The following is a 144,179-nucleotide window of genomic DNA, read 5'->3' on the forward strand; positions in this document are numbered from 1 at the left end:
GTATGTTTTGTGGGGGGTAACTGGTATTGTCTTTGCTTTCTCCCCTTAGGGGCCGGGGTACGGCGATGAAGCAGAGTTGACTGCGCCGACCCGAGATAAGGTGAGTACCTCCCGTGGTAAATCAGGTAAGTCCTTGGGGGTAGCTTGTATAGCCTTAGAGAGTCCCCTTGCTCACCTTGCTGTCTTTGTCTCCTTAGGTGTCGGAGGGCGGCCGCGAGATGGAGAGAGCGTGATGGAATGCTGAAGTACCGCCAAGCAGGTGAGTTCAGCGCGGCACCGTAGGAATGCGAAGCGATGCTTCAAAGACTTCTGTCTTTCAGTTCCGTGGCGAAATGGATCAGGATTCAGGTAAGGATTAAAGTTAAAACTCCTGTTCTAACCTTTATCCTTCTTTTCTTCTTGTTTCAGGAGTCCCAGGACTGAAGCGGGCCTGGCTGAAGACTGGAGCTGCTGAAAACACGGTGAGCGTTACGCTGCAGCAAGCAGAATAACACAAAGCACGTGTGGCTGTCCGGGCGTGGTTTAAATAGCCTTGGAAGAAGATCCAGGTAAGTATTCTTCCACAGCCCCACCCAAGTAACAAAATAGTCCCTTCAGTAAAATAGTCCCTCCTAAGCCTCATTTGGCTTGAGTCTTCATGCAGCATAGTCTGCCTCAGGTGAGCATGCAGCATGGTCTGCTTCAGGTAAGCTATCAATAATGAGCCTGGCGCCCATGGCGCCAGGACTGACTTTATCTTTATGAGCCTGGCGCCGTAGGCGCCAGGATTGCACCCAAACAGTCCCTAACTGGGGCTTTTGGGCATGCTCCAAGTGGCATGATGCCTGCTTCCGGGGCTGCTGGGCTGGTCTGGTCTTCCGGGGGCAGGCATCATGACAGCACTCCCCCTCAAGGCCCCTCCTAAAGTCGTTCTCCCCCTTGGCCGTGGTTTGTCTGGAAATTCCCGATGGAACCTCTTCACTAAACGAGGTGCATGCACGTGGTCACTAGGTTCCCAAGACCTTTCCTGCGGACCATAACCTTTCCAGTCAATTAGGTAAAAGAGTTTTGATCTCACTCTTTTTGAGTCCAAAATATTCTTGACTTCGAACTCGGGCTCCCCGTCTATGAGGATAGGTTCAGGTGGAGTGGTTAGCCTAGTTCCTGGTTGCACTGGCTTCAAAAGAGACACGTGGAAGACAGGAGGGATTCGCATATGAGCAGGTATGTCCAACTTGACGGCCACTGGGTTAATAATTGCCTTGACAGAAAAAGGTCCCAAATACCTGGCGTTAAAGGTCCGAGTCCCCTTGAGTGGTACGTGCTTAGTGGCTAACCATACTTGGTCCCCTATTTGGCATGGAGGAGCTTCACTTCTGTGCTCATCTGCATCCTTTTTGTATTTTTCCTTAGCCTTTTTCAAATGGATGGTTGCTTCTTTAAAGGCTTGTGTAATAACAGCGTGGAGATGGTCCACTGCGGGCATCTCTAAATGCTGGTGTGAGTCCAAATCCGAGGTTCGAGGATGGTGCCCATAAATGGTAAAAAAAAGGACTTTGTCCAGTTCCTAAGTGTACGGAATTCTTGTACGCATACTCTGCGATCCACAGAATGTCTTTCCAATTCCCCTCAGACTGATGTAGCATACAACGGAGGTACTGTTCAAGAGTCTGGTTGGTCCTCTCTGTTTGACCGTCGTTCTGAGGGTGGCGACTGGTCGAAAGCCTAACATCAATTTGTGCCAGTTGGCAGCATTTCCTCCAAAAATGTGAAATGAATTGACTGCCCCGATCTGAAATTAACACTGAAGGAAAGCCATGCAGGCGGACAACATTTTCAAGGAATTCCTTGGCCAGGATTGAAGCTGAAGGTATCCCTTTTAAAGGAATGAAGTGGGCCATTTTAGAAAAAAGATCTACAATAACTAGAATGGTATTGTAACCTTGGTACGGGGGTAAATCCGTGATGAAGTCTAATGACAAGGTATGCCAAGGGGTAGGTGGTATGTCTAATGGTTGCAATAATCCAGCAGGTTTTTCTTTTGCCCTTTATTTTGTGCGCAAATGCCACAAGACATGACAAATGACTTGACATCCTTTCGCCAGGTGGGCCACCAAAATTGCTTCCTAATTTTAGCTTCGGTTTTTGCAATACCCGTATGCCCTTCTATTAAGGTGTCATGGTAATGGGAAATGACAAGTTCCTGTAGTTCCTTTTGCGGTAAAAATAGCCGGCCTTGGTAATAAGGTAAATCATCGATGACAGAGTACTCTGGACCTTTCTTTTCCCAGTCCTGTAGGGCAACGGAATCAAAGAGTTGGTGGATCTTGTTTTGAATGTCTTCCAGTGTCTTTATGGATGTCAGGCCAAGGATTCTCTGTTCCGGAATTATGGGTACGGGTTCTAAAGTTATTTCTGCTTCTCCCATTCCAATCCGGGACAAAGCGTCTGCTTTACCATTCTTACAACCTGGTCGATAGGTTATTACAAAATCAAACTCGGCGAAGAACAATGCCCAATGGAGATGGCGCGAAGATTGGGCTTTGGCTGTCTTTAGGTATTGTAAGTTGCGGTGATCGGTGATGACCGCGATGGTATGTCTGGCACCCAGTAGATAGTGCCGCCAAGCCTTGAAGGCGGACTTGATGGCCAGCAGCTCCTTGTCGGTTATGGCATAGTTTAATTCGGGGGCTGAACATTTTCTTGACCAAAACGCCACTGGGTGAAGCTGGTTAGTTTCGGGATCCTTTTGGGAAAGGACTGCTCCCATGGCTGAACTGGATGCATCTGTTTCCACTATGTAGGGAAGTTCGGGGCGCGGGTGTCTTAATATGGGAGCAGATGTGAATTTAGCTTTTAACTCTTGGAAGGCGTTCTCGGCTTCCTCTGTCCACACAAAGCATTTGTTTTTTCGCAATAGCGTTGTAATGGGATGTACAATGTGCGAGAGATCCGGGATAAACCTGCGGTAGAAATTGGCGAAGCCAAGCATGCTTTGAACTCCTTTGATTGAACTTGGCGAAGGCCAATTAAGAATGGCATCCTCTTTTCGTGTATCCATCCAGATTCCTCTCAGGGTCAGAATAAATCCAAGGAATTCCACTTCCGTAGTGTGGAAGATGCACTTTTCCAGTTTAGCATATCATTTATGCTGGCGTAACTTCTCTAGGACTGCTCGGACGTGTTTTACATGCTCAGATTCTGATAAAGAGTATACTAAGATGTCGTCGATGTAAACGACCACACAAACGTCGATAAGCTCTCGGAGGACATCGTTCATGAAGAACTGGAAGGCTGCTGGTGCATTGCATAGTCCGAAGGGCATCACCTGGTACTCAAATAGTCCGTACTTGGTGCAAAAAGCAGTCTTCCATTCGTCACCCTCTTTGACACGTACCAGATGATATGCCCCCCGAAGGTCTAATTTCGTGTATATACAAGCGTCCTTCACCTGGTCTAGTAGTTCTGGTATCAAAGGCAGTGGGTATCGATTCTTGATGGTTATCTGATTCAGTGCGCGGTAGTCTATACATGTTCTAAGGTCGCCTTCCTTTTTCGGTACGAAGAACAAAGCTGAAGATGCAGGGGACTTGGACGGGCGAATGAAGCCATTAGCAAGGTACTGGTCTAGGTACTGGCGCAAATGGAGATTTTCGGGTTCCGTAAGGGCATAGATTCTGCTGCAAGGTGGTTGTGCTCCAGGTACAAGATCTATTTGACAATCATATGATCTGTGAGGTGGTAAGGTGTTTGCCTGTTCCTTTTGGAAGACATCCTGAAAGTCTTGGTATTCAACAGGTAATTGTATGGCTACTGGAATTACTGGGGCCAGGACTGAGTTTTGAGTTTTCCTTGGGTAGCAGGTGTGAGCACATTCTGGGAAGGTTAGTCTCTTCTCTCGCCAATCAATACAGGGATTACGTTTTTCCAACCAAGGTATCCCCAGTATCAGCTGAAACTGTGGGGCCTTGATTAAGTCAAACATCATAGCCTCTCGATGCCCATCCTGACTCAGCAATCTCATCTCTGCAGTGGAATGAGTTACGGGTCCAGAGGCAATTTCCGTTCCATCTACAGTGGTGACAACATCGGCCGTGGTCTTGCGGGTGAGAGACAGATTCATCCTGGTAGCCAATTCCCAGTCCAAGTAATTTCCTATGGCTCCACTGTCTACGTACGCCTTTACCGCGTGCATGTGTGATGGCTGCTCTGGATCTACAAGGACCATGGGTATGGTGAAATGCGAGGTCAGAGTGTCCTTCTTTAAGCTCGGCAAGCGGACCTCTACGCTTGCCGGGCGTGGTCGTTTCCCGAGTCAGATTTCACATGGTTTTCGTCTGCTGCTCCTATATCTTTCTTGGGTGGTTTTACAGGGCAGTTCCGAAGAAAATGACCAGTAGTTCTGCAATATAAACATAATTGCAGTTGCCGTCTTCTATCTCTCTCCTTTTGGGTTAAGGGTCCTTTAACCCCCCCGATTTGCATAGGTTCTGAGACATCTACTCCCTTGGAGCTTACGTGGGTTTTAACCAACACCCTGTTCTCAAACTTGGTTCGGTCAGCCTTCCTGGTTTGAAGTCTATGATCGAGCTGGACCACTAGATCTATATATTCAACACAGTCTTGAGGCGGGTTCACGATTTGGGCCAAAACATCTTTGAGTTCTCCCCGAAGTCCTCGATGGAATAATGTGATTCGCTTGGCTTCAGGCCATTCGGTTTTCACTACTAATCTATTAAAAGTTGCAATGTAAGATAAAAGATCCTGGTTACCTTGACGTAGGGCTAAAAGTTTGTTGTCCAAAGCCTGTCCTCGGGAGTGTCGGGCGAATAGTCTTTCCATGCTTGTTCGAAAACCCTGGAAATCTCGAAGAATCGGGTCATCCTGGTTAACTAGTGGAATGGACCAATCCGCCGCACTGCCGCTGAGATATGACAGTACAAAGGCTACCTTGGCCTGATCGTTTGGGAAAGCTCCAGGTCTACATAAAAAGTGCAAGCGGCATTGATTCATGAATGTTGCAAACCCTTTTGGGTCTCCGGCAAAGCGTTCAGGCGGAGCCAAAGGAACGGCTCCAGGTAAATCTATCTGCACTGGGTTACTTGATGGTACAGGAGCTGGACTTGCCCCAAGTCCTGGTAGAGTTGTTTGTCCAGCCTGGCTCTGTAATAGTTGTCTGGCAAACTCATCAGTTCGTTCTTTTGACACTATCAGTTCCCTCCTGAGGGCATTGGTTTCTTGGCGGGCGGAATGCACTTCGGCCCTTAATTCCCCTAATAATTGGGCCAACTGATCAGTTTCCGAGGTCTCCATGACGCCCAGGTGGGTATTTGGGGGTAGGCTTTGCATTCTGTTATGCTCACCTGGTTCCCACGGGGCGTCGACCGGAACTGGGCCGCTGTTGTTTCCACCAGCGTGACGTGTAGTGCCGAGATGACTGACTGGACTGGCCCGCTCAGCCTAGTTTGTCTGGCTCGCAAGAATATTCTTCTGCAAAGGAGAAGAGGAATTAACCACCCGTGGAATTGAGTGTCAACCCGCCTTCCCCACTGCCGTTGTCTTCCCACAGATCACTCTTGATGTCCAATCCTTAGTCTCACCTGATGGTTTGGAAGGATGAGCTCTCCATCCTGCGTCGACCGCAGGGGCGCGTTGATGACCAGTTACGTCACTGGCGTAGAGGAATTGGTGAGTTCCAGTATTGACTCTAAAGTCCAATTGTTCATAAGAGTTCAAATGTCTGCTCTTCACTCTGACCGATTCCTTGCAGGTTGCCGATTAATCCACTCGAAGATTTCCAAATGGCACTTGGTAAGATTCAGGTAAGTCTATTGTGGTTTTCCCCTTAGGGGCTGGGGTACGGCGATGAAGCAGAGTTGACTGTGCCGACCCGAGATGAGGTGAGACCCCCGTGGTAAATCAGGTATGTTTTGTGGTGGGTAACTGGTATTGTCTTTGCTTTCTCCCCTTAGGGGCCGGGGTACGGTGATGAAGCAGAGTTTACAGCGCCGACCCGAGATGAGGTGAGTACCTCCCGTGGTAAATCAGGTAAGTCCTTGGGGGTAGCTTGTATAGCCTTAGAGAGTCCCCTTGCTCACCTTGCTGTCTTTGTCTCCTTAGGTGTCGGAGGGCGGCGGTGAGATGGAGAGAGCGTGATGGAATGCTGAAGTACCGCCAAGCAGGTGAGTTCAGCGCGGCGCCGTAGGAATGCGAAGCGATGCTTCAAAGACTTCTGTCTTTCAGTTCCGTGGCGAAATGGATCAGGATTCAGGTAAGGATTAAAGTTAAAACTCCTGTTCTAACCTTTATCCTTCTTTTCTTCTTGTTTCAGGAGTCCCAGGACTGAAGCGGGCCTGGCTGAAGACTGGAGTTGCTGAAAACACGGTGAGCATTACGCTGCAGCAAGCAGAATAACACGATGCACGTGTGGCTGTCCGGCCGTGGTTTAAATAGCCTTGGAAGAAGATCCGGGTAAGTATTCTTCCACAGCCCCACCCAAGTAACAAAATAGTCCCTTCAGTAAAATAGTCCCTCCTAAGCCTCATTTGGCTTGAGTCTTCATGCAGCATGGTCTGCCTCAGGTGAGCATGCAGCATGGTCTGCTTCAGGTAAGTTATCAATAATGAGCCTGGCGCCATAGGCGCCAGGACTGCACCCAAACAGCCCCTAACTGGGGCTTTTGGGCATGCTCCAAGTGGCATGATGTCTGCTTCCGGGGCTGCTGGTCCTGGTCTGGTCTTCCGGGGGCAGGCATCATGACATAGTTGATCAGTGAGAAACATTGCAGCGTTTCTCAGCTGTCAGTTTCTGGATCTCGGGCTCCAGTGAAGTTGTTCCTACTCTCAGGATAGCATGGAGATGTTGGTCAGTTAGTCTTGTCCTTAGGCTGGATTTATGTAGTTTCATTTGTGAAAAAACTTGCTCACAAATGTAAGTACTGCCAAACATAGATACCATCTTTAATGCTTCCCGTGACAGATTGGGGAATTGAGCAGTGTCCAGAGACTGATAGAAGACTAATAAAGGCATCTCTCTGTGCTTATTTTTGAGGGCACTACAGCACTGAATTTCAATCAGTTCCAGTTGCAGTTCAGGTTGCACACTGTCAATATCAGCTGAGAAAGGGTCTGCAAAAAGTTTAAAAGAGGCTCACTGGGATTTGAATTGTGAGAAACGATTCTCAAAAACATTTTGCAGTTCCTTCAGGACCTTCACATGCCGATACCATCCTACATACTTGTCATGGGGGAAAACCTCTGCACATGCGGGGTAGTGGACCAGCATCCCTTTCGCCAGTTGGGCTTCAGAAGCCTTAACTTTATTTCAAAGGCACAAACTGCCTCAACAGATCCGAAATGAGATTTTGGCTTCCTTGCAACTTTAAATTTAGATCATTGAAATGGCCTGTCAGGTCAGTCAGAAAAGCAAAGTCAGCCACCCAGTCAATATCCTGCATGACAGAAGTGTCCATTTCCTTTTCATCAAGGAATGATTTTATTTTGTGCCGTAAAGCAAAGAATCACTTCAGCACATTGCCACGACTAAGCCATCGAACATCGGTCTGATATAGGACATCACCATAATCCGCCTTTACCTATTCTAAAAACGCCTGAAACAATCAGTGATTTAAAGAGCGTGCACGGACAAAATTAACCGTTTTCACAACAAAGTCCATCACTTCAGTGAATTTCAAATGTTTTGCACATAATGCCTCCTGGTGGATGATGCAGTGATAATTTTTTAAATGGACAGCCTTCTCGCCCAAGTGCCTTTTCAAGCAGCCAATAAACCCATTTTGCTCCCCAACCATGGCTGGCGCCCCATCAGTCGTCACGCCTACCAAAACATCCCATGGCAAATTTAAATCATCGATGACTTTTTGAAAGGCATTAAAATGTCAGCACCAGTAGTCCTGCCATGCAAAGATACCAGGGAAGCCAGTTCCTGAAATACTTTGCATTGATTATCGACCCCCCGAATGAAAATTAAGAGTTGGACTGTGTCACTTGCATCTGTGCTCTCATCAAGGGCAGCTGAAAAGATCTTGACATCCTTACACCGCATTTTCAGTTGGCTGTAACAATTGTCAGCCATGTCTACAATACGCCGCTGGATACTCATACGTGAAAGGGTAACATTTGTAAAAGCATCTTTTTTTTCTTTACACACTGCCTCGCAAATCTCCATCAGGCAGTCTTTAACGAAATTCCCATCTATGAAAGGACGTGCTGACCTTGCAATAAGCTGTGCAACCTTATAACTCGCAAAGGAGGCACATTCAGATTCTTTTTTTTTCTGGGCAAAAACACCCTGTTGCTTAGTCAGCTGTGTTTTTAGATCCCCAGCTTTCTTAATTCTTGCTTCCCCCTGCAAATCCATATATTGTGAATGTTTTGTTTCGCAATGGCGGCGGATATTATATTCCTTGGGGACTGCTATGCGTTCAAGACAAATGAGACACGAGTACACATTAGGTTTGGACTCAATGAAAAAACTTCTCAGTCCACTCATCCTTAAATTGACGGTGCTCCTGGTCAATCTTTCTTTTTTTTACTGCACTGAACATTGGCAGGGACATCTTTGGATAAAGATATGAACTCCACTGTTATGCTCCCACTATGACGGTCCAAGTCTAGAGGATATACAAAATAAAGAACATAGACTTGCCAGCATACCTTTTCATGCACTTATTGATGGATACTTTCAGGAATAGCGGGCTGCATTGCATATCTAATGATTGAGATTAAGGTGGAAATTGAGGACATTCTTTAAAAAAGAAAAAAATAACATTTCAAAGCACAAGCTGTTGCCAAAGCTTTTGAAAGGAATTATCACAGGATGACCAATTACTTTAGTGAACATAAAGAAACTGATCTCAGTTTCTTCCTGGCCAGGGCAAAACTGACAGGACCTCTACCACATTGCGCCAGAGAACAGTGCTGCAGGTATAGGCCACGTGATCCACAGCTGGGTGCAGGCAATGGGACGTCCTGAGCTCGCCCTTTTGTTGCCTGAGAACATTTTCAATATATTTTTAGATTCGAAACTGCAATATCAATTACATCTTGGAACCTTCACTTTGTATAAAGTGCTTGTCGGTTTGAATTCCTAGCAGATGAATAGAAATATTTTCCATAAAGTTAGCACTGATATTTATTCCTTTTATAAATGTTGGGCTTGGATCCTTTGAGGACCTTTTCAAACCCCCGGTTTCCCGTGTAATCTCCCCAGCTAACATTCCAATGGAACCTGGGCAATGTGGAGTGGCAGGGTAGAAATGTTTGGCTTCCATTTGACTTTTGGAGCCCATTCCCATTCAGGCACAAAGTCGAACTCCACACCCCCCAACTCAGCACACACACAAACATGCACCCATACAGACCCAAACCCCCCACCCCCCAACTCAGAACCCCACCCCCCCAAATCAGCACACTCTCAAACAAGCACCCATACAGACCCAAACCCCCCACCCCCATCTCAGCACACACACTCAAGCATGCACCCATACAGACCCAAACCCCCCACCCCCCAACTCCGAACCCCCCACCCCCCAAATCAGCACACTCTCAAACAAGCACCCATACAGACCCAAACCCCCCACCCCCATCTCAGCACACACAAAAATGCACCCATACAGACCCAAACCCCCAACCTCCAACTCCGAACCCCCACCCCCAAATCAGCACACTCTCAAACAAGCCCCCATACAGACCCGAACCCCCCACCCCCCAACTCAGCACACTCACAAACATGCACCCATACAGACCCAAACCCCCCAACTCCTAACCACCCACACCCCAAATCAGCACACTCTCAAACAAGCATCCATACAGACCCGAACCCCCACCCCCCAACTCAGCACACACACAAACATGCACCCATACAGACCCAAACCCCCCACCCCCAACTCTGAACCCTCCACCCCCCAAATCAGCACACTCTCAAACAAGCACCCATACAGACCCGAACCCCCCACCCCCCAACTCAGCACACACAAACATGCACCCATACAGACACAAAGCCCCCAACCCCCAACTTCGAACCCCACACCCCCCAAATCAGCACACTCTCAAACAAGCACCCATAAAGACCCAAACCCCCCACCCCCCAACTCAGCACACACACTCAAGCATGCACCCATACAGACCCGAACCCCCACCCCCCAACTCAGCACATACACTCAAGCATGTACCCATACAGACCCGAACCCCCCACCCACAACTCAGCACACTTTCAAACAAGCACCCATACAGACCCGAACCCCCCAAATCAGCACACTCTCAAACAAGCACCCATACAGACCCGAACCCCCACCCCCATCTCAGCACACACACTCAAGCATGCACCCATACAGACCCGAACCCCCCACCCCCCAACTCCGAACCCCCAACCCCCAAATCAGCACACTCTCAAACAAGCACCCATACAGACCCGAACCCCCCACCCCCCAACTCAGCAAACACAAAGATGCACCCATACAGACCCGAACCCCCCACCCCCAACTCCGAACCGCCCACCCCTAAATCAGCACACTCTCAAACAAGCACCCATACAGACCCGAACCCCCCACCCCCCAAATCAGCACACTCTCAAACAAGCATCCATACAGACCCGAACCCCCCACCCCCCAACTCAGCACACACACAAACATGCACCCATACAGACCCGAACCCCCCACCCCCAACTCCGAACCCCCCACCCCCCAACTCAGCACACACAAACATGCACCCATACAGACCCAAAGCGCCCAACCCCCAACTTCGAACCCCACACCCCCCAAATCAGCACACTCTCAAACAAGCACCCATACAGACCCGAACCCCCCACCCCCCAATTCAGCACACACACAAACATGCACCAATACAGACCCAAACCCCCCACCGCCCAACTCAGCACACACACAAACATGCACCCATACAGACCCAAACCCCCCACCCCCCAACTCCGAACCCCCACCCCCATATCAGCACACTCTCAAACAAGCACCCATACAGACCCGAACCCCCCACCCCCCAATTCAGCACACACAAACATGCACCCATACAGACCCAAAGCCCCCAACCCCCAACTTCGAACCCCACACCCCCCAAATCAGCACACTCTCAAACAAGCACCCATACAGACCCGAACCCCCCACCCCCCAACTCAGCACACACACTCAAGCATGCACCCATACAGACCCGAACCCCCCACCCCCCAACTCAGCACACACACTCAAGCATGCACCCATACAGAACCGAACCCCCCACCCCCAAGTCAGCACACTCTCAAACAAGCACCCATACAGACCCGAACCCCCCAAATCAGCACACTCTCAAACAAGCACCCATGCAGACCAGAACCCCCCACCCCCCAACTCAGCACACACAAACATGCACCCATACAGACCCAAACCCCCCTACCCCCAACTCCGAACCCCCCACCCCCAACTCAGCACACACACAAACATGCACCCATACAGACCCAAACCCCACACCCCCCAACTCTGAAACCCCCACCCCATATCAGCACACTCTCAAAAAAGCACTCATACAGACCCGAACCCCCCACCCCCCAACTCAGCACACACAAACATGCACCCATACAGACCCAAAGCCCCCAACCCCCAACTTCGAACCCCACACCCCCCAAATCAGCACACTCTCAAACAAGCACCCATACAGACCCGAACCCCCACCCCCCAACTCAGCACACATACTCAAGCATGCACCCATACAGACCCGAACCCCCCACCCCCAACTCAACACACTCTCAAACAAGCACCCATACAGACCCGAACCCCCAAATCAGCACACTCTCAAACAAGCACCCATACAGACCCGAACCCCCCACCCCCCAACTCAGCACACACAAACATGCACCCATACAGACCCAAACCCCCCCTACCCCCAACTCCGAACCCCCCACACCCCAACTCCGAACCCCCACCCCCCAAATCAGCACACTCTCAAACAAGCACCCATACCGATCTGAACCCCCCAACTTAGCACACACACAAACATGCACCCATACAGACCCAAACCCCCCACACCCCATCTCCGAACTCCCCACCCCCCAAATCAGCACACTCTCAAACAAGCACCCATACAGACCCGAACTCCCCACCCCCGAACTCAGCACACACAAACAAACATGCACCCATACAGACCCAAACCCCCCAACCCCCAACTTCGAACCCCCACCCACCAAATCAGCACACTCTCAAACAAGCACCCATACATACCCAAACCCCCCACCCCCAACTCAGCACACACACAAACATGCACCCATACAGACCCAAACCCCCCACCCCCAACTTGAACCCCCCACCCCCCAAATCAGCACACTCTCAAAAAAGCACCCATAGAGACCCGAACACCCCACCCCCAACTCAGCACACACACAAAAGTGCACCCATACAGACCCATACCCCCCACCCCCCAACTCCGAACCCCCCACCACCCAAATCAGCACACTCTCAAACAAGCACCCATACAAACCCGAACCCCCCACCCCCAACCCAGCACACACAAAAACATGCACCCATACAGACCCAAACGCCCCACCCCCAACTCCGAACCCCCCCCCCTATCCCCCCTAATCAGCACACTCTCAAACAAGCACCCATACAGACCCAAACCCCCACCCCCAAACTCAGCACACACACAAACATGCACCCATACAGACCCAAACCCCCCACCCCCCAACTCGAACCCCCCACCCCCCAAATCAGGACACTCTCAAACAAGCACCCATACAGACCCGAACCCCCCACCCCCAACTCAGCACACACACAAACATGCACCCATAGAGACCCAAACCCCCCAACTCCGAACCCCCCACCCCCCAAATCAGCACACTCTCAAACAAGCACCCATACAGACCCAAACCCCCCTCCTCCCAACTCAGCACACACACAAACATGCACCCATACAGACCCAAACCCCCCACCCCCCAACTCGAACCCCCCACCCCCCAAATCAGGACACTCTCAAACAAGCACCCATACAGACCCGAACCCGCCACCCCCAACTCAGCACACACACAAACATCCACCCATACAGATCCAAACTCCCCACCCCCCAACTCAAACCCCCCACCGCCCAAATCAGCACACTCTCAAAAAAGCACCCATAGAGACCCGAACACCCCACCCCCAACTCAGCACACACACAAAAGTGCACCCATACAGACCCAAACCCCCCACCCCCCAACTCCGAACCCCCCACCACCCAAATCAGCACACTCTCAAACAAGCACCCATACAGACCCGAACCCCCACCCCCAACCCAGCACACACAAAAACATGCACCCATACAGACCCAAACCCCCCACCCCCCAACTCCGAACCCCCACCCCCTATCCCCCAAATCAGCACACTCTCAAACAAGCACCCATACAGACCCGAACCCCCCACCCCCCAACTCAGCACACACAAACAAACATGCACCCATACAGACCCAAACCCCCCAACCCCCAACTCCGAACCCCCCACCCCCCAAATCAGCACACTCTCAAACAAGCACCCATACAGACCCAAACCCCCCACCCCCAAACTCAGTACACACACAAACATGCACCCATACAGACCCAAACCCCCTACCCCTCAATTCGAACCCCCACCCCCCAAATCAGGACACTCTCAAACAAGCACCCATACAGACCCGAACCCCCCACCCCCAACTGAGCACACACACAAACATGCACCCATAGAGACCCAAACCCCCCAACTCCGAACCCCCCACCCCCCAAATCAGCACACTCTCAAACAAGCACCCATACAGACCCAAACCCCCCTCCTCCCAACTCAGCACACACACAAACATGCACCCATACAGACCCAAACCCCCCACCCCCCAACTCGAACCCCCCACCCCCCAAATCAGGACACTCTCAAACAAGCACCCATACAGACCCGAACCCCCCACCCCCAACTCAGCACACACACAAACATGCACCCATACAGATCCAAAACCCCCACCCCCCAACTCGAACCCCCCACCCCACAAATCAGGACACTCTCAAACAAGCACCCATACAGACCCGAACCCCCCACCCCCAACTGAGCACACACACAAACATGCACCCATAGAGACCCAAACCCCCCAACTCTGAAACCCCCACCCCCCAAATCAGCACACTCTCAAACAAGCATCCATACAGACCTGAACCCCCCACCCCCAACTCAGCACACACACAAAAGTGCACCCATACAGACCCAAACCCCCCACCCCCCAACTCCGAACCCCCCACCACCCAAATAAGCACACTCTCAAACAAGCACCCATACAGACCCGAACCCCCACCCCCAACCCAGCACACACAAAAACATGCACCCATACAGACCCAAACCACCCACCCCCCAACTCCGAACCCCCACCCCCTATCCCCCAAATCAGCACACTCTCAAACAAGCACCCATACAGACCCGAACCCCCCACCCCCCAACTCAGCACACACAAACAAACATGCACCCATACAGACCCAAACCCCCCAACCCCCAACTCCGAACCCCCCACCCCCCAAATCAGCACACTCTCAAACAAGCACCCATACAGACCCAAACCCCCCACCCCTCAATTCGAACCCCCACCCCCCAAATCAGGACACTCTCAAACAAGCACCCATACAGACCCGAACCCCCCACCCCCAACTCAGCACACACACAAACATGCACCCATACAGATCCAAAACCCCCACCCCCCAACTCGAACCCCCCACCCCCCAAATCAGGACACTCTCAAACAAGCACCCATACAGACCCGAACCCCCCACCCCCAACTGAGCACACACACAAACATGCACCCATAGAGACCCAAACCCCCCAACTCCGAACCCCCCACCCCCCAAATCAGCACACTCTCAAACAAGCACCCATACAGACCCAAACCCCCCTCCTCCCAACTCAGCACACACACAAACATGCACCCATACAGACCCAAACCCCCCACCCCCCAACTCGAACCCCCCACCCCCCAAATCAGGACACTCTCAAACAAGCACCCATACAGACCCGAAACCCCCACCCCCAACTCAGCACACACACAAACATCCACCCATACAGATCTAAACCCCCCACCCCCCAACTCAAACCCCCCACCCCCCAAATCAGGACACTCTCAAACAAGCACCCATACAGACCCGAACCCCCCACCCCCAACTCAGCACACACACAAACATGCACCCATACAGATCCAAAACCCCCACCCCCCAACTCGAACCCCCCACCCCCCAAATCAGGACACTCTCAAACAAGCACCCATACAGACCCGAACCCCCCACCCCCAACTGAGCACACACACAAACATGCACTCATAGAGACCCAAACCCCCCAACTCTGAAACCCCCACCCCCCAAATCAGCACACTCTCAAACAAGCATCCATACAGACCTGAACCCCCCACCCCCCAACTCAGCACACACACAAACATGCACCCATACAGACCCAAACCCCCCACCCCCCAACTCCGAACCCCCCACCCCACAAATCAGCACACTCTCAAACAAGCACCATACAGATCCGAACCCCCCACCCCCTGACTCAGCACACACAAACATGCACCCATACAGACCCAAAGCCCCCAACTCCCAACTTCGAACCCCCCAAACCCCAAATCAGCACACTCTCAAACAAGCACCCATACAGACCCGAACCCCCCACCCCCAACTCAGCACACACACAAACATGCACCCATACAGATCCAAAACCCCCACCCCCCAACTCAAACCCCCCACCCCCCAAATCAGGACACTCTCAAACAAGCACCCATACAGACCCAAACCCCCCACACCCAACTCAGCACACACACAAACATGCACCCATAGAGACCCAAACCCCCCAACTCCGAACCCCCCACCCCCCAAATCAGCACACTCTCAAACAAGCACCCATACAGACCCGAACCCCCCTCCTCCCAACTCAGCACACAACCAAACATGCACCCATACAGACCCAAACCTCCCACCCCCCAACTCGAACCCCCCACCCCCAAATCAGGACACTCTCAAACAAGCACCCATACAGACCCGAACCCCCCACCCCCTAACTCAGCACACACACAAACATGCACCCATAGAGACCCAAACCCCCCAACTCCGAACCCCCACCCCCCAAACCAGCACACTCTCAAACAAGCATCCATACAGACCTGAACCCCCCACCCACCAACTCAGCACACACACAAACATGCACCCATACAGACCCAAACCCCCCACCCCCCAACTCCGAACCCCCCACCCCACAAATCAGCACACTCTCAAACAAGCACCCATACAGACCCGAACCCCCCACCCCCAACTCAGCACACACAAACATGCACCCATACAGACCCAAAGCCCCCAACCCCCAACTTCGAACCCCCCAACCCCCAAATCAGCACACTCTCAAACAAGCACCCATACAGACCCGAACCCCCCACCCCCCAACTCAGCACACACACAAACATGCACCCATAAAGATCCAAAACCCCCACCCCCCAACTCGAACCCCCCACCCCCCAAATCAGGACACTCTCAAACAAGCACCCATACAGACCCGAACCCCCCACCCCCAACTCAGCACACACACAAACATGCACCCATAGAGACCCAAACCCCCCAACTCCGAACCCCCCACCCCCCAAATCAGCACACTCTCAAACAAGCACCCATACAGACCCGAACCCCCCTCCTCCCAACTCAGCACACACACAAACATGCACCCATACAGACCCTTACCTCCCACCCCCCAACTCGAACCCCCCACCCCCCAAATCAGGACACTCTCAAACAAGCACCCATACAGACCCGAACCCCCCACCCCCTAACTCAGCACACACAAACATGCACCCATACAGACCCAAACCCCCCACCCCCAACTCCGAAGCACCCACCCCCCAAATCATCACACTCTCAAGCATGCACCCATACAGACCCGAACCCCCCACCCCCCAACTCAGCACACGCACTCAAGCATGCACCCATACAGACCCGAACCCCCCACCACCAACTCAGCACACTCTCAAACAAGCACCCATACAGACCCGAACCCCCCAAATCAGCACACTCTCAAACAAGCACCCATACAGACCCGAACCCCCCACCCCCCAACTCAGCACGCATAAACATGCACCCATACAGACCCGAACCCCCCCTACCCCCAACTCTGAACCCCCCACCCCCGAACTCAGCACACACACAAACATGCACCCATACAGACCCAAACCCCCCACCCCCCAACTCCGAACCCCCAACCCCCAAATCAGCACACTCTCAAACAAGCACCAATACAGACCCGAACCCCCCACCCCCCAACTCAGCACACATACAAACATGCACCCATACAGACCCAAACCCCTCACCCCCCAACTCCGAACCCCCCACCCCCCAAATCAGCACACTCTCAAACAAGCACCCATACAGACCCGAACCCACACCCCCCAACTCAGCACACACAAACAAACATGCACCCATACAGACCCAAACTCCCCAACCCCCTACTCCGAACCCCCCAACCCCCAAATCAGCACACTCTCAAACAAGTGCCCATACGGACCCAAACCCCCACCCCCCAACTCAGCACACTCACAAACATGCACCCATAAAGACCCAAACCCCGCACCCCCCAACTCCGAACTCCCCACCCCCCAAATCAGCACACTCTCAAACAAGCACCCATACAGACCCGAACCCCCTCCTCCCAACTCAGCACACACACAAACATGCACCCATACAGACCCTTACCTCCCACCCCCCAACTCGAACCCCCCACCCCCCAAATCAGGACACTCTCAAACAAGCACCCATACAGACCCGAACCCCCCACCCCCTAACTCAGCAAACACAAACATGCACCATTACAGCCCCAAACCCCCCACCCCCCAACTCCGAAGCACCCACCCCCCAAATCATCACACTCTCAAGCATGCACCCATACAGACCCGAACCCCCCACCCCCCAACTCAGCACACACACTCAAGCATGCACCCATACAGACCCGAACCCCCCACCCCCAACTCAGCACACTCTCAAACAAGCACCCATACAGACCCGAACCCCCCAAATCAGCACACTCTCAAACAATCACCCATACATACCCGAACCCCCCACCCCCCAACTCAGCACACACAAACATGCACCCATACAGACCCGAACCCCCCTACCCCCAACTCTGAACCCCCCACCCCCGAACTCAGCACACACACAAACATGCACCCATACAGACCCAAACCCCCCAGCCCCCAACTCTGAACCCCCAACCCCCAAATCAGCACACTCTCAAACAAGCACCCATACAGACCCAAACCCCCCACCCCCCAACTCAGCACACACACAAACATGCACCCATACAGACCCAAACCCCTCACCCCCCAACTCCGAACCCCCCACCCCCCAAATCAGCACACTCTCAAACAAGCACCCATACAGACCCGAAACCCCAGCCCCCAACTCAGCACACACAAACAAACATGCACCCATACAGACCCAAACTCCCCAACCCCCTACTCCGAACCCCCCACCCCCCAAATCAGCACACTCTCAAACAAGTGCCCATACAGACCCGAACCCCCACCCCCCAACTCAGCACACTCACAAACATGCACCCATAAAGACCCAAACCCCGCACCCCCCAACTCCGAACCCCCCACCCCCAAATCAGCACACTCTCAAACAAGCACCCATACAGACCCGAACCCCCCACCCCCCAACTCAGCACTGTTAATAACTTCAATTCAGCAGTCCCACTAAGTCAATGCCTTTGTCTGGGATGCCCTTATTCATATATTTTTATGACAAGTTATAATCTGGATGATAAACCCTTGTATAACCCCCCTCTCTTTCAATCCCCCTGACCCCACTGAGCCAAGAAGTAGGTTTGTTTTGCAATTTAGAATGTTTATTTGAAATTTAAACAATATATATATATGACACTTTTATGAATAAATTAATATTTGATAGCACACTTATGTATTAGACAGTGATCAAAAATGGACGATGTTACACTAGCACGCTGATTTAATTACTTAGGAGTTAGTATGGGGACGATAAGGTAGCTGAGAATACTTTATGGTTTCAAGGAAATGCAATGATGAATAACATGCAGTACAGAAATAAACTGATATGGTTTCAACAAGAGATAATATGTTCACTTTTCCCCTTGTGGCAATTCACTCCCCCCCTATGCAGTATAAGGAGATGGAAGTGAAGCACACAGTTTTCAGGGATACAATCACAGGGATACAATCACAATACAATACGAATTTCAGTTCCCCCCTAGCAAGCTTAGAGCAACAGGGATGATTTTAAAACACAGGCAAAAATACTTTAATGTGATTTGCAAGGGAGTGAAATATGCTAAAAATGATTTTAATTCCCTATAGGAGAGTCAGGGTAGGTGATAGCTACTTAAGATTAGTTCAAGTCACACTTGCAATGCTCAATGAGGGATTAGCAGGTTGAAAACAAATTTTAGCAGTTCAAGCAAAAGCGGCTATTTTGACAGGTGAAGAAATTGGGCCAAATCGCAAAACGCTGCACTTTTCACGAGTGCATCGAGCGCGATTACGCAAAAGTTTTAGGCTTGTTGGAAAGCTGAGATTCTTAGCTTTAAAAGGAAAGTTAAATCTCGTTCCTAGCACATACGATTCAAAAGATGCGGATGATTGTGTGGAGGTAGATTTCAGAAATAAGTTAAGCTTTCTTAATGACATGTGGTGTTTTTACAGATTTGAAGTCACAGGATGGACACAAAATTCTAAATGCAGTTCTAGACAAGTTTAATGGATGGGATAAGATTACTTTAAACTAAGAGATGACTATACACAGTTCTGGCTGGATACTCACTCCTAAGTTTGGACAGGAATGCGACTTCGTCACGGATCGGGTCAGGATTGGGCTGAGGTTCTCTCTCCGGACAGTCTCTGGCACCGGTTCTGTTCACAGCGTGGCCTCGGGTCTGGGACTCTCTCGGGTTATGGGTACAGCTCTGCTTACTGGGTCTGGATATGGCTCTGGATACAGCTCTGCTTTCTGGGTCTGGATATGGTTCTGGCCCAAGGTTCTAGCCAGAATCAAACAGCTTGCCCGGCTGTTGAATAGTTTGGTTAGGTTGCTGGGTTCTGAAGGCCTGCTGAGAAGAGTTTAGCTGTTTGGGTTAGGCCTCTCTGCTACAAAGTTCTGGAATCTGGAGTCTAAGCTCTGGAGATGGTCCTTCTAGATATTGTCTGGTCCGGCAAAATGCTTCGCAAGAAAATGGAAAGTGAGTGTCCCTTATTGGGTCTTAGTGGCTCTTTTTATGTCTTTTGAAAATGGGTGTGTGCGTGGGCATAACTAAGCCTGCCCCTCACAACTTATCATTGGCCAAGCTCTCCTCTCTCCGTTGATTGGGGGAGGGAATGGAGTGTCATCAGGCATCAATTTTATGGCATACAGAAAGAACACTCCCCTTGTCACTTTGCACACAAATCTATTTTTGATCCAAATACATATTTATCTATGTACCATTTTTCTAATATTATATGTCCAGTTAACATATTTTCTGTAGCACCAAACCATCCGATCCCTGTCTTTGTAAGATGTCGTGCCACTTATGACAGAATTCTGCCTTTTTCATCAAGAACACAACCTCTAAACCTTTCCAAAATTTACACAAATATGCACAAGGAATATGGGCATCAGATGATAAAGTGTCAGATTTTTAACATACAGACGTAATAACTTATTTTCCCCTACTACCCCCAGAACATACCACAGAATCCTAACACCTCTTAAAATGTGCACAGAAAAATCACAAGAATAATGATATTAATTATATAATTTTGACAAGTCTGTACTATGAATTATCCATCTTTTTTTAAAATTATGCTCTGGCCCAGAGGGGTGTGGTTTCCCAAAGCACATGGTGGAATTTCTGGTTTGTCCACTTCCTCCAACTCAGGTTGCTCACAGAGCACTGCTCCTCCCAGTTTCTTCCAAGAGGAAGCCATTTACGACCCCTCCTTATTTAACATTTGCCTGAGCCAAGGAAAGCTCATTGCTCTGTTTCCCTGCTCCCAGGTGCTCCTCCCCTGATTCAATCAGAGAGGTGTAATCTCCTTTTGGTGGGAACAGCAGAAGGCAGCCAGGCCTGCGAATGCAGTGGCTGGGCAAGTTTCAACTCCTGTCGGGGGTAGTTGCCGAGCAGAATTCAATCTCTTCAAGCCAGGCTTCAGCCAAATGTCACTTTTGTTCCCAGTTTTTCTTCATTCAAGTCAAACTTACAATTTTTACACATGCAGCTAGGATGCTGATTCTAAGTTCAAAACTATGACATTTAAACAGTTGCAACCTATGTGACACTCAAAGTAGGTCACTCATTTATTTTAAACATTTCGATTTTAGTGGCTTTAAGTCCAATTTCACTTCAGCTGCTGACATCCACAGCTCAGCCAGTTTTGTTATAAACATTGTTTTAGGCTCTTCATCTTTCCAAATTTTGTATGCATACAAGACTACATTCTGCCAAATGTCTGCTGGCGTTCAGTGAGATTTTTGAATATCTTACAATGTTTAAAATAGGCATTTTTCGCTTGCATATCAGAGAAACAAAGGTGATTTCAAAGCGCTTTTTTGAGCTAACAGGCACTGCTGTTTTTACTTTGGCACCACGTTTCACTCATGGAGCTTCTGGCCCATCACGCTCGCACTGGTGGGTGGCAGGTCAGGCGACCATTTTGGTGTGCGCTAAACTGCACGGTTTTCCTGGATTCTGGCACAATGTGGGCTTTTCGGCCATCTTGGATTTTCTACACCTACAGCACCAAATGTTGTAGCCTAATAATTTGAACGTGGTTCAAGACACACAACAAGCCCCCCCGCCTGACTGTACTTTGATTTCGAGTCGAGGAGGAGTCGGGTGCAAAGGATGTTTTGATCCACGCACTGGTATGTCCGCATCATCTTCTTCCGATTCCGCAGATGGCACAGTTCAGCATCTTTTCCGAATCCGCAGATGGCACCGTTCAGCATTTTTCCTTCATCCGGGTCGATCGATCAGTTCTCCTTGCCGGTCCTGATGGGAGTATTGGGCGGTACCCCGGGCCCCTCGGATCTTTGCTCTCGGTCCCTGGGTCGATATAATCAGGAGACATTTGCATTCAAGAATCATAATATTTTAGAGACTATATGTGGGATATTTTAGGGTTGGAACTGAATTACTCTGGAGCAGCCCCCTCTGGTATTGCAGAAGACTCCTCCAGTTGCTGCAGAGTGTGCCTGGGATGGCAATACTTTAACTGATTTATATGGACCCACTTGTCTTCCCCTTCCGCCAAACTACCTTTGGGGATGCAGATCTTGTAAGCGACTGGGGAGATCTTTTCTACAATTTCAAAAGGCCCCTTCCATGTAGGCAGAAATTTTCGCTGTTTGGCCTGGTTCCTCTGGAAATTGTATAGATAGACCCAGTCTCCCACATTGTATTCTTTCATGGTAGTTTTCATACTCTCGGTTGATCTTTCTAGATTCCGCTGAGCATAGGCAAAAGCATGTTGGAGGTGTTTCCTTAAATTCTCAATGTATTTGTGAGCTGTGGAGTGGAGGCATTTATTAATGTCTGCTCTTGGGTCCTGTAGAGCAAATCCTGGGGAAGCACCATCTTGCGTCCAGTCATCAGCTCAAACAGTGACATTTTAGTAGCAGATGAAGGGGTAGATCTGATGGCCTTTAGGACAAGAGGTAATCGGATATCCCAACTTGGCCCAGAATCTGCCACAAATTTTTTTAATATGCTCACAATGGTTCTGTTGTATCTCTCCAGTGCACCAGAAGAGGCTTGCCGGTAAGCAATATGTAGCTTCCTTTTAACCCCCAGTATCTCCCACATCTTAGTCATTACTTCGCTGGTGAAGTGGCTACCTCTGTCTGACTCAATCCTTTGGGGTAGACCAAATCGCGAAAAGATGTGGTTGAACATCAGGGCGGCTGCTGTTTCTGCCTTGCAGTTTGGGGCTGTGAGACATTCCACCCATTTGGTAAATAAGCATTTCACTGTCAACATGTACTTATTCCCCCTAGAGGAGTGAATCACAGGCCTATGAAGGCGACTTGCAAATCTGACCATGGCAGTGTCATCCCCCTCTTTTGGAGAGGCGCACGGTGTGTGAGGGATGTTGGCTGAAATTGTGCACACACAAGACACCACTTCAAGTATTGGTCGAGGTCCTGCCCCATGTCTGGCCAGTATGCAACCTCTCTTAAGATCTCAAGAGTTGTGTGAAACCCCCTATGACTGGCGGTGGCCGCATCATGGGAGTTACGTAACATCAGGCTTTGGATTGAGGTAGGGACCACCCACTGATCATGGGCAGCTTGGGATTTCCTTACCAACAAACCGTCTTGGATTCAGAACATTTTTGGACATTTCATCAACACTCTAAGGTCCTCTTTCCCAATGTAATCAATATCCGTCAGGGGAAAGTTCTCAGGGTCCTCAATGTTTTGGTAAAACTTACCAATTATTGGATCCCCCTTCTGAGCCGTAATGAAATCAGCATCTGGGGTCTCCTTACTCCATTGTGCAGTTGAAAGATCATTGTGAGCATTTGTCTGGGACCTAGTGATAGCAGTGACCTGGATCTCCCCCAACAGGGACTAAATCTCTATTAGATCCCCTTGGATGGCCCTGTTTTTGGCCAGCTGATCAGCTAAGTCATTTCCAGTTTTGTCTGGTCCCTCTACTTTGGAATGACCCTTGATCTTTTTCCAGTAGATGGTCATGCCATTCACAGTGACCAGATCATCAATGTTTTGAATTAACTTCCCATGTTTCAAGGGTTTGTTATTAGCACATAACATGCCTCTGGTTTTCCAATTAACCAGGTGCTCCACGAACCCATTCCGTACATAATCTGAATCTGTGATTATGACCAGTTCGTGGAGTTGATGTTGGACAGCAGTGAGGATGGCTTGATACACAGCCATCAATTCTGTCACCTGACTACTTCGGGGACCAATTTTGTATCCAGCAGGGGGTTATGGGGACTCATTCACCCATGCATTCCCTACGCCGGCCACAAGTTCTTTTTCCAAGTTGTTGTCAACATGGTAAGAGCATCCATCCACATAGACAGTGGGCATTCCCTCACACTTGTCTTCTTCAAAGACTTTGTGTGGGGAATTAAGGTATGCCTCTATGTCGTCCTTGATTTTTAAACTTTCGTCCTCGAGACAGTTTTCTCTGGCACAATCATGCAAGTCAGCCAGACCTTGCGCGAGGGGACTCTTCTTGTTTTGGCCATATCTGACCTTCGGAGGAAAGCCTTGCATTGACAGAATCCAGGAAGTAATTCGGGAATTACTCACATTTCTGGCCCGGATTCTGTCACTTTGGAGATATTGCTGAGGCTGGTGTGGAGTCTCCACTATGATGTGTTCCCCCTGGATAAACGGGCGGTAATTGTTCAATTCCCACACCGTTGCCAGGAGTGCCTTCTCACAGTCGTTGAATTTTTCCTCCACAGAGGATAAAGTTTTGCTCGCATAGGAGATTACTTTATTGACCTTGTCATGCTTTTGATATAATACTGCAGTCAAGCATGTATTAGAGAACCCTGTCTCCAAGAAAAACTCCTTGTTTCTGACAGGGTAAGCTAGGCAGGGCGCTTGTGAGAGGCTTCTTTTGAGCTTTCTTACTGCCTCGGATTGTTCTGGACCCCATTCCCACTTGACCCCCTCCCCTTCAAGAGACGAATCAGGGGTCTGGTGATCTCTGCGTAGCCCTCAATGAACTTTCTGCTGTAATTAGTCAGTCCAAGGAGGCTCCTTAGTTCCCGCAGAGTTATGGGGTCTCTCAGTTTCTGAAGTGTTTCCACTTTCTTTTCCTGGGGACAGAGACCCTGAGGAGTAATCTCATGCCTCAAGAAATTAACACGGGTTCTACACCACTGTGCTTTTTGAAACTAAAGTTTTGCTCTGGCGGCCCTCAACTGTGTCAGAACATAACGGATCTCCGCTATGTGTTCTTCCACAGATGAACTTTTGATGAGGACATCATCTACATAAGCCAGGTTACACCTCGCACCCAGGTCGGGCATGGCCTTGTGTACTGCTGGCCCCCAAAGGTAAAAGCCAGTTTGTACTGGTCCTCCCTACTGACAGGCACGGTCCAGTATCCATTGGTGAGGTCTATTGCAGTGAATACCTGTGACCCCTGGATCCGGGCCAGCCCTTGGTCAATGTAGGGAAGAGGCCATCGGGAAGTATGGACCCGTTTGTTGAGCTCCCTAAGGTGGGCGCAGATTCTCCACTGGCTGTTTGGCTTCAATATTCCCAGCACCGGATTATTGAAGGTGCTGTGTACTCAACGGATTATTCCCCGGGACTCAAGTTTCTTAATTATTTCAGTAATCGACTCCATTGATGCGAGAGGCAAGCGATATTGCTTCACAAACACTGGAGTCATGCCAGGGTCCGTGAGAATTGTTGTTGTGTGGATGTCGGTGCGACCACAGTCATATGAGTCTACCGCAAAGAGATCTTTGAAATCCAAGAAAACTTGTTTCAACTTTTGCTTCTGTTCCAGAGTCACATAGGTATCAGCTAGGTTGACTCTCTCTTCCACCATCTGCCTGAAGCCTGGAAAGACTTCTGGTTTTGCTATCTCAGTGGCCTCCTCCAGCTGGGTGGAGAAGTCCCTGGTCAGGGTGCTGATTTTGACTGGAGGCTTCAGGTGGGAAAGGCAGCCCTCATGGACCTGGAAAATCACCTCATCCCTCCTGAAGTCACAAGTCACAAGTCACATCCTCCTTACCATAAGGGCAGGAAGTGTACACCAGGAAGTTCCCGCCATGCCGGGTAAAGATCACGTCTGGTGTTGTATTGTCATCACTGTCACTGTCAAAACAGTCCTTGGGGATTGGTCCTAACAGTTCATTTCCCAAATCAATGGAGAAATGTCGGTCATCAACCGCCATTCCAATAATGGTGCCTGCGGCTAGAGTAATACTCTTTAAGTCGCTGTTATCCACCTCTATTGGAATGGTGTCATGTTCTATGTTGACTAATAGTGTTGGGTTTACCCCCAACCCTTGCGGTTGGAGAGAAGCAATTTTTTATTTAGATGAATATAAGCATCAAGGTTTTTTAATTTTTGTCCTCTTTTAACTTTCACTTCCAGGGAGAATTGAGTCCTTTCTGGGATGGTGACTTCCTCTTTAATCTGAATTTCAACTGCATAAGATAGCAATTGAGCTGACTTAAATGCTTTTTCTGGATCATCAAAGCCCATGGGATTATCCGCTAATCGGTACCATTCTTTGAAGTTCATTAGGTCCAAACTAATGGCAAAGCGATTCAGAATGTCACTGCCTAAGTAAAAGGCGGCAGTGACGTCTCGCACGACCCAACAATTATGGACTATGCTCTTGTTGCCAATGGAGATTTTGAGCATACACCTGCTTGGCAGGAGATGTTTGGAATTGGGTGTTTCCAGATCCATTTCCCATTCGTCTATCAGTTTGAATGTGGGAATGGCTGGATCTTTTGGGAGTTGGCGGAACATGGCTTCGCTGACGAAGCTCTTACCTTTGTTCACACACACTCGGGTGAGAACAGAGTCCTTCCCATCATTTAACTGAACAAGGATGAACAACTGCTCTCCAATTTGCTGAACATTAGCAAGGCTCTGAGCTGATTTCACATATTTCTGGACTGTAGGAGTGGGAGTTTCTGATTGTGGATTAGTAAAGAATTCCAGAGTATTTCCTTCCAGTGTGGAATACCACCTTAATCTGGTGGGAAGGTTGATTTTCAGAAATAGAGAGGAACCCCCCGTCACCAGTCTGTTGTCCTACTGCTATCACTGTCACATATGGAATTTGGTTGTTCTGGAAGTGAAATTCTACTTGGTCAGATTTTTGGTCAACCATGTGGCAGGTGCCGTTTAAACTAACATGGTTGACGCTCTGTTTTAATGTTATTGGTCGCCTAGTCTGGGTCCAGAGGACCTTGTTTACGCAATCTATTAGGGGTGACAACCTTCTCAGGAGGTCATTCCCTAGTAAACAAGGGGTGCCCTCTGGAGACACTACTATGACCGGGTGTTTCACCTTGTGTAGCCCAATTTTGATGTCCAAATCTGCAGTCCCCTCAACAGGAATTTCCTTCTCGTCAAAGTTCTGAAGTTGTCCAGGAAGAGAGGTGAGAGGAATTCGGTAATTCTCCCCCCTTCCTGCATTTAGTTCATCAAAGGCCCTTTTGGACAGAAGGGTAGCTTGGGATCCAGTGTCCACCAGTGCCAAAATTGTACCCTGACCCTGTACTTGTACCGGGGCATAGTATCTTCCCTCCTTCTCCTCAAGGGGGCACAGATAATGCACATTTTTGGACAACTGGTGGGCTAATTTTCTGGTTTTGGACATTGAGAGAGAAGAGATTTGGGCAGAGTTTGATAGGGAGTTTTGGGAATCTGAAAGAAAAAGTTGGCAATTAGATATTGATGCAGTTTTGGGTTACCCTGGTTCCGGTTCTGGGCCGCCCCCCTCTTTTTGGAGGCAGTCACCAGGATGGGTTTGAACCAGGAGTTTTCGGTATTGTTGTTTCTGGGATAGAATGATGGGCGGCGACAGCTCAATCCCCACATCTACCCAGTCTGAGTTGGAATCCCTTGGGACCCATTTTTCCTTGTGAGGAGTTCCCCCATCTCTGAGGGAGAAGATCCTTTTCCCAGGAAAAGAGAATCCCTCTCCCTCAAATTGGAAGACCTGTACCTCCTCCACAAAATGGTCTGTTTGGGTCCGTTGTTTCTACTACCTCCTCTCTGCTCCTTGGGTGGCAGACTTTCAGGGGTAGGAGATTTTGTTTCCGGTTCCTGGGTTTCCAGGGGCTGTTTACAAGTGGGGAAGGATGCTTCCTCCAAGGCTTTACACCCCCCTTCCCCTTGTGCCTCCTCCCTGGGAACCGGTGGGTTATCGGGGTGCTGCCCCCGTCATTCTGGAGCACCAGGCCCAGAGTTTGGGGCATTCTGTGGTGGCATGCTCATCTGAGGGTTCTGTTGAGCCCTCAGTATGTGACCCAGATCCTGTGCCATATTTTGGACCTGGCGCTCTAACTGTGAAACCCGCTCAGGCTGATACGGGGTTCTATTTGCTCCCCTGGGCTGATCCCGGGAAGGGTAGCTATCCCTTCTCTGGTAGTACCCCGGGTTGGGAAGATTTGGGTACCCCTCCACCCTTGGCCTCCCCTCTCCCAGATTAGGTTGTCTGGGCTCAGGGAATTGGGGAAAGAAGGATGGATGATTTTGGGGCTGGAAATTGGGTGGATACCTGGGAAAAAAGTTCTGCCCAGGATTTGCTGATCGATTTGGGGCTTTCCTGAGCGTTATTTTTATTTTCTATTGGCTTCTGCACCTCATAGATCCGGATGGCCTGTTCAATGACCCAGTCTAGTGACCTTTTCTCATGAAAATCTCTCACTAGCTGGGTCATGATGTATTTGGGCAAGGCATTGAAAAACGTATTTACAAACTCTTTACTGTCCGTGCGCACCCTTCTCTTAGTCTGCGCAAAGGCACACTTCAATTCCTGCACAAATTCTTGTGGGGCCTGATCCTCCCCACATTGCAAATTGTAGGCTGCCTTGCGGGCCTCTTGGGGATTCTGGTGAACAGAAAAATGTTTCAAGTTGGCCGCCCTATATGTGGACCATCTTGAATGGTTTTGGTCCTCCAGCCCTGCAAAGAAACTGGAGTATTCTGGGGAGAATGTCCACTTTACATATTGAATGCAGCTACTGCTGTCTTTCAAATGGAAAGTCTCCATCATTTGCTCATAAAGCTCCAAGTGTTCGCAAACAGAATACTTGGCGTTCTTGTGATAAGGGGTGATGACACTCCTTATTCCCTTAATCTGCTTTAAGGGGTCCTTAAACAAGGCCCTTTTTGCCTTATTGGCCTTTTTGGTTCGGGTACCCTGGTCCATTCATCCTCTGACTCAGAAGCACTGCTCCCAGAGCTGCCCTTTTGATCTTCAAGGTTTTCCCGGATTCTGCGAGCCTGGGAATGGCTGGCAGACTGTGGGGACCTGGTCTCCTGTGTCCTGTGACGTTCAGAGGAGTCTTCAGATTCGTCCTTGCTGCCAGGATTTGATCGGTACCCCCCCACTGACCTAATTGGGCAGAGGTTTTCAGGATGCCCTTAGTGGGCCTACTCTCCTGGGGTTCCCCACTAAATTGCACTGTACTTAGGTGCCCATACCCGGATGCCCGCCCATCCATTCCTGGGTGGTACTGGCCTATGAACCCCATACTTTTGGCTGGATAGTAATCTCCCATCCCTGTGGCCCTGTGCTCATTTGCACCAGGGGGGAAGGGGGTGGCAGAGTCCAAGAACTGGGAGAGATGAAGGCCTCTGGTGCTAGGGCTCCTGAAGTTATGCTCAGGTGTTTGCCTTTCCCAGCAAACTTCATCTCTGTCAGCCCCAGCTCCCTGTTGCAACGCAAGAGCCTGCGCTTTCAGTTTCTCAGTTAAGGCCTTACTAGACTCTATCAGTCTCTCCTGCATGGCTACCTGTTGCTGGAGCCTATCATTGTGCTGACAGAGAGCCTCATTTTCTCTCTGCGCTTCCTGGTTGTTCCTGGAATTCTGGGCCAGTCTTTGCTGCAGGAGGATTACCTCCTGAGTCCCATCCCTACTGGCCTGTTCCTTTCTTGCCAGAGCATCTTCCACATTCCTGGTGTGCTTTAACAAGTTCTGATGCTCTTTTTGGAGGTCACCCAGTCCCTGGAGGGCCAAGTAATTTTCTTTAATTTTTTCTTTTCATTGGCAGACTTCCTGGCCTAAGGTGTCCCTTTCCTGACTAAGAGCCTGCATCTGTGCTGCCAGGTCGTCCCTCTGACTTTGAAAGGCACCAGCTTTCTGGCATTATTGATCAAACTCTGCCTGGGTATCCAGGTCTTTCAAAATCAGTTTATTGCTCTCTGCCTTTTCCCTATCTAGAAGACTTTGCAGGGTGGCTACCTGCTCTGTGCATGCCCTGTTAAAGTCTAAGTGTTGCTCCAGCTTTTTCTGACTCTGCAGTAGGGAGTCCAAACCTTCTTGGTACTCCTTCTGCAAGGCCAGAAATCTGGTGTCCTGGTCAGACTTTTCCTGCTGCAGGATACCCATATCCTCTTTTATTTTAATGATATACTGCCTACTATCATTTTCTGACTCCTGGCTCCTCTGCATTTTGGCCTTCTCTAATGCCATCAGTTGCCTATTTGCCAGATCTTGGCCTTCAGCACATTTGTCCTGTATGGCTCCCATATATAAATATAAATATGCCGCTATCCTGACAATCTTGTCGTGCTCATCTTTGGCTTTAGGGGCCCTATATAGTTCACTCAGGGCCACATGTAATGGACCCTGATCTCTCCATATGTCTGACCCTGTTTCAGTGATCTGGGATGCGATTGCCTACAACCAGACCGCCTGGTCCTGATGAGCCCACTCACCTCTCACAAATAGCTTATGTAAGAGGTGTTCTCTGGCTATTTTGATATCTACCAAGGTCGTCATTCTAGAAAGTGATTTCCTTCCTGACTTACAGAAGTTTGTATTTTATTTTGCAAAACAGACCGTTTCCTTAGAGCGTTCCTTTGAGGGGTGTTTTTACAGTGTAACACGGCGTGGTAATCCAACCGGATTTATGTATCCTGTCAGTTAGCACACTGTATTAATATGCACAAGTGATAGATCTAATCCAGAATCCCCGGCTCGAGCCCCCTATCTGTTAATGACTTCAATTCAGCAGTCCCACTAAGTCAATGCCTTTGTCTGGGATGCCCTTATTTATATATTTGTATGACAAGTTATAATCTGGATGATAAACCCTTGTATAATGCCCCTCTCTTTGAATCCCCTTGACCCCACTGAGCCAAGAAGTAGGTTTGTTTTGCAATTTAAAAGATTTATTTGAAATTTAAACAATATATATATATATATATATCACACTTTTATTAATAAATTAATATTTGATAGCACACTTAGGCATATGACAGTGATCAACAATGGATGATGTTACACTAGCACGCTGATTTAATTACTTAGGAGTTAGTATGGGGACGATAAGGTAGCTGAGAATACTTTATGGTTTCAAGGAAATGCAATGATGAATAACATGCAGTACAGAAATAAACTGATATGGTTTCAACAAGAGATAATATGTTCACTTTTCCCATTGTGGCAATTCACTCCCCCCCTCTGCACTATAAGGAGATGGAAGTGAAGCACACAGTTTTCAGGGATACAATCACAATACAATACGAATTTCAGTTCCCCCTAGCAAGCTTAGAGCAACAGGGATGATTTTAAAACACAGGCAAAAATACTTTAATGTGATTTGCAAGGGAATGAAATATGCTAAAAATGATTGGAGTTCCCTATAGGAGATTCAGGGTTGGTGATAGCTACTTAAAATTAGTTCAAGTCACACTAGCAATGCTCAATGAGGGATTAGCAGGTTGAAAACGAATTTTAGCAGTTCAAGCAAAAGCGGCTATTTTGACAGGTGAAGAAATTGGGCCAAATTGCAAATCGCTGCACTTTTTCCGAGTGTGTCGAGCGCGATTACTGAAAAGTTTTAGGCTTGTTGGAAAGCTTAGATTCTTAGCTTTAAACGGAAAGTTAAATCTCGTTCCTAGCACATACGATTCAAAAGATGCAGAAGATTTTGTGGTAGATTTCAGAAATAAGTTAAGCTTTCAGAATGACATGTGGCGTTTTTACAGATTTGAAGTCACAGGATGGACACAAAATTCTAAATGCAGTTCTAGACAAGTTGGATGGATGGGATAAGATTACTTTAAACTAAGAGATGACTATACACAGTTCTAGCTGGATACTCACTCCTAATTTTGGAAAAGAATGCGACTTAGTCACGGATCGGGTCAGGATTGGGCTGCAGATCGCTCTCCGGACAGTCTCTGGCACCGGTTCCGTTCACAGTGTGGCCTCGGGTCTGGGTCTCTCTCTGGTTCCGGATACAGCTCTGCTTACTGGGTCTGAATATGGCTCTGGATACAGCTCTGCTTTCTGGGTCTGGATATAGTTCTGGCCCAAGGTTCTAGCCAGAATTAACAGCTCGCCCGGCTGTTGAATAGTTTGGTTAGGTTGCTGGGTTCTGAAGGCCTGCTGAGAAGAGTTTAGCTGTTTGGGTTAGGCCTCTCTGCTACAAAGTTCTGGAATCTGGAGTCTAAGTTCTGGAGATGGTCCTTCTAGATATTGTCTGGTCTGGCAAAATGCTTCGCAAGAAAATGGAAAGTTAGTGTCCCTTCCTGGGTCTAGTGGCTCTATTTATGTCTTTTGAAAATGGGTGTGTGCGTGGGCATAACTAAGCCTGCCCCTCACAACTTATCATTGGTCAATTTATCCTCTCTCCCTTGATTGGGGGAAGGAATGGAGTGTCATCAGGCATCAATTTTATGGCATACAGAAAGAACACTCCCCTTGTCACTTTGCACACAAATCTATTTTTGATCCAAATACATATTTATCTATGTACCATTTTCCTAATATTATATGTCCAGTAAACATATTTTCTGTAGCACCAAACCATCCGATCCATGTTTTTGTAAGATGTTGTGTCCACTTATGACAGAATTCTGCCCTTTTCATCAAGTACACAACCTCTAAACTTTTCCAGAATTTACACAAACATGCACAAGGAATATGGGCATCAGATGATAAAGTGTCAGATTTTTAACATACAGACATTCGGAGTAATACCTTATTTTCCGCTACTACCCCCCAGAACATACCACAGAATCCTAACACCTCTTAAAATGTGCACAGAAAAATCACAAGAATAATGATATTAATTATATAATTTTGACAAGTCCATACTATGAATTATCAATCTTTTTTTTAAATTATGCTCTGGCCCAGAGGGTTGTGGTTTCCCAAAGCACATGGTGGATTTTCTGGTTTGGCCACTTCCTCCAACTCAGGTTGCTCACAGAGGCACTGCTCCTCCCAGTTTCTTCCAAGAGGAAGCCATTTACGACCCCCCCTAATTTAACATTTGCCTGAGCCAAGGAAAGCTCATTGTTCTGTTTCTCTGCTCCCAGGTGCTCCTCCCCTGATTCAATCAGAGAGGTGTAATCTCCTTTTGGTGGGAACAGCAGAAGGCAGCCAGGCCTGCGAATGCAGTGGCTGGGCAAGTTTCAACTCCTGTCGGGGGTAGTTGCCGGGCAGAATTCAATCTCTTCAAGCCAGGCTTCAGCCAAATGTCACTTTTGTTCCCAGTTTTTCTTCATTCAAATCAAACTTACAAATTTTACACATGCAGCTAGGATGCTGATTCTAAGTTCAAAACTATGACATTTAAACAGTTGCAACCTATGTTACACTCAAAGTAGGTCACTCATTTATTTTAAACATTTCGATTTTAGTGACTTTAAGTCCAATTTCACTTCAGCTGCTGACATCCACAGCTCAGCCAGTTTTGTTATAAACATTGGTTTAGGCTCTTCATCTTTCAAGATTTTGTATGCACACAAGACTACATTCTGCCAAATGTCTGCTGGTGTTCAGTGAGATTTTTGAATATCTTGCAATGTTTAAAAAAGGCATTTTTAGCTTGCATTTCAGAGAAACAAAGGTGATTTCAAAGAGCTTTTTTGAGCTGACAGGCACTGCTGTTTTTCCTTTGGCACCACGTTTCACTCATGGCGCTTCTGGCCCATCACGCTCGCCCTGGTGGGTGGCAGGTCAGGCGACCATTTTGGTGTGTGCAAACCCAAACCCCCAACTCCGAACCCCCCACCCCCAAATCAGCACACTCTCAAACAAGCACCCACACAGACCCGAACCCCCCACCCCAACTCAGCACACACACAAACATGCACCCATACAGACCCAAACCCCCCACCCCCCAACTCTGAACCCCCCACCCCCCAAATCAGCACACTCTCAAACAAGCACCCATACAGACCCGAACCCCCCACCCCCCAACTCAGCACACACACTCAAGCATGCACCCATGCAGACCCGAACCCCCCACCCCCAACTCAGCACACACACTGAAGCATGCACCCATACAGACCCGAACCCCCACCTCTGAACGCCCCACCCCCCAAATCAGCACACTCTCAAACATGCAAACATACAGACCCAAAAACATTCAAAACCAAACATTCATACACATCCGACACCCCCCACCCCTGCATCTCAACATACACAACACAAACATTCAAAACCAAACATTGATACACATCCGACACCACCCCACCCCCACATCTCAACATACACAACACAAACATTCAAAACCAAACATTCATACACATCCGACACCCCCCACCTGCATCTCAACATACACAAAAACACATTCAAAACCAAACATCCATACACATCCGACCCCCCAACCCCTGCACCTCAACATACACAAAAACACATTCAAAACCAAACATTCCTACACATCCGACATCCCCCCACCCCGCATCTCAACATACACAACACAAACATTCAAAACCAAACATTCATACACATCCGATATCCCCCACCCCCGCATCTCAACATACACAATACAAACATTAAAAACCAAACATTTATACACATCCGACAACCCCCACCCCCACATCTCAACATACACAACACAAACATTCAAAACCAAACATTCATACACATCCGACACCCCCCACCCCCACATCTCAACATACCCAAAAACACATTCAAAACTAAACATTCATACACATCCGACACTCCCCCACCCCCGCATCTCAACATACACAACACAAACATTCAAAACCAAACATTCATACACATCTGGCAGCCCCCCACCCCCGCATCTCAACATACACAACACAAACATTCAAAACCAAACATTCATACTCATCCGACACCCCCGACCCCCGCATCTCAACATGCACAAAAAACACATTCAAAACCAAACATTCATACACATCCGACTCCGACTCCCTCCCCACCCCGCATCTCAACATACACAAAAAACACATTCAAAACCAAACATTCATACACACCCGACACCCCGCCCACCCCAACATACACAACACAAACATACAGAGAAACAGCCCCGACACACAAACACAAACAGACCACTTACCGGAGATGTGCTGGAAGGCTGGAAGGCAGGTAAGCTGGAACACTGGAACGCTGGCGAGGTACGTGGAATCGTGCTACGGCTGGCGTGGTCCAAGGCTGGAATGCCTTCCGGCATCAAGCCTTATGGACCACGCCAGCCGTAGTGCTGGCCCTCCATTGGTGCAGCACACATGCACTACGTGGCTCGTAGGAGCAACGTGGTGCGTGTGTGCTGAGCCAATGAGGGCCAGTGTTTTGTCCGGCCCGGAAGACAACAAAGAATTTCCTAATGGAGGGCGACCGATGCTGCTTGCGGGCCGCCCTCCATTAGGAAAGTGTTTGTGCCTCGCGGGCCGGACAAAAGAGCATGGCGGGCCGCAACTGGCCCGCGGGCCATATGTTGTGCACTCCTGATCTAGGGGCCAAGATGAAAAAGGAAGCTGGCATCCAGGAGGAAGATTGGTTTTCACTTGTGTTTAGTTGGGCCCCATTCTGGCTTGGAACATTGGTAAAAATGCTGGTGACCATCTTTGTATTTATCTTGGTCATCTCCTGCACGTACCAGTTGGGTCTCTGGTGTTGTGCCAATGCAGTACCTAGTAGCAAAATGATGATGTTCTCTATTGGCACTCCAAAAGTACCTCGTAATACAAAGGAAGTAGAAGTGCAGACTAATCATCGCCATTCCTCACATGGTCCCTATCCCCTACGGATATGAAGTTGACCGACTGTATCACACAACCATTGCGGGCTGCATTTATGTGACATGTACACCCGAAGAGTATGCGCAAGCCGGTTTAAGCTTGCGACATGTGTCTAGGGCCTGGATGCCAATAAAGGCAACACCCCTCTATGAGGCTGCAGTGAGAAGAGAAAATGAGCGTAAATACGGTGAAGAATTTGTTACTGTAGAAGTAACGAAAGGGAGGAATGTTGGGATGGAATTGAGTATATCCCACTCCCCTCGGCACTTTAGAGTGAGGCGGAACCCATAAGTAGCCGTGTAGTGTGCTAGGAGGGAAAGGACCATGCTAAGAAACTCAGCACCGATATAATGTAACATGGATGATAGATGCATATTTCCAGTGTGTGCATTGAAAGGAACGCCATTTTGTGGGTTTGGTAGATGCATAGTCTTGCATGGCCACGCAGCACTCCTTCAGCTCAATGGAAGAACTCCACTAGGCCCAGAACATTAAGACAAAATGAGCCTGCATAGCCAGTTCTCATGGAAGCTTCCCCTTGTCCCTTCACTATTGAAATGACTTAGTTTCACTGGGAGGAATGCGCCCTGCAAGGCCGTGAGACAACATGATGCTCCTCGCAGTGCCCATTCGTCACAGACAAGCTGTTAGCAGACCTCTAACTCCCACCTAGCCTACCCATCGCAATAGGCCACACCACTGACCTGGTCCACAAACCCCTGAATTCCATGATAGTGAGTGACCCCAGCCTCAACCATAAAACCAATGGCCATAAAAGATCTGAGCATGTACGGCCGTTTCACCTCTCCACATAAATACATCCTTTGTAGTGCGAGATGCAGGGAGGGATACATTATAGACCAACACAAGGGTGGAGGCCTTGGGTGCGAGGGCTGCAATATCAACAAAGCACAGAAAGTGTGGGTCAGCGTGACTGTATTTCTTCCTCCCTTCCCCCCCGGCACCAGTCACCGAGCCTCCCAGGTGCATGCCACAGTGATATAGTAGTAGTCTTAGTGTATCATAACAGTCTTGATACTGTAACTTATGAGGACCCTGACCTTCACTCCTCGGAGAGATCAGCCCAGCTGACCCACGTGGGAACAGACCGACAGCAGAGAAGAGGACCAATCGTAGCCTGAAATCCCCTATGAAGCAGGCCCCTGTATAGGGCCTCACCATCTAGTGACGCACATTTTTACTGTACAGCAATGGCAATGCACTGCCTTTTAAGCTTCTACTTGTACTAAGTTTGGCCAGAACGTTCTTGAACAGCAGAGTTCTTCTGTACAATTAAATCTTGTTATTTATTCTACCCTGCTCCCCCTCAACCTCCTCCAGCCTACTTCTGCAGGAGTCTGTCCTGATAGGTTCTGGTTTCACCATCACTGTCTTGTGGCCAATCCTGGATTTGACTTTTATGGACTTCATTCATTCACGGTTCGTCACTCATTCTCAACTCTCATGCTGGACTTCCTTTGCATCTTGTACTCATGGTGGCCCTGAATCATGCTGTTCCCATCTTCATCTTGTATCCTGGCTTGCAACATTATGTGTTACTACTGACTTCTGCAATTGTATTCGCTCTCCCCTCTTGCTTCTCCACTCTTCTTGACTGCTTGCTCTCCGTTTTCTCCTCCTTTCCCTTCTCCCTTTTCCTATCTCCTCCCCTTACTTTCTTCTATGCACTTACTCTATCAGAATTGTCCATGGACCTAATATGATAGCAACCTCGTCTGTTTCCTCCACCCTCCTATTACTGTTTTTTTCCTCCCCACACCCCCTCCACCACTATCTGAAATGTCGCAGGCCTAGTATCATAGTCGCTTGTTTTCTTCCTCCCCTCCCTTTCTGCACCTCTCTCCCTCACCTTTTGTTTTTCTCCGGCTCTACCAGAAATGTTATCAGGCCTAGTATGGTAGTCGCCTGTCTGTTTCCATTTCCTTCTCACTGTCTCCCTCCCTTCCTTATCTATGTCTTAGCTCTTGCACTATCTGAAATGTTGTCAGGCCGAGTACGATAGTTAATTTCACATCCTTACTGTTCATGGCCTGTAAGAATATCATTGTATTTTCCCTTGTTGCCTCCCTTGCCTTGAAGCGCTTTGAAACACATTGTGTATAGGCGCTATTTAAATAAACTATCATGTCATATCATCCTTGCAAGCAATCTCTTGGCCTTTTTCCCTAAACTGTTGTATTCTTTCTGGCGTGAGCATAAACAGGGACTTGCCTTCACCAGTCTGGACATTTCTTTACTGTGGTATGGCATTTTTTACTGGGCATCAATGGTGAAGGCAGCAAGAGTGTTCATATGTGGTACTGGCCCAAACTGGTGGGTTAAGTCTGGGAACATCTTCACTGTGGCATTGCATTTTCAACTGGGCATCAATTATTGTGGTATGACATTTTGTATTGGGCATCGAGGGTGAAGGCAGCATGATGAGTATTCCTACCTAGTACTTTCCCACATTGGTGGGTGCAGTCTGGATATGTTTCTTTACTGTTTCATTGACTTTTTCCTGGGCATCCAGGGTGAATGCGGCATGATAAGCATAGTGTTCCTTCATGGTGGTGGGTCCAGTCTTCACATATTTCTTTAATGTGGTATGACATTTTGCAACAGTAAAGCCAACAGGAGAAGGTTCTTATATCGTAATACTGGCATATATTGGTGCAGCCTTCATGTACATGTATAGGCACAGCCAGCATGAAAATGTTTTTTATACACGCATATATTTTGGGAGAAGGCATCATGAAAAAGAGTTTGAAAATGCTCCTGTACTATGTTAGTGTCTTATTGCATCTATTGGATTTTTACATGTATTACCCTACTAAACATATTGCAAACTGTAGCGTTGTGCCCAAATGTTCACAGAAAATGTTCTGAAAATCCACATTTGTCTCGCGTGGAAAGCTCAGGGGCAACGTGTTTCCCTTGGAAGCAAGATGACACGGAGCACCACAGGTTCAATCCCTGGGTCCGCGCTTAGAAACCTCTGGTTATTAAGCGTGTTATAAATAAACAATCATATCATAACCAAATATTTTCCGAAGTATAGGAAGTATACTCTCCTCAGCATTGTTGGTGTTCCACCATCGTAACAAAGAAGCACCATAGCAGTGGCATCAAGAGAAAGGACATGTCAGCGAATGAGCACAAATGTTATGTGTACATAAACATGTGTTTGTCTGAATGTTTGTGTGCATGAATGTTTTTTCACACATGTGTGAGTGAATCTGTGTGTATATGCATGCACTATTAAATGGTGAAATGTTTGGGGCAGTGAGAGAAACGTTGTAGTAAATCTGGGCACAGAGGAGCAAGTGAAGGAAGGCCCTGCATTAATGGTCATTTTGGGACTGAAATCTGCACCTAGAGGCAAACATCACTATTTAGGGCCAAATAGGGGCAGAAGAAGGCAGTGAGAGGCACATGGGGAAAATGTGGCTCAACAAAGTGCAAAAACTGTCTTTCAAAGTTGCAGCGCTGGCATATAATGTTGCAACACGTCTCGTGGGCGTAGCTCTGGTGTACATTGTTAGGATGGGGCTCATGATTTCCCATCTGCACAAGCAGTATGAAAAAGTGTTTCACAGTGGAATTCCTGGCCTCGCGACTTTATTTGGGTACAAGCAGCATTGAAATCTGTTTTACAGGCATACACATTGTTGATACAGCCCTCATAATTTCCAATGTGTACAAGGTATGAACATGTATTTCACAGTGGAAATGTTGCTATGGACAAGTTCCACCACCAAGTAAACCTCAATAAGGCAGTTCAGGGAATTCATCCAGCGCTGAGTCAGAGACCACGAACAAACAAGAAACACCAGCCAGTGATGGCAGAGACACCAGCGGAGTAAACGGGAACCGACCAAAAACATCTACAGTGACTTTTTTAGGACGCAAACCAGGAGAATAAGGACCAGGAGGGGGAAGAAGAAATCCAAAAGGGGAAGGAAGAGTAATGAGACAGCAGAAGAGAACTTAGTGATTAACTTATACAATAGACGACTGAATGCAGCGGCATGCTTCAGAAGGCCTACATTTTGTACCAACATACAGCACCGCCCTGTTCGACACAAAGATTGAGCTGCTTGGCCAATTACAAGTGAGATGGGCAGGCTTAGCTAGGCCCAGGCACACACCCATTTTCAAAACACATAAAAGGAACATTGAAACCCAGGTAGAGAGATTCACTTTCCACTTTCTTGCGGGACGCTTTGCCTGGACACTTCAGACTTCACATCCAGAGATCCAGACTTCAAATCCATCAATCTCCAGAGACCAGAAATTAACTCCAGAATTTGTAGCAGAAAGGCCTGAATCCACAAGTTGAATCCTCTTCAGCAGGCCTCAAAACCAACCAAACTATTCAACAACCGGGTGAGCTGTTTGAATTCTTTGCCAAGAACTTTTACAAGAACCTGTAGCAGTATCCAGAAAGCAGTGCTGTATCCGGAACCAGAGAGAACCAGAGACCAGATCGCTGTGAAGAACTGCTAGCAGAAGTCCAGCTGATCCTGACCCGATCAGTGACGAAGCCGCATTCCTGTCCAAAATCTAGTGTGAGTACCCAGCTAGCACTGTGCCAAAACCAATCTCTTAGTTTAAAATAATCTAATCCAAACTATTTTAGCCTATTAGAACTGCCTCCTAGAATCGTGTCATTCTGTCATCTTTAAAACTGAAAACTGTCATCTGTCATTCTGATCTTTAAAATTTCAAATCCGAAAAACTACCTTTACTAAATCGGCTGTATCTCCGAAACCGTTTGTGCGAGCGAGTTTTAACTGTCATCTTAAAGCTAAGATTCTAAGCTTTCCAACGAGCCTAGAACCGTCTTCCTACTCCTTATAGTGCCTCCGTAATTGCGCTCAATGCACGCGACTAAATTTGCAGCGATTTGACATTTTGCTTAATTTCAGCCACGTGTAAAAATATTTGTCCTTGCTTTCCTTTGCTAAAAATCGTTTGGAACCTGACAATCATTCATAGAGCATTGCTGAAGTGATCCTGAACTAATACAAAGTAGCTGTCACCCACCCTGAACCTGTAGAGGGAATTAAAATCATTTTAGCATATTTTTCACTTCTTTGCATACCACCTTTAAAGTACTTTGCCTGTGTTAAAATCATCCCTTTTCCTCTAAGCTTGCTAGGGGGGAACTGAATTATATTTGATTGCAATCCTGAGAACTGCGTGCTTTTCTTCCATCTCTTTACCTTGCATAAAGGGGTGGGGGTGAATTGGCAAAGAAAAGTGATTACATTGTCTTTTGTTGAAGTCATATCAAGTTTATTTTCTGTACTGCATTTTCATTCATCATTGCATTGTCCTTGAAGCCATAAAAGCATTCTCAGCTACTTCATCCTCTCTATATCACTTCTAAGCCATCAAAAAGAGTGTAACCCTGTAACATTATCCATTGTTGATCACTATCATCCTCACAAGTGTGCTATCAAATATTAATTTACTATAAAAGTGTGATAGATATATATTGTTTAATTTTCAAATAAACCTTTTAAATTTGCAAAACAAACCTACTTCTTGGCTCAGCGGGGTCGGGGGGATTCTGAGAGAGGGGTGTTATATAAGGGTTGTCATCCAGAGTAAATGAACTGGACATAAAAATACATCAATAAGGGCTTCCATCAGCATCCCAGACTAGGCATTGACTAGATAGATAGATAGATAGATAGATAGATAGATAGATAGATAGATAGATAGATAGATAGATAGATAGATAGATAGATAGATAGATAGAGGCCTGGATGCTTTGGCATGTTAGATCTTTCCATGGTTTTCTACCTTTAATGTTTTGTTATGACTTGCCATGCTCTTATCATGCTCTGCTAAGCAATGGTATACCTCAATATGCGGGGCTTGATTTTTTGTGCCCCTTGCTTCCCTGCTCAACATTCTACTTTCTACATTATACTGTAAGTGGCCCACTGCGATTCTGCCCACTGGAAATGTGCTCCTGTGTGTGTCCCACTTCAATTTCGCCCCCTAAAATTTTGCTTTCTTGTGCCCCACTGTGATTTTGCCACCTGGTACCTAATGAATTTAGTGACCTACCATGTTTTTTCCCTGCAATGCCTGGTGCACTTTGCATGACTGTCTCCTTGCTACCACACCTTGACCTTGTAGCATGATGAGTTCTTCCTAGGCAGGCCACTAGGTCCCAGCCCTCTCTGGATTACCTACCCTGAACTTCACTCTGGAACTATTCTCACCCACTGTCTCCTTGGTACACACTGCCACATTCTCCGTTTGGCTTCTGCTCCTCCCCATGTTCCCCTACTCTTATCCAAGAGCAGCCACTACCAGCTGTCCACTGCCAGAGACACCAGCTCACTGCAGGGTGCCTGAGCTCATATCTTCAGAAGCACCACTACTGAGACCTCATACAAGGTGCGTTACTACTGGGTGAGTGGCCGTGAGTAATATGGCTTACTTGTGGAAATTGTACATAATACTATTGTGCCTAACATATGCACACAGTGCATTACACACACCAATGATAGGTACTATGCACAGAAATGGGATATAAGAATGGCATAAAAATGCTTAGGAATGTACATTTTTGGGGTGCCAAGGGATCATATAAATGAATGAGATAAATGTGTTTGTATATCCTTATTAAAGGTTACATCTTAGTAGACTTTGGGATTTGAACATTGTGAAAATGTATACATGTTTATGAGAAGTCCTCATTTGGGTGATTAATTTGAAGTTGTATAATATTTCTTATACAGATGAAGCAATAAATAATTATTATGTCATAGCCATGGAGAAGCTCACTAGCCTCCTCTGCCATTGAGAATGGGAATTGATCCCTCTGCATCGTTTGTTGTTTCTCTGAAGATGTATTTTTGTATCATCTGATGAGGTGATGACATTATGGCATTTGTTGATGTTTTTTTCAGGCGCAATAGGTATGATATGATATGGCATTTATAACACACCTATACACAAGTGTTTCAAGGCGCGGCAAGGCAAGGGAGGGGAAACAGAGGGAGGACAAAAACAACTATCTTACTAGGCCTAGTGACATTGAGATCGCGTAAATGCAGGGCATAGGGGACATGAGAAGTGCAGCGGCGGCGGGGATATGGGCAAGTGCCAGACATGGGATCAAAAACAAGAAGTGCAGCCAACAGGTGGCAAGTGCGAGTGTTGAAAGTGCAGACAATTGGTGCCAATAAGTGCAGGTAAGGGGACTGTAGGGTTGCAGATACAGACCACAAGTGCAGGGGATGCCAGGGGGCAGTGCAGGTGTGCTACTGAACAGGCGGGGACCTGGGCCCTATTTCAGAGGGTGGCCAGGTGACCAGTGCAGTATCACTGCAAACGTAATCTGCTTTGAGTTGTTAGGCTTGTCTACAAAACATATACACACACACTAATTGGTCCACACAACCATATTGTCTAAAATGCTTAATATAGCACTTAACATCGAAGAGTCCCAATATTCGTAACCTCCAATTACTGTCATGCATGGATCTGCATGCTAAACAGGCGACCTGCTAATCTCTCATCTACGATTATAGTGACAACACCATCTGTGTGTGCCTTTTCCCGACAACAGCGTGCCCTGTGAACCACATAGTTTCACTTGTTATAACAAAAACTAGCACCTCGTTGACCAGAAAATGGGCACTATTTTGGTAGGGCTATGTGTTGTGCACCTGCACTCCAAGCATGGGAACTCCAGCCAACGAGTTACTTCTTCATCTAAACCAACTCTGCTATGTCTTCACCTGTGCTCAGGAAAGGCATCTGAACATGATTAAACAGAAGCCTCATTTCATATTAAAACGTATTTATTAGTAGTCCAGAGGTACTACCAACTCAATTGTTAACTTGCCTTCGTGTTCGCAATACGGCTACGTGTAATCATTCCCCTGACATTTCCCATCAGTTTTGGCGGCCCCCAACCTGCACACATTCATTTTTGTTGTTTGTGCAGTTGTATGAGTTATGAAATAGTTATTCTTGACTAGTTGAGCCATGTTTCTCTCTTCTCTTGAAAGTGTAAATTCAGTAATATTGCTTATATGTGGTTCTATTATTTTTTCGAGGCAACATTCCTTTCTTTACTTATCTTGTAAAATGTGAGATTTTCAATTGTCTTGCGAAATATAAATATTATTGATGCAACATGGAATCAAAATAAAACACAAAATGCTGTTCTTTTTAGAGATAAATGTTACCACGAACGACCGCCCCCATCTTTTATGATTCGTCTGTTTTTGCACGAGTTCATCATGGGCAATTATCGGACTGTAATTCCTCTGAGTTACAAAATGGTTGTGGATGGAGCGAATACACGTGCAGCATTTATTAGAAAGGGTGTTTGAAAGCAGAGTCTGCCATCTACTGGCTATTCCGTAGTAGTCCAGCCTTGTAATCTCTCAAACCTTTATTTTCTAACCCTTTGATAGTTCCAATTGGAAACCTCATTCCTTTCTATGCTTGATGTAGATGTATCCTATGTTTAAAATACACCTGAGGGAAAGGAAGCTTGTTTCTCTTCTGCCAGAACGCAAATCTGAGTAATCAGCAGCTTTGCAAGAAAGGCTTCTAAACACGAGTGAAGTAAAACATAGCAACCCATCAGTAGACGTGCACAACAATTTCAGACATTTCAGGAGACTTTACATTTCAAATACATCTCCCAAACTTATAACCCTGTCCTCCTGCCATCCTATACGCCTGAGCAATACATTAGCTAAAGAGTTCCAACGATGAAAGTATCATGTAATTGATTAATAACTCAGAACAATGGTCCACTATGTACAGACGGGACATGTTAGATTTGCAATTAGTGCAAACAGATCCCATCCATGCAATTTTACATATTTGCCCTATGATGTGCAAAACAAAGGTGTACATGCGGCATGAACACCTATGTGCCAGCGTGTTTGCATTTGCACATGGCGAGCAACCATGGATTTACAATACGTTCCTAAGAAATCTAATTACTAATTGCAGATGTAAGAAGTCGACCGATTCCATAGGATTCCATTGTTTTCCACGCCAGCATGAAAATACCATGCTGGCCTAAAACCAAGTAGATTTGCAGGCTGAGTGGAAAGTACGAGAAGGAAACATATTCTGCCTGCAAAATGTTATAAGGTCACCCTGAGTGGTATAGCCGCAGTGGTTACGCCTTGGTTGTATGCCTTGATTTAACTCTATGCCAATTTTAAAATGACCCCCCTACCCCCAGTGCAGTCCCCTCCATGTTACTTTAATTTGCTTTGTATAGTGGTGTAAATATAATGTGAACATCTGGACTGGGTTACTGTCTCATAGTTACACCATTAACAAAATTAACAAAATGAATCTTTGAAGCAGCCTGGCATATCCGCTCATGGAAGACAGCTTCCCTGAAAATGTTGGGGTGTGTGATAAGGTGTTATTTATTGGATCTGGTGTCCTCCTTCAATATTTTTGGGGACACAAAGCTGGTGTTATCAAAGGATTAGGACATCAAATCAAATACTAAACTTTTCACCAGTGACCTCTAATTATATGATCTTAAACAAAGGTAGCATGTATTTGGATTTTATAGACCTTTCAAACTTTGATTTGGTTGACGGGGACCAGTTAGGGCCACATCTTACAGATATGGATATTCAGCAAGAATAAAGCACATCTTAAATCGATAAAGCACATCAATGTTTTACATACTGATACAGAGTGTGTAGTTAGCTATAATGGAGGGTGGATTGTACGCTCCCCTAGGACCCGCAGGGGTCAGTAACAGTGGCGCGTTTTGGCTCCCGTTTTATTCGATCTATATACAAGCGCTCTTCAAACATTTCTGGAGACAAACACACCTGAAGGCTGGCAATTCTGGGAGATATCAATGATGTTGTGCTTCTTGCTTGTACACAGTGTGCCCTACAAACGTTTTTGGATGAGTATGCAGGGTTTACGGCTTGCAGGAAACCGAAAATAAAAGTCGTCAGTATTGCTAAATTCAAAAAACAAACATGATCAAGGCTTTTATGTCAACCCCTATTAGCCCATTTGCTATTTTTAGTCAATGACTTAGTGGTTTTGATTACACAAATTATATATGTATTTGCGTTACTTTTTTAAAACAAGAAAAGTCCACTAGACAATTTCAGACCACACATTTTTGGACATTCAAAACTATTACAATTACAAACGTTGTAGTCTCGTTTGTTATACAAACCCAAATCAAAAGTACAGTTTTTCTCATTTGGGGTCTATATTTCTCATAGATCCGAACTGTAATATATAGTGAATGAACAGAAACCCCGATATTACACAGGTTTATTTTAACTCCCTATATTTTTTTAACCTGCTCTTTATTTGCAGTGCTATGTTGTTTCAAAGAAAAAGTTGACAATGTGTGTTTCGGCTGTCATGTGAACCATTAGTGTGGTTCTAACCTATCGCGGCCTTCATCAGGATGTGACACATTTCTTTACGTTCCAGCAATGTGAACAATACATAAATAAATAAATGCATGAATACACACATAAATAAAAATATACTAGCAGGTCACAAGCTCTGGATGAAACTGTGACATGAGCTGTGGGTTCATACAAGACCATTTCATTCTCAAGTCAACGTCTAAGTCCCATAGGAGTCCGAGTTGGCCAATCAGATGCTTTGAATTCAGCGAAAGGGTTAAGACAGCCAATCAGATGCATCAAACCTCTGTAAGTGGTTTGAGCTTCTAATTTAGGACACATGTATGGCTGTTTTTTAGGTATTGGATGCTTGGTTGAAGGAGACATTTTTGCATTCACAATTGGAGAAAAGTAGAAGAGTGTGACAGAGGGAGCAGAATTACGTTTGAAATCAATGTTAGAGTTATTCTGGCTGTTATTTTATATTTTGGTCGTTTGGTGGAAGGAGGAATAGTGGAATTCACAATTGGAGTTGTTGGAGAGCGTGCATGAGGGAGTAACATGACATTTTAAAGTAGTGTTAGAGTTCTGGCGGTTTTCCCCGTTATGGCATTTTGGATGAAGGAGGAACAGCTGAACTCACAATTGGAGAGAGTTTACAGTAGTGTGCAGGAGGGATGGACATTGTATATGATGGTATTATTAGAGTTATTTTCTGATATTTTGTTGTTATTGTTTTATAATTATATTGTTTTGTGTGTTTAACTTTCGTGAATCACATTTCATTTTCTCCCCATCCTTTCCTTTAGCGTCTATTATTCTTATCCTTAGATTTCCTGTTAATCTCTGTATGTTCCCTTTTAAGTTCTGTTGCTATTGCCATTGTTCACATTACCTAGTTTACATCGTGTTTTTTTAAGATGATACTTTCTGTTTGATACAGTGAAGAACAGGATGCATGGAGAGGTGTCTTGTGTGGGTTGTTTTGTTTCGGTCCATCCTTATATGAAGAGGGACGGATGTTGGGGATGAGACTACTGTGGAGTGAATGCAGAGTGTAAGCCGGACAGAACCTCTTCAGAGTGGAAAATGGGCTTGTGCCACTGGAACTGGTGACACGTATACTGGAGCGATGCCCCCTAATGTCTTGGAGCTGGGGACAAAATGACGACACAATAATAACGTATGGGATCCCGGTATAGATTTATTCATATCTGCCATTCTTGGTACAAGTCAAGACAAAATTGATTATTCTTTGCAATGCAACACTCTAATTTCTGGAAAAAGAACACATCTATCAAACTATGATTTATTAAACAGATTTGAATATAATTACATTTCTCACTCAAGGGGCCCAATAAATGCAGCTTCCTAGATGGAATCAACATACAACCTCTGATCTGAAACCACTATGATGCATGCTATACAGTGCTAAAGTGCAACATACAGTGAACAAAGTGCTAGTGCTTGAAAAGCAACCAAATCAATACAAAAAAGGATACGAAAAGACAAAGATGTTGAAGCTTAGGGGCGTGGTTTGGCACCCATGGAGTAGGCTGTGTTTCCCGTGAGCTCCTGCCTACTTACATCGATCCTAAGGCACACAAAGTGCAAAATAGACTGAACAAGCATATTGGCTAGACTGGCAGCTGTCGGAGCGTGTGGGGCTCGCTGTGCCATAGGGAACCAAGCTGCACCTCACTGAGGAGGCCCAACAAGGCCGAAACATGTCTGGGGTTGCTTGTGTTTCGTGCAGAGGGGACCTGGCCTAGCAGTTCGGGCTGGGCTGCTACCATTGGTGGCAGTACCAGACTGATTTGCATATGGCTGGACCCTTTTGCAATGGCGCAGACGGGCTAAAAAACGGTGGTGTGGAAGGTTGCCCAGAGCAACGCCAGTGGTACAGATTCATTCAAAACCTTCCATCCATCACTTTTGTGGTCACAGTTTGTCTCACTATGTGAGAGAGGGTATGCCCAGACGTGGGTCCCTTGCTCGCTGTGCCATAGGGAACCAAGCTGCACCTCACTGAGGAGGCCCAACAAGGCCGAAACATGTCTGGGGTTGCTTGTGTTTCCGTGCAGAGGGGACCTGGCCTACCAGTTCGGGCTGGGCTGCTACCATTGGTGGCAGTACCAGACTGATTTGCATATGGCTGGACCCTTTTGCAATGGCGCAGACAGGCTAAAAAACGGTGGTGTGGAAGGTTGCCCAGAGCAACGCCAGTGGTACAGATTCATTCAAAACCTTCCACCCATCACTTTTGTGGTCACAGTTTGTCTCACTATGTGAGAGAGGGTATGCCCAGACGTGGGTCCCTTGCTCGCTGTGCCATAGGGAACCATGCTGCACCTCACTGAGGAGGCCCAACAAGGCCGAAACATGTCTGGGGATGCTTGTGTTTCCGTGCAGAGGGGACCTGGCCTAGCAGTTCGGGCTGGGCTGCTACTATTGGTGGCAGTACCAGACTGATTTGCATATGGCTGGACCCTTTTGCAATGGCGCAGACGGGCTAAAAAACGGTGGTGTGGAAGGTTGCCCAGAGCAACGCCAGTGGTACAGATTCATTCAAAACCTTCCACCCATCACTTTTGTGGTCACAGTTTGTCTCACTATGTGAGAGAGGGTATGCCCAGACGTGGGTCCCTTGCTCGCTGTGCCATAGGGAACCAAGCTGCACCTCACTGGGGAGGCCCAACAAGGCTTAAACATGTCTGGGGTTGCTTGTGTTTCCGTGCAGAGAGGACCTGGCCTAGCAGTTCGGGCTGGGCTGCTACCATTGGTGGCAGTACCAGACTGATTTGCATATGGCTGGACCCTTTTGCAATGGCGCAGACGGGCTAAAAAACGGTGGTGTGGAAGGTTGCCCAGAGCAACGCCAGTGGTACAGATTCATTCAAAACCTTCCACCCATCACTTTTGTGGTCACAGTTTGTCTCACTATGTGAGAGAGGGTATGCCCAGACGTGGGTCCCTTGCTCGCTGTGCCATAGGGAACCAAGCTGCACCTCACTGAGGAGGCCCAACAAGGCTGAAACATGTCTGGGGATGCTTGTGTTTCCGTGCAGAGGGGACCTGGCCTAGCAGTTCGGGCTGGGCTGCTACCATTGGTGGCAGTACCAGACTGATTTGCATATGACTGGACCCTTTTGCAATGGCGCAGACGGGCTAAAAAACGGTGGTGTGGAAGGTTGCCCAGAGCAACGCCAGTGGTACAGATTCATTCAAAACCTTCCACCCATCACTTTTGTGGTCACAGTTTGTCTCACTATGTGAGAGAGGGTATGCCCAGACGTGGGTCCCTTGCTCGCTGTGCCATAGGGAACCAAGCTGCACCTCACTGAGGAGGCCCAACAAGGCCGAAACATGTCTGGGTTTGCTTGTGTTTCCGTGCAGAGGGGACCTGGCCTAGCAGTTCGGGCTGGGCTGCTACCATTGGTGGCAGTACCAGACAGATTTGCATATGGCTGGACCCTTTTGCAATGGCGCAGACGGGCTAAAAAACGGTGGTGTGGAAGGTTGCCCAGAGCAACGCCAGTGGTACAGATTCATTCAAAACCTTCCACCCATCACTTTTGTGGTCACAGTTTGTCTCACTATGTGAGAGAGGGTATGCCCAGACGAGGGTCCCTTGCTCGCTGTGCCATAGGGAACCAAGCTGCACCTCACTGAGGAGGCCCAACAAGGCCGAAACATGTCTGGGGTTGCTTGTGTTTCCGTGCAGAGGGGACCTGGCCTAGCAGTTCGGGCTGGGCTGCTACCATTGGTGGCAGTACCAGACTGATTTGCATATGGCTGGACCCTTTTGCAATGGCGCAGACGGGCTAAAAAACGGTGGTGTGGAAGGTTGCCCAGAGCAACGCCAGTGGTACAGATTCATTTAAAACCTTCCACCCATCACTTTTGTGGTCACAGTTTGTCCCACTATGTGAGAGAGGGTATGCCCAGACGTGGGTCCCTTGCTCGCTGTGCCATAGGGAACCAAGCTGCACCTCACTGAGGAGGCCCAACAAGGCTGAAACATGTCTGGGGTTGCTTGTGTTTCCGTGCAGAGGGGACCTGGCCTAGCAGTTCGGGCTGGGCTGCTACCATTGGTGGCAGTACCAGACTGATTTGCATATGGCTGGACCCTTTTGCAATGGCGCAGACGGGCTAAAAAACGGTGGTGTGGAAGGTTGCCCAGAGCAACGCCAGTGGTACAGATTCATTCAAAACCTTCCACCCATCACTTTTGTGGTCACAGTTTGTCTCACTATGTGGGAGAGGGTATGCCCAGACGTGGGTCCCTTGCTCGCTGTGCCATAGGGAACCATGCTGCACCTCACTGAGGAGGCCCAACAAGGCCGAAACATGTCTGGGGTTGCTTGTGTTTCCGTGCAGAGGAGACCTGGTCTAACAGTTCGGGCTGGGCTGCTACCATTGGTGGCAGTACCAGACTGATTTGCATATGGCTGGACCCTTTTGCAATGGCGCAGACGGGCTAAAAATCGATGGTGTGGAAGGTTGCCCAGAGCAACGCCAGTGGTACAGATTCATTCAAAACCTTCCACCCATCACTTTTGTGGTCACAGTTTGTCTCACTATGTGAGAGAGGGTATGCCCAGACGTGGGTCCCTTGCTCGCTGTGCCATAGGGAACCAAGCTGCACCTCACTGAGGTGGCCCAACAAGGCCAAAACATGTCTGGGGTTGCTTGTGTTTCCGTGCAGAGGGGACCTGGCCTAGCAGTTCGGGCTGGGCTGCTACCATTGGTGGCAGTACCAGACTGATTTGCATATGGCTGGACCCTTTTGCAATGGCGCAGACGGGCTAAAAAACGGTGGTGTGGAAGGTTGCCCAGAGCAACGCCAGTGGTACAGATTCATTCAAAACCTTCCACCCATCACTTTTGTGGTCACAGTTTGTCTCACTATATGAGAGAGGGTATGCCCAGACGTGGGTCCCTTGCTCGCTGTGCCATAGGGAACCAAGCTGCACCTCACTGAGGAGGCCCAACAAGGCCGAAACATGTCTGGGGTTGCTTGTGTTTCCGTGCAGAGGGGACCTGGCCTAGCAGTTAGTGCTTGGCTGCTACCATTGGTGGCAGTACCAGACTGATTTGCATATGGGTGGACCCTTTTGCAATGGCGCAGACGGGCTAAAAAACGGTGGTGTGGAAGGTTGCCCAGAGCAACGCCAGTGGTACAGATTCATTCAAAACCTTCCATCCATCACTTTTGTCGTCACAGTTTGTCTCACTATGTGAGAGAGGGTATGCCCAGACGTGGGTCCCTTGCTCGCTGTGCCATAGGGAACCAAGCTGCACCTCACTGAGGAGGCCCAATAAGGCCGAAACATGTCTGGGGTTGCTTGTGTTTCTGTGCAGAGGGGACCTGGCCTAGCAGTTCGGGCTGGGCTGCTACCATTGGTGGCAGTACCAGACTGATTTGCATATGGCTGGACCCTTTTGCAATGGCGCAGACGGGCTAAAAAACAGTGGTGTGGAAGGTTGCCCAGAGCAACGCCAGTGGTACAGATTCATTCAAAACCTTCCACCCATCACTTTTGTGGTCACAGTTTGTCTCACTATGTGAGAGAGGGTATGCCCAGACGTGGGTCCCTTGCTCGCTGTGCCATAGGGAACCAAGCTGCACCTCACTGAGGAGGCCCAACAAGGCCGAAACATGTCTGGGGTTGCTTGTGTTTCCGTGCAGAGGGGACCTGGCCTAGCAGTTCGGGCTGGGCTGCTACCATTGGTGGCAGTACCAGACTGATTTGCATATGGCTGGACCCTTTTGCAATGGCGCAGACGGGCTAAAAAACGGTGGTGTGGAAGGTTGCCCAGAGCAACGCCAGTGGTACAGATTCATTTAAAACCTTCCACCCATCACTTTTGTGGTCACAGTTTGTCCCACTATGTGAGAGAGGGTATGCCCAGACGTGGGTCCCTTGCTCGCTGTGCCATAGGGAACCAAGCTGCACCTCACTGAGGAGGCCCAACAAGGCTGAAACATGTCTGGGGTTGCTTGTGTTTCCGTGCAGAGGGGACCTGGCCTAGCAGTTCGGGCTGGGCTGCTACCATTGGTGGCAGTACCAGACTGATTTGCATATGGCTGGACCCTTTTGCAATGGCGCAGACGGGCTAAAAAACGGTGGTGTGGAAGGTTGCCCAGAGCAACGCCAGTGGTACAGATTCATTCAAAACCTTCCACCCATCACTTTTGTGGTCACAGTTTGTCTCACTATGTGGGAGAGGGTATGCCCAGACGTGGGTCCCTTGCTCGCTGTGCCATAGGGAACCATGCTGCACCTCACTGAGGAGGCCCAACAAGGCCGAAACATGTCTGGGGTTGCTTGTGTTTCCGTGCAGAGGAGACCTGGTCTAACAGTTCGGGCTGGGCTGCTACCATTGGTGGCAGTACCAGACTGATTTGCATATGGCTGGACCCTTTTGCAATGGCGCAGACGGGCTAAAAATCGATGGTGTGGAAGGTTGCCCAGAGCAACGCCAGTGGTACAGATTCATTCAAAACCTTCCACCCATCACTTTTGTGGTCACAGTTTGTCTCACTATGTGAGAGAGGGTATGCCCAGACGTGGGTCCCTTGCTCGCTGTGCCATAGGGAACCAAGCTGCACCTCACTGAGGTGGCCCAACAAGGCCAAAACATGTCTGGGGTTGCTTGTGTTTCCGTGCAGAGGGGACCTGGCCTAGCAGTTCGGGCTGGGCTGCTACCATTGGTGGCAGTACCAGACTGATTTGCATATGGCTGGACCCTTTTGCAATGGCGCAGACGGGCTAAAAAACGGTGGTGTGGAAGGTTGCCCAGAGCAACGCCAGTGGTACAGATTCATTCAAAACCTTCCACCCATCACTTTTGTGGTCACAGTTTGTCTCACTATATGAGAGAGGGTATGCCCAGACGTGGGTCCCTTGCTCGCTGTGCCATAGGGAACCAAGCTGCACCTCACTGAGGAGGCCCAACAAGGCCGAAACATGTCTGGGGTTGCTTGTGTTTCCGTGCAGAGGGGACCTGGCCTAGCAGTTAGTGCTTGGCTGCTACCATTGGTGGCAGTACCAGACTGATTTGCATATGGGTGGACCCTTTTGCAATGGCGCAGACGGGCTAAAAAACGGTGGTGTGGAAGGTTGCCCAGAGCAACGCCAGTGGTACAGATTCATTCAAAACCTTCCATCCATCACTTTTGTCGTCACAGTTTGTCTCACTATGTGAGAGAGGGTATGCCCAGACGTGGGTCCCTTGCTCGCTGTGCCATAGGGAACCAAGCTGCACCTCACTGAGGAGGCCCAATAAGGCCGAAACATGTCTGGGGTTGCTTGTGTTTCTGTGCAGAGGGGACCTGGCCTAGCAGTTCGGGCTGGGCTGCTACCATTGGTGGCAGTACCAGACTGATTTGCATATGGCTGGACCCTTTTGCAATGGCGCAGACGGGCTAAAAAACAGTGGTGTGGAAGGTTGCCCAGAGCAACGCCAGTGGTACAGATTCATTCAAAACCTTCCACCCATCACTTTTGTGGTCACAGTTTGTCTCACTATGTGAGAGAGGGTATGCCCAGACGTGGGTCCCTTGCTCGCTGTGCCATAGGGAACCAAGCTGCACCTCACTGAGGAGGCCCAACAAGGCCGAAACATGTCTGGGGTTGCTTGTGTTTCCGTGCAGAGGGGACCTGGCCTAGCAGTTCGGGCTGGGCTGCTACCATTGGTGGCAGTACCAGACTGATTTGCATATGGCTGGACCCTTTTGCAATGGCGCAGACGGGCTAAAAAACGGTGGTGTGGAAGGATGCGCAGAGCAACGCCAGTGGTACAGATTCATTCAAAACCTTCCACCCATCACTTTTGTGGTCACAGTTTGTCTCACTATGTGAGAGAGGGTATGCCCAGACGTGGGTCCCTTGCTCGCTGCGCCATAGGGAACCAAGCTGCACCTCACTGAGGAGGCCCAACAAGGCCGAAACATGTCTGGGGTTGCTTTTGTTTCCGTGCAGAGGGGACCTGGCCCAGCAGTTCGGGCTGGGCTGCTACCATTGGTGGCAGTACCAGACTGATTTGCATATGGCTGGACCCTTTTGCAATCGCGCAGACGGGCTAAAAAACGGTGGTGTGGAAGGTTGCCCAGAGCAACGCCAGTGGTACAGATTCATTCAAAACCTTCCACCCATCACTTTTGTGGTCACAGTTTGTCTCACTATGTGAGAGAGGGTATGCCCAGACGTGGGTTCCTTGCTCGCTGTGCCATAGGGAACCAAGCTGCACCTCACTGAGGAGGCCCAACAAGGCCGAAACATGTCTGGGGATGCTTGTGTTTCCGTGCAGAGGGGACCTGGCCTAGCAGTTCGGGCTGGGCTGCTACCATTGGTGGCAGTACCAGACAGATTTGCATATGGCTGGACCCTTTTGCAATGGCGCAGACGGGCTAAAAAACAGTGGTGTGGAAGGTTGCCCAGAGCAACGCCAGGGGTACAGATTCATTCAAAACCTTCCACCCATCACTTTGTGGTCACAGTTTGTCTCACTATGTGAGAGAGGGTATGCCCAGACGTGGGTCCCTTGCTCGCTGTGCCATAGGGAACCAAGCTGCACCTCACTGAGGAGGCCCAACAAGGCCGAAACATGTCTGGGGTTGCTTGTGTTTCCGTGCAGAGGGGACCTGGACTAGCAGTTCGGGCTGTGCTGCTACCATTGGTGTCAGTACCAGACTGATTTGCATATGGCTGGACCCTTTTGCAATGGCGCAGACGGGCTAAAAACGGTGGTGAGTAAGGTTGCCCAGAGCAACGCCAGTGGTACAGATTCATTCAAAACCTTACACCCATCACTTTTGTGGTCACAGTTTGTCTCACTATGTGAGAGAGGGTATGCCCAGACGTGGGTCCCTTGCTCGCTGTGCCATAGGGAACCAAGCTGCACCTCACTGAGGAGGCCCAACAAGGCCGAAACATGTCTGGGGTTGCTTGTGTTTCCGTGCAGAGGGGACCTGGCCTAGCAGTTCGGGCTGGGCTGCTACCATTGGTGGCAGTACCAGACTGATTTGCATATGGCTGGACCCTTTTGCAATGGCGCAGACGGGCTAAAAAACGGTGGTGTGTAAGGTTGCCCAGAGCAACGCCAGTGGTACAGATTCATTCAAAACCTTCCACCCATCACTTTTGTGGTCACAGTTTGTCTCACTATGTGAGAGAGGGTATGCCCAGACGTGGGTCCCTTGCTCGCTGTGCCATAGGGAACCAAGCTGCACCTCACTGAGGAGGCCCAACAAGGCCGAAACATGTCTGGGGTTGCTTGTGTTTCCGTGCAGAGGGGACCTGGCCTAGCAGTTCGGGCTGGGCTGCTACCATTGGTGGCAGTACCAGACTGATTTGCATATGGCTGGACCCTTTTGCAATGGCGCAGACGGGCTAAAAAACGGTGGTGTGGAAGGTTGCCCAGAGCAACGCCAGTGGTACAGATTCATTCAAAACCTTCCACCCATCACTTTTGTGATCACAGTTTGTCTCACTATGTGAGAGAGGGTATGCCCAGACGTGGGTCCCTTGCTCGCTGTGCCATAGGGAACCAAGCTGCACCTCACTGAGGAGGCCCAACAAGGCCGAAACATGTCTGGGGATGCTTGTGTTTCCGTGCAGAGGGGACCTGGCCTAGCAGTTCGGGCTGGGCTGCTACCATTGGTGGCAGTACCAGACTGATTTGCATATGGCTGGACCCTTTTGCAATGGCGCAGACGGGCTAAAAACGGTGGTGTGGAAGGATGCCCAGAGCAACGCCAGTGGTACAGATTCATTCAACACCTTCCACCCATCACTTTTGTGGTCACAGTTTGTCTCACTATGTGAGAGAGGGTATGCCCAGACGTGGGTCCCTTGCTCGCTGTGCCATAGGGAACCAAGCTGCACCTCACTGAGGAGGCCCAACAAGGCCGAAACATGTCTGGGGTTGCTTGTGTTTCCGTGCAGAGGGGACCTGGCCCAGCAGTTCGGGCTGGGCTGCTACCATTGGTGGCAGTACCAGACTGATTTGCATATGGCTGGACCCTTTTGCAATCGCGAAGACGGGCTAAAAAACGGTGGTGTGGAAGGTTGCCCAGAGCAACGCCAGTGGTACAGATTCATTCAAAACCTTCCACCCATCACTTTTGTGGTCACAGTTTGTCTCACTATGTGAGAGAGGGTATGCCCAGACGTGGGTTCCTTGCTCGCTGTGCCATAGGGAACCAAGCTGCACCTCACTGAGGAGGCCCAACAAGGCCGAAACATGTCTGGGGATGCTTGTGTTTCCGTGCAGAGGGGACCTGGCCTAGCAGTTCGGGCTGGGCTGCTACCATTGGTGGCAGTACCAGACTGATTTGCATATGGCTGGACCCTTTTGCAATGGCGCAGACGGGCTAAAAAACGGTGGTGTGGAAGGTTGCCCAGAGCAACGCCAGGGGTACAGATTCATTCAAAACCTTCCACCCATCACTTTGTGGTCACAGTTTGTCTCACTATGTGAGAGAGGGTATGCCCAGACATGGGTCCCTTGCTCGCTGTGCCATAGGGAACCAAGCTGCACCTCATTGAGGAGGCCCAACAAGGCCGAAACATGTCTGGGGTTGCTTGTGTTTCCGTGCAGAGGGGACCTGGCCTAGCAGTTCGGGCTGTGCTGACACCATTGGTGTCAGTACAAGACTGATTTGCATATGGCTGGACCCTTTTGCAATGGCGCAGACGGGCTAAAAACGGTGGTGTGTAAGGTTGCCCAGAGCAACGCCAGTGGTACAGATTCATTCAAAACCTTACACCCATCACTTTTGTGGTCACAGTTTGTCTCACTATGTGAGAGAGGATATGCCCAGACGTGGGTCCCTTGCTCGCTGTGCCATAGGGAACCAAGCTGCACCTCACTGAGGAGGCCCAACAAGGCCGAAACATGTCTGGGGTTGCTTGTGTTTCCGTGCAGAGGGGACCTGGCCTAGCAGTTCGGGCTGGGCTGCTACCATTGGTGGCAGTACCAGACTGATTTGCATATGGCTGGACCCTTTTGCAATGGCGCAGACGGGCTAAAAAACGATGGTGTGTAAGGTTGCCCAGAGCAACGCCAGTGGTACAGATTCATTCAAAACCTTCCACCCATCACTTTTGTGGTCACAGTTTGTCTCACTATGTGAGAGAGGGTATGCCCAGACGTGGGTCCCTTGCTCGCTGTGCCATAGGGAACCAAGCTGCACCTCACTGAGGAGGCCCAACAAGGCCGAAACATGTCTGGGGTTGCTTGTGTTTCCGTGCAGAGGGGACCTGGCCTAGCAGTTCGGGCTGGGCTGCTACCATTGGTGGCAGTACCAGACTGATTTGCATATGGCTGGACCCTTTTGCAATGGCGCAGACGGGCTAAAAAACGGTGGTGTGGAAGGTTGCCCAGAGCAACGCCAGTGGTACAGATTCATTCAAAACCTTCCACCCATCACTTTTGTGATCACAGTTTGTCTCACTATGTGAGAGAGGGTATGCCCAGACGTGGGTCCCTTGCTCGCTGTGCCATAGGGAACCAAGCTGCACCTCACTGAGGAAGCCCAACAAGGCCGAAACATGTCTGGGGTTGCTTGTGTTTCCGTGCAGAGGGGACCTGGCCTAGCAGTTCGGGCTGGGCTGCTACCATTGGTGGCAGTACCAGACTGATTTGCATATGGCTGGACCCTTTTGCAATGGCGCAGACGGGCTAAAAACGGTGGTGTGGAAGGATGCCCAGAGCAACGCCAGTGGTACAGATTCATTCAAAACCTTCCACCCATCACTTTTGTGGTCACAGTTTGTCTCACTATGTGAGAGAGGGTATGCCCAGACGTGGGTCCCTTGCTCGCTGTGCCATAGGGAACCAAGCTGCACCTCACTGAGGAGGCCCAACAAGGCCGAAACATGTCTGGGGTTGCTTGTGTTTCCGTGCAGAGGGGACCTGGCCCAGCAGTTCGGGCTGGGCTGCTACCATTGGTGGCAGTACCAGACTGATTTGCATATGGCTGGACCCTTTTGCAATGGCGCAGACGGGCTAAAAAACGGTGGTGTGGAAGGTTGCCCAGAGCAACGCCAGTGGTACAGATTCATTCAAAACCTTCCACCCATCACTTTTGTGGTCACAGTTTGTCTCACTATGTGAGAGAGGGTATGCCCAGACGTGGGTTCCTTGCTCGCTGTGCCATAGGGAACCAAGCTGCAACTCACTGAGGAGGCCCAACAAGGCCGAAACATGTCTGGGGATGCTTGTGTTTCCGTGCAGAGGGGACCTGGCCTAGCAGTTCGGGCTGGGCTGCTACCATTGGTGGCAGTACCAGACTGATTTGCATATGGCTGGACCCTTTTGCAATGGCGCATACGGGCTAAAAAACGGTGGTGTGGAAGGTTGCCCAGAGCAACGCCAGTGGTACAGATTCATTCAAAACCTTCCACCCATCACTTTTGTGGTCACAGTTTGTCTCACTATGTGAGAGAGGGTATGCCCAGACGTGGGTCCCTTGCTCGCTGTGCCATAGGGAACCAAGCTGCACCTCACTGAGGAGGCCCAACAAGGCCGAAACATGTCTGGGGTTGCTTGTGTTTCCGTGCAGAGGGGACCTGGCCTAGCAGTTCGGGCTGTGCTGCTACCATTGGTGTCAGTACCAGACTGATTTGCATATGGCTGGACCCTTTTGCAATGGCGCAGACGGGCTAAAAACGGTGGTGTGTAAGGTTGCCCAGAGCAACGCCAGTGGTACAGATTCATTCAAAACCTTCCACCCATCACTTTTGGGGTCACAGTTTGTCTCACTATGTGAGAGAGGGTATGCCCAGACGTGGGTCCCTTGCTCGCTGTGCCATAGGGAACCAAGCTGCACCTCACTGAGGAGGCCCAACAAGGCCGAAACATGTCTGGGGTTGCTTGTGTTTCCGTGCAGAGGGGACCTGGCCCAGCAGTTCGGGCTGGGCTGCTACCATTGGTGGCAGTACCAGACTGATTTGCATATGGCTGGACCCTTTTGCAATGGCGCAGACGGGCTAAAAAACGGTGGTGTGGAAGGTTGCCCAGAGCAACGCCAGTGGTACAGATTCATTCAAAACCTTCCACCCATCACTTTTGTGGTCACAGTTTGTCTCACTATGTGAGAGAGGGTATGCCCAGACGTGGGTTCCTTGCTCGCTGTGCCATAGGGAACCAAGCTGCACCTCACTGAGGAGGCCCAACAAGGCCGAAACATGTCTGGGGATGCTTGTGTTTCCGTGCAGAGGGGACCTGGCCTAGCAGTTCGGGCTGGGCTGCTACCATTGGTGGCAGTACCAGACTGATTTGCATATGGCTGGACCCTTTTGCAATGGCGCATACGGGCTAAAAAACGGTGGTGTGGAAGGTTGCCCAGAGCAACGCCAGTGGTACAGATTCATTCAAAACCTTCCACCCATCACTTTTGTGGTCACAGTTTGTCTCACTATGTGAGAGAGGGTATGCCCAGACGTGGGTCCCTTGCTCGCTGTGCCATAGGAACCAAGCTGCACCTCACTGAGGAGGCCCAACAAGGCCGAAACATGTCTGGGGTTGCTTGTGTTTCCGTGCAGAGGGGACCTGGCCTAGCAGTTCGGGCTGTGCTGCTACCATTGGTGTCAGTACCAGACTGATTTGCATATGGCTGGACCCTTTTGCAATGGCACAGACGGGCTAAAAACGGTGGTGTGTAAGGTTGCCCAGAGCAACGCCAGTGGTACAGATTCATTCAAAACCTTCCACCCATCACTTTTGTGGTCACAGTTTGTCTCACTATGTGAGAGAGGGTATGCCCAGACGTGAGTCCCTTGCTCACTGTGCCATAGGGAACCAAGCTGCACCTCACTGAGGAGGCCCAACAAGGCCGAAACATGTCTGGGGTTGCTTGTGTTTCCGTGCAGAGGGGACCTGGCCTAGCAGTTCGGGCTGGGCTGCTACCATTGGTGGCAGTACCAGACTGATTTGCATATGGCTGGACCCTTTTGCAATGGCGCAGACGGGCTAAAAAATGGTGTTGTGGAGGTTGCCCAGAGCAACGCCAGTGGTAGAGATTCATTCAAAACCTTCCACCCATCACTTTTGTGGTCACAGTTTGTCTCACTATGTGAGAGAGGGTATGCCCAGACGTGGGTCCCTTGCTCGCTGTGCCATAGGGAACCAAGCTGCACCTCACTGAGGAGGCCCAACAAGGCCGAAACATGTCTGGGGTTGTTTGTGTTTCCGTGCAGAGGGGACCTGGCCCAGCAGTTCGGGCTGGGCTGCTACCATTGGTGGCAGTACCAGACTGATTTGCATATGGCTGGACCCTTTTGCAATGGCGCAGACGGGCTAAAAAATGGTGGTGTGGAAGGTTGCCCAGAGCAACGCCAGTGGTACAGATTCATTCAAAACCTTCCACCCATCACTTTTGTGGAAACAGTTTGTCTCGCTATGTGAGAGAGGTTATGCCCAGACGTGGGTTCCTTGCTCGCTGTGCCATAGGGAAACAAGCTGCACCTCACTGAGGAGGCCCAACAAGGCCGAAACATGTCTGGGGATGCTTGTGTTTCCGTGCAGAGGGGACCTGGCCTAGCAGTTCGGGCTGGGCTGCTACCATTGGTGGCAGTACCAGACTGATTTGCATATGGCTGGACCCTTTTGCAATGGCGCAGACAGGCTAAAAAACGGTGGTGTGGAAGGTGGCCCAGAGCAACGCCAGTGGTACAGATTCATTCAAAACCTTCCACCCATCACTTTTGTGGTCACAGTTTGTCTCACTATGTGAGAGAGGGTATGCCCAGACGTGGGTCCCTTGCTCGCTGTGCCATAGGGAACCAAGCTGCACCTCACTGAGGAGGCCCAACAAGGCCGAAACATGTCTGGGGTTGCTTTTGTTTCCGTGCAGAGGGGACCTGGCCTAGCAGTTCGGGCTGGGCTGCTACCATTGGTGGCAGTACCAGACTGATTTGCATATGGCTGGACCCTTTTGCAATGGCGCAGACAGGCTAAAAAACAGTGGTGTGGAAGGTTGCCCAGAGCAACGCCAGTGGTACAGATTCATTCAAAACCTTCCACCCATCACTTTTGTGGTCACAGTTTGTCTCACTATGTGAGAGAGGGTATGCCCAGACGTGGGTCCCTTGCTCGCTGTGCCATAGGGAACCAAGCTGCACCTCACTGAGGAGGCCCAACAAGGCCGAAACATGTCTGGGGTTGCTTGTGTTTCCGTGCAGAGGGGACCTGGCCCAGCAGTTCGGGCTGGGCTGCTACCATTGGTGGCAGTACCAGACTGATTTGCATATGGCTGGACCCTTTTGCAATGGCGCAGACGGGCTAAAAAACGGTGGTGTGGAAGGATGCGCAGAGCAACGCCAGTGGTACAGATTCATTCAAAACCTTCCACCCATCACTTTTGTGGTCACAGTTTGTCTCACAATGTGAGAGAGGGTATGCCCAGACGTGGGTCCCTTGCTCGCTGCGCCATAGGGAACCAAGCTGCACCTCACTGAGGAGGCCCAACAAGGCCGAAACATGTCTGGGGTTGCTTGTGTTTCCGTGCAGAGGGGACCTGGCCCAGCAGTTCGGGCTGGGCTGCTACCATTGGTGGCAGTACCAGACTGATTTGCATATGGCTGGACCCTTTTGCAATGGCGCAGACGGGCTAAAAAACGGTGGTGTGGAAGGATGCGCAGAGCAACGCCAGTGGTACAGATTCATTCAAAACCTTCCACCCATCACTTTTGTGGTCACAGTTTGTCTCACTATGTGAGAGAGGGTATGCCCAGACGTGGGTCCCTTGCTCGCTGCGCCATAGGGAACCAAGCTGCACCTCACTGAGGAGGCCCAACAAGGCCGAAACATGTCTGGGGTTGCTTGTGTTTCCGTGCAGAGGGGACCTGGCCCAGCAGTTCGGGCTGGGCTGCTACCATTGGTGGCAGTACCAGACTGATTTGCATATGGCTGGACCCTTTTGCAATCGCGCAGACGGGCTAAAAAACGGTGGTGTGGAAGGTTGCCCAGAGCAACGCCAGTGGTACAGATTCATTCAAAACCTTCCACCCATCACTTTTGTGGTCACAGTTTGTCTCACTATGTGAGAGAGGGTATGCCCAGACGTGGGTTCCTTGCTCGCTGTGCCATAGGGAACCAAGCTGCACCTCACTGAGGAGGCCCAACAAGGCCGAAACATGTCTGGGGTTGTTTGTGTTTCCGTGCAGAGGGGACCTGGCCCAGCAGTTCGGGCTGGGCTGCTACCATTGGTGGCAGTACCAGACTGATTTGCATATGGCTGGACCCTTTTGCAATGGCGCAGACGGGCTAAAAAATGGTGGTGTGGAAGGTTGCCCAGAGCAACGCCAGTGGTACAGATTCATTCAAAACCTTCCACCCATCACTTTTGTGGAAACAGTTTGTCTCGCTATGTGAGAGAGGTTATGCCCAGACGTGGGTTCCTTGCTCGCTGTGCCATAGGGAAACAAGCTGCACCTCACTGAGGAGGCCCAACAAGGCCGAAACATGTCTGGGGATGCTTGTGTTTCCGTGCAGAGGGGACCTGGCCTAGCAGTTCGGGCTGGGCTGCTACCATTGGTGGCAGTACCAGACTGATTTGCATATGGCTGGACCCTTTTGCAATGGCGCAGACAGGCTAAAAAACGGTGGTGTGGAAGGTGGCCCAGAGCAACGCCAGTGGTACAGATTCATTCAAAACCTTCCACCCATCACTTTTGTGGTCACAGTTTGTCTCACTATGTGAGAGAGGGTATGCCCAGACGTGGGTCCCTTGCTCGCTGTGCCATAGGGAACCAAGCTGCACCTCACTGAGGAGGCCCAACAAGGCCGAAACATGTCTGGGGTTGCTTTTGTTTCCGTGCAGAGGGGACCTGGCCTAGCAGTTCGGGCTGGGCTGCTACCATTGGTGGCAGTACCAGACTGATTTGCATATGGCTGGACCCTTTTGCAATGGCGCAGACAGGCTAAAAAACAGTGGTGTGGAAGGTTGCCCAGAGCAACGCCAGTGGTACAGATTCATTCAAAACCTTCCACCCATCACTTTTGTGGTCACAGTTTGTCTCACTATGTGAGAGAGGGTATGCCCAGACGTGGGTCCCTTGCTCGCTGTGCCATAGGGAACCAAGCTGCACCTCACTGAGGAGGCCCAACAAGGCCGAAACATGTCTGGGGTTGCTTGTGTTTCCGTGCAGAGGGGACCTGGCCTAGCAGTTCGGGCTGGGCTGCTACCATTGGTGGCAGTACCAGACTGATTTGCATATGGCTGGACCCTTTTGCAATGGCGCAACGGGCTAAAAAACGGTGGTGTGGAAGGATGCGCAGAGCAACGCCAGTGGTACAGATTCATTCAAAACCTTCCACCCATCACTTTTGTGGTCACAGTTTGTCTCACTATGTGAGAGAGGGTATGCCCAGACGTGGGTCCCTTGCTCGCTGCGCCATAGGGAACCAAGCTGCACCTCACTGAGGAGGCCCAACAAGGCCGAAACATGTCTGGGGTTGCTTGTGTTTCCGTGCAGAGGGGACCTGGCCCAGCAGTTCGGGCTGGGCTGCTACCATTGGTGGCAGTACCAGACTGATTTGCATATGGCTGGACCCTTTTGCAATCGCGCAGACGGGCTAAAAAACGGTGGTGTGGAAGGTTGCCCAGAGCAACGCCAGTGGTACAGATTCATTCAAAACCTTCCACCCATCACTTTTGTGGTCACAGTTTGTCTCACTATGTGAGAGAGGGTATGCCCAGACGTGGGTTCCTTGCTCGCTGTGCCATAGGGAACCAAGCTGCACCTCACTGAGGAGGCCCAACAAGGCCGAAACATGTCTGGGGTTGCTTGTGTTTCCGTGCAGAGGGGACCTGGCCTAGCAGTTCGGGCTGGGCTGCTACCATTGGTGGCAGTACCAGACTGATTTGCATATGGCTGGACCCTTTTGCAATGGCGCAGACGGGCTAAAAAACGGTGGTGTGGAAGGTTGCCCAGAGCAACGCCAGGGGTACAGATTCATTCAAAACCTTCCACCCATCACTTTGTGGTCACAGTTTGTCTCACTATGTGAGAGAGGGTATGCCCAGACGTGGGTCCCTTGCTCGCTGTGCCATAGGGAACCAAGCTGCACCTCACTGAGGAGGCCCAACAAGGCCGAAACATGTCTGGGGTTGCTTGTGTTTCCGTGCAGAGGGGACCTGGACTAGCAGTTCGGGCTGTGCTGCTACCATTGGTGTCAGTACCAGACTGATTTGCATATGGCTGGACCCTTTTGCAATGGCGCAGACGGGCTAAAAACGGTGGTGAGTAAGGTTGCCCAGAGCAACGCCAGTGGTACAGATTCATTCAAAACCTTACACCCATCACTTTTGTGGTCACAGTTTGTCTCACTATGTGAGAGAGGGTATGCCCAGACGTGGGTCCCTTGCTCGCTGTGCCATAGGGAACCAAGCTGCACCTCACTGAGGAGGCCCAACAAGGCCGAAACATGTCTGGGGTTGCTTGTGTTTCCGTGCAGAGGGGACCTGGCCTAGCAGTTCGGGCTGGGCTGCTACCATTGGTGGCAGTACCAGACTGATTTGCATATGGCTGGACCCTTTTGCAATGGCGCAGACGGGCTAAAAAACGGTGGTGTGTAAGGTTGCCCAGAGCAACGCCAGTGGTACAGATTCATTCAAAACCTTCCACCCATCACTTTTGTGGTCACAGTTTGTCTCACTATGTGAGAGAGGGTATGCCCAGACGTGGGTCCCTTGCTCGCTGTGCCATAGGGAACCAAGCTGCACCTCACTGAGGAGGCCCAACAAGGCCGAAACATGTCTGGGGTTGCTTGTGTTTCCGTGCAGAGGGGACCTGGCCTAGCAGTTCGGGCTGGGCTGCTACCATTGGTGGCAGTACCAGACTGATTTGCATATGGCTGGACCCTTTTGCAATGGCGCAGACGGGCTAAAAAACGGTGGTGTGGAAGGTTGCCCAGAGCAACGCCAGTGGTACAGATTCATTCAAAACCTTCCACCCATCACTTTTGTGATCACAGTTTGTCTCACCATGTGAGAGAGGGTATGCCCAGACGTGGGTCCCTTGCTCGCTGTGCCATAGGGAACCAAGCTGCACCTCACTGAGGAGGCCCAACAAGGCCGAAACATGTCTGGGGTTGCTTGTGTTTCCGTGCAGAGGGGACCTGGCCTAGGAGTTCGGGCTGGGCTGCTACCATTGGTGGCAGTACCAGACTGATTTGCATATGGCTGGACCCTTTTGCAATGGCGCAGACGGGCTAAAAACGGTGGTGTGGAAGGATGCCCAGAGCAACGCCAGTGGTACAGATTCATTCAAAACCTTCCACCCATCACTTTTGTGGTCACAGTTTGTCTCACTATGTGAGAGAGGGTATGCCCAGACGTGGGTCCCTTGCTCGCTGTGCCATAGGGAACCAAGCTGCACCTCACTGAGGAGGCCCAACAAGGCCGAAACATGTCTGGGGTTGCTTGTGTTTCCGTGCAGAGGGGACCTGGCCCAGCAGTTCGGGCTGGGCTGCTACCATTGGTGGCAGTACCAGACTGATTTGCATATGGCTGGACCCTTTTGCAATCGCGCAGACGGGCTAAAAAACGGTGGTGTGGAAGGTTGCCCAGAGCAACGCCAGTGGTACAGATTCATTCAAAACCTTCCACCCATCACTTTTGGGGTCACAGTTTGTCTCACTATGTGAGAGAGGGTATGCCCAGACGTGGGTTCCTTGCTCGCTGTGCCATAGGGAACCAAGCTGCACCTCACTGAGGAGGCCCAACAAGGCCGAAACATGTCTGGGGATGCTTGTGTTTCCGTGCAGAGGGGACCTGGCCTAGCAGTTCGGGCTGGGCTGCTACCATTGGTGGCAGTACCAGACTGATTTGCATATGGCTGGACCCTTTTGCAATGGCGCAGACGGGCTAAAAAACGGTGGTGTGGAAGGTTGCCCAGAGCAACGCCAGGGGTACAGATTCATTCAAAACCTTCCACCCATCACTTTGTGGTCACAGTTTGTCTCACTATGTGAGAGAGGGTATGCCCAGACGTGGGTCCCTTGCTCGCTGTGCCATAGGGAACCAAGCTGCACCTCACTGAGGAGGCCCAACAAGGCCGAAACATGTCTGGGGTTGCTTGTGTTTCCGTGCAGAGGGGACCTGGCCTAGCAGTTCGGGCTGTGCTGCTACCATTGGTGTCAGTACAAGACTGATTTGCATATGGCTGGACCCTTTTGCAATAGCGCAGACGGGCTAAAAACGGTGGTGTGTAAGGTTGCCCAGAGCAACGCCAGTGGTACAGATTCATTCAAAACCTTACACCCATCACTTTTGTGGTCACAGTTTGTCTCACAATGTGAGAGAGGGTATGCCCAGACGTGGGTCCCTTGCTCGCTGTGCCATAGGGAACCAAGCTGCACCTCACTGAGGAGGCCCAACAAGGCCGAAACATGTCTGGGGTTGCTTGTGTTTCCGTGCAGAGGGGACCTGGCCTAGCAGTTCGGGCTGGGCTGCTACCATTGGTGGCAGTACCAGACTGATTTGCATATGGCTGGACCCTTTTGCAATGGCGCAGACGGGCTAAAAAACGATGGTGTGTAAGGTTGCCCAGGGCAACGCCAGTGGTACAGATTCATTCAAAACCTTCCACCCATCACTTTTGTGGTCACAGTTTGTCTCACTATGTGAGAGAGGGTATGCCCAGACGTGGGTCCCTTGCTCGCTGTGCCATAGGGAACCAAGCTGCACCTCACTGAGGAGGCCCAACAAGGCCGAAACATGTCTGGGGTTGCTTGTGTTTCCGTGCAGAGGGGACCTGGCCTAGCAGTTCGGGCTGGGCTGCTACCATTGGTGGCAGTACCAGACTGATTTGCATATGGCTGGACCCTTTTGCAATGGCGCAGACGGGCTAAAAAACGGTGGTGTGGAAGGTTGCCCAGAGCAACGCCAGTGGTACAGATTCATTCAAAACCTTCCACCCATCACTTTTGTGATCACAGTTTGTCTCACTATGTGAGAGAGGGTATGCCCAGACGTGGGTCCCTTGCTCGCTGTGCCATAGGGAACCAAGCTGCACCTCACTGAGGAAGCCCAACAAGGCCGAAACATGTCTGGGGTTGCTTGTGTTTCCGTGCAGAGGGGACCTGGCCTAGCAGTTCGGGCTGGGCTGCTACCATTGGTGGCAGTACCAGACTGATTTGCATATGGCTGGACCCTTTTGCAATGGCGCAGACGGGATAAAAACGGTGGTGTGCAAGGATGCCCAGAGCAACGCCAGTGGTACAGATTCATTCAAAACCTTCCACCCATCACTTTTGTGGTCACAGTTTGTCTCACTATGTGAGAGAGGGTATGCCCAGACGTGGGTCCCTTGCTCGCTGTGCCATAGGGAACCAAGCTGCACCTCACTGAGGAGGCCCAACAAGGCCGAAACATGTCTGGGGTTGCTTGTGTTTCCGTGCAGAGGGGACCTGGCCCAGCAGTTCGGGCTGGGCTGCTACCATTGGTGGCAGTACCAGACTGATTTGCATATGGCTGGACCCTTTTGCAATGGCGCAGACGGGCTATAAAACGGTGGTGTGGAAGGTTGCCCAGAGCAACGCCAGTGGTACAGATTCATTCAAAACCTTCCACCCATCACTTTTGTGGTCACAGTTTGTCTCACTATGTGAGAGAGGGTATGCCCAGACGTGGGTTCCTTGCTCGCTGTGCCATAGGGAACCAAGCTGCAACTCACTGAGGAGGCCCAACAAGGCCGAAACATGTCTGGGGATGCTTGTGTTTCCGTGCAGAGGGGACCTGGCCTAGCAGTTCGGGCTGGGCTGCTACCATTGGTGGCAGTACCAGACTGATTTGCATATGGCTGGACCCTTTTGCAATGGCGCATACGGGCTAAAAAACGGTGGTGTGGAAGGTTGCCCAGAGCAACACCAGTGGTACAGATTCATTCAAAACCTTCCACCCATCACTTTTGTGGTCACAGTTTGTCTCACTATGTGAGAGAGGGTATGCCCAGACGTGGGTCCCTTGCTCGCTGTGCCATAGGGAACCAAGCTGCACCTCACTGAGGAGGCCCAACAAGGCCGAAACATGTCTGGGGTTGCTTGTGTTTCCGTGCAGAGGGGACCTGGCCTAGCAGTTCGGGCTGTGCTGCTACCATTGGTGTCAGTACCAGACTGATTTGCATATGGCTGGACCCTTTTGCAATGGCGCAGACGGGCTAAAAACGGTGGTGTGTAAGGTTGCCCAGAGCAACGCCAGTGGTACAGATTCATTCAAAACCTTCCACCCATCACTTTTGGGGTCACAGTTTGTCTCACTACGTGAGAGAGGGTATGCCCAGACGTGGGTCCCTTGCTCGCTGTGCCATAGGGAACCAAGCTGCACCTCACTGAGGAGGCCCAACAAGGCCGAAACATGTCTGGGGTTGCTTGTGTTTCCGTGCAGAGGGGACCTGGCCCAGCAGTTCGGGCTGGGCTGCTACCATTGGTGGCAGTACCAGACTGATTTGCATATGGCTGGACCCTTTTGCAATGGCGCAGACGGGCTAAAAAACGGTGGTGTGGAAGGTTGCCCAGAGCAACGCCAGTGGTACAGATTCATTCAAAACCTTCCACCCATCACTTTTGTGGTCACAGTTTGTCTCACTATGTGAGAGAGGGTATGCCCAGACGTGGGTTCCTTGCTCGCTGTGCCATAGGGAACCAAGCTGCACCTCACTGAGGAGGCCCAACAAGGCCGAAACATGTCTGGGGTTGCTTGTGTTTCGTGCAGAGGGGACCTGGCCTAGCAGTTCGGGCTGGGCTGCTACCATTGGTGGCAGTACCAGACTGATTTGCATATGGCTGGACCCTTTTGCAATGGCGCAGACGGGCTAAAAAACGGTGGTGTGGAAGGTTGCCCAGAGCAACGCCAGTGGTACAGATTCATTCAAAACCTTCCATCCATCACTTTTGTGGTCACAGTTTGTCTCACTATGTGAGAGAGGGTATGCCCAGACGTGGGTCCCTTGCTCGCTGTGCCATAGGGAACCAAGCTGCACCTCACTGAGGAGGCCCAACAAGGCCGAAACATGTCTGGGGTTGCTTGTGTTTCCGTGCAGAGGGGACCTGGCCTACCAGTTCGGGCTGGGCTGCTACCATTGGTGGCAGTACCAGACTGATTTGCATATGGCTGGACCCTTTTGCAATGGCGCAGACAGGCTAAAAAACGGTGGTGTGGAAGGTTGCCCAGAGCAACGCCAGTGGTACAGATTCATTCAAAACCTTCCACCCATCACTTTTGTGGTCACAGTTTGTCTCACTATGTGAGAGAGGGTATGCCCAGACGTGGGTCCCTTGCTCGCTGTGCCATAGGGAACCATGCTGCACCTCACTGAGGAGGCCCAACAAGGCCGAAACATGTCTGGGGATGCTTGTGTTTCCGTGCAGAGGGGACCTGGCCTAGCAGTTCGGGCTGGGCTGCTACTATTGGTGGCAGTACCAGACTGATTTGCATATGGCTGGACCCTTTTGCAATGGCGCAGACGGGCTAAAAAACGGTGGTGTGGAAGGTTGCCCAGAGCAACGCCAGTGGTACAGATTCATTCAAAACCTTCCACCCATCACTTTTGTGGTCACAGTTTGTCTCACTATGTGAGAGAGGGTATGCCCAGACGTGGGTCCCTTGCTCGCTGTGCCATAGGGAACCAAGCTGCACCTCACTGGGGAGGCCCAACAAGGCTTAAACATGTCTGGGGTTGCTTGTGTTTCCGTGCAGAGAGGACCTGGCCTAGCAGTTCGGGCTGGGCTGCTACCATTGGTGGCAGTACCAGACTGATTTGCATATGGCTGGACCCTTTTGCAATGGCGCAGACGGGCTAAAAAACGGTGGTGTGGAAGGTTGCCCAGAGCAACGCCAGTGGTACAGATTCATTCAAAACCTTCCACCCATCACTTTTGTGGTCACAGTTTGTCTCACTATGTGAGAGAGGGTATGCCCAGACGTGGGTCCCTTGCTCGCTGTGCCATAGGGAACCAAGCTGCACCTCACTGAGGAGGCCCAACAAGGCTGAAACATGTCTGGGGATGCTTGTGTTTCCGTGCAGAGGGGACCTGGCCTAGCAGTTCGGGCTGGGCTGCTACCATTGGTGGCAGTACCAGACTGATTTGCATATGACTGGACCCTTTTGCAATGGCGCAGACGGGCTAAAAAACGGTGGTGTGGAAGGTTGCCCAGAGCAACGCCAGTGGTACAGATTCATTCAAAACCTTCCACCCATCACTTTTGTGGTCACAGTTTGTCTCACTATGTGAGAGAGGGTATGCCCAGACGTGGGTCCCTTGCTCGCTGTGCCATAGGGAACCAAGCTGCACCTCACTGAGGAGGCCCAACAAGGCCGAAACATGTCTGGGTTTGCTTGTGTTTCCGTGCAGAGGGGACCTGGCCTAGCAGTTCGGGCTGGGCTGCTACCATTGGTGGCAGTACCAGACAGATTTGCATATGGCTGGACCCTTTTGCAATGGCGCAGACGGGCTAAAAAACGGTGGTGTGGAAGGTTGCCCAGAGCAACGCCAGTGGTACAGATTCATTCAAAACCTTCCACCCATCACTTTTGTGGTCACAGTTTGTCTCACTATGTGAGAGAGGGTATGCCCAGACGAGGGTCCCTTGCTCGCTGTGCCATAGGGAACCAAGCTGCACCTCACTGAGGAGGCCCAACAAGGCCGAAACATGTCTGGGGTTGCTTGTGTTTCCGTGCAGAGGGGACCTGGCCTAGCAGTTCGGGCTGGGCTGCTACCATTGGTGGCAGTACCAGACTGATTTGCATATGGCTGGACCCTTTTGCAATGGCGCAGACGGGCTAAAAAACGGTGGTGTGGAAGGTTGCCCAGAGCAACGCCAGTGGTACAGATTCATTTAAAACCTTCCACCCATCACTTTTGTGGTCACAGTTTGTCCCACTATGTGAGAGAGGGTATGCCCAGACGTGGGTCCCTTGCTCGCTGTGCCATAGGGAACCAAGCTGCACCTCACTGAGGAGGCCCAACAAGGCTGAAACATGTCTGGGGTTGCTTGTGTTTCCGTGCAGAGGGGACCTGGCCTAGCAGTTCGGGCTGGGCTGCTACCATTGGTGGCAGTACCAGACTGATTTGCATATGGCTGGACCCTTTTGCAATGGCGCAGACGGGCTAAAAAACGGTGGTGTGGAAGGTTGCCCAGAGCAACGCCAGTGGTACAGATTCATTCAAAACCTTCCACCCATCACTTTTGTGGTCACAGTTTGTCTCACTATGTGGGAGAGGGTATGCCCAGACGTGGGTCCCTTGCTCGCTGTGCCATAGGGAACCATGCTGCACCTCACTGAGGAGGCCCAACAAGGCCGAAACATGTCTGGGGTTGCTTGTGTTTCCGTGCAGAGGAGACCTGGTCTAACAGTTCGGGCTGGGCTGCTACCATTGGTGGCAGTACCAGACTGATTTGCATATGGCTGGACCCTTTTGCAATGGCGCAGACGGGCTAAAAATCGATGGTGTGGAAGGTTGCCCAGAGCAACGCCAGTGGTACAGATTCATTCAAAACCTTCCACCCATCACTTTTGTGGTCACAGTTTGTCTCACTATGTGAGAGAGGGTATGCCCAGACGTGGGTCCCTTGCTCGCTGTGCCATAGGGAACCAAGCTGCACCTCACTGAGGTGGCCCAACAAGGCCAAAACATGTCTGGGGTTGCTTGTGTTTCCGTGCAGAGGGGACCTGGCCTAGCAGTTCGGGCTGGGCTGCTACCATTGGTGGCAGTACCAGACTGATTTGCATATGGCTGGACCCTTTTGCAATGGCGCAGACGGGCTAAAAAACGGTGGTGTGGAAGGTTGCCCAGAGCAACGCCAGTGGTACAGATTCATTCAAAACCTTCCACCCATCACTTTTGTGGTCACAGTTTGTCTCACTATATGAGAGAGGGTATGCCCAGACGTGGGTCCCTTGCTCGCTGTGCCATAGGGAACCAAGCTGCACCTCACTGAGGAGGCCCAACAAGGCCGAAACATGTCTGGGGTTGCTTGTGTTTCCGTGCAGAGGGGACCTGGCCTAGCAGTTAGTGCTTGGCTGCTACCATTGGTGGCAGTACCAGACTGATTTGCATATGGGTGGACCCTTTTGCAATGGCGCAGACGGGCTAAAAAACGGTGGTGTGGAAGGTTGCCCAGAGCAACGCCAGTGGTACAGATTCATTCAAAACCTTCCATCCATCACTTTTGTCGTCACAGTTTGTCTCACTATGTGAGAGAGGGTATGCCCAGACGTGGGTCCCTTGCTCGCTGTGCCATAGGGAACCAAGCTGCACCTCACTGAGGAGGCCCAATAAGGCCGAAACATGTCTGGGGTTGCTTGTGTTTCTGTGCAGAGGGGACCTGGCCTAGCAGTTCGGGCTGGGCTGCTACCATTGGTGGCAGTACCAGACTGATTTGCATATGGCTGGACCCTTTTGCAATGGCGCAGACGGGCTAAAAAACAGTGGTGTGGAAGGTTGCCCAGAGCAACGCCAGTGGTACAGATTCATTCAAAACCTTCCACCCATCACTTTTGTGGTCACAGTTTGTCTTACTATGTGAGAGAGGGTATGCCCAGACGTGGGTCCCTTGCTCGCTGTGCCATAGGGAACCAAGCTGCACCTCACTGAGGAGGCCCAACAAGGCCGAAACATGTCTGGGGTTGCTTGTGTTCCCGTGCAGAGGGGACCTGGCCTAGCAGTTCGGGCTGGGCTGCTACCATTGGTGGCAGTACCAGACTGATTTGCATATGGCTGGACCCTTTTGCAATGGCGCAGACGGGCTAAAAAACGGTGGTGTGGAAGGATGCGCAGAGCAACGCCAGTGGTACAGATTCATTCAAAACCTTCCACCCATCACTTTTGTGGTCACAGTTTGTCTCACTATGTGAGAGAGGGTATGCCCAGACGTGGGTCCTTTGCTCGCTGCGCCATAGGGAACCAAGCTGCACCTCACTGAGGAGGCCCAACAAGGCCGAAACATGTCTGGGGTTGCTTTTGTTTCCGTGCAGAGGGGACCTGGCCCAGCAGTTCGGGCTGGGCTGCTACCATTGGTGGCAGTACCAGACTGATTTGCATATGGCTGGACCCTTTTGCAATCGCGCAGACGGGCTAAAAAACGGTGGTGTGGAAGGTTGCCCAGAGCAACGCCAGTGGTACAGATTCATTCAAAACCTTCCACCCATCACTTTTGTGGTCACAGTTTGTCTCACTATGTGAGAGAGGGTATGCCCAGACGTGGGTTCCTTGCTCGCTGTGCCATAGGGAACCAAGCTGCACCTCACTGAGGAGGCCCAACAAGGCCGAAACATGTCTGGGGATGCTTGTGTTTCCGTGCAGAGGGGACCTGGCCTAGCAGTTCGGGCTGGGCTGCTACCATTGGTGGCAGTACCAGACTGATTTGCATATGGCTGGACCCTTTTGCAATGGCGCAGACGGGCTAAAAAACAGTGGTGTGGAAGGTTGCCCAGAGCAACGCCAGGGGTACAGATTCATTCAAAACCTTCCACCCATCACTTTGTGGTCACAGTTTGTCTCACTATGTGAGAGAGGGTATGCCCAGACGTGGGTCCCTTGCTCGCTGTGCCATAGGGAACCAAGCTGCACCTCACTGAGGAGGCCCAACAAGGCCGAAACATGTCTGGGGTTGCTTGTGTTTCCGTGCAGAGGGGACCTGGACTAGCAGTTCGGGCTGTGCTGCTACCATTGGTGTCAGTACCAGACTGATTTGCATATGGCTGGACCCTTTTGCAATGGCGCAGACGGGCTAAAAACGGTGGTGAGTAAGGTTGCCCAGAGCAACGCCAGTGGTACAGATTCATTCAAAACCTTACACCCATCACTTTTGTGGTCACAGTTTGTCTCACTATGTGAGAGAGGGTATGCCCAGACGTGGGTCCCTTGCTCGCTGTGCCATAGGGAACCAAGCTGCACCTCACTGAGGAGGCCCAACAAGGCCGAAACATGTCTGGGGTTGCTTGTGTTTCCGTGCAGAGGGGACCTGGCCTAGCAGTTCGGGCTGGGCTGCTACCATTGGTGGCAGTACCAGACTGATTTGCATATGGCTGGACCCTTTTGCAATGGCGCAGACGGGCTAAAAAACGGTGGTGTGTAAGGTTGCCCAGAGCAACGCCAGTGGTACAGATTCATTCAAAACCTTCCACCCATCACTTTTGTGGTCACAGTTTGTCTCACTATGTGAGAGAGGGTATGCCCAGACGTGGGTCCCTTGCTCGCTGTGCCATAGGGAACCAAGCTGCACCTCACTGAGGAGGCCCAACAAGGCCGAAACATGTCTGGGGTTGCTTGTGTTTCCGTGCAGAGGGGACCTGGCCTAGCAGTTCGGGCTGGGCTGCTACCATTGGTGGCAGTACCAGACTGATTTGCATATGGCTGGACCCTTTTGCAATGGCGCAGACGGGCTAAAAAACGGTGGTGTGGAAGGTTGCCCAGAGCAACGCCAGTGGTACAGATTCATTCAAAACCTTCCACCCATCACTTTTGTGATCACAGTTTGTCTCACTATGTGAGAGAGGGTATGCCCAGACGTGGGTCCCTTGCTCGCTGTGCCATAGGGAACCAAGCTGCACCTCACTGAGGAGGCCCAACAAGGCCGAAACATGTCTGGGGATGCTTGTGTTTCCGTGCAGAGGGGACCTGGCCTAGCAGTTCGGGCTGGGCTGCTACCATTGGTGGCAGTACCAGACTGATTTGCATATGGCTGGACCCTTTTGCAATGGCGCAGACGGGCTAAAAACGGTGGTGTGGAAGGATGCCCAGAGCAACGCCAGTGGTACAGATTCATTCAACACCTTCCACCCATCACTTTTGTGGTCACAGTTTGTCTCACTATGTGAGAGAGGGTATGCCCAGACGTGGGTCCCTTGCTCGCTGTGCCATAGGGAACCAAGCTGCACCTCACTGAGGAGGCCCAACAAGGCCGAAACATGTCTGGGGTTGCTTGTGTTTCCGTGCAGAGGGGACCTGGCCCAGCAGTTCGGGCTGGGCTGCTACCATTGGTGGCAGTACCAGACTGATTTGCATATGGCTGGACCCTTTTGCAATCGCGAAGACGGGCTAAAAAACGGTGGTGTGGAAGGTTGCCCAGAGCAACGCCAGTGGTACAGATTCATTCAAAACCTTCCACCCATCACTTTTGTGGTCACAGTTTGTCTCACTATGTGAGAGAGGGTATGCCCAGACGTGGGTTCCTTGCTCGCTGTGCCATAGGGAACCAAGCTGCACCTCACTGAGGAGGCCCAACAAGGCCGAAACATGTCTGGGGATGCTTGTGTTTCCGTGCAGAGGGGACCTGGCCTAGCAGTTCGGGCTGGGCTGCTACCATTGGTGGCAGTACCAGACTGATTTGCATATGGCTGGACCCTTTTGCAATGGCGCAGACGGGCTAAAAAACGGTGGTGTGGAAGGTTGCCCAGAGCAACGCCAGGGGTACAGATTCATTCAAAACCTTCCACCCATCACTTTGTGGTCACAGTTTGTCTCACTATGTGAGAGAGGGTATGCCCAGACATGGGTCCCTTGCTCGCTGTGCCATAGGGAACCAAGCTGCACCTCATTGAGGAGGCCCAACAAGGCCGAAACATGTCTGGGGTTGCTTGTGTTTCCGTGCAGAGGGGACCTGGCCTAGCAGTTCGGGCTGTGCTGACACCATTGGTGTCAGTACAAGACTGATTTGCATATGGCTGGACCCTTTTGCAATGGCGCAGACGGGCTAAAAACGGTGGTGTGTAAGGTTGCCCAGAGCAACGCCAGTGGTACAGATTCATTCAAAACCTTACACCCATCACTTTTGTGGTCACAGTTTGTCTCACTATGTGAGAGAGGATATGCCCAGACGTGGGTCCCTTGCTCGCTGTGCCATAGGGAACCAAGCTGCACCTCACTGAGGAGGCCCAACAAGGCCGAAACATGTCTGGGGTTGCTTGTGTTTCCGTGCAGAGGGGACCTGGCCTAGCAGTTCGGGCTGGGCTGCTACCATTGGTGGCAGTACCAGACTGATTTGCATATGGCTGGACCCTTTTGCAATGGCGCAGACGGGCTAAAAAACGATGGTGTGTAAGGTTGCCCAGAGCAACGCCAGTGGTACAGATTCATTCAAAACCTTCCACCCATCACTTTTGTGGTCACAGTTTGTCTCACTATGTGAGAGAGGGTATGCCCAGACGTGGGTCCCTTGCTCGCTGTGCCATAGGGAACCAAGCTGCACCTCACTGAGGAGGCCCAACAAGGCCGAAACATGTCTGGGGTTGCTTGTGTTTCCGTGCAGAGGGGACCTGGCCTAGCAGTTCGGGCTGGGCTGCTACCATTGGTGGCAGTACCAGACTGATTTGCATATGGCTGGACCCTTTTGCAATGGCGCAGACGGGCTAAAAAACGGTGGTGTGGAAGGTTGCCCAGAGCAACGCCAGTGGTACAGATTCATTCAAAACCTTCCACCCATCACTTTTGTGATCACAGTTTGTCTCACTATGTGAGAGAGGGTATGCCCAGACGTGGGTCCCTTGCTCGCTGTGCCATAGGGAACCAAGCTGCACCTCACTGAGGAAGCCCAACAAGGCCGAAACATGTCTGGGGTTGCTTGTGTTTCCGTGCAGAGGGGACCTGGCCTAGCAGTTCGGGCTGGGCTGCTACCATTGGTGGCAGTACCAGACTGATTTGCATATGGCTGGACCCTTTTGCAATGGCGCAGACGGGCTAAAAACGGTGGTGTGGAAGGATGCCCAGAGCAACGCCAGTGGTACAGATTCATTCAAAACCTTCCACCCATCACTTTTGTGGTCACAGTTTGTCTCACTATGTGAGAGAGGGTATGCCCAGACGTGGGTCCCTTGCTCGCTGTGCCATAGGGAACCAAGCTGCACCTCACTGAGGAGGCCCAACAAGGCCGAAACATGTCTGGGGTTGCTTGTGTTTCCGTGCAGAGGGGACCTGGCCCAGCAGTTCGGGCTGGGCTGCTACCATTGGTGGCAGTACCAGACTGATTTGCATATGGCTGGACCCTTTTGCAATGGCGCAGACGGGCTAAAAAACGGTGGTGTGGAAGGTTGCCCAGAGCAACGCCAGTGGTACAGATTCATTCAAAACCTTCCACCCATCACTTTTGTGGTCACAGTTTGTCTCACTATGTGAGAGAGGGTATGCCCAGACGTGGGTTCCTTGCTCGCTGTGCCATAGGGAACCAAGCTGCAACTCACTGAGGAGGCCCAACAAGGCCGAAACATGTCTGGGGATGCTTGTGTTTCCGTGCAGAGGGGACCTGGCCTAGCAGTTCGGGCTGGGCTGCTACCATTGGTGGCAGTACCAGACTGATTTGCATATGGCTGGACCCTTTTGCAATGGCGCATACGGGCTAAAAAACGGTGGTGTGGAAGGTTGCCCAGAGCAACGCCAGTGGTACAGATTCATTCAAAACCTTCCACCCATCACTTTTGTGGTCACAGTTTGTCTCACTATGTGAGAGAGGGTATGCCCAGACGTGGGTCCCTTGCTCGCTGTGCCATAGGGAACCAAGCTGCACCTCACTGAGGAGGCCCAACAAGGCCGAAACATGTCTGGGGTTGCTTGTGTTTCCGTGCAGAGGGGACCTGGCCTAGCAGTTCGGGCTGTGCTGCTACCATTGGTGTCAGTACCAGACTGATTTGCATATGGCTGGACCCTTTTGCAATGGCGCAGACGGGCTAAAAACGGTGGTGTGTAAGGTTGCCCAGAGCAACGCCAGTGGTACAGATTCATTCAAAACCTTCCACCCATCACTTTTGGGGTCACAGTTTGTCTCACTATGTGAGAGAGGGTATGCCCAGACGTGGGTCCCTTGCTCGCTGTGCCATAGGGAACCAAGCTGCACCTCACTGAGGAGGCCCAACAAGGCCGAAACATGTCTGGGGTTGCTTGTGTTTCCGTGCAGAGGGGACCTGGCCCAGCAGTTCGGGCTGGGCTGCTACCATTGGTGGCAGTACCAGACTGATTTGCATATGGCTGGACCCTTTTGCAATGGCGCAGACGGGCTAAAAAACGGTGGTGTGGAAGGTTGCCCAGAGCAACGCCAGTGGTACAGATTCATTCAAAACCTTCCACCCATCACTTTTGTGGTCACAGTTTGTCTCACTATGTGAGAGAGGGTATGCCCAGACGTGGGTTCCTTGCTCGCTGTGCCATAGGGAACCAAGCTGCACCTCACTGAGGAGGCCCAACAAGGCCGAAACATGTCTGGGGATGCTTGTGTTTCCGTGCAGAGGGGACCTGGCCTAGCAGTTCGGGCTGGGCTGCTACCATTGGTGGCAGTACCAGACTGATTTGCATATGGCTGGACCCTTTTGCAATGGCGCATACGGGCTAAAAAACGGTGGTGTGGAAGGTTGCCCAGAGCAACGCCAGTGGTACAGATTCATTCAAAACCTTCCACCCATCACTTTTGTGGTCACAGTTTGTCTCACTATGTGAGAGAGGGTATGCCCAGACGTGGGTCCCTTGCTCGCTGTGCCATAGGAACCAAGCTGCACCTCACTGAGGAGGCCCAACAAGGCCGAAACATGTCTGGGGTTGCTTGTGTTTCCGTGCAGAGGGGACCTGGCCTAGCAGTTCGGGCTGTGCTGCTACCATTGGTGTCAGTACCAGACTGATTTGCATATGGCTGGACCCTTTTGCAATGGCACAGACGGGCTAAAAACGGTGGTGTGTAAGGTTGCCCAGAGCAACGCCAGTGGTACAGATTCATTCAAAACCTTCCACCCATCACTTTTGTGGTCACAGTTTGTCTCACTATGTGAGAGAGGGTATGCCCAGACGTGAGTCCCTTGCTCACTGTGCCATAGGGAACCAAGCTGCACCTCACTGAGGAGGCCCAACAAGGCCGAAACATGTCTGGGGTTGCTTGTGTTTCCGTGCAGAGGGGACCTGGCCTAGCAGTTCGGGCTGGGCTGCTACCATTGGTGGCAGTACCAGACTGATTTGCATATGGCTGGACCCTTTTGCAATGGCGCAGACGGGCTAAAAAATGGTGTTGTGGAGGTTGCCCAGAGCAACGCCAGTGGTAGAGATTCATTCAAAACCTTCCACCCATCACTTTTGTGGTCACAGTTTGTCTCACTATGTGAGAGAGGGTATGCCCAGACGTGGGTCCCTTGCTCGCTGTGCCATAGGGAACCAAGCTGCACCTCACTGAGGAGGCCCAACAAGGCCGAAACATGTCTGGGGTTGTTTGTGTTTCCGTGCAGAGGGGACCTGGCCCAGCAGTTCGGGCTGGGCTGCTACCATTGGTGGCAGTACCAGACTGATTTGCATATGGCTGGACCCTTTTGCAATGGCGCAGACGGGCTAAAAAATGGTGGTGTGGAAGGTTGCCCAGAGCAACGCCAGTGGTACAGATTCATTCAAAACCTTCCACCCATCACTTTTGTGGAAACAGTTTGTCTCGCTATGTGAGAGAGGTTATGCCCAGACGTGGGTTCCTTGCTCGCTGTGCCATAGGGAAACAAGCTGCACCTCACTGAGGAGGCCCAACAAGGCCGAAACATGTCTGGGGATGCTTGTGTTTCCGTGCAGAGGGGACCTGGCCTAGCAGTTCGGGCTGGGCTGCTACCATTGGTGGCAGTACCAGACTGATTTGCATATGGCTGGACCCTTTTGCAATGGCGCAGACAGGCTAAAAAACGGTGGTGTGGAAGGTGGCCCAGAGCAACGCCAGTGGTACAGATTCATTCAAAACCTTCCACCCATCACTTTTGTGGTCACAGTTTGTCTCACTATGTGAGAGAGGGTATGCCCAGACGTGGGTCCCTTGCTCGCTGTGCCATAGGGAACCAAGCTGCACCTCACTGAGGAGGCCCAACAAGGCCGAAACATGTCTGGGGTTGCTTTTGTTTCCGTGCAGAGGGGACCTGGCCTAGCAGTTCGGGCTGGGCTGCTACCATTGGTGGCAGTACCAGACTGATTTGCATATGGCTGGACCCTTTTGCAATGGCGCAGACAGGCTAAAAAACAGTGGTGTGGAAGGTTGCCCAGAGCAACGCCAGTGGTACAGATTCATTCAAAACCTTCCACCCATCACTTTTGTGGTCACAGTTTGTCTCACTATGTGAGAGAGGGTATGCCCAGACGTGGGTCCCTTGCTCGCTGTGCCATAGGGAACCAAGCTGCACCTCACTGAGGAGGCCCAACAAGGCCGAAACATGTCTGGGGTTGCTTGTGTTTCCGTGCAGAGGGGACCTGGCCCAGCAGTTCGGGCTGGGCTGCTACCATTGGTGGCAGTACCAGACTGATTTGCATATGGCTGGACCCTTTTGCAATGGCGCAGACGGGCTAAAAAACGGTGGTGTGGAAGGATGCGCAGAGCAACGCCAGTGGTACAGATTCATTCAAAACCTTCCACCCATCACTTTTGTGGTCACAGTTTGTCTCACAATGTGAGAGAGGGTATGCCCAGACGTGGGTCCCTTGCTCGCTGCGCCATAGGGAACCAAGCTGCACCTCACTGAGGAGGCCCAACAAGGCCGAAACATGTCTGGGGTTGCTTGTGTTTCCGTGCAGAGGGGACCTGGCCCAGCAGTTCGGGCTGGGCTGCTACCATTGGTGGCAGTACCAGACTGATTTGCATATGGCTGGACCCTTTTGCAATGGCGCAGACGGGCTAAAAAACGGTGGTGTGGAAGGATGCGCAGAGCAACGCCAGTGGTACAGATTCATTCAAAACCTTCCACCCATCACTTTTGTGGTCACAGTTTGTCTCACTATGTGAGAGAGGGTATGCCCAGACGTGGGTCCCTTGCTCGCTGCGCCATAGGGAACCAAGCTGCACCTCACTGAGGAGGCCCAACAAGGCCGAAACATGTCTGGGGTTGCTTGTGTTTCCGTGCAGAGGGGACCTGGCCCAGCAGTTCGGGCTGGGCTGCTACCATTGGTGGCAGTACCAGACTGATTTGCATATGGCTGGACCCTTTTGCAATCGCGCAGACGGGCTAAAAAACGGTGGTGTGGAAGGTTGCCCAGAGCAACGCCAGTGGTACAGATTCATTCAAAACCTTCCACCCATCACTTTTGTGGTCACAGTTTGTCTCACTATGTGAGAGAGGGTATGCCCAGACGTGGGTTCCTTGCTCGCTGTGCCATAGGGAACCAAGCTGCACCTCACTGAGGAGGCCCAACAAGGCCGAAACATGTCTGGGGTTGTTTGTGTTTCCGTGCAGAGGGGACCTGGCCCAGCAGTTCGGGCTGGGCTGCTACCATTGGTGGCAGTACCAGACTGATTTGCATATGGCTGGACCCTTTTGCAATGGCGCAGACGGGCTAAAAAATGGTGGTGTGGAAGGTTGCCCAGAGCAACGCCAGTGGTACAGATTCATTCAAAACCTTCCACCCATCACTTTTGTGGAAACAGTTTGTCTCGCTATGTGAGAGAGGTTATGCCCAGACGTGGGTTCCTTGCTCGCTGTGCCATAGGGAAACAAGCTGCACCTCACTGAGGAGGCCCAACAAGGCCGAAACATGTCTGGGGATGCTTGTGTTTCCGTGCAGAGGGGACCTGGCCTAGCAGTTCGGGCTGGGCTGCTACCATTGGTGGCAGTACCAGACTGATTTGCATATGGCTGGACCCTTTTGCAATGGCGCAGACAGGCTAAAAAACGGTGGTGTGGAAGGTGGCCCAGAGCAACGCCAGTGGTACAGATTCATTCAAAACCTTCCACCCATCACTTTTGTGGTCACAGTTTGTCTCACTATGTGAGAGAGGGTATGCCCAGACGTGGGTCCCTTGCTCGCTGTGCCATAGGGAACCAAGCTGCACCTCACTGAGGAGGCCCAACAAGGCCGAAACATGTCTGGGGTTGCTTTTGTTTCCGTGCAGAGGGGACCTGGCCTAGCAGTTCGGGCTGGGCTGCTACCATTGGTGGCAGTACCAGACTGATTTGCATATGGCTGGACCCTTTTGCAATGGCGCAGACAGGCTAAAAAACAGTGGTGTGGAAGGTTGCCCAGAGCAACGCCAGTGGTACAGATTCATTCAAAACCTTCCACCCATCACTTTTGTGGTCACAGTTTGTCTCACTATGTGAGAGAGGGTATGCCCAGACGTGGGTCCCTTGCTCGCTGTGCCATAGGGAACCAAGCTGCACCTCACTGAGGAGGCCCAACAAGGCCGAAACATGTCTGGGGTTGCTTGTGTTTCCGTGCAGAGGGGACCTGGCCTAGCAGTTCGGGCTGGGCTGCTACCATTGGTGGCAGTACCAGACTGATTTGCATATGGCTGGACCCTTTTGCAATGGCGCAGACGGGCTAAAAAACGGTGGTGTGGAAGGATGCGCAGAGCAACGCCAGTGGTACAGATTCATTCAAAACCTTCCACCCATCACTTTTGTGGTCACAGTTTGTCTCACTATGTGAGAGAGGGTATGCCCAGACGTGGGTCCCTTGCTCGCTGCGCCATAGGGAACCAAGCTGCACCTCACTGAGGAGGCCCAACAAGGCCGAAACATGTCTGGGGTTGCTTGTGTTTCCGTGCAGAGGGGACCTGGCCCAGCAGTTCGGGCTGGGCTGCTACCATTGGTGGCAGTACCAGACTGATTTGCATATGGCTGGACCCTTTTGCAATCGCGCAGACGGGCTAAAAAACGGTGGTGTGGAAGGTTGCCCAGAGCAACGCCAGTGGTACAGATTCATTCAAAACCTTCCACCCATCACTTTTGTGGTCACAGTTTGTCTCACTATGTGAGAGAGGGTATGCCCAGACGTGGGTTCCTTGCTCGCTGTGCCATAGGGAACCAAGCTGCACCTCACTGAGGAGGCCCAACAAGGCCGAAACATGTCTGGGGTTGCTTGTGTTTCCGTGCAGAGGGGACCTGGCCTAGCAGTTCGGGCTGGGCTGCTACCATTGGTGGCAGTACCAGACTGATTTGCATATGGCTGGACCCTTTTGCAATGGCGCAGACGGGCTAAAAAACGGTGGTGTGGAAGGTTGCCCAGAGCAACGCCAGGGGTACAGATTCATTCAAAACCTTCCACCCATCACTTTGTGGTCACAGTTTGTCTCACTATGTGAGAGAGGGTATGCCCAGACGTGGGTCCCTTGCTCGCTGTGCCATAGGGAACCAAGCTGCACCTCACTGAGGAGGCCCAACAAGGCCGAAACATGTCTGGGGTTGCTTGTGTTTCCGTGCAGAGGGGACCTGGACTAGCAGTTCGGGCTGTGCTGCTACCATTGGTGTCAGTACCAGACTGATTTGCATATGGCTGGACCCTTTTGCAATGGCGCAGACGGGCTAAAAACGGTGGTGAGTAAGGTTGCCCAGAGCAACGCCAGTGGTACAGATTCATTCAAAACCTTACACCCATCACTTTTGTGGTCACAGTTTGTCTCACTATGTGAGAGAGGGTATGCCCAGACGTGGGTCCCTTGCTCGCTGTGCCATAGGGAACCAAGCTGCACCTCACTGAGGAGGCCCAACAAGGCCGAAACATGTCTGGGGTTGCTTGTGTTTCCGTGCAGAGGGGACCTGGCCTAGCAGTTCGGGCTGGGCTGCTACCATTGGTGGCAGTACCAGACTGATTTGCATATGGCTGGACCCTTTTGCAATGGCGCAGACGGGCTAAAAAACGGTGGTGTGTAAGGTTGCCCAGAGCAACGCCAGTGGTACAGATTCATTCAAAACCTTCCACCCATCACTTTTGTGGTCACAGTTTGTCTCACTATGTGAGAGAGGGTATGCCCAGACGTGGGTCCCTTGCTCGCTGTGCCATAGGGAACCAAGCTGCACCTCACTGAGGAGGCCCAACAAGGCCGAAACATGTCTGGGGTTGCTTGTGTTTCCGTGCAGAGGGGACCTGGCCTAGCAGTTCGGGCTGGGCTGCTACCATTGGTGGCAGTACCAGACTGATTTGCATATGGCTGGACCCTTTTGCAATGGCGCAGACGGGCTAAAAAACGGTGGTGTGGAAGGTTGCCCAGAGCAACGCCAGTGGTACAGATTCATTCAAAACCTTCCACCCATCACTTTTGTGATCACAGTTTGTCTCACCATGTGAGAGAGGGTATGCCCAGACGTGGGTCCCTTGCTCGCTGTGCCATAGGGAACCAAGCTGCACCTCACTGAGGAGGCCCAACAAGGCCGAAACATGTCTGGGGTTGCTTGTGTTTCCGTGCAGAGGGGACCTGGCCTAGGAGTTCGGGCTGGGCTGCTACCATTGGTGGCAGTACCAGACTGATTTGCATATGGCTGGACCCTTTTGCAATGGCGCAGACGGGCTAAAAACGGTGGTGTGGAAGGATGCCCAGAGCAACGCCAGTGGTACAGATTCATTCAAAACCTTCCACCCATCACTTTTGTGGTCACAGTTTGTCTCACTATGTGAGAGAGGGTATGCCCAGACGTGGGTCCCTTGCTCGCTGTGCCATAGGGAACCAAGCTGCACCTCACTGAGGAGGCCCAACAAGGCCGAAACATGTCTGGGGTTGCTTGTGTTTCCGTGCAGAGGGGACCTGGCCCAGCAGTTCGGGCTGGGCTGCTACCATTGGTGGCAGTACCAGACTGATTTGCATATGGCTGGACCCTTTTGCAATCGCGCAGACGGGCTAAAAAACGGTGGTGTGGAAGGTTGCCCAGAGCAACGCCAGTGGTACAGATTCATTCAAAACCTTCCACCCATCACTTTTGGGGTCACAGTTTGTCTCACTATGTGAGAGAGGGTATGCCCAGACGTGGGTTCCTTGCTCGCTGTGCCATAGGGAACCAAGCTGCACCTCACTGAGGAGGCCCAACAAGGCCGAAACATGTCTGGGGATGCTTGTGTTTCCGTGCAGAGGGGACCTGGCCTAGCAGTTCGGGCTGGGCTGCTACCATTGGTGGCAGTACCAGACTGATTTGCATATGGCTGGACCCTTTTGCAATGGCGCAGACGGGCTAAAAAACGGTGGTGTGGAAGGTTGCCCAGAGCAACGCCAGGGGTACAGATTCATTCAAAACCTTCCACCCATCACTTTGTGGTCACAGTTTGTCTCACTATGTGAGAGAGGGTATGCCCAGACGTGGGTCCCTTGCTCGCTGTGCCATAGGGAACCAAGCTGCACCTCACTGAGGAGGCCCAACAAGGCCGAAACATGTCTGGGGTTGCTTGTGTTTCCGTGCAGAGGGGACCTGGCCTAGCAGTTCGGGCTGTGCTGCTACCATTGGTGTCAGTACAAGACTGATTTGCATATGGCTGGACCCTTTTGCAATAGCGCAGACGGGCTAAAAACGGTGGTGTGTAAGGTTGCCCAGAGCAACGCCAGTGGTACAGATTCATTCAAAACCTTACACCCATCACTTTTGTGGTCACAGTTTGTCTCACAATGTGAGAGAGGGTATGCCCAGACGTGGGTCCCTTGCTCGCTGTGCCATAGGGAACCAAGCTGCACCTCACTGAGGAGGCCCAACAAGGCCGAAACATGTCTGGGGTTGCTTGTGTTTCCGTGCAGAGGGGACCTGGCCTAGCAGTTCGGGCTGGGCTGCTACCATTGGTGGCAGTACCAGACTGATTTGCATATGGCTGGACCCTTTTGCAATGGCGCAGACGGGCTAAAAAACGATGGTGTGTAAGGTTGCCCAGGGCAACGCCAGTGGTACAGATTCATTCAAAACCTTCCACCCATCACTTTTGTGGTCACAGTTTGTCTCACTATGTGAGAGAGGGTATGCCCAGACGTGGGTCCCTTGCTCGCTGTGCCATAGGGAACCAAGCTGCACCTCACTGAGGAGGCCCAACAAGGCCGAAACATGTCTGGGGTTGCTTGTGTTTCCGTGCAGAGGGGACCTGGCCTAGCAGTTCGGGCTGGGCTGCTACCATTGGTGGCAGTACCAGACTGATTTGCATATGGCTGGACCCTTTTGCAATGGCGCAGACGGGCTAAAAAACGGTGGTGTGGAAGGTTGCCCAGAGCAACGCCAGTGGTACAGATTCATTCAAAACCTTCCACCCATCACTTTTGTGATCACAGTTTGTCTCACTATGTGAGAGAGGGTATGCCCAGACGTGGGTCCCTTGCTCGCTGTGCCATAGGGAACCAAGCTGCACCTCACTGAGGAAGCCCAACAAGGCCGAAACATGTCTGGGGTTGCTTGTGTTTCCGTGCAGAGGGGACCTGGCCTAGCAGTTCGGGCTGGGCTGCTACCATTGGTGGCAGTACCAGACTGATTTGCATATGGCTGGACCCTTTTGCAATGGCGCAGACGGGATAAAAACGGTGGTGTGCAAGGATGCCCAGAGCAACGCCAGTGGTACAGATTCATTCAAAACCTTCCACCCATCACTTTTGTGGTCACAGTTTGTCTCACTATGTGAGAGAGGGTATGCCCAGACGTGGGTCCCTTGCTCGCTGTGCCATAGGGAACCAAGCTGCACCTCACTGAGGAGGCCCAACAAGGCCGAAACATGTCTGGGGTTGCTTGTGTTTCCGTGCAGAGGGGACCTGGCCCAGCAGTTCGGGCTGGGCTGCTACCATTGGTGGCAGTACCAGACTGATTTGCATATGGCTGGACCCTTTTGCAATGGCGCAGACGGGCTATAAAACGGTGGTGTGGAAGGTTGCCCAGAGCAACGCCAGTGGTACAGATTCATTCAAAACCTTCCACCCATCACTTTTGTGGTCACAGTTTGTCTCACTATGTGAGAGAGGGTATGCCCAGACGTGGGTTCCTTGCTCGCTGTGCCATAGGGAACCAAGCTGCAACTCACTGAGGAGGCCCAACAAGGCCGAAACATGTCTGGGGATGCTTGTGTTTCCGTGCAGAGGGGACCTGGCCTAGCAGTTCGGGCTGGGCTGCTACCATTGGTGGCAGTACCAGACTGATTTGCATATGGCTGGACCCTTTTGCAATGGCGCATACGGGCTAAAAAACGGTGGTGTGGAAGGTTGCCCAGAGCAACACCAGTGGTACAGATTCATTCAAAACCTTCCACCCATCACTTTTGTGGTCACAGTTTGTCTCACTATGTGAGAGAGGGTATGCCCAGACGTGGGTCCCTTGCTCGCTGTGCCATAGGGAACCAAGCTGCACCTCACTGAGGAGGCCCAACAAGGCCGAAACATGTCTGGGGTTGCTTGTGTTTCCGTGCAGAGGGGACCTGGCCTAGCAGTTCGGGCTGTGCTGCTACCATTGGTGTCAGTACCAGACTGATTTGCATATGGCTGGACCCTTTTGCAATGGCGCAGACGGGCTAAAAACGGTGGTGTGTAAGGTTGCCCAGAGCAACGCCAGTGGTACAGATTCATTCAAAACCTTCCACCCATCACTTTTGGGGTCACAGTTTGTCTCACTATGTGAGAGAGGGTATGCCCAGACGTGGGTCCCTTGCTCGCTGTGCCATAGGGAACCAAGCTGCACCTCACTGAGGAGGCCCAACAAGGCCGAAACATGTCTGGGGTTGCTTGTGTTTCCGTGCAGAGGGGACCTGGCCCAGCAGTTCGGGCTGGGCTGCTACCATTGGTGGCAGTACCAGACTGATTTGCATATGGCTGGACCCTTTTGCAATGGCGCAGACGGGCTAAAAAACGGTGGTGTGGAAGGTTGCCCAGAGCAACGCCAGTGGTACAGATTCATTCAAAACCTTCCACCCATCACTTTTGTGGTCACAGTTTGTCTCACTATGTGAGAGAGGGTATGCCCAGACGTGGGTTCCTTGCTCGCTGTGCCATAGGGAACCAAGCTGCACCTCACTGAGGAGGCCCAACAAGGCCGAAACATGTCTGGGGATGCTTGTGTTTCCGTGCAGAGGGGACCTGGCCTAGCAGTTCGGGCTGGGCTGCTACCATTGGTGGCAGTACCAGACTGATTTGCATATGGCTGGACCCTTTTGCAATGGCGCATACGGGCTAAAAAACGGTGGTGTGGAAGGTTGCCCAGAGCAACGCCAGTGGTACAGATTCATTCAAAACCTTCCACCCATCACTTTTGTGGTCACAGTTTGTCTCACTATGTGAGAGAGGGTATGCCCAGACGTGGGTCCCTTGCTCGCTGTGCCATAGGGAACCAAGCTGCACCTCACTGAGGAGGCCCAACAAGGCCGAAACATGTCTGGGGTTGCTTGTGTTTCCGTGCAGAGGGGACCTGGCCTAGCAGTTCGGGCTGTGCTGCTACCATTGGTGTCAGTACCAGACTGATTTGCATATGGCTGGACCCTTTTGCAATGGCGCAGACGGGCTAAAAACGGTGGTGTGTAAGGTTGCCCAGAGCAACGCCAGTGGTACAGATTCATTCAAAACCTTCCACCCATCACTTTTGTGGTCACAGTTTGTCTCACTATGTGAGAGAGGGTATGCCCAGACGTGAGTCCCTTGCTCACTGTGCCATAGGGAACCAAGCTGCACCTCACTGAGGAAGCCCAACAAGGCCGAAACATGTCTGGGGTTGCTTGTGTTTCCGTGCAGAGGGGACCTGGCCTAGCAGTTCGGGCTGGGCTGCTACCATTGGTGGCAGTACCAGACTGATTTGCATATGGCTGGACCCTTTTGCAATGGCGCAGACGGGCTAAAAAATGGTGTTGTGGAAGGTTGCCCAGAGCAACGCCAGTGGTAGAGATTCATTCAAAACCTTCCACCCATCACTTTTGTGGTCACAGTTTGTCTCACTATGTGAGAGAGGGTATGCCCAGACGTGGGTCCCTTGCTCGCTGTGCCATAGGGAACCAAGCTGCACCTCACTGAGGAGGCCCAACAAGGCCGAAACATGTCTGGGGTTGTTTGTGTTTCCGTGCAGAGGGGACCTGGCCCAGCAGTTCGGGCTGGGCTGCTACCATTGGTGGCAGTACCAGACTGATTTGCATATGGCTGGACCCTTTTGCAATGGCGCAGACGGGCTAAAAAATGGTGGTGTGGAAGGTTGCCCAGAGCAACGCCAGTGGTACAGATTCATTCAAAACCTTCCACCCATCACTTTTGTGGAAACAGTTTGTCTCGCTATGTGAGAGAGGTTATGCCCAGACGTGGGTTCCTTGCTCGCTGTGCCATAGGGAAACAAGCTGCACCTCACTGAGGAGGCCCAACAAGGCCGAAACATGTCTGGGGATGCTTGTGTTTCCGTGCAGAGGGGACCTGGCCTAGCAGTTCGGGCTGGGCTGCTACCATTGGTGGCAGTACCAGACTGATTTGCATATGGCTGGACCCTTTTGCAATGGCGCAGACAGGCTAAAAAACGGTGGTGTGGAAGGTGGCCCAGAGCAACGCCAGTGGTACAGATTCATTCAAAACCTTCCACCCATCACTTTTGTGGTCACAGTTTGTCTCACTATGTGAGAGAGGGTATGCCCAGACGTGGGTCCCTTGCTCGCTGTGCCATAGGGAACCAAGCTGCACCTCACTGAGGAGGCCCAACAAGGCCGAAACATGTCTGGGGTTGCTTGTGTTTCCGTGCAGAGGGGACCTGGCCTAGCAGTTCAGGCTGGGCTGCTACCATTGGTGGCAGTACCAGACTGATTTGCATATGGCTGGACCCTTTTGCAATGGCGCAGACGGGCTAAAAAACGGTGGTGTGGAAGGTTGCCCAGAGCAACGCCAGTGGTACAGATTCATTCAAAACCTTCCACCCATCACTTTTGTGGTCACAGTTTGTCTCACTATGTGAGAGAGGGTATGCCCAGACGTGGGTCCCTTGCTCACTGTGCCATAGGGAACCAAGCTGCACCTCACTGAGGAGGCCCAATAAGGCCGAAACATGTCTGGGGTTGCTTGTGTTTCCGTGCAGAGGGGACCTGGCCTAGCAGTTCGGGTTGGGCTGCTACCATTGGTGGCAGTACCAGACTGATTTGCATATGGCTGGACCCTTTTGCAATGGCGCAGACGGGCTAAAAAACGGTGGTGTGGAAGGTTGCCCAGAGCAACGCCAGTGGTACAGATTCATTCAAAACCTTCCACCCATCACTTTTGTGGTCACAGTTTGTCTCACTATGTGAGAGAGGGTATGCCTAGATGTGGGTCCCTTGCTCGCTGTGCCATAGGGAACCAAGCTGCACCTCACTGAGGAGGCCCAACAAGGCCGAAACATGTCTGGGGTTGCTTGTGTTTCCGTGCAGAGGGGACCTGGCCTAGCAGTTCGGGCTGGGCTGCTACCATTGGTGGCAGTACCAGACTGATTTGCATATGGCTGGACCCTTTTGCAATGGCGCAGACAGGCTAAAAAACGGTGGTGTGGAAGGTTGCCCAGAGCAACGCCAGTGGTACAGATTCATTCAAAACCTTCCACCCATCACTTTTGTGGTCACAGTTTGTCTCACTATGTGAGAGAGGATATGCCCAGACGTGGGTCCCTTGCTCGCTGTGCCATAGGGAACCAAGCTGCACCTCACTGAGGAGGCCCAACAAGGCCGAAACATGTCTGGGGATGCTTGTGTTTCCGTGCAGAGGGGACCTGGCCTAGCAGTTCGGGCTGGGCTGCTACCATTGGTGGCAGTACCAGACTGATTTGCATATGGCTGGACCCTTTTGCAATGGCGCAGACGGGCTAAAAAACGGTGGTGTGGAAGGTTGCCCAGAGCAACGCCAGTGGTACAGATTCATTCAAAACCTTCCACCTATCACTTTTGTGGTCACAGTTTGTCTCAATATGTGAGAGAGGGTATGCCCAGACGTGGGTCCCTTGCTCGCTGTGCCATAGGGAACCAAGCTGCACCTCACTGAGGAGGCCCAACAAGGCCGAAACATGTCTGGGGTTGCTTGTGTATCCGTGCAGAGGGGACCTGGCCTAGCAGTTCGGGCTGGGCTGCTACCATTGGTGGCAGTACCAGACTGATTTGCATATGGCTGGACCCTTTTGCAATGGCGCAGACGGGCTAAAAAACGGTGGTGTGGAAGGTTGCCCAGAGCAACGCCAGTGGTACAGATTCATTCAAAACCTTCCACCCATCACTTTTGTGGTCACAGTTTGTCTCACTATGTGAGAGAGGGTATGCCCAGACGTGAGTCCCTTGCTCGCTGTGCCATAGGGAACCAAGCTGCACCTCACTGAGGAGGCCCAACAAGGCCGAAACATGTCTGGGTTGCTTGTGTTTCCGTGCAGAGGGGACCTGGCCTAGCAGTTCGGGCTGGGCTGCTACCATTGGTGGCAGTACCAGACTGATTTGCATATGGCTGGACCCTTTTGCAATGGCGCAGACGGGCTAAAAAACGATGGTGTGGAAGGTTGCCCAGAGCAACGCCAGTGGTACAGATTCATTCAAAACCTTCCACCCATCACTTTTGTGGTCACAGTTTGTCTCACTATGTGAGAGAGGGTATGCCCAGACGTGGGTCCCTTGCTCGCTGTGCCATAGGGAACCAAGCTGCACCTCAATGAGGAGGCCCAAGAAGGCCGACACATGTCTGGGGTTGCTTGTGTTTCCATGCAGAGGGGACCTGGCCTAGCAGTTCGGGCTGGGCTGCTACCATTGGTGGCAGTACCAGACTGATTTGCATATGGCTGGACCCTTTTGCAATGGCGCAGACGGGCTAAAGCACAGTGGTGTGGAAGGTTGCCCAGAGCAACGCCAGTGGTATAGATTCATTCAAAACCTTCCACCCATCACTTTTGTTGTCACAGTTTGTCTCACTATGTGAGGAAGGGTATGCCCAGACGTGGGTCCCTTGCTCGCTGTGCCATAGGGAACCAAGCTGCACCTCACTGAGGAGGCCCAATAAGGCCAAAACATGTCTGGGGTTGCTTGTGTTTCCATGCAGAGGGGACCTGGCCTAGCAGTTCGGGCTGGGCTGCTACCATTGGTGGCAGTACCAGATTGATTTGCATATGGCTGGACCCTTTTGCAATGGCGCAGACGGGCTAAAACACAGTGGTGTGGAAGGTTGCCCAGAGCAACGCCAGTGGTATAGATTCATTCAAAACCTTCCACCCATCACTTTTGTTGTCACAGTTTGTCTCACTATGTGAGGAAGGGTATGCCCAGACGTGGGTCCCTTGCTCGCTGTGCCATAGGGAACCAAGCTGCACCTCACTGAGGAGGCCCAATAAGGCCAAAACATGTCTGGGGTTGCTTGTGTTTCCGTGCAGAGGGGACCTGGCCTAGCAGTTCGGGCTGGGCTGCTACCATTGGTGGCAGTACCAGACTGATTTGCATATGGATGGACCCTTTTGCAATGGCGAAGACGGGCTATAAAACGGTGGTGTGGAAGGTTGCCCAGAGCAACGCCAGTGGTACAGATTCATTCAAAACCTTGCACCCATCACTTTTGTGGTCACAGTTTGTCTCACTATGTGAGAGAGGGTATGCCCAGATGTGGGTCCCTTGCTCGCTGTGCCATAGGGAACCAAGCTGCACCTCACTGAGGAGGCCCAACAAGGCCGACACATGTCTGGGGTTGCTTGTGTTTCCGTGCAGAGGGGACCTGGCCTAGCAGTTCGGGCTGGGCTGCTACCATTGGTGGCAGTACCAGACTGATTTGCATATGGCTGGACCCTTTTGCAATGGCGCAGACGGGCTAAAAAACGGTGGTGTGTAAGGTTGCCCAGAGCAACGTCAGTGGTACAGATTCATTCAAAACCTTCCACCCATCACTTTTGTGGTCACAGTTTGTCTCACTATGTGAGAGAGGGTATGCCCAGACGTGGGTCCCTTGCTCGCTGTGCCATAGGGAACCAAGCTGCACCTCACTGAGGAGATCCAACAAGGCCGAAACATGTCTGGGGTTGCTTGTGTTTCCGTGCAGAGGGGACCTGGCCTAGCAGTTCGGGCTGGGCTGCTACCATTGGTGGCAGTACCAGACTGATTTGCATATGGCTGGACCCTTTTGCAATGGCGCAGACGGGCTAAAAAACGGTGGTGTGGAAGGTTGCCCAGAGCAACGCCAGTGGTACAGATTCATTCAAAACCTTCCACCCATCACTTTTGTGATCACAGTTTGTCTCACTATGTGAGAGAGGGTATGCCCAGACGTGGGTCCCTTGCTCGCTGTGCCATAGGGAACCAAGCTACACCTCACTGAGGAGGCCCAACAAGGCCGAAACATGTCTGGGGTTGCTTGTGTTTCCGTGCAGAGGGGACCTGGCCTAGCAGTTCGGGCTGGGCTGCTACCATTGGTGGCAGTACCAGACTGATTTGCATATGGCTGGACCCTTTTGCAATGGCGCAGACGGGCTAAAAACGGTGGTGTGGAAGGATGCCCAGAGCAACACCAGTGGTACAGATTCATTCAAAACCTTCCACCCATCACTTTTGTGGTCACAGTTTGTCTCACTATGTGAGAGAGGGTATGCCCAGACGTGGGTCCCTTGCTCGCTGTGCCATAGGGAACCAAGCTGCACCTCACTGAGGAGGCCCAACAAGGCCGAAACATGTCTGGGGTTGCTTGTGTTTCCGTGCAGAGGGGACCTGGCCCAGCAGTTCGGGCTGGGCTGCTACCATTGGTGGCAGTACCAGACTGATTTGCATATGGCTGGACCCTTTTGCAATCGCGCAGACGGGCTAAAAAACGGTGGTGTGGAAGGTTGCCCAGAGCAACGCCAGTGGTACAGATTCATTCAAAACCTTCCACCCATCACTTTTGTGGTCACAGTTTGTCTCACTATGTGAGAGAGGGTATGCCCAGACGTGGGTTCCTTGCTCGCTGTGCCATAGGGAACCAAGCTGCACCTCACTGAGGAGGCCCAACAAGGCCGAAACATGTCTGGGGATGCTTGTGTTTCCGTGCAGAGGGGACCTGGCCTAGCAGTTCGGGCTGGGCTGCTACCATTGGTGGCAGTACCAGACTGATTTGCATATGGCTGGACCCTTTTGCAATGGCGCAGACGGGCTAAAAAACGGTGGTGTGGAAGGTTGCCCAGAGCAACGCCAGGGGTACAGATTCATTCAAAACCTTCCACCCATCACTTTGTGGTCACAGTTTGTCTCACTATGTGAGAGAGGGTATGCCCAGACGTGGGTCCCTTGCTCGCTGTGCCATAGGGAACCAAGCTGCACCTCACTGAGGAGGCCCAACAAGGCCGAAACATGTCTGGGGTTGCTTGTGTTTCCGTGCAGAGGGGACCTGGCCTAGCAGTTCGGGCTGTGCTGCTACCATTGGTGTCAGTACCAGACTGATTTGCATATGGCTGGACCCTTTTGCAATGGCGCAGACGGGCTAAAAACGGTGGTGTGTAAGGTTGCCCAGAGCAACGCCAGTGGTACAGATTCATTCAAAACCTTCCACCCATCACTTTTGGGGTCACAGTTTGTCTCACTATGTGAGAGAGGGTATGCCCAGACGTGGGTCCCTTGCTCGCTGTGCCATAGGGAACCAAGCTGCACCTCACTGAGGAGGCCCAACAAGGCCGAAACATGTCTGGGGTTGCTTGTGTTTCCGTGCAGAGGGGACCTGGCCCAGCAGTTCGGGCTGGGCTGCTACCATTGGTGGCAGTACCAGACTGATTTGCATATGGCTGGACCCTTTTGCAATGGCGCAGACGGGCTAAAAAACGGTGGTGTGGAAGGTTGCCCAGAGCAACGCCAGTGGTACAGATTCATTCAAAACCTTCCACCCATCACTTTTGTGGTCACAGTTTGTCTCACTATGTGAGAGAGGGTATGCCCAGACGTGGGTTCCTTGCTCGCTGTGCCATAGGGAACCAAGCTGCACCTCACTGAGGAGGCCCAACAAGGCCGAAACATGTCTGGGGATGCTTGTGTTTCCGTGCAGAGGGGACCTGGCCTAGCAGTTCGGGCTGGGCTGCTACCATTGGTGGCAGTACCAGACTGATTTGCATATGGCTGGACCCTTTTGCAATGGCGCATACGGGCTAAAAAACGGTGGTGTGGAAGGTTGCCCAGAGCAACGCCAGTGGTACAGATTCATTCAAAACCTTCCACCCATCACTTTTGTGGTCACAGTTTGTCTCACTATGTGAGAGAGGGTATGCCCAGACGTGGGTCCCTTGCTCGCTGTGCCATAGGAACCAAGCTGCACCTCACTGAGGAGGCCCAACAAGGCCGAAACATGTCTGGAGTTGCTTGTGTTTCCGTGCAGAGGGGACCTGGCCTAGCAGTTCGGGCTGTGCTGCTACCATTGGTGTCAGTACCAGACTGATTTGCATATGGCTGGACCCTTTTGCAATGGCACAGACGGGCTAAAAACGGTGGTGTGTAAGGTTGCCCAGAGCAACGCCAGTGGTACAGATTCATTCAAAACCTTCCACCCATCACTTTTGTGGTCACAGTTTGTCTCACTATGTGAGAGAGGGTATGCCCAGACGTGAGTCCCTTGCTCACTGTGCCATAGGGAACCAAGCTGCACCTCACTGAGGAGGCCCAACAAGGCCGAAACATGTCTGGGGTTGCTTGTGTTTCCGTGCAGAGGGGACCTGGCCTAGCAGTTCGGGCTGGGCTGCTACCATTGGTGGCAGTACCAGACTGATTTGCATATGGCTGGACCCTTTTGCAATGGCGCAGACGGGCTAAAAAATGGTGTTGTGGAGGTTGCCCAGAGCAACGCCAGTGGTAGAGATTCATTCAAAACCTTCCACCCATCACTTTTGTGGTCACAGTTTGTCTCACTATGTGAGAGAGGGTATGCCCAGACGTGGGTCCCTTGCTCGCTGTGCCATAGGGAACCAAGCTGCACCTCACTGAGGAGGCCCAACAAGGCCGAAACATGTCTGGGGTTGTTTGTGTTTCCGTGCAGAGGGGACCTGGCCCAGCAGTTCGGGCTGGGCTGCTACCATTGGTGGCAGTACCAGACTGATTTGCATATGGCTGGACCCTTTTGCAATTGCGCAGACGGGCTAAAAAATGGTGGTGTGGAAGGTTGCCCAGAGCAACGCCAGTGGTACAGATTCATTCAAAACCTTCCACCCATCACTTTTGTGGAAACAGTTTGTCTCGCTATGTGAGAGAGGTTATGCCCAGACGTGGGTTCCTTGCTCGCTGTGCCATAGGGAAACAAGCTGCACCTCACTGAGGAGGCCCAACAAGGCCGAAACATGTCTGGGGATGCTTGTGTTTCCGTGCAGAGGGGACCTGGCCTAGCAGTTCGGGCTGGGCTGCTACCATTGGTGGCAGTACCAGACTGATTTGCATATGGCTGGACCCTTTTGCAATGGCGCAGACAGGCTAAAAAACGGTGGTGTGGAAGGTGGCCCAGAGCAACGCCAGTGGTACAGATTCATTCAAAACCTTCCACCCATCACTTTTGTGGTCACAGTTTGTCTCACTATGTGAGAGAGGGTATGCCCAGACGTGGGTCCCTTGCTCGCTGTGCCATAGGGAACCAAGCTGCACCTCACTGAGGAGGCCCAACAAGGCCGAAACATGTCTGGGGTTGCTTTTGTTTCCGTGCAGAGGGGACCTGGCCTAGCAGTTCGGGCTGGGCTGCTACCATTGGTGGCAGTACCAGACTGATTTGCATATGGCTGGACCCTTTTGCAATGGCGCAGACAGGCTAAAAAACAGTGGTGTGGAAGGTTGCCCAGAGCAACGCCAGTGGTACAGATTCATTCAAAACCTTCCACCCATCACTTTTGTGGTCACAGTTTGTCTCACTATGTGAGAGAGGGTATGCCCAGACGTGGGTCCCTTGCTCGCTGTGCCATAGGGAACCAAGCTGCACCTCACTGAGGAGGCCCAACAAGGCCGAAACATGTCTGGGGTTGCTTGTGTTTCCGTGCAGAGGGGACCTGGCCTAGCAGTTCGGGCTGGGCTGCTACCATTGGTGGCAGTACCAGACTGATTTGCATATGGCTGGACCCTTTTGCAATGGCGCAGACGGGCTAAAAAACGGTGGTGTGGAAGGATGCGCAGAGCAACGCCAGTGGTACAGATTCATTCAAAACCTTCCACCCATCACTTTTGTGGTCACAGTTTGTCTCACAATGTGAGAGAGGGTATGCCCAGACGTGGGTCCCTTGCTCGCTGCGCCATAGGGAACCAAGCTGCACCTCACTGAGGAGGCCCAACAAGGCCGAAACATGTCTGGGGTTGCTTGTGTTTCCGTGCAGAGGGTACCTGGCCCAGCAGTTCGGGCTGGGCTGCTACCATTGGTGGCAGTACCAGACTGATTTGCATATGGCTGGACCCTTTTGCAATGGCGCAGACGGGCTAAAAAACGGTGGTGTGGAAGGATGCGCAGAGCAACGCCAGTGGTACAGATTCATTCAAAACCTTCCACCCATCACTTTTGTGGTCACAGTTTGTCTCACTATGTGAGAGAGGGTATGCCCAGACGTGGGTCCCTTGCTCGCTGCGCCATAGGGAACCAAGCTGCACCTCACTGAGGAGGCCCAACAAGGCCGAAACATGTCTGGGGTTGCTTGTGTTTCCGTGCAGAGGGGACCTGGCCCAGCAGTTCGGGCTGGGCTGCTACCATTGGTGGCAGTACCAGACTGATTTGCATATGGCTGGACCCTTTTGCAATCGCGCAGACGGGCTAAAAAACGGTGGTGTGGAAGGTTGCCCAGAGCAACGCCAGTGGTACAGATTCATTCAAAACCTTCCACCCATCACTTTTGTGGTCACAGTTTGTCTCACTATGTGAGAGAGGGTATGCCCAGACGTGGGTTCCTTGCTCGCTGTGCCATAGGGAACCAAGCTGCACCTCACTGAGGAGGCCCAACAAGGCCGAAACATGTCTGGGGTTGTTTGTGTTTCCGTGCAGAGGGGACCTGGCCCAGCAGTTCGGGCTGGGCTGCTACCATTGGTGGCAGTACCAGACTGATTTGCATATGGCTGGACCCTTTTGCAATGGCGCAGACGGGCTAAAAAATGGTGGTGTGGAAGGTTGCCCAGAGCAACGCCAGTGGTACAGATTCATTCAAAACCTTCCACCCATCACTTTTGTGGAAACAGTTTGTCTCGCTATGTGAGAGAGGTTATGCCCAGACGTGGGTTCCTTGCTCGCTGTGCCATAGGGAAACAAGCTGCACCTCACTGAGGAGGCCCAACAAGGCCGAAACATGTCTGGGGATGCTTGTGTTTCCGTGCAGAGGGGACCTGGCCTAGCAGTTCGGGCTGGGCTGCTACCATTGGTGGCAGTACCAGACTGATTTGCATATGGCTGGACCCTTTTGCAATGGCGCAGACAGGCTAAAAAACGGTGGTGTGGAAGGTGGCCCAGAGCAACGCCAGTGGTACAGATTCATTCAAAACCTTCCACCCATCACTTTTGTGGTCACAGTTTGTCTCACTATGTGAGAGAGGGTATGCCCAGACGTGGGTCCCTTGCTCGCTGTGCCATAGGGAACCAAGCTGCACCTCACTGAGGAGGCCCAACAAGGCCGAAACATGTCTGGGGTTGCTTTTGTTTCCGTGCAGAGGGGACCTGGCCTAGCAGTTCGGGCTGGGCTGCTACCATTGGTGGCAGGACCAGACTGATTTGCATATGGCTGGACCCTTTTGCAATGGCGCAGACAGGCTAAAAAACAGTGGTGTGGAAGGTTGCCCAGAGCAACGCCAGTGGTACAGATTCATTCAAAACCTTCCACCCATCACTTTTGTGGTCACAGTTTGTCTCACTATGTGAGAGAGGGTATGCCCAGACGTGGGTCCCTTGCTCGCTGTGCCATAGGGAACCAAGCTGCACCTCACTGAGGAGGCCCAACAAGGCCGAAACATGTCTGGGGTTGCTTGTGTTTCCGTGCAGAGGGGACCTGGCCTAGCAGTTCGGGCTGGGCTGCTACCATTGGTGGCAGTACCAGACTGATTTGCATATGGCTGGACCCTTTTGCAATGGCGCAGACGGGCTAAAAAACGGTGGTGTGGAAGGATGCGCAGAGCAACGCCAGTGGTACAGATTCATTCAAAACCTTCCACCCATCACTTTTGTGGTCACAGTTTGTCTCACTATGTGAGAGAGGGTATGCCCAGACGTGGGTCCCTTGCTCGCTGCGCCATAGGGAACCAAGCTGCACCTCACTGAGGAGGCCCAACAAGGCCGAAACATGTCTGGGGTTGCTTGTGTTTCCGTGCAGAGGGGACCTGGCCCAGCAGTTCGGGCTGGGCTGCTACCATTGGTGGCAGTACCAGACTGATTTGCATATGGCTGGACCCTTTTGCAATCGCGCAGACGGGCTAAAAAACGGTGGTGTGGAAGGTTGCCCAGAGCAACGCCAGTGGTACAGATTCATTCAAAACCTTCCACCCATCACTTTTGTGGTCACAGTTTGTCTCACTATGTGAGAGAGGGTATGCCCAGACGTGGGTCCCTTGCTCGCTGTGCCATAGGGAACCAAGCTGCACCTCACTGAGGAGGCCCAACAAGGCCGAAACATGTCTGGGGTTGCTTGTGTTTCCGTGCAGAGGGGACCTGGACTAGCAGTTCGGGCTGTGCTGCTACCATTGGTGTCAGTACCAGACTGATTTGCATATGGCTGGACCCTTTTGCAATGGCGCAGACGGGCTAAAAACGGTGGTGAGTAAGGTTGCCCAGAGCAACGCCAGTGGTACAGATTCATTCAAAACCTTACACCCATCACTTTTGTGGTCACAGTTTGTCTCACTATGTGAGAGAGGGTATGCCCAGACGTGGGTCCCTTGCTCGCTGTGCCATAGGGAACCAAGCTGCACCTCACTGAGGAGGCCCAACAAGGCCGAAACATGTCTGGGGTTGCTTGTGTTTCCGTGCAGAGGGGACCTGGCCTAGCAGTTCGGGCTGGGCTGCTACCATTGGTGGCAGTACCAGACTGATTTGCATATGGCTGGACCCTTTTGCAATGGCGCAGACGGGCTAAAAAACGGTGGTGTGTAAGGTTGCCCAGAGCAACGCCAGTGGTACAGATTCATTCAAAACCTTCCACCCATCACTTTTGTGGTCACAGTTTGTCTCACTATGTGAGAGAGGGTATGCCCAGACGTGGGTCCCTTGCTCGCTGTGCCATAGGGAACCAAGCTGCACCTCACTGAGGAGGCCCAACAAGGCCGAAACATGTCTGGGGTTGCTTGTGTTTCCGTGCAGAGGGGACCTGGCCTAGCAGTTCGGGCTGGGCTGCTACCATTGGTGGCAGTACCAGACTGATTTGCATATGGCTGGACCCTTTTGCAATGGCGCAGACGGGCTAAAAAACGGTGGTGTGGAAGGTTGCCCAGAGCAACGCCAGTGGTACAGATTCATTCAAAACCTTCCACCCATCACTTTTGTGATCACAGTTTGTCTCACCATGTGAGAGAGGGTATGCCCAGACGTGGGTCCCTTGCTCGCTGTGCCATAGGGAACCAAGCTGCACCTCACTGAGGAGGCCCAACAAGGCCGAAACATGTCTGGGGTTGCTTGTGTTTCCGTGCAGAGGGGACCTGGCCCAGCAGTTCGGGCTGGGCTGCTACCATTGGTGGCAGTACCAGACTGATTTGCATATGGCTGGACCCTTTTGCAATCGCGCAGACGGGCTAAAAAACGGTGGTGTGGAAGGTTGCCCAGAGCAACGCCAGTGGTACAGATTCATTCAAAACCTTCCACCCATCACTTTTGGGGTCACAGTTTGTCTCACTATGTGAGAGAGGGTATGCCCAGACGTGGGTTCCTTGCTCGCTGTGCCATAGGGAACCAAGCTGCACCTCACTGAGGAGGCCCAACAAGGCCGAAACATGTCTGGGGATGCTTGTGTTTCCGTGCAGAGGGGACCTGGCCTAGCAGTTCGGGCTGGGCTGCTACCATTGGTGGCAGTACCAGACTGATTTGCATATGGCTGGACCCTTTTGCAATGGCGCAGACGGGCTAAAAAACGGTGGTGTGGAAGGTTGCCCAGAGCAACGCCAGGGGTACAGATTCATTCAAAACCTTCCACCCATCACTTTGTGGTCACAGTTTGTCTCACTATGTGAGAGAGGGTATGCCCAGACGTGGGTCCCTTGCTCGCTGTGCCATAGGGAACCAAGCTGCACCTCACTGAGGAGGCCCAACAAGGCCGAAACATGTCTGGGGTTGCTTGTGTTTCCGTGCAGAGGGGACCTGGCCTAGCAGTTCGGGCTGTGCTGCTACCATTGGTGTCAGTACAAGACTGATTTGCATATGGCTGGACCCTTTTGCAATAGCGCAGACGGGCTAAAAACGGTGGTGTGTAAGGTTGCCCAGAGCAACGCCAGTGGTACAGATTCATTCAAAACCTTACACCCATCACTTTTGTGGTCACAGTTTGTCTCACAATGTGAGAGAGGGTATGCCCAGACGTGGGTCCCTTGCTCGCTGTGCCATAGGGAACCAAGCTGCACCTCACTGAGGAGGCCCAACAAGGCCGAAACATGTCTGGGGTTGCTTGTGTTTCCGTGCAGAGGGGACCTGGCCTAGCAGTTCGGGCTGGGCTGCTACCATTGGTGGCAGTACCAGACTGATTTGCATATGGCTGGACCCTTTTGCAATGGCGCAGACGGGCTAAAAAACGATGGTGTGTAAGGTTGCCCAGGGCAACGCCAGTGGTACAGATTCATTCAAAACCTTCCACCCATCACTTTTGTGGTCACAGTTTGTCTCACTATGTGAGAGAGGGTATGCCCAGACGTGGGTCCCTTGCTCGCTGTGCCATAGGGAACCAAGCTGCACCTCACTGAGGAGGCCCAACAAGGCCGAAACATGTCTGGGGTTGCTTGTGTTTCCGTGCAGAGGGGACCTGGCCTAGCAGTTTGGGCTGGGCTGCTACCATTGGTGGCAGTACCAGACTGATTTGCATATGGCTGGACCCTTTTGCAATGGCGCAGACGGGCTAAAAAACGGTGGTGTGGAAGGTTGCCCAGAGCAACGCCAGTGGTACAGATTCATTCAAAACCTTCCACCCATCACTTTTGTGATCACAGTTTGTCTCACTATGTGAGAGAGGGTATGCCCAGACGTGGGTCCCTTGCTCGCTGTGCCATAGGGAACCAAGCTGCACCTCACTGAGGAAGCCCAACAAGGCCGAAACATGTCTGGGGTTGCTTGTGTTTCCGTGCAGAGGGGACCTGGCCTAGCAGTTCGGGCTGGGCTGCTACCATTGGTGGCAGTACCAGACTGATTTGCATATGGCTGGACCCTTTTGCAATGGCGCAGACGGGATAAAAACGGTGGTGTGCAAGGATGCCCAGAGCAACGCCAGTGGTACAGATTCATTCAAAACCTTCCACCCATCACTTTTGTGGTCACAGTTTGTCTCACTATGTGAGAGAGGGTATGCCCAGACGTGGGTCCCTTGCTCGCTGTGCCATAGGGAACCAAGCTGCACCTCACTGAGGAGGCCCAACAAGGCCGAAACATGTCTGGGGTTGCTTGTGTTTCCGTGCAGAGGGGACCTGGCCCAGCAGTTCGGGCTGGGCTGCTACCATTGGTGGCAGTACCAGACTGATTTGCATATGGCTGGACCCTTTTGCAATGGCGCAGACGGGCTATAAAACGGTGGTGTGGAAGGTTGCCCAGAGCAACGCCAGTGGTACAGATTCATTCAAAACCTTCCACCCATCACTTTTGTGGTCACAGTTTGTCTCACTATGTGAGAGAGGGTATGCCCAGACGTGGGTTCCTTGCTCGCTGTGCCATAGGGAACCAAGCTGCAACTCACTGAGGAGGCCCAACAAGGCCGAAACATGTCTGGGGATGCTTGTGTTTCCGTGCAGAGGGGACCTGGCCTAGCAGTTCGGGCTGGGCTGCTACCATTGGTGGCAGTACCAGACTGATTTGCATATGGCTGGACCCTTTTGCAATGGCGCATACGGGCTAAAAAACGGTGGTGTGGAAGGTTGCCCAGAGCAACACCAGTGGTACAGATTCATTCAAAACCTTCCACCCATCACTTTTGTGGTCACAGTTTGTCTCACTATGTGAGAGAGGGTATGCCCAGACGTGGGTCCCTTGCTCGCTGTGCCATAGGGAACCAAGCTGCACCTCACTGAGGAGGCCCAACAAGGCCGAAACATGTCTGGGGTTGCTTGTGTTTCCGTGCAGAGGGGACCTGGCCTAGCAGTTCGGGCTGTGCTGCTACCATTGGTGTCAGTACCAGACTGATTTGCATATGGCTGGACCCTTTTGCAATGGCGCAGACGGGCTAAAAACGGTGGTGTGTAAGGTTGCCCAGAGCAACGCCAGTGGTACAGATTCATTCAAAACCTTCCACCCATCACTTTTGGGGTCACAGTTTGTCTCACTATGTGAGAGAGGGTATGCCCAGACGTGGGTCCCTTGCTCGCTGTGCCATAGGGAACCAAGCTGCACCTCACTGAGGAGGCCCAACAAGGCCGAAACATGTCTGGGGTTGCTTGTGTTTCCGTGCAGAGGGGACCTGGCCCAGCAGTTCGGGCTGGGCTGCTACCATTGGTGGCAGTACCAGACTGATTTGCATATGGCTGGACCCTTTTGCAATGGCGCAGACGGGCTAAAAAACGGTGGTGTGGAAGGTTGCCCAGAGCAACGCCAGTGGTACAGATTCATTCAAAACCTTCCACCCATCACTTTTGTGGTCACAGTTTGTCTCACTATGTGAGAGAGGGTATGCCCAGACGTGGGTTCCTTGCTCGCTGTGCCATAGGGAACCAAGCTGCACCTCACTGAGGAGGCCCAACAAGGCCGAAACATGTCTGGGGATGCTTGTGTTTCCGTGCAGAGGGGACCTGGCCTAGCAGTTCGGGCTGGGCTGCTACCATTGGTGGCAGTACCAGACTGATTTGCATATGGCTGGACCCTTTTGCAATGGCGCATACGGGCTAAAAAACAGTGGTGTGGAAGGTTGCCCAGAGCAACGCCAGTGGTACAGATTCATTCAAAACCTTCCACCCATCACTTTTGTGGTCACAGTTTGTCTCACTATGTGAGAGAGGGTATGCCCAGACGTGGGTCCCTTGCTCGCTGTGCCATAGGGAACCAAGCTGCACCTCACTGAGGAGGCCCAACAAGGCCGAAACATGTCTGGGGTTGCTTGTGTTTCCGTGCAGAGGGGACCTGGCCTAGCAGTTCGGGCTGTGCTGCTACCATTGGTGTCAGTACCAGACTGATTTGCATATGGCTGGACCCTTTTGCAATGGCGCAGACGGGCTAAAAACGGTGGTGTGTAAGGTTGCCCAGAGCAACGCCAGTGGTACAGATTCATTCAAAACCTTCCACCCATCACTTTTGTGGTCACAGTTTGTCTCACTATGTGAGAGAGGGTATGCCCAGACGTGAGTCCCTTGCTCACTGTGCCATAGGGAACCAAGCTGCACCTCACTGAGGAGGCCCAACAAGGCCGAAACATGTCTGGGGTTGCTTGTGTTTCCGTGCAGAGGGGACCTGGCCTAGCAGTTCGGGCTGGGCTGCTACCATTGGTGGCAGTACCAGACTGATTTGCATATGGCTGGACCCTTTTGCAATGGCGCAGACGGGCTAAAAAATGGTGTTGTGGAAGGTTGCCCAGAGCAACGCCAGTGGTAGAGATTCATTCAAAACCTTCCACCCATCACTTTTGTGGTCACAGTTTGTCTCACTATGTGAGAGAGGGTATGCCCAGACGTGGGTCCCTTGCTCGCTGTGCCATAGGGAACCAAGCTGCACCTCACTGAGGAGGCCCAACAAGGCCGAAACATGTCTGGGGTTGTTTGTGTTTCCGTGCAGAGGGGACCTGGCCCAGCAGTTCGGGCTGGGCTGCTACCATTGGTGGCAGTACCAGACTGATTTGCATATGGCTGGACCCTTTTGCAATGGCGCAGACGGGCTAAAAAATGGTGGTGTGGAAGGTTGCCCAGAGCAACGCCAGTGGTACAGATTCATTCAAAACCTTCCACCCATCACTTTTGTGGAAACAGTTTGTCTCGCTATGTGAGAGAGGTTATGCCCAGACGTGGGTTCCTTGCTCGCTGTGCCATAGGGAAACAAGCTGCACCTCACTGAGGAGGCCCAACAAGGCCGAAACATGTCTGGGGATGCTTGTGTTTCCGTGCAGAGGGGACCTGGCCTAGCAGTTCGGGCTGGGCTGCTACCATTGGTGGCAGTACCAGACTGATTTGCATATGGCTGGACCCTTTTGCAATGGCGCAGACAGGCTAAAAAACGGTGGTGTGGAAGGTGGCCCAGAGCAACGCCAGTGGTACAGATTCATTCAAAACCTTCCACCCATCACTTTTGTGGTCACAGTTTGTCTCACTATGTGAGAGAGGGTATGCCCAGACGTGGGTCCCTTGCTCGCTGTGCCATAGGGAACCAAGCTGCACCTCACTGAGGAGGCCCAACAAGGCCGAAACATGTCTGGGGTTGCTTGTGTTTCCGTGCAGAGGGGACCTGGCCTAGCAGTTCAGGCTGGGCTGCTACCATTGGTGGCAGTACCAGACTGATTTGCATATGGCTGGACCCTTTTGCAATGGCGCAGACGGGCTAAAAAACGGTGGTGTGGAAGGTTGCCCAGAGCAACGCCAGTGGTACAGATTCATTCAAAACCTTCCACCCATCACTTTTGTGGTCACAGTTTGTCTCACTATGTGAGAGAGGGTATGCCCAGACGTGGGTCCCTTGCTCACTGTGCCATAGGGAACCAAGCTGCACCTCACTGAGGAGGCCCAATAAGGCCGAAACATGTCTGGGGTTGCTTGTGTTTCCGTGCAGAGGGGACCTGGCCTAGCAGTTCGGGTTGGGCTGCTACCATTGGTGGCAGTACCAGACTGATTTGCATATGGCTGGACCCTTTTGCAATGGCGCAGACGGGCTAAAAAACGGTGGTGTGGAAGGTTGCCCAGAGCAACGCCAGTGGTACAGATTCATTCAAAACCTTCCACCCATCACTTTTGTGGTCACAGTTTGTCTCACTATGTGAGAGAGGGTATGCCTAGATGTGGGTCCCTTGCTCGCTGTGCCATAGGGAACCAAGCTGCACCTCACTGAGGAGGCCCAACAAGGCCGAAACATGTCTGGGGTTGCTTGTGTTTCCGTGCAGAGGGGACCTGGCCTAGCAGTTCGGGCTGGGCTGCTACCATTGGTGGCAGTACCAGACTGATTTGCATATGGCTGGACCCTTTTGCAATGGCGCAGACAGGCTAAAAAACGGTGGTGTGGAAGGTTGCCCAGAGCAACGCCAGTGGTACAGATTCATTCAAAACCTTCCACCCATCACTTTTGTGGTCACAGTTTGTCTCACTATGTGAGAGAGGATATGCCCAGACGTGGGTCCCTTGCTCGCTGTGCCATAGGGAACCAAGCTGCACCTCACTGAGGAGGCCCAACAAGGCCGAAACATGTCTGGGGATGCTTGTGTTTCCGTGCAGAGGGGACCTGGCCTAGCAGTTCGGGCTGGGCTGCTACCATTGGTGGCAGTACCAGACTGATTTGCATATGGCTGGACCCTTTTGCAATGGCGCAGACGGGCTAAAAAACGGTGGTGTGGAAGGTTGCCCAGAGCAACGCCAGTGGTACAGATTCATTCAAAACCTTCCACCTATCACTTTTGTGGTCACAGTTTGTCTCAATATGTGAGAGAGGGTATGCCCAGACGTGGGTCCCTTGCTCGCTGTGCCATAGGGAACCAAGCTGCACCTCACTGAGGAGGCCCAACAAGGCCGAAACATGTCTGGGGTTGCTTGTGTATCCGTGCAGAGGGGACCTGGCCTAGCAGTTCGGGCTGGGCTGCTACCATTGGTGGCAGTACCAGACTGATTTGCATATGGCTGGACCCTTTTGCAATGGCGCAGACGGGCTAAAAAACGGTGGTGTGGAAGGTTGCCCAGAGCAACGCCAGTGGTACAGATTCATTCAAAACCTTCCACCCATCACTTTTGTGGTCACAGTTTGTCTCACTATGTGAGAGAGGGTATGCCCAGACGTGAGTCCCTTGCTCGCTGTGCCATAGGGAACCAAGCTGCACCTCACTGAGGAGGCCCAACAAGGCCGAAACATGTCTGGGTTGCTTGTGTTTCCGTGCAGAGGGGACCTGGCCTAGCAGTTCGGGCTGGGCTGCTACCATTGGTGGCAGTACCAGACTGATTTGCATATGGCTGGACCCTTTTGCAATGGCGCAGACGGGCTAAAAAACGATGGTGTGGAAGGTTGCCCAGAGCAACGCCAGTGGTACAGATTCATTCAAAACCTTCCACCCATCACTTTTGTGGTCACAGTTTGTCTCACTATGTGAGAGAGGGTATGCCCAGACGTGGGTCCCTTGCTCGCTGTGCCATAGGGAACCAAGCTGCACCTCAATGAGGAGGCCCAAGAAGGCCGACACATGTCTGGGGTTGCTTGTGTTTCCATGCAGAGGGGACCTGGCCTAGCAGTTCGGGCTGGGCTGCTACCATTGGTGGCAGTACCAGACTGATTTGCATATGGCTGGACCCTTTTGCAATGGCGCAGACGGGCTAAAGCACAGTGGTGTGGAAGGTTGCCCAGAGCAACGCCAGTGGTATAGATTCATTCAAAACCTTCCACCCATCACTTTTGTTGTCACAGTTTGTCTCACTATGTGAGGAAGGGTATGCCCAGACGTGGGTCCCTTGCTCGCTGTGCCATAGGGAACCAAGCTGCACCTCACTGAGGAGGCCCAATAAGGCCAAAACATGTCTGGGGTTGCTTGTGTTTCCATGCAGAGGGGACCTGGCCTAGCAGTTCGGGCTGGGCTGCTACCATTGGTGGCAGTACCAGATTGATTTGCATATGGCTGGACCCTTTTGCAATGGCGCAGACGGGCTAAAACACAGTGGTGTGGAAGGTTGCCCAGAGCAACGCCAGTGGTATAGATTCATTCAAAACCTTCCACCCATCACTTTTGTTGTCACAGTTTGTCTCACTATGTGAGGAAGGGTATGCCCAGACGTGGGTCCCTTGCTCGCTGTGCCATAGGGAACCAAGCTGCACCTCACTGAGGAGGCCCAATAAGGCCAAAACATGTCTGGGGTTGCTTGTGTTTCCGTGCAGAGGGGACCTGGCCTAGCAGTTCGGGCTGGGCTGCTACCATTGGTGGCAGTACCAGACTGATTTGCATATGGATGGACCCTTTTGCAATGGCGAAGACGGGCTATAAAACGGTGGTGTGGAAGGTTGCCCAGAGCAACGCCAGTGGTACAGATTCATTCAAAACCTTGCACCCATCACTTTTGTGGTCACAGTTTGTCTCACTATGTGAGAGAGGGTATGCCCAGATGTGGGTCCCTTGCTCGCTGTGCCATAGGGAACCAAGCTGCACCTCACTGAGGAGGCCCAACAAGGCAGACACATGTCTGGGGTTGCTTGTGTTTCCGTGCAGAGGGGACCTGGCCTAGCAGTTCGGGCTGGGCTGCTACCATTGGTGGCAGTACCAGACTGATTTGCATATGGCTGGACCCTTTTGCAATGGCGCAGACGGGCTAAAAAGCGGTGGTGTGTAAGGTTGCCCAGAGCAACGCCAGTGGTACAGATTCATTCAAAACCTTCCACCCATCACTTTTGTGGTCACAGTTTGTCTCACTATGTGAGAGAGGGTATGCCCAGACGTGGGTCCCTTGCTCGCTGTGCCATAGGGAACCAAGCTGCACCTCACTGAGGAGATCCAACAAGGCCGAAACATGTCTGGGGTTGCTTGTGTTTCCGTGCAGAGGGGACCTGGCCTAGCAGTTCGGGCTGGGCTGCTACCATTGGTGGCAGTACCAGACTGATTTGCATATGGCTGGACCCTTTTGCAATGGCGCAGACGGGCTAAAAAACAGTGGTGTGGAAGGTTGCCCAGAGCAACGCCAGTGGTACAGATTCATTCAAAACCTTCCACCCATCACTTTTGTGATCACAGTTTGTCTCACTATGTGAGAGAGGGTATGCCCAGACGTGGGTCCCTTGCTCGCTGTGCCATAGGGAACCAAGCTACACCTCACTGAGGAGGCCCAACAAGGCCGAAACATGTCTGGGGTTGCTTGTGTTTCCGTGCAGAGGGGACCTGGCCTAGCAGTTCGGGCTGGGCTGCTACCATTGGTGGCAGTACCAGACTGATTTGCATATGGCTGGACCCTTTTGCAATGGCGCAGACGGGCTAAAAACGGTGGTGTGGAAGGATGCCCAGAGCAACACCAGTGGTACAGATTCATTCAAAACCTTCCACCCATCACTTTTGTGGTCACAGTTTGTCTCACTATGTGAGAGAGGGTATGCCCAGACGTGGGTCCCTTGCTCGCTGTGCCATAGGGAACCAAGCTGCACCTCACTGAGGAGGCCCAACAAGGCCGAAACATGTCTGGGGTTGCTTGTGTTTCCGTGCAGAGGGGACCTGGCCCAGCAGTTCGGGCTGGGCTGCTACCATTGGTGGCAGTACCAGACTGATTTGCATATGGCTGGACCCTTTTGCAATCGCGCAGACGGGCTAAAAAACGTTTGTGTGGAAGGTTGCCCAGAGCAACGCCAGTGGTACAGATTCATTCAAAACCTTCCACCCATCACTTTTGTGGTCACAGTTTGTCTCACTATGTGAGAGAGGGTATGCCCAGACGTGGGTTCCTTGCTCGCTGTGCCATAGGGAACCAAGCTGCACCTCACTGAGGAGGCCCAACAAGGCCGAAACATGTCTGGGGATGCTTGTGTTTCCGTGCAGAGGGGACCTGGCCTAGCAGTTCGGGCTGGGCTGCTACCATTGGTGGCAGTACCAGACTGATTTGCATATGGCTGGACCCTTTTGCAATGGCGCAGACGGGCTAAAAAACGGTGGTGTGGAAGGTTGCCCAGAGCAACGCCAGGGGTACAGATTCATTCAAAACCTTCCACCCATCACTTTGTGGTCACAGTTTGTCTCACTATGTGAGAGAGGGTATGCCCAGACGTGGGTCCCTTGCTCGCTGTGCCATAGGGAACCAAGCTGCACCTCACTGAGGAGGCCCAACAAGGCCGAAACATGTCTGGGGTTGCTTGTGTTTCCGTGCAGAGGGGACCTGGCCTAGCAGTTCGGGCTGTGCTGCTACCATTGGTGTCAGTACAAGACTGATTTGCATATGGCTGGACCCTTTTGCAATGGCGCAGACGGGCTAAAAACGGTGGTGTGTAAGGTTGCCCAGAGCAACGCCAGTGGTACAGATTCATTCAAAACCTTACACCCATCACTTTTGTGGTCACAGTTTGTCTCACTATGTGAGAGAGGGTATGCCCAGACGTGGGTCCCTTGCTCGCTGTGCCATAGGGAACCAAGCTGCACCTCACTGAGGAGGCCCAACAAGGCCGAAACATGTCTGGGGATGCTTGTGTTTCCGTGCAGAGGGGACCTGGCCTAGCAGTTCGGGCTGGGCTGCTACCATTGGTGGCAGTACCAGACTGATTTGCATATGGCTGGACCCTTTTGCAATGGCGCAGACGGGCTATAAAACGGTGGTGTGGAAGGTTGCCCAGAGCAACGCCAGTGGTACAGATTCATTCAAAACCTTCCACCCATCACTTTTGTGGTCACAGTTTGTCTCACTATGTGAGAGAGGGTATGCCCAGACGTGGGTCCCTTGCTCGCTGTGCCATAGGGAACCAAGCTGCACCTCACTGAGGAGGCCCAACAAGGCCGAAACATGTCTGGGGTTGCTTGTGTTTCCGTGCAGAGGGGACCTGGCCTAGCAGTTCGGGCTGGGCTGCTACCATTGGTGGCAGTACCAGACTGATTTGCATATGGCTGGACCCTTTTGCAATGGCGCAGACGGGCTAAAAAACGATGGTGTGTAAGGTTGCCCAGAGCAACGCCAGTGGTACAGATTCATTCAAAACCTTCCACCCATCACTTTTGTGGTCACAGTTTGTCTCACTATGTGAGAGAGGGTATGCCCAGACGTGGGTCCCTTGCTCGCTGTGCCATAGGGAACCAAGCTGCACCTCAATGAGGAGGCCCAAGAAGGCCGACACATGTCTGGGGTTGCTTGTGTTTCCGTGCAGAGGGGACCTGGCCTAGCAGTTCGGGCTGGGCTGCTACCATTGGTGGCAGTACCAGACTGATTTGCATATGGCTGGACCCTTTTGCAATGGTGCAGACGGGCTAAAGCACAGTGGTGTGGAAGGTTGCCCAGAGCAACGCCAGTGGTATAGATTCATTCAAAACCTTCCACCCATCACTTTTGTTGTCACAGTTTGTCTCACTATGTGAGGAAGGGTATGCCCAGACGTGGGTCCCTTGCTCGCTGTGCCATAGGGAACCAAGCTGCACCTCACTGAGGAGGCCCAATAAGGCCAAAACATGTCTGGGGTTGCTTGTGTTTCCATGCAGAGGGGACCTGGCCTAGCAGTTCGGGCTGGGCTGCTACCATTGGTGGCAGTACCAGACTGATTTGCATATGGCTGGACCCTTTTGCAATGGCGCAGACGGGCTAAAACACAGTGGTGTGGAAGGTTGCCCAGAGCAACGCCAGTGGTATAGATTCATTCAAAACCTTCCACCCATCACTTTTGTTGTCACAGTTTGTCTCACTATGTGAGGAAGGGTATGCCCAGACGTGGGTCCCTTGCTCGCTGTGCCATAGGGAACCAAGCTGCACCTCACTGAGGAGGCCCAATAAGGCCAAAACATGTCTGGGGTTGCTTGTGTTTCCGTGCAGAGGGGACCTGGCCTAGCAGTTCGGGCTGGGCTGCTACCATTGGTGGCAGTACCAGACTGATTTGCATATGGCTGGACCCTTTTGCAATGGCGCAGACGGGCTATAAAACGGTGGTGTGGAAGGTTGCCCAGAGCAACGCCAGTGGTACAGATTCATTCAAAACCTTGCACCCATCACTTTTGTGGTCACAGTTTGTCTCACTATGTGAGAGAGGGTATGCCCAGATGTGGGTCCCTTGCTCGCTGTGCCATAGGGAACCAAGCTGCACCTCACTGAGGAGGCCCAACAAGGCCGAAACATGTCTGGGGTTGCTTGTGTTTCCGTGCAGAGGGGACCTTGCCTAGCAGTTCGGGCTGGGCTGCTACCATTGGTGGCAGTACCAGACTGATTTGCATATGGCTGGACCCTTTTGCAATGGCGCAGACAGGCTAAAAAACGGTGGTGTGGAAGGTTGCCCAGAGCAACGCCAGTGGTACAGATTCATTCAAAACCTTCCACCCATCACTTTTGTGGTCACAGTTTGTCTCACTATGTGAGAGAGGATATGCCCAGACGTGGGTCCCTTGCTCGCTGTGCCATAGGGAACCAAGCTGCACCTCACTGAGGAGGCCCAACAAGGCCGAAACATGTCTGGGGTTGCTTGTGTTTCCGTGCAGAGGGGACCTGGCCTAGCAGTTCGGGCTGTGCTGCTACCATTGGTGTCAGTACCAGACTGATTTGCATATGGCTGGACCCTTTTGCAATGGCGCAGACGGGCTAAAAACGGTGGTGAGTAAGGTTGCCCAGAGCAACGCCAGTGGTACAGATTCATTCAAAACCTTACACCCATCACTTTTGTGGTCACAGTTTGTCTCACTATGTGAGAGAGGGTATGCCCAGACGTGGGTCCCTTGCTCGCTGTGCCATAGGGAACCAAGCTGCACCTCACTGAGGAGGCCCAACAAGGCCGAAACATGTCTGGGGTTGCTTGTGTTTCCGTGCAGAGGGGACCTGGCCTAGCAGTTCGGGCTGGGCTGCTACCATTGGTGGCAGTACCAGACTGATTTGCATATGGCTGGACCCTTTTGCAATGGCGCAGACGGGCTAAAAAACGGTGGTGTGTAAGGTTGCCCAGAGCAACGCCAGTGGTACAGATTCATTCAAAACCTTCCACCCATCACTTTTGTGGTCACAGTTTGTCTCACTATGTGAGAGAGGGTATGCCCAGACGTGGGTCCCTTGCTCGCTGTGCCATAGGGAACCAAGCTGCACCTCACTGAGGAGATCCAACAAGGCCGAAACATGTCTGGGGTTGCTTGTGTTTCCGTGCAGAGGGGACCTGGCCTAGCATTTCGGGCTGGGCTGCTACCATTGGTGGCAGTACCAGACTGATTTGCATATGGCTGGACCCTTTTGCAATGGCGCAGACGGGCTAAAAAACGGTGGTGTGGAAGGTTGCCCAGAGCAACGCCAGTGGTACAGATTCATTCAAAACCTTCCACCCATCACTTTTGTGATCACAGTTTGTCTCACTATGTGAGAGAGGGTATGCCCAGACGTGGGTCCCTTGCTCGCTGTGCCATAGGGAACCAAGCTGCACCTCACTGAGGAGGCCCAACAAGGCCGAAACATGTCTGGGGTTGCTTGTGTTTCCGTGCAGAGGGGACCTGGCCTAGCAGTTCGGGCTGGGCTGCTACCATTGGTGGCAGTACCAGACTGATTTGGATATGGCTGGACCCTTTTGCAATGGCGCAGACGGGCTAAAAACGGTGGTGTGGAAGGATGCCCAGAGCAACGCCAGTGGTACAGATTCATTCAAAACCTTCCACCCATCACTTTTGTGGTCACAGTTTGTCTCACTATGTGAGAGAGGGTATGCCCAGACGTGGGTCCCTTGCTCGCTGTGCCATAGGGAACCAAGCTGCACCTCACTGAGGAGGCCCAACAAGGCCGAAACATGTCTGGGGTTGCTTGTGTTTCCGTGCAGAGGGGACCTGGCCCAGCAGTTCGGGCTGGGCTGCTACCATTGGTGGCAGTACCAGACTGATTTGCATATGGCTGGACCCTTTTGCAATCGCGCAGACGGGCTAAAAAACGGTGGTGTGGAAGGTTGCCCAGAGCAACGCCAGTGGTACAGATTCATTCAAAACCTTCCACCCATCACTTTTGTGGTCACAGTTTGTCTCACTATGTGAGAGAGGGTATGCCCAGACGTGGGTTCCTTGCTCGCTGTGCCATAGGGAACCAAGCTGCACCTCACTGAGGAGGCCCAACAAGGCCGAAACATGTCTGGGGATGCTTGTGTTTCCGTGCAGAGGGGACCTGGCCTAGCAGTTCGGGCTGGGCTGCTACCATTGGTGGCAGTACCAGACTGATTTGCATATGGCTGGACCCTTTTGCAATGGCGCAGACGGGCTAAAAAACGGTGGTGTGGAAGGTTGCCCAGAGCAACGCCAGGGGTACAGATTCATTCAAAACCTTCCACCCATCACTTTGTGGTCACAGTTTGTCTCACTATGTGAGAGAGGGTATGCCCAGACGTGGGTCCCTTGCTCGCTGTGCCATAGGGAACCAAGCTGCACCTCACTGAGGAGGCCCAACAAGGCTGAAACATGTCTGGGGTTGCTTGTGTTTCCGTGCAGAGGGGACCTGGCCTAGCAGTTCGGGCTGTGCTGCTACCATTGGTGTCAGTACAAGACTGATTTGCATATGGCTGGACCCTTTTGCAATGGCGCAGACGGGCTAAAAACGGTGGTGTGTAAGGTTGCCCAGAGCAACGCCAGTGGTACAGATTCATTCAAAACCTTACACCCATCACTTTTGTGGTCACAGTTTGTCTCACTATGTGAGAGAGGGTATGCCCAGACGTGGGTCCCTTGCTCGCTGTGCCATAGGGAACCAAGCTGCACCTCACTGAGGAGGCCCAACAAGGCCGAAACATGTCTGGGGATGCTTGTGTTTCCGTGCAGAGGGGACCTGGCCTAGCAGTTCGGGCTGGGCTGCTACCATTGGTGGCAGTACCAGACTGATTTGCATATGGCTGGACCCTTTTGCAATGGCGCAGACGGGCTAAAAAACGGTGGTGTGTAAGGTTGCCCAGAGCAACGCCAGTGGTACAGATTCATTCAAAACCTTCCACCCATCACTTTTGTGGTCACAGTTTGTCTCACTATGTGAGAGAGGGTATGCCCAGACGTGGGTCCCTTGCTCGCTGTGCCATAGGGAACCAAGCTGCACCTCACTGAGGAGGCCCAACAAGGCCGAAACATGTCTGGGGTTGCTTGTGTTTCCGTGCAGAGGGGACCTGGCCTAGCAGTTCGGGCTGGGCTGCTACCATTGGTGGCAGTACCAGACTGATTTGCATATGGCTGGACCCTTTTGCAATGGCGCAGACGGGCTAAAAAACGGTGGTGTGGAAGGTTGCCCAGAGCAACGCCAGTGGTACAGATTCATTCAAAACCTTCCACCCATCACTTTTGTGATCACAGTTTGTCTCACTATGTGAGAGAGGGTATGCCCAGACGTGGGTCCCTTGCTCGCTGTGCCATAGGGAACCAAGCTGCACCTCACTGAGGAAGCCCAACAAGGCCGAAACATGTCTGGGGTTGCTTGTGTTTCCGTGCAGAGGGGACCTGGCCTAGCAGTTCGGGCTGGGCTGCTACCATTGGTGGCAGTACCAGACTGATTTGCATATGGCTGGACTCTTTTGCAATGGCGCAGACGGGCTAAAAACGGTGGTGTGGAAGGATGCCCAGAGCAACGCCAGTGGTACAGATTCATTCAAAACCTTCCACCCATCACTTTTGTGGTCACAGTTTGTCTCACTATGTGAGAGAGGGTATGCCCAGACGTGGGTCCCTTGCTCGCTGTGCCATAGGGAACCAAGCTGCACCTCACTGAGGAGGCCCAACAAGGCCGAAACATGTCTGGGGTTGCTTGTGTTTCCGTGCAGAGGGGACCTGGCCCAGCAGTTCGGGCTGGGCTGCTACCATTGGTGGCAGTACCAGACTGATTTGCATATGGCTGGACCCTTTTGCAATGGCGCAGACGGGCTAAAAAACGGTGGTGTGGAAGGTTGCCCAGAGCAACGCCAGTGGTACAGATTCATTCAAAACCTTCCACCCATCACTTTTGTGGTCACAGTTTGTCTCACTATGTGAGAGAGGGTATGCCCAGACGTGGGTTCCTTGCTCGCTGTGCCATAGGGAACCAAGCTGCACCTCACTGAGGAGGCCCAACAAGGCCGAAACATGTCTGGGGATGCTTGTGTTTCCGTGCAGAGGGGACCTGGCCTAGCAGTTCGGGCTGGGCTGCTACCATTGGTGGCAGTACCAGACTGATTTGCATATGGCTGGACCCTTTTGCAATGGCGCATACGGGCTAAAAAACGGTGGTGTGGAAGGTTGCCCAGAGCAACGCCAGTGGTACAGATTCATTCAAAACCTTCCACCCATCACTTTTGTGGTCACAGTTTGTCTCACTATGTGAGAGAGGGTATGCCCAGACGTGGGTCCCTTGCTCGCTGTGCCATAGGGAACCAAGCTGCACCTCACTGAGGAGGCCCAACAAGGCCGAAACATGTCTGGGGTTGCTTGTGTTTCCGTGCAGAGGGGACCTGGCCTAGCAGTTCGGGCTGTGCTGCTACCATTGGTGTCAGTACCAGACTGATTTGCATATGGCTGGACCCTTTTGCAATGGCGCAGACGGGCTAAAAACGGTGGTTTGTAAGGTTGCCCAGAGCAACGCCAGTGGTACAGATTCATTCAAAACCTTCCACCCATCACTTTTGTGGTCACAGTTTGTCTCACTATGTGAGAGAGGGTATGCCCAGACGTGAGTCCCTTGCTCACTGTGCCATAGGGAACCAAGCTGCACCTCACTGAGGAGGCCCAACAAGGCCGAAACATGTCTGGGGTTGCTTGTGTTTCCGTGCAGAGGGGACCTGGCCTAGCAGTTCGGGCTGGGCTGCTACCATTGGTGGCAGTACCAGACTGATTTGCATATGGCTGGACCCTTTTGCAATGGCGCAGACGGGCTAAAAAACGGTGTTGTGGAAGGTTGCCTAGAGCAATGCCAGTGGTAGAGATTCATTCAAAACCTTCCACCCATCACTTTTGTGGTCACAGTTTGTCTCACTATGTGAGAGAGGGTATGCCCAGACGTGGGTCCCTTGCTCGCTGTGCCATAGGGAACCAAGCTGCACCTCACTGAGGAGGCCCAACAAGGCCGAAACATGTTTGGGGTTGTTTGTGTTTCCGTGCAGAGGGGACCTGGCCCAGCAGTTCGGGCTGGGCTGCTACCATTGGTGGCAGTACCAGACTGATTTGCATATGGCTGGACCCTTTTGCAATGGCGCAGACGGGCTAAAAAATGGTGGTGTGGAAGGTTGCCCAGAGCAACGCCAGTGGTACAGATTCATTCAAAACCTTCCACCCATCACTTTTGTGGAAACAGTTTGTCTCACTATGTGAGAGAGGTTATGCCCAGACGTGGGTTCCTTGCTCGCTGTGCCATAGGGAAACAAGCTGCACCTCACTGAGGAGGCCCAACAAGGCCGAAACATGTCTGGGGATGCTTGTGTTTCCGTGCAGAGGGGACCTGGCCTAGCAGTTCGGGCTGGGCTGCTACCATTGGTGGCAGTACCAGACTGATTTGCATATGGCTGGACCCTTTTGCAATGGCGCAGACAGGCTAAAAAACGGTGGTGTGGAAGGTGGCCCAGAGCAACGCCAGTGGTACAGATTCATTCAAAACCTTCCACCCATCACTTTTGTGGTCACAGTTTGTCTCACTATGTGAGAGAGGGTATGCCCAGACGTGGGTCCCTTGCTCGCTGTGCCATAGGGAACCAAGCTGCACCTCACTGAGGAGGCCCAACAAGGCCGAAACATGTCTGGGGTTGCTTGTGTTTCCGTGCAGAGGGGACCTGGCCTAGCAGTTCGGGCTGGGCTGCTATCATTGGTGGCAGTACCAGACTGATTTGCATATGGCTGGACCCTTTTGCAATGGCGCAGACGGGCTAAAAAACGGTGGTGTGGAAGGTTGCCCAGAGCAACGCCAGTGGTACAGATTCATTCAAAACCTTCCACCCATCACTTTTGTGGTCACAGTTTGTCTCACTATGTGAGAGAGGGTATGCCCAGACGTGGGTCCCTTGCTCACTGTGCCATAGGGAACCAAGCTGCACCTCACTGAGGAGGCCCAATAAGGCCGAAACATGTCTGGGGTTGCTTGTGTTTCCGTGCAGAGGGGACCTGGCCTAGCAGTTCGGGCTGGGCTGCTACCATTGGTGGCAGTACCAGACTGATTTGCATATGGCTAGACCCTTTTGCAATGGCGCAGACGGGGTAAAAAACGGTGGTGTGGAAGGTTGCCCAGAGCAACGCCAGTGGTACAGATTCATTCAAAACCTTCCACCCATCACTTTTGTGGTCACAGTTTGTCTCACTATGTGAGAGAGGGTATGCCTAGATGTGGGTCCCTTGCTCGCTGTGCCATAGGGAACCAAGCTGCACCTCACTGAGGAGGCCCAACAAGGCCGAAACATGTCTGGGGTTGCTTGTGTTTCCGTGCAGAGGGGACCTGGCCTAGCAGTTCGGGCTGGGCTGCTACCATTGGTGGCAGTACCAGACTGATTTGCATATGGCTGGACCCTTTTGCAATGGCGCAGACAGGCTAAAAAACGGTGGTGTGGAAGGTTGCCCAGAGCAACGCCAGTGGTACAGATTCATTCAAAACCTTCCACCCATCACTTTTGTGGTCACAGTTTGTCTCACTATGTGAGAGAGGATATGCCCAGACGTGGGTCCCTTGCTCGCTGTGCCATAGGGAACCAAGCTGCACCTCACTGAGGAGGCCCAACAAGGCCGAAACATGTCTGGGGATGCTTGTGTTTCCGTGCAGAGGGGACCTGGCCTAGCAGTTCGGGCTGGGCTGCTACCATTGGTGGCAGTACCAGACTGATTTGCATATGGCTGGACCCTTTTGCAATGGCGCAGACGGGCTAAAAAACGGTGGTGTGGAAGGTTGCCCAGAGCAACGCCAGTGGTACAGATTCATTCAAAACCTTCCACCTATCACTTTTGTGGTCACAGTTTGTCTCACTATGTGAGAGAGGGTATGCCCAGACGTGGGTCCCTTGCTCGCTGTGCCATAGGGAACCAAGCTGCACCTCACTGAGGAGGCCCAACAAGGCCGAAACATGTCTGGGGTTGCTTGTGTTTCCGTGCAGAGGGGACCTGGCCTAGCAGTTCGGGCTGGGCTGCTACCATTGGTGGCAGTACCAGACTGATTTGCATATGGCTGGACCCTTTTGCAATGGCGCAGACGGGCTAAAAAACGGTGGTGTGGAAGGTTGCCCAGAGCAACGCCAGTGGTACAGATTCATTCAAAACCTTCCACCCATCACTTTTGTGGTCACAGTTTGTCTCACTATGTGAGAGAGGGTATGCCCAGACGTGGGTCCCTTGCTCGCTGTGCCATAGGGAACCAAGATGCACCTCACTGAGGAGGCCCAACAAGGCCGAAACATGTCTGGGTTGCTTGTGTTTCCGTGCAGAGGGGACCTGGCCTAGCAGTTCGGGCTGGGCTGCTACCATTGGTGGCAGTACCAGACTGATTTGCATATGGCTGGACCCTTTTGCAATGGCGCAGACGGGCTAAAAAACGATGGTGTGGAAGGTTGCCCAGAGCAACGCCAGTGGTACAGAATCATTCAAAACCTTCCACCCATCACTTTTGTGGTCACAGTTTGTCTCACTATGTGAGAGAGGGTATGCCCAGACGTGGGTCCCTTGCTCGCTGTGCCATAGGGAACCAAGCTGCACCTCACTGAGGAGGCCCAAGAAGGCCGACACATGTCTGGGGTTGCTTGTGTTTCCGTGCAGCGGGGACCTGGCCTAGCAGTTCGGGCTGGGCTGCTACCATTGGTGGCAGTACCAGACTGATTTGCATATGGCTGGACCCTTTTGCAATGGCGCAGACTGGCTAAAACACAGTGGTGTGGAAGGTTGCCCAGAGCAACGCCAGTGGTATAGATTCATTCAAAACCTTCCACCCATCACTTTTGTTGTCACAGTTTGTCTCACTATGTGAGGAAGGGTATGCCCAGACGTGGGTCCCTTGCTCGCTGTGCCATAGGGAACCAAGCTGCACCTCACTGAGGAGGCCCAATAAGGCCAAAACATGTCTGGGGTTGCTTGTGTTTCCGTGCAGAGGGGACCTGGCCTAGCAGTTCGGGCTGGGCTGCTACCATTGGTGGCAGTACCAGACTGATTTGCATATGGCTGGACCCTTTTGCAATGGCGCAGACGGGCTAAAACACAGTGGTGTGGAAGGTTGCCCAGAGCAACGCCAGTGGTATAGATTCATTCAAAACCTTCCACCCATCACTTTTGTTGTCACAGTTTGTCTCACTATGTGAGGAAGGGTATGCCCAGACGTGGGTCCCTTGCTCGCTGTGCCATAGGGAACCAAGCTGCACCTCACTGAGGAGGCCCAATAAGGCCAAAACATGTCTGGGGTTGCTTGTGTTTCCGTGCAGAGGGGACCTGGCCTAGCAGTTCGGGCTGGGCTGCTACCATTGGTGGCAGTACCAGACTGATTTGCATATGGCTGGACCCTTTTGCAATGGCGCAGACGGGCTATAAAACGGTGGTGTGGAAGGTTGCCCAGAGCAACGCCAGTGGTACAGATTCATTCAAAACCTTGCACCCATCACTTTTGTGGTCACAGTTTGTCTCACTATGTGAGAGAGGGTATGCCCAGATGTGGGTCCCTTGCTCGCTGTGCCATAGGGAACCAAGCTGCACCTCACTGAGGAGGCCCAACAAGGCCGAAACATGTCTGGGGTTGCTTGTGTTTCCGTGCAGAGGGGACCTGGCCTAGCAGTTCGGGCTGGGCTGCTACCATTGGTGGCAGTACCAGACTGATTTGCATATGGCTGGACCCTTTTGCAATGGCGCAGACAGGCTAAAAAACGGTGGTGTGGAAGGTTGCCCAGAGCAACGCCAGTGGTACAGATTCATTCAAAACCTTCCACCCATCACTTTTGTGGTCACAGTTTGTCTCACTATGTGAGAGAGGATATGCCCAGACGTGGGTCCCTTGCTCGCTGTGCCATAGGGAACCAAGCTGCACCTCACTGAGGAGGCCCAACAAGGCCGAAACATGTCTGGGGATGCTTGTGTTTCCGTGCAGAGGGGACCTGGCCTAGCAGTTCGGGCTGGGCTGCTACCATTGGTGGCAGTACCAGACTGATTTGCATATGGCTGGACCCTTTTGCAATGGCGCAGACGGGCTAAAAAACGGTGGTGTGGAAGGTTGCCCAGAGCAACGCCAGTGGTACAGATTCATTCAAAACCTTCCACCCATCACTTTTGTGGTCACAGTTTGTCTCACTATGTGAGAGAGGGTATGCCCAGACGTGGGTCCCTTGCTCGCTGTGCCATAGGGAACCAAGCTGCACCTCACTGAGGAGGCCCAACAAGGCCGAAACATGTCTGGGGTTGCTTGTGTTTCCGTGCAGAGGGGACCTGGCCTAGCAGTTCGGGCTGGGCTGCTACCATTGGTGGCAGTACCAGACTGATTTGCATATGGCTGGACCCTTTTGCAATGGCGCAGACGGGCTAAAAAACGATGGTGTGGAAGGTTGCCCAGAGCAACGCCAGTGGTACAGATTCATTCAAAACCTTCCACCCATCACTTTTGTGGTCACAGTTTGTCTCACTATGTGAGAGAGGGTATGCCCAGACGTGGGTCCCTTGCTCGCTGTGCCATAGGGAACCAAGCTGCACCTCAATGAGGAGGCCCAAGAAGGCCGACACATGTCTGGGGTTGCTTGTGTTTCCATGCAGAGGGGACCTGGCCTAGCAGTTCGGGCTGGGCTGCTACCATTGGTGGCAGTACCAGACTGATTTGCATATGGCTGGACCCTTTTGCAATGGCGCAGACGGGCTAAAGCACAGTGGTGTGGAAGGTTGCCCAGAGCAACGCCAGTGGTATAGATTCATTCAAAACCTTCCACCCATCACTTTTGTTGTCACAGTTTGTCTCACTATGTGAGGAAGGGTATGCCCAGACGTGGGTCCCTTGCTCGCTGTGCCATAGGGAACCAAGCTGCACCTCACTGAGGAGGCCCAATAAGGCCAAAACATGTCTGGGGTTGCTTGTGTTTCCATGCAGAGGGGACCTGGCCTAGCAGTTCGGGCTGGGCTGCTACCATTGGTGGCAGTACCAGATTGATTTGCATATGGCTGGACCCTTTTGCAATGGCGCAGACGGGCTAAAACACAGTGGTGTGGAAGGTTGCCCAGAGCAACGCCAGTGGTATAGATTCATTCAAAACCTTCCACCCATCACTTTTGTTGTCACAGTTTGTCTCACTATGTGAGGAAGGGTATGCCCAGACGTGGGTCCCTTGCTCGCTGTGCCATAGGGAACCAAGCTGCACCTCACTGAGGAGGCCCAATAAGGCCAAAACATGTCTGGGGTTGCTTGTGTTTCCGTGCAGAGGGGACCTGGCCTAGCAGTTCGGGCTGGGCTGCTACCATTGGTGGCAGTACCAGACTGATTTGCATATGGATGGACCCTTTTGCAATGGCGAAGACGGGCTATAAAACGGTGGTGTGGAAGGTTGCCCAGAGCAACGCCAGTGGTACAGATTCATTCAAAACCTTGCACCCATCACTTTTGTGGTCACAGTTTGTCTCACTATGTGAGAGAGGGTATGCCCAGATGTGGGTCCCTTGCTCGCTGTGCCATAGGGAACCAAGCTGCACCTCACTGAGGAGGCCCAACAAGGCAGACACATGTCTGGGGTTGCTTGTGTTTCCGTGCAGAGGGGACCTGGCCTAGCAGTTCGGGCTGGGCTGCTACCATTGGTGGCAGTACCAGACTGATTTGCATATGGCTGGACCCTTTTGCAATGGCGCAGACGGGCTAAAAAGCGGTGGTGTGTAAGGTTGCCCAGAGCAACGCCAGTGGTACAGATTCATTCAAAACCTTCCACCCATCACTTTTGTGGTCACAGTTTGTCTCACTATGTGAGAGAGGGTATGCCCAGACGTGGGTCCCTTGCTCGCTGTGCCATAGGGAACCAAGCTGCACCTCACTGAGGAGATCCAACAAGGCCGAAACATGTCTGGGGTTGCTTGTGTTTCCGTGCAGAGGGGACCTGGCCTAGCAGTTCGGGCTGGGCTGCTACCATTGGTGGCAGTACCAGACTGATTTGCATATGGCTGGACCCTTTTGCAATGGCGCAGACGGGCTAAAAAACGGTGGTGTGGAAGGTTGCCCAGAGCAACGCCAGTGGTACAGATTCATTCAAAACCTTCCACCCATCACTTTTGTGATCACAGTTTGTCTCACTATGTGAGAGAGGGTATGCCCAGACGTGGGTCCCTTGCTCGCTGTGCCATAGGGAACCAAGCTACACCTCACTGAGGAGGCCCAACAAGGCCGAAACATGTCTGGGGTTGCTTGTGTTTCCGTGCAGAGGGGACCTGGCCTAGCAGTTCGGGCTGGGCTGCTACCATTGGTGGCAGTACCAGACTGATTTGCATATGGCTGGACCCTTTTGCAATGGCGCAGACGGGCTAAAAACGGTGGTGTGGAAGGATGCCCAGAGCAACACCAGTGGTACAGATTCATTCAAAACCTTCCACCCATCACTTTTGTGGTCACAGTTTGTCTCACTATGTGAGAGAGGGTATGCCCAGACGTGGGTCCCTTGCTCGCTGTGCCATAGGGAACCAAGCTGCACCTCACTGAGGAGGCCCAACAAGGCCGAAACATGTCTGGGGTTGCTTGTGTTTCCGTGCAGAGGGGACCTGGCCCAGCAGTTCGGGCTGGGCTGCTACCATTGGTGGCAGTACCAGACTGATTTGCATATGGCTGGACCCTTTTGCAATCGCGCAGACGGGCTAAAAAACGTTTGTGTGGAAGGTTGCCCAGAGCAACGCCAGTGGTACAGATTCATTCAAAACCTTCCACCCATCACTTTTGTGGTCACAGTTTGTCTCACTATGTGAGAGAGGGTATGCCCAGACGTGGGTTCCTTGCTCGCTGTGCCATAGGGAACCAAGCTGCACCTCACTGAGGAGGCCCAACAAGGCCGAAACATGTCTGGGGATGCTTGTGTTTCCGTGCAGAGGGGACCTGGCCTAGCAGTTCGGGCTGGGCTGCTACCATTGGTGGCAGTACCAGACTGATTTGCATATGGCTGGACCCTTTTGCAATGGCGCAGACGGGCTAAAAAACGGTGGTGTGGAAGGTTGCCCAGAGCAACGCCAGGGGTACAGATTCATTCAAAACCTTCCACCCATCACTTTGTGGTCACAGTTTGTCTCACTATGTGAGAGAGGGTATGCCCAGACGTGGGTCCCTTGCTCGCTGTGCCATAGGGAACCAAGCTGCACCTCACTGAGGAGGCCCAACAAGGCCGAAACATGTCTGGGGTTGCTTGTGTTTCCGTGCAGAGGGGACCTGGCCTAGCAGTTCGGGCTGTGCTGCTACCATTGGTGTCAGTACAAGACTGATTTGCATATGGCTGGACCCTTTTGCAATGGCGCAGACGGGCTAAAAACGGTGGTGTGTAAGGTTGCCCAGAGCAACGCCAGTGGTACAGATTCATTCAAAACCTTACACCCATCACTTTTGTGGTCACAGTTTGTCTCACTATGTGAGAGAGGGTATGCCCAGACGTGGGTCCCTTGCTCGCTGTGCCATAGGGAACCAAGCTGCACCTCACTGAGGAGGCCCAACAAGGCCGAAACATGTCTGGGGATGCTTGTGTTTCCGTGCAGAGGGGACCTGGCCTAGCAGTTCGGGCTGGGCTGCTACCATTGGTGGCAGTACCAGACTGATTTGCATATGGCTGGACCCTTTTGCAATGGCGCAGACGGGCTATAAAACGGTGGTGTGGAAGGTTGCCCAGAGCAACGCCAGTGGTACAGATTCATTCAAAACCTTCCACCCATCACTTTTGTGGTCACAGTTTGTCTCACTATGTGAGAGAGGGTATGCCCAGACGTGGGTCCCTTGCTCGCTGTGCCATAGGGAACCAAGCTGCACCTCAATGAGGAGGCCCAAGAAGGCCGACACATGTCTGGGGTTGCTTGTGTTTCCGTGCAGAGGGGACCTGGCCTAGCAGTTCGGGCTGGGCTGCTACCATTGGTGGCAGTACCAGACTGATTTGCATATGGCTGGACCCTTTTGCAATGGTGCAGACGGGCTAAAGCACAGTGGTGTGGAAGGTTGCCCAGAGCAACGCCAGTGGTATAGATTCATTCAAAACCTTCCACCCATCACTTTTGTTGTCACAGTTTGTCTCACTATGTGAGGAAGGGTATGCCCAGACGTGGGTCCCTTGCTCGCTGTGCCATAGGGAACCAAGCTGCACCTCACTGAGGAGGCCCAATAAGGCCAAAACATGTCTGGGGTTGCTTGTGTTTCCATGCAGAGGGGACCTGGCCTAGCAGTTCGGGCTGGGCTGCTACCATTGGTGGCAGTACCAGACTGATTTGCATATGGCTGGACCCTTTTGCAATGGCGCAGACGGGCTAAAACACAGTGGTGTGGAAGGTTGCCCAGAGCAACGCCAGTGGTATAGATTCATTCAAAACCTTCCACCCATCACTTTTGTTGTCACAGTTTGTCTCACTATGTGAGGAAGGGTATGCCCAGACGTGGGTCCCTTGCTCGCTGTGCCATAGGGAACCAAGCTGCACCTCACTGAGGAGGCCCAATAAGGCCAAAACATGTCTGGGGTTGCTTGTGTTTCCGTGCAGAGGGGACCTGGCCTAGCAGTTCGGGCTGGGCTGCTACCATTGGTGGCAGTACCAGACTGATTTGCATATGGCTGGACCCTTTTGCAATGGCGCAGACGGGCTATAAAACGGTGGTGTGGAAGGTTGCCCAGAGCAACGCCAGTGGTACAGATTCATTCAAAACCTTGCACCCATCACTTTTGTGGTCACAGTTTGTCTCACTATGTGAGAGAGGGTATGCCCAGATGTGGGTCCCTTGCTCGCTGTGCCATAGGGAACCAAGCTGCACCTCACTGAGGAGGCCCAACAAGGCCGAAACATGTCTGGGGTTGCTTGTGTTTCCGTGCAGAGGGGACCTTGCCTAGCAGTTCGGGCTGGGCTGCTACCATTGGTGGCAGTACCAGACTGATTTGCATATGGCTGGACCCTTTTGCAATGGCGCAGACAGGCTAAAAAACGGTGGTGTGGAAGGTTGCCCAGAGCAACGCCAGTGGTACAGATTCATTCAAAACCTTCCACCCATCACTTTTGTGGTCACAGTTTGTCTCACTATGTGAGAGAGGATATGCCCAGACGTGGGTCCCTTGCTCGCTGTGCCATAGGGAACCAAGCTGCACCTCACTGAGGAGGCCCAACAAGGCCGAAACATGTCTGGGGTTGCTTGTGTTTCCGTGCAGAGGGGACCTGGCCTAGCAGTTCGGGCTGTGCTGCTACCATTGGTGTCAGTACCAGACTGATTTGCATATGGCTGGACCCTTTTGCAATGGCGCAGACGGGCTAAAAACGGTGGTGAGTAAGGTTGCCCAGAGCAACGCCAGTGGTACAGATTCATTCAAAACCTTACACCCATCACTTTTGTGGTCACAGTTTGTCTCACTATGTGAGAGAGGGTATGCCCAGACGTGGGTCCCTTGCTCGCTGTGCCATAGGGAACCAAGCTGCACCTCACTGAGGAGGCCCAACAAGGCCGAAACATGTCTGGGGTTGCTTGTGTTTCCGTGCAGAGGGGACCTGGCCTAGCAGTTCGGGCTGGGCTGCTACCATTGGTGGCAGTACCAGACTGATTTGCATATGGCTGGACCCTTTTGCAATGGCGCAGACGGGCTAAAAAACGGTGGTGTGTAAGGTTGCCCAGAGCAACGCCAGTGGTACAGATTCATTCAAAACCTTCCACCCATCACTTTTGTGGTCACAGTTTGTCTCACTATGTGAGAGAGGGTATGCCCAGACGTGGGTCCCTTGCTCGCTGTGCCATAGGGAACCAAGCTGCACCTCACTGAGGAGATCCAACAAGGCCGAAACATGTCTGGGGTTGCTTGTGTTTCCGTGCAGAGGGGACCTGGCCTAGCATTTCGGGCTGGGCTGCTACCATTGGTGGCAGTACCAGACTGATTTGCATATGGCTGGACCCTTTTGCAATGGCGCAGACGGGCTAAAAAACGGTGGTGTGGAAGGTTGCCCAGAGCAACGCCAGTGGTACAGATTCATTCAAAACCTTCCACCCATCACTTTTGTGATCACAGTTTGTCTCACTATGTGAGAGAGGGTATGCCCAGACGTGGGTCCCTTGCTCGCTGTGCCATAGGGAACCAAGCTGCACCTCACTGAGGAGGCCCAACAAGGCCGAAACATGTCTGGGGTTGCTTGTGTTTCCGTGCAGAGGGGACCTGGCCTAGCAGTTCGGGCTGGGCTGCTACCATTGGTGGCAGTACCAGACTGATTTGCATATGGCTGGACCCTTTTGCAATGGCGCAGACGGGCTAAAAACGGTGGTGTGGAAGGATGCCCAGAGCAACGCCAGTGGTACAGATTCATTCAAAACCTTCCACCCATCACTTTTGTGGTCACAGTTTGTCTCACTATGTGAGAGAGGGTATGCCCAGACGTGGGTCCCTTGCTCGCTGTGCCATAGGGAACCAAGCTGCACCTCACTGAGGAGGCCCAACAAGGCCGAAACATGTCTGGGGTTGCTTGTGTTTCCGTGCAGAGGGGACCTGGCCCAGCAGTTCGGGCTGGGCTGCTACCATTGGTGGCAGTACCAGACTGATTTGCATATGGCTGGACCCTTTTGCAATCGCGCAGACGGGCTAAAAAACGGTGGTGTGGAAGGTTGCCCAGAGCAACGCCAGTGGTACAGATTCATTCAAAACCTTCCACCCATCACTTTTGTGGTCACAGTTTGTCTCACTATGTGAGAGAGGGTATGCCCAGACGTGGGTTCCTTGCTCGCTGTGCCATAGGGAACCAAGCTGCACCTCACTGAGGAGGCCCAACAAGGCCGAAACATGTCTGGGGATGCTTGTGTTTCCGTGCAGAGGGGACCTGGCCTAGCAGTTCGGGCTGGGCTGCTACCATTGGTGGCAGTACCAGACTGATTTGCATATGGCTGGACCCTTTTGCAATGGCGCAGACGGGCTAAAAAACGGTGGTGTGGAAGGTTGCCCAGAGCAACGCCAGGGGTACAGATTCATTCAAAACCTTCCACCCATCACTTTGTGGTCACAGTTTGTCTCACTATGTGAGAGAGGGTATGCCCAGACGTGGGTCCCTTGCTCGCTGTGCCATAGGGAACCAAGCTGCACCTCACTGAGGAGGCCCAACAAGGCTGAAACATGTCTGGGGTTGCTTGTGTTTCCGTGCAGAGGGGACCTGGCCTAGCAGTTCGGGCTGTGCTGCTACCATTGGTGTCAGTACAAGACTGATTTGCATATGGCTGGACCCTTTTGCAATGGCGCAGACGGGCTAAAAACGGTGGTGTGTAAGGTTGCCCAGAGCAACGCCAGTGGTACAGATTCATTCAAAACCTTACACCCATCACTTTTGTGGTCACAGTTTGTCTCACTATGTGAGAGAGGGTATGCCCAGACGTGGGTCCCTTGCTCGCTGTGCCATAGGGAACCAAGCTGCACCTCACTGAGGAGGCCCAACAAGGCCGAAACATGTCTGGGGATGCTTGTGTTTCCGTGCAGAGGGGACCTGGCCTAGCAGTTCGGGCTGGGCTGCTACCATTGGTGGCAGTACCAGACTGATTTGCATATGGCTGGACCCTTTTGCAATGGCGCAGACGGGCTAAAAAACGGTGGTGTGTAAGGTTGCCCAGAGCAACGCCAGTGGTACAGATTCATTCAAAACCTTCCACCCATCACTTTTGTGGTCACAGTTTGTCTCACTATGTGAGAGAGGGTATGCCCAGACGTGGGTCCCTTGCTCGCTGTGCCATAGGGAACCAAGCTGCACCTCACTGAGGAGGCCCAACAAGGCCGAAACATGTCTGGGGTTGCTTGTGTTTCCGTGCAGAGGGGACCTGGCCTAGCAGTTCGGGCTGGGCTGCTACCATTGGTGGCAGTACCAGACTGATTTGCATATGGCTGGACCCTTTTGCAATGGCGCAGACGGGCTAAAAAACGGTGGTGTGGAAGGTTGCCCAGAGCAACGCCAGTGGTACAGATTCATTCAAAACCTTCCACCCATCACTTTTGTGATCACAGTTTGTCTCACTATGTGAGAGAGGGTATGCCCAGACGTGGGTCCCTTGCTCGCTGTGCCATAGGGAACCAAGCTGCACCTCACTGAGGAAGCCCAACAAGGCCGAAACATGTCTGGGGTTGCTTGTGTTTCCGTGCAGAGGGGACCTGGCCTAGCAGTTCGGGCTGGGCTGCTACCATTGGTGGCAGTACCAGACTGATTTGCATATGGCTGGACTCTTTTGCAATGGCGCAGACGGGCTAAAAACGGTGGTGTGGAAGGATGCCCAGAGCAACGCCAGTGGTACAGATTCATTCAAAACCTTCCACCCATCACTTTTGTGGTCACAGTTTGTCTCACTATGTGAGAGAGGGTATGCCCAGACGTGGGTCCCTTGCTCGCTGTGCCATAGGGAACCAAGCTGCACCTCACTGAGGAGGCCCAACAAGGCCGAAACATGTCTGGGGTTGCTTGTGTTTCCGTGCAGAGGGGACCTGGCCCAGCAGTTCGGGCTGGGCTGCTACCATTGGTGGCAGTACCAGACTGATTTGCATATGGCTGGACCCTTTTGCAATGGCGCAGACGGGCTAAAAAACGGTGGTGTGGAAGGTTGCCCAGAGCAACGCCAGTGGTACAGATTCATTCAAAACCTTCCACCCATCACTTTTGTGGTCACAGTTTGTCTCACTATGTGAGAGAGGGTATGCCCAGACGTGGGTTCCTTGCTCGCTGTGCCATAGGGAACCAAGCTGCACCTCACTGAGGAGGCCCAACAAGGCCGAAACATGTCTGGGGATGCTTGTGTTTCCGTGCAGAGGGGACCTGGCCTAGCAGTTCGGGCTGGGCTGCTACCATTGGTGGCAGTACCAGACTGATTTGCATATGGCTGGACCCTTTTGCAATGGCGCATACGGGCTAAAAAACGGTGGTGTGGAAGGTTGCCCAGAGCAACGCCAGTGGTACAGATTCATTCAAAACCTTCCACCCATCACTTTTGTGGTCACAGTTTGTCTCACTATGTGAGAGAGGGTATGCCCAGACGTGGGTCCCTTGCTCGCTGTGCCATAGGGAACCAAGCTGCACCTCACTGAGGAGGCCCAACAAGGCCGAAACATGTCTGGGGTTGCTTGTGTTTCCGTGCAGAGGGGACCTGGCCTAGCAGTTCGGGCTGTGCTGCTACCATTGGTGTCAGTACCAGACTGATTTGCATAAGGCTGGACCCTTTTGCAATGGCGCAGACGGGCTAAAAACGGTGGTTTGTAAGGTTGCCCAGAGCAACGCCAGTGGTACAGATTCATTCAAAACCTTCCACCCATCACTTTTGTGGTCACAGTTTGTCTCACTATGTGAGAGAGGGTATGCCCAGACGTGAGTCCCTTGCTCACTGTGCCATAGGGAACCAAGCTGCACCTCACTGAGGAGGCCCAACAAGGCCGAAACATGTCTGGGGTTGCTTGTGTTTCCGTGCAGAGGGGACCTGGCCTAGCAGTTCGGGCTGGGCTGCTACCATTGGTGGCAGTACCAGACTGATTTGCATATGGCTGGACCCTTTTGCAATGGCGCAGACGGGCTAAAAAACGGTGTTGTGGAAGGTTGCCTAGAGCAATGCCAGTGGTAGAGATTCATTCAAAACCTTCCACCCATCACTTTTGTGGTCACAGTTTGTCTCACTATGTGAGAGAGGGTATGCCCAGACGTGGGTCCCTTGCTCGCTGTGCCATAGGGAACCAAGCTGCACCTCACTGAGGAGGCCCAACAAGGCCGAAACATGTTTGGGGTTGTTTGTGTTTCCGTGCAGAGGGGACCTGGCCCAGCAGTTCGGGCTGGGCTGCTACCATTGGTGGCAGTACCAGACTGATTTGCATATGGCTGGACCCTTTTGCAATGGCGCAGACGGGCTAAAAAATGGTGGTGTGGAAGGTTGCCCAGAGCAACGCCAGTGGTACAGATTCATTCAAAACCTTCCACCCATCACTTTTGTGGAAACAGTTTGTCTCACTATGTGAGAGAGGTTATGCCCAGACGTGGGTTCCTTGCTCGCTGTGCCATAGGGAAACAAGCTGCACCTCACTGAGGAGGCCCAACAAGGCCGAAACATGTCTGGGGATGCTTGTGTTTCCGTGCAGAGGGGACCTGGCCTAGCAGTTCGGGCTGGGCTGCTACCATTGGTGGCAGTACCAGACTGATTTGCATATGGCTGGACCCTTTTGCAATGGCGCAGACAGGCTAAAAAACGGTGGTGTGGAAGGTGGCCCAGAGCAACGCCAGTGGTACAGATTCATTCAAAACCTTCCACCCATCACTTTTGTGGTCACAGTTTGTCTCACTATGTGAGAGAGGGTATGCCCAGACGTGGGTCCCTTGCTCGCTGTGCCATAGGGAACCAAGCTGCACCTCACTGAGGAGGCCCAACAAGGCCGAAACATGTCTGGGGTTGCTTGTGTTTCCGTGCAGAGGGGACCTGGCCTAGCAGTTCGGGCTGGGCTGCTATCATTGGTGGCAGTACCAGACTGATTTGCATATGGCTGGACCCTTTTGCAATGGCGCAGACGGGCTAAAAAACGGTGGTGTGGAAGGTTGCCCAGAGCAACGCCAGTGGTACAGATTCATTCAAAACCTTCCACCCATCACTTTTGTGGTCACAGTTTGTCTCACTATGTGAGAGAGGGTATGCCCAGACGTGGGTCCCTTGCTCACTGTGCCATAGGGAACCAAGCTGCACCTCACTGAGGAGGCCCAATAAGGCCGAAACATGTCTGGGGTTGCTTGTGTTTCCGTGCAGAGGGGACCTGGCCTAGCAGTTCGGGCTGGGCTGCTACCATTGGTGGCAGTACCAGACTGATTTGCATATGGCTGGACCCTTTTGCAATGGCGCAGACGGGGTAAAAAACGGTGGTGTGGAAGGTTGCCCAGAGCAACGCCAGTGGTACAGATTCATTCAAAACCTTCCACCCATCACTTTTGTGGTCACAGTTTGTCTCACTATGTGAGAGAGGGTATGCCTAGATGTGGGTCCCTTGCTCGCTGTGCCATAGGGAACCAAGCTGCACCTCACTGAGGAGGCCCAACAAGGCCGAAACATGTCTGGGGTTGCTTGTGTTTCCGTGCAGAGGGGACCTGGCCTAGCAGTTCGGGCTGGGCTGCTACCATTGGTGGCAGTACCAGACTGATTTGCATATGGCTGGACCCTTTTGCAATGGCGCAGACAGGCTAAAAAACGGTGGTGTGGAAGGTTGCCCAGAGCAACGCCAGTGGTACAGATTCATTCAAAACCTTCCACCCATCACTTTTGTGGTCACAGTTTGTCTCACTATGTGAGAGAGGATATGCCCAGACGTGGGTCCCTTGCTCGCTGTGCCATAGGGAACCAAGCTGCACCTCACTGAGGAGGCCCAACAAGGCCGAAACATGTCTGGGGATGCTTGTGTTTCCGTGCAGAGGGGACCTGGCCTAGCAGTTCGGGCTGGGCTGCTACCATTGGTGGCAGTACCAGACTGATTTGCATATGGCTGGACCCTTTTGCAATGGCGCAGACGGGCTAAAAAACGGTGGTGTGGAAGGTTGCCCAGAGCAACGCCAGTGGTACAGATTCATTCAAAACCTTCCACCTATCACTTTTGTGGTCACAGTTTGTCTCACTATGTGAGAGAGGGTATGCCCAGACGTGGGTCCCTTGCTCGCTGTGCCATAGGGAACCAAGCTGCACCTCACTGAGGAGGCCCAACAAGGCCGAAACATGTCTGGGGTTGCTTGTGTTTCCGTGCAGAGGGGACCTGGCCTAGCAGTTCGGGCTGGGCTGCTACCATTGGTGGCAGTACCAGACTGATTTGCATATGGCTGGACCCTTTTGCAATGGCGCAGACGGGCTAAAAAACGGTGGTGTGGAAGGTTGCCCAGAGCAACGCCAGTGGTACAGATTCATTCAAAACCTTCCACCCATCACTTTTGTGGTCACAGTTTGTCTCACTATGTGAGAGAGGGTATGCCCAGACGTGGGTCCCTTGCTCGCTGTGCCATAGGGAACCAAGATGCACCTCACTGAGGAGGCCCAACAAGGCCGAAACATGTCTGGGTTGCTTGTGTTTCCGTGCAGAGGGGACCTGGCCTAGCAGTTCGGGCTGGGCTGCTACCATTGGTGGCAGTACCAGACTGATTTGCATATGGCTGGACCCTTTTGCAATGGCGCAGACGGGCTAAAAAACGATGGTGTGGAAGGTTGCCCAGAGCAACGCCAGTGGTACAGAATCATTCAAAACCTTCCACCCATCACTTTTGTGGTCACAGTTTGTCTCACTATGTGAGAGAGGGTATGCCCAGACGTGGGTCCCTTGCTCGCTGTGCCATAGGGAACCAAGCTGCACCTCACTGAGGAGGCCCAAGAAGGCCGACACATGTCTGGGGTTGCTTGTGTTTCCGTGCAGCGGGGACCTGGCCTAGCAGTTCGGGCTGGGCTGCTACCATTGGTGGCAGTACCAGACTGATTTGCATATGGCTGGACCCTTTTGCAATGGCGCAGACTGGCTAAAACACAGTGGTGTGGAAGGTTGCCCAGAGCAACGCCAGTGGTATAGATTCATTCAAAACCTTCCACCCATCACTTTTGTTGTCACAGTTTGTCTCACTATGTGAGGAAGGGTATGCCCAGACGTGGGTCCCTTGCTCGCTGTGCCATAGGGAACCAAGCTGCACCTCACTGAGGAGGCCCAATAAGGCCAAAACATGTCTGGGGTTGCTTGTGTTTCCGTGCAGAGGGGACCTGGCCTAGCAGTTCGGGCTGGGCTGCTACCATTGGTGGCAGTACCAGACTGATTTGCATATGGCTGGACCCTTTTGCAATGGCGCAGACGGGCTAAAACACAGTGGTGTGGAAGGTTGCCCAGAGCAACGCCAGTGGTATAGATTCATTCAAAACCTTCCACCCATCACTTTTGTTGTCACAGTTTGTCTCACTATGTGAGGAAGGGTATGCCCAGACGTGGGTCCCTTGCTCGCTGTGCCATAGGGAACCAAGCTGCACCTCACTGAGGAGGCCCAATAAGGCCAAAACATGTCTGGGGTTGCTTGTGTTTCCGTGCAGAGGGGACCTGGCCTAGCAGTTCGGGCTGGGCTGCTACCATTGGTGGCAGTACCAGACTGATTTGCATATGGCTGGACCCTTTTGCAATGGCGCAGACGGGCTATAAAACGGTGGTGTGGAAGGTTGCCCAGAGCAACGCCAGTGGTACAGATTCATTCAAAACCTTGCACCCATCACTTTTGTGGTCACAGTTTGTCTCACTATGTGAGAGAGGGTATGCCCAGATGTGGGTCCCTTGCTCGCTGTGCCATAGGGAACCAAGCTGCACCTCACTGAGGAGGCCCAACAAGGCCGAAACATGTCTGGGGTTGCTTGTGTTTCCGTGCAGAGGGGACCTGGCCTAGCAGTTCGGGCTGGGCTGCTACCATTGGTGGCAGTACCAGACTGATTTGCATATGGCTGGACCCTTTTGCAATGGCGCAGACAGGCTAAAAAACGGTGGTGTGGAAGGTTGCCCAGAGCAACGCCAGTGGTACAGATTCATTCAAAACCTTCCACCCATCACTTTTGTGGTCACAGTTTGTCTCACTATGTGAGAGAGGATATGCCCAGACGTGGGTCCCTTGCTCGCTGTGCCATAGGGAACCAAGCTGCACCTCACTGAGGAGGCCCAACAAGGCCGAAACATGTCTGGGGATGCTTGTGTTTCCGTGCAGAGGGGACCTGGCCTAGCAGTTCGGGCTGGGCTGCTACCATTGGTGGCAGTACCAGACTGATTTGCATATGGCTGGACCCTTTTGCAATGGCGCAGACGGGCTAAAAAACGGTGGTGTGGAAGGTTGCCCAGAGCAACGCCAGTGGTACAGATTCATTCAAAACCTTCCACCCATCACTTTTGTGGTCACAGTTTGTCTCACTATGTGAGAGAGGGTATGCCCAGACGTGGGTCCCTTGCTCGCTGTGCCATAGGGAACCAAGCTGCACCTCACTGAGGAGGCCCAACAAGGCCGAAACATGTCTGGGGTTGCTTGTGTTTCCGTGCAGAGGGGACCTGGCCTAGCAGTTAGTGCTGGGCTGCTACCATTGGTGGCAGTACCAGACTGATTTGCATATGGCTGGACCCTTTTGCAATGGCGCAGACGGGCTAAAAAACGGTGGTGTGGAAGGTTGCCCAGAGCAACGCCAGTGGTACAGATTCATTCAAAACCTTCCACCCATCACTTTTGTGGTCACAGTTTGTCTCACTATGTGAGAGAGGGTATGCCCAGACGTGGGTCCCTTGCTCGCTGTGCCATAGGGAACCAAGCTGCACCTCACTGAGGAGGCCCAACAAGGCCGAAACATGTCTGGGGTTGCTTGTGTTTCTGTGCAGAGGGGACCTGGCCTAGCAGTTCGGGCTGGGCTGCTACCATTGGTGGCAGTACCAGACTGATTTGCATATGGCTGGACCCTTTTGCAATGGCGCAGACGGGCTAATAAAGAGTGGTGTGGAAGGTTGCCCAGAGCAACGCCAGTGGTACAGATTCATTCAAAACCTTCCACCCATCACTTTTGTGGTCACAGTTTGTCTCACTATGTGAGAGAGGGTATGCCCAGACGTGGGTCCCTTGCTCGCTGTGCCATAGGGAACCAAGCTGCACCTCACTGAGGAGGCCCTAACAAGGCCGAAACATGTCTGGGGTTGCTTGTGTTTCCGTGCAGAGGGGACCTGGCCTAGCAGTTCGGGCTGGGCTGCTACCATTGGTGGCAGTACCAGACTGATTTGCATATGGCAGGACCCTTTTGCAATGGCGCAGACGGGCTAAAAAACGGTGGTGTGGAAGGTTGCCCAGAGCAACGCCAGTGGTACAGATTCATTCAAAACCTTCCACCCATCACTTTTGTGATCACAGTTTGTCTCACTATTTGAGAGAGGGTATGCCCAGGCGTGGGTCCCTTGCTCGCTGTGCCATAGGGAACCATGCTGCACCTCACTGAGGAGGCCCAACAAGGCCGAAACATGTCTGGGGTTGCTTGTGTTTCCGTGCAGAGGGGACCTGGCCTAGCAGTTCGGGCTGGGCTGCTACCATTGGTGGCAGTACCAGACTGATTTGCATATGGCTGGACCCTTTTGCAATGGCGCAGACGGGCTAAAAACGGTGGTGTGGATGGATGCCCAGAGCAACGCCAGTGGTACAGATTCATTCAAAACCTTCCACCCATCACTTTTGTGGTCACAGTTTGTCTCACTATGTGAGAGAGGGTATGCCCAGACGTGGGTCCCTTGCTCACTGTGCCATAGGGAACCAAGCTGCACCTCACTGAGGAGGCCCAACAAGGCCGAAACATGTCTGGTGTTGCTTGTGTTTCCGTGCAGAGGGGACCTGGCCTAGCAGTTCGGGCTGGGCTGCTACCATTGGTGGCAGTACCAGACTGATTTGCATATGGCTGGACCCTTTTGCAATGGCGCAGACGGGCTAAAAAACGGTGGTGTGGAAGGTTGCCCAGAGCAACGCCAGTGGTACAGATTCATTCAAAACCTTCCACCCATCACTTTTGTGATCACAGTTTGTCTCACTATGTGAGAGAGGGTATGTCCAGACGTGGTTCCCTTGCTCGCTGTGCCATAGGGAACCAAGCTGCACCTCACTGAGGAGGCCCAACAAGGCCGAAACATGTCTGGGGTTGCTTGTGTTTCCGTGCAGAGGGGACCTGGCCTAGCAGTTCGGGCTGGACTGCTACCATTGGTGGCAGTACCAGACTGATTTGCATATGGCTGGACCCTTTTGCAATGGCGCAGACGGGCTAAAAACGGTGGTGTGGAAGGATGCCCAGAGCAACGCCAGTGGTACAGATTCATTCAAAACCTTCCACCCATCACTTTTGTGGTCACAGTTTGTCTCACTATGTGAGAGAGGGTATGCCCAGACGTGGGTCCCTTGCTCGCTGTGCCATAGGGAACCAAGCTGCACCTCACTTAGGAGGCCCAACAAGGCCGAAACATGTCTGGGGTTGCTTGTGTTTCCGTGCAGAGGGGACCTGGCCCAGCAGTTCGGGCTGGGCTGCTACCATTGGTGGCAGTACCAGACTGATTTGCATATGGCTGGACCCTTTTGCAATGGCGCAGACGGGCTAAAAAACGGTGGTGTGGAAGGTTGCCCAGAGCAACGCCAGTGGTACAGATTCATTCAAAACCTTCCACCCATCACTTTTCTGGTCACAGTTTGTCTCACTATGTGAGAGAGGGTATGCCCAGACGTGGGTTCCTTGCTCGCTGTGCCATAGGGAACCAAGCTGCACCTCACTGAGGAGGCCCAACAAGGCCGAAACATGTCTGGGGATGCTTGTGTTTCCGTGCAGAGGGGACGTGGCCTAGCAGTTCGGGCTGGGCTGCTACCATTGGTGGCAGTAGCAGACTGATTTGCATATGGCTGGACCCTTTTGCAATGGCGCATACGGGCTAAAAAACGGTGGTGTGGAAGGTTGCCCAGAGCAACGCCAGTGGTACAGATTCATTCAAAACCTTCCACCCATCACTTTTGTGGTCACAGTTTGTCTCACTATGTGAGAGAGGGTATGCCCAGACGTGGGTCCCTTGCTCGCTGTGCCATAGGGAACCAAGCTGCACCTCACTGAGGAGGCCCAACAAGGCCGAAACATGTCTGGGGTTGCTTGTGTTTCCGTGCAGAGGGGACCTGGCCTAGCAGTTCGGGCTGTGCTGCTACCATTGGTGTCAGTACCAGACTGATTTGCATATGGCTGGACCCTTTTGCAATGGCGCAGACGGGCTAAAAACGGTGGTGTGTAAGGTTGCCCAGAGCAACGCCAGTGGTACAGATTCATTCAAAACCTTCCACCCATCACTTTTGTGGTCACAGTTTTTCTCACTATGTGAGAGAGGGTATGCCCAGACGTGGGTCCCTTGCTCACTGTGCCATAGGGAACCAAGCTGCACCTCACTGAGGAGGCCCAACAAGGCCGAAACATGTCTGGGGTTGCTTGTGTTTCCGTGCAGAGGGGACCTGGCCTAGCAGTTCGGGCTGGGCTGCTACCATTGGTGGCAGTACCAGACTGATTTCCATATGGCTGGACCCTTTTGCAATGGCGCAGACGGGCTAAAAAACGGTGTTGTGGAAGGTTGCCCAGAGCAACGCCAGTGGTAGAGATTCATTCAAAACCTTCCACCCATCACTTTTGTGGTCACAGTTTGTCTCACTATGTGAGAGAGGGTATGCCCAGACGTGGGTCCCTTGCTCGCTGTGCCATAGGGAACCAAGCTGCACCTCACTGAGGAGGCCCAACAAGGCCGAAACATGTCTGGGGTTGCTTGTGTTTCCGTGCAGAGGGGACCTGGCCCAGCAGTTCGGGCTGGGCTGCTACCATTGGTGGCAGTACCAGACTGATTTGCATATGGCTGGACCCTTTTGCAATTGCGCAGACGGGCTAAAAAACGGTGGTGTGGAAGGTTGCCCAGAGCAACGCCAGTGGTACAGATTCATTCAAAACCTTCCACCCATCACTTTTGTGGAAACAGTTTGTCTCACTATGTGAGAGAGGTTATGCCCAGACGTGGGTTCCTTACTCGCTGTGCCATAGGGAAACAAGCTGCACCTCACTGAGGAGGCCCAACAAGGCCGAAACATGTCTGGGGATGCTTGTGTTTCCGTGCAGAGGGGACCTGGCCTAGCAGTTCGGGCTGGGCTGCTACCATTGGTGGCAGTACCAGACTGATTTGCATATGGCTGGACCCTTTTGCAATGGCGCAGACAGGCTAAAAAACGGTGGTGTGGAAGGTGGCCCAGAGCAACGCCAGTGGTACAGATTCATTCAAAACCTTCCACCCATCACTTTTGTGGTCACAGTTTGTCTCACTATGTGAGAGAGGGTATGCCCAGACGTGGGTCCCTTGCTCGCTGTGCCATAGGGAACCAAGCTGCACCTCACTGAGGAGGCCCAACAAGGCCGAAACATGTCTGGGGTTGCTTGTGTTTCCGTGCAGAGGGGACCTGGCCTAGCAGTTCGGGCTGGGCTGCTACCATTGGTGGCAGTACCAGACTGATTTGCATATGGCTGGACCCTTTTGCAATGGGGCAGACGGGCTAAAAAATGGTGGTGTGGAAGGTGGCCCAGAGCAACGCCAGTGGTACAGATTCATTCAAAACCTTCCACCCATCACTTTTGTGGTCACAGTTTGTCTCACTATGTGAGAGAGGGTATGCCCAGACGTGGGTCCCTTGCTCACTGTGCCATAGGGAACCAAGCTGCACCTCACTGAGGAGGCCCAACAAGGCCGAAACATGTCTGGGGTTGCTTGTGTTTCCGTGCAGAGGGGACCTGGCCCAGCAGTTCGGGCTGGGCTGCTACCATTGGTGGCAGTACCAGACTGATTTGCATATGGCTGGACCCTTTTGCAATGGGGCAGACGGGCTAAAAAATGGTGGTGTGGAAGGTTGCCCAGAGCAACGCCAGTGGTACAGATTCATTCAAAACCTTCCACCCATCACTTTTGTGGTCACAGTTTGTCTCACTATGTGAGAGAGGGTATGCCCAGACGTGGGTCCCTTGCTCACTGTGCCATAGGGAACCAAGCTGCACCTCACTGAGGAGGCCCAATAAGGCCGAAACATGTCTGGGGTTGCTTGTGTTTCCGTGCAGAGGGGACCTGGCCTAGCAGGTCGGGCTGGGCTGCTACCATTGGTGGCAGTACCAGACTGATTTGCATATGGCTGGACCCTTTTGCAATGGCGCAGACGGGCTAAAAAACGGTGGTGTGGAAGGTTGCCCAGAGCAACGCCAGTGGTACAGATTCATTCAAAACCTTCCACCCATCACTTTTGTGGTCACAGTTTGTCTCACTATGTGAGAGAGGGTATGCCCAGATGTGGGTCCCTTGCTCGCTGTGCCATAGGGAACCAAGCTGCACCTCACTGAGGAGGCCCAACAAGGCCGAAACATGTCTGGGGTTGCTTGTGTTTCCGTGCAGAGGGGACCTGGCCTAGCATTTCGGGCTGGGCTGCTACCATTGGTGGCAGTACCAGACTGATTTGCATATGGCTGGACCCTTTTGCAATGGCGCAGACAGGCTAAAAAACGGTGGTGTTGAAGGTTGCCCAGAGCAACGCCAGTGGTACAGATTCATTCAAAACCTTCCACCCATCACTTTTGTGGTCACAGTTTGTCTCACTATGTGAGAGAGGATATGCCCAGACGTGGGTCCCTTGCTCGCTGTGCCATAGGGAACCAAGCTGCACCTCACTGAGGAGGCCCAACAAGGCCGAAACATGTCTGGGGATGCTTGTGTTTCCGTGCAGAGGGGACCTGGCCTAGCAGTTCGGGCTGGGCTGCTACCATTGGTGGCAGTACCAGACTGATTTGCATATGGCTGGACCCTTTTGCAATGGCGCAGACGGGCTAAAAAACGGTGGTGTGGAAGGTTGCCCAGAGCAACGGGTGTGGTACAGATTCATTCAAAACCTTCCACCCATCACTTTTGTGGTCACAGTTTGTCTCACTATGTGAGAGAGGGTATGCCCAGACGTGGGTCCCTTGCTCGCTGTGCCATAGGGAACCAAGCTGCACCTCACTGAGGAGGCCCAACAAGGCCGAAACATGTCTGGGGTTGCTTGTGTTTCCGTGCAGAGGGGACCTGGCCTAGCAGTTCGGGCTGGGCTGCTACCATTGGTGGCAGTACCAGACTGATTTGCATATGGCTGGACCCTTTTGCAATGGCCCAGACGGGCTAAAAAACGGTGGTGTGGAAGGTTGCCCAGAGCAACGCCAGTGGTACAGATTCATTCAAAACCTTCCACCCATCACTTTTGTGGTCACAGTTTGTCTCACTATGTGAGAGAGGGTATGCCCAGACGTGGGTCCCTTGCTCGCTGTGCCATAGGGAACCAAGCTGCACCTCACTGAGGAGGCCCAACAAGGCCGAAACATGTCTGGGGTTGCTTGTGTTTCCGTGCAGAGGGGACCTGGCCTAGCAGTTCGGGCTGGGCTGCTACCATTGGTGGCAGTACCAGACTGATTTGCATATGGCTGGACCCTTTTGCAATGGCGCAGATGGGCTAAAAAACGATGGTGTGGAAAGTTGCCCAGAGCAACGCCAGTGGTACAGATTCATTCAAAACCTTCCACCCATCACTTTTGTGGTCACAGTTTGTCTCACTATGTGAGAGAGGGTATGCCCAGACGTGGGTCCCTTGCTCGCTGTGCCATAGGGAACCAAGCTGCACCTCACTGAGGAGGCCCAAGAAGGCCGAAACATGTCTGGGGTTGCTTGTGTTTCCGTGCAGAGGGGACCTGGCCTAGCAGTTCGGGCTGGGCTGCTACCATTGGTGGCAGTACCAGACTGATTTGCATATGGCTGGACCCTTTTGCAATGGCGCAGACGGGCTAAAACACAGTGGTGTGGAAGGTTGCCCAGAGCAACGGGTGTGGTACAGATTCATTCAAAACCTTCCACCCATATGCTTGTGTATAGCCCGTCTGCGCCATTGCAAAAGGGTCCAGCCATATGCAAATCAGTCTGGTACTGCCACCAATGGTAGCAGCCCAGCCCGAACTGCTAGGCCAGGTCCCCTCTGCACGAAAACACAAGCAACCCCAGACATGTTTTGGCCTTATTGGGCCTCCTCAGTGAGGTGCAGCTTGGTTCCCTATGGCACAGCGAGCAAGGGACCCGCGTCTGGGCATACCCTTCCTCACATAGTGAGACAAACTGTGACAACAAAAGTGATGGGTGGAAGGTTTTGAATGAATCTATACCACTGGCGTTGCTCTGGGCAACCTTCCACCCATCACTTTTGTGGTCACAGTTTGTCTCACTATGTGAGAGAGGGTATGCCCAGACGTGGGTCCCTTGCTCGCTGTGCCATAGGGAACCAAGCTGCACCTCACTGAGGAGGCCCAACAAGGCCGAAACATGTCTGGGGATGCTTGTGTTTCCGTGCAGAGGGGACCTGGCCTAGCAGTTCGGGCTGGGCTGCTACCATTGGTGGCAGTACCAGACTGATTTGCATATGGCTGGACCCTTTTGCAATGGCGCAGACGGGCTAAAAAACGGTGGTGTGGAAGGTTGCCCAGAGCAACGCCAGTGGTACAGATTCATTCAAAACCTTCCACCCATCACTTTTGTGGTCACAGTTTGTCTCACTATGTGAGAGAGGGTATGCCCAGATGTGGGTCCCTTGCTCGCTGTGCCATAGGGAACCAAGCTGCACCTCACTGAGGAGGCCCAACAAGGCCGAAACATGTCTGGGGTTGCTTGTGTTTCCGTGCAGAGGGGACCTGGCCTAGCAGTTCGGGCTGGGCTGCTACCATTGGTGGCAGTACCAGACTGATTTGCATATGGCTGGACCCTTTTGCAATGGCGCAGACGGGCTAAAAAACGGTGGTGTGGAAGGTTGCCCAGAGCAACGGGTGTGGTACAGATTCATTCAAAACCTTCCACCCATCACTTTTGTGGTCACAGTTTGTCTCACTATGTGAGAGAGGGTATGCCCAGACGTGGGTCCCTTGCTCGCTGTGCCATAGGGAACCAAGCTGCACCTCACTGAGGAGGCCCAAGAAGGCCGAAACATGTCTGGCGTTGCTTGTGTTTCCGTGCAGAGGGGACCTGGCCTAGCAGTTCGGGCTGGGCTGCTACCATTGGTGGCAGTCCCAGACTGATTTGCATATGGCTGGACCCTTTTGCAATGGCGCAGACGGGCTAAAAAACGGTGGTGTGGAAGGTTGCCCAGAGCAACGCCAGTAGTACAGATTCATTCAAAACCTTCCACCCATCACTTTTGTGGTCACAGTTTGTCTCACTATGTGAGAGAGGGTATGCCCAGACGTGGGTCCCTTGCTCGCTGTGTCATAGGGAACCAAGCTGCACCTCACTGAGGAGGCCCAACAAGGCCGAAACATGTCTGGGGTTGCTTGTGTTTCCGTGCAGAGGGGACCTGGCCTAGCAGTTCGGGCTGGGCTGCTACCATTGGTGGCAGTACCAGACTGATTTGCATATGGCTGGACCCTTTTGCAATGGCGCAGACGGGCTAAAAAACGGTGGTGTGGAAGGTTGCCCAGAGCAACGCCAGTGGTACAGATTCATTCAAAACCTTCCACCCATCACTTTTGTGGTCACAGTTTGTCTCACTATGTGAGAGAGGGTATGCCCAGACGTGGGTCCCTTGCTCGCTGTGCCAGAGGGAACCAAGCTGCACCTCACTGAGGAGGCCCAACAAGGCCGAGACATGTCTGGGGTTGCTTGTGTTTCCGTGCAGAGGGGACCTGGCCTAGCAGTTCGGGCTGGGCTGCTACCATTGGTGGCAGTACCAGACTAATTTGCATATGGCTGGACCCTTTTGCAATGGCGCAGACGGGCTAAAAAACGGTGGTGTGGAAGGTTGCCCAGAGCAACGGCAGCGGTACAGATTCATTCAAAACCTTCCACCCATCACTTTTGTGGTCACAGTTTGTCTCACTATGTGAGAGAGGGTATGCCCAGGCGTGGGTCCCTTGCTCGCTGTGCCATAGGGAACCAAGCTGCACCTCACTGAGGAGGCCCAACAAGGCCGAAACATGTCTGGGGTTGCTTGTGTTTCCGTGCAGAGGGGACCTGGCCTAGTAGTTCGGGCTGGGCTGCTACCATTGGTGGCAGTACCAGACTGATTTGCATATGGCTGGACCCTTTTGCAATGGCGCAGACGGGCTAAAAAACTGTGGCGTGGAAGGTTGCCAAGGGCAACCCCAGTGGTACAGATTCATTCAAAACCTTCCACCCATCACTTTTGTGGTCACAGTTTGTCTCACTATGTGAGAGAGGGTATGCCCAGACGTGGGTCCCTTGCTCGCTGTGCCATAGGGAACCAAGCTGCACCTCACTGAGGAGGCCCAACAAGGCCGAAACATGTCTGGGGTTGCTTGTGTTTCCGTGCAGAGGGGACCTGGCCTAGTAGTTCGGGCTGGGCTGCTACCATTGGTGGCAGTACCAGACTGATTTGCATATGGCTGGACCCTTTTGCAATGGCGCAGACGGGCTATAAAACGGTGGTGTGGAAGGTTGCCCAAGGCAACGCCAGTGGTACAGATTCATTCAAAACCTTCCACCCATCACTTTTGTGGTCACAGTTTGTCTCACTATGTGAGAGAGGGTATGCCCAGACGTGGGTCCCTTGCTCGCTGTGCCATAGGGAACCAAGCTGCACCTCACTGAGGTGGCCCAAAAAGGCCGAAACATGTCTGGGGTTGCTTGTGTTTCCGTGCAGAGGGGACCTGGCCTAGCAGTTCGGGCTGGGCTGCTACCATTGGTGGCAGTACCAGACTGATTTGCATATGGCTGGACCCTTTTGCAATGGCGCAGACGGGCTAAAACACAGTGGTGTGGAAGGTTGCCCAGAGCAACGCCAGTGGTATAGATTCATTCAAAACCTTCCACCCATCACTTTTGAGGTCACAGTTTGTCTCACTATGTGAGGAAGGGTATGCCCAGACGTGGGTCCCTTGCTCGCTGTGCCATAGGGAACCAAGCTGCACCTCACTGAGGAGGCCCAACAAGGCCGAAACA

The sequence above is a fragment of the Ambystoma mexicanum genome, chromosome 2p (assembly GCF_040938575.1).
Source record: "Ambystoma mexicanum isolate Mex_15411 chromosome 2p, UKY_AmexF1_1, whole genome shotgun sequence".
NCBI lineage: Eukaryota > Metazoa > Chordata > Amphibia > Caudata > Ambystomatidae > Ambystoma > Ambystoma mexicanum.